Below are 123,992 nucleotides of genomic sequence, written 5' to 3'. Positions count from 1 at the left end.
ATGTCTGTTGAAGTCTTTGTTAGGGGATATTAGGTAGTGTTCAGTCCAGCTATTTCAGGGTGGCTCCCCACTGTACACATGACATTTGAAAACACAGGCGCGTTCAGTCTCGCTCTGGGGTTTGTTGGTGCAGTAAGGATTATTAGATCTAAGGAGGGAAAGAAAGGAGAAAAGCGAACACCATCACTCTATCTCTGCTGAAAAAAACAAGGTGTGTCCCTTGGGTGTGGGGTGTGTTTGGCCCTTCAAGCCGAGAACCTGGTTCTGATTATGCATACGGTAGAGAAGAAATGGGGTAGAACTGTTTGGTACATTGCAAAATAGAAATGTTACTGTCGTTGTTGTTTTCACCCAAAAATGCACTGCGAAGTGTCTACACACCTCCATACCCATAGCAGAGATTGGTTATAAACATTTCAGTATTGGTTATAAACATTGAATTACCTTATATTAATAGCCTGGCCCTAGGAGGACACTCATGAACACCTCTGAAGGATAAAGGTAACTGGCCAAAATAAACACTTGTGTAAATTAGGGATATAAAGTATATTGAAAGCAGGTGCTTCCACACAGTGTGGTTCCTTAGGATGTTAATTGCTTAATTAACTATCATGGGTAATGTATAAAAGAGCATAGGGGGTTTAAAAGTGTGTTTGTGTCCGTGTGTCAGTCACCAGATCTCAACCCAATGTAACACTAAATAAGAATTAGTTCTTAACTGACTTGCACAGTTAAATAAATGTTAAATGTACTTTTTTATTTTGTATTTTTTTTATTTGGGAGATTCTAGAGCACGCCTGAGTCAGCGTTTTCCAGCACCATCAACAAAACACCAAATGATGGAATTTCTAATAGAAGAATGGTGTTGCATCACTCCAATGGAGTTCCAGACACTTTTAGACTCTATGCCAAGGTGCATTGAAGCTGTTCTGGCAGCTTGTGGTGCCCAACACCCTATTAAGACACTTTATGTTGGCGTTTCCTTTATTTTGGCAGTTACCTGTATATGCACATGCCAAACACTCTTCATTCTAAACATTGTCTGTTCAATAAGAGACATGAATCATGGATTCTGCTGCTCCATACATATCAAAGAGATGTCTCATGATACAGAGATAGGACCAGTGGTGTAGCGGAGGGTAAACACAAGTAAACACCGTTTAATCACCTTTTTTTTTGCATGACAGTTTACCCACCTTTTGGGGGATTCCATGAAAAACATGTACCACTATTTTAGCAGGGAGTCTATGTAACGTTACTTGTTTTCACTGCGACCAGCTATCAAAGTTTACCCACCGATTTTCTGTTTAACACTGCATCAATGGATAGGACCACATGTTATGTATGTGGGTGCATTGATGTTTATCTCTCTTGTAATTACAGTAGCCTAATTTCATTGATGAGAAGCAAATATGAATGGCTGAATCTTTACTATAGTAATTACTGGACGTAGACACTTGGAGTAGTGGCTATGACCACACACACACGCACACACACGCACGCACACACAGACAGACACAGACAGACACAGACACAGACACAGACACAGACACACACACCAGAGAGAGTGCACTCGATCCATTAGGGATCGACATAGACCAGATTTAAACACCAGAGGGCAGAATATGTAATTCTGAAAAATCTACTCTCAGACACATTGTTTAAAAAGAGACACATGACTCAGTTGTTTTATCGTCTGGCCAAAATAAGGATGTCTGGCAACTATCTATTTAAGATGGAGTGTTTGATAACATTGAACATGTGAGTGTCATATTGTTGAAGGTTTTGTAAAGCACTTCAGATCAGCTTCACTTGTTCCAGCAATCAGCTATTCGCTTGTGTGTGACGACGTTGCTGTCTTGTGTTAACGCTATGATTAGCCCAATGGTATTCAACTCGGGGTTACGGACGGACTGCAATGGGGTCACCAAAAAGGAACAGAAGATTAAGATTACAGATTATTATATGGGACAATATACACATGTTTTTGAGAAAGATCATTTGAAAAATCACATTTTATTGTGTAAACGTTCTTTTCATTTTAATAAGAGATGAAAATGTAATGAATTGAGGGTTATTTGTTGATGTAAAAATGTCAGATTTGAAGGTTTTGTCATTATATTTGGGGTGGGGTCAAGATAAATTATTGTGGAAAAAAATTGGTCCCTAGAAATTCTGGCGGAAAAAATGGGGTCCCCGCTGAAGAAGTTTGAATACCACTGATATAGCCTAATGCTCACTTATTGTCTGCTGAAATACATGTAGGTGTTCCAATTCTCCCATACCGGGGCAGAGCTTAACCTCTGCCTCAGACTGGGTGTGTACTCCCCTCTCTCCTCCATTACTCTATCCTCATTTCCCTTTAAAGCCTGCTGCTCAGACACACCTGTTGCTATGTGTGTCTAAATCTAATTTATTCAACCTAATAAAACCAATTCCCATATTAAAGTATTTCGTTTTTTTTTATGTTGCAGACAGAAAATATAATTGTACTAGCGAATTTATTGTATAATAATCACTTGTCCATTTGAGCATTTAGTTTGGAAAAAAAGTGAGACAATATTATTATACTCATTCGACCTTCCCGACCTCAAGAATCTTGCTTGTGAAGAGCGTGACAAATTATTTGCACAAGTTATCCGTCATATTCCCAGCAGAAAAAGTTACCCCCAAATATAATGAACAAAAGGGCGTTACAGTAGCCTACTGTCGGTCTTCGTTTAAGACACTTTGGCGCTAGGAGTGGTCTGTCCAAAAACGACACTCCTCCGTGTTCTCACACTAGTAACTACAATATCTGCGCGACAGGAGACGTCGGAGAGGGTGGGCGTAGGGACGAACTCCTCCGATGTTTAGGACTACACTTCTTTCAAGACTATTTACCTTTTTTTTAAAAACAACATTGTAAATCAGAAACTGTACTTGAAATTATGTACGGCTCTCAAAATAGACTTCCGACAATGAGTCGGAGGACTAATTCTCGACCAGACCTGACAAGCGGCACTCAGTTCGTCGTTGGTGGAAACGGCTATCAACAGGAATATGGAGACGGATACAACTATTCACAAACTTTCTCCAAAACGTCCATGGGGGGAGGTGGTGGAGGTGGTGGGGGCTACGGAGGGGGGGCAAGGTATGTGCACCTTGCATTCAGAATTAGGCTAAAGGTTGATTAAGGAGAGGATACAAATTGGACCAATAGTTAATGACTAGTTTATTGTGAATCGGATGAATAAATGCATTCTATATAGACAGTGAAAAAAAAAATGTAACTTTTTTTGTCAAATACATAAATCCAACATTGGATCAGCATTTTTCATCATAGTGAATTCGGGGATTATCCCCGACCAGAAGTCGAACCGGGTTCCAGCAACTGTCTAGCCAACACCTTAATCGTTAGGCCAAGAGGTCCGAATCACGCGTTTAGGTGGCTAGGTGTTGGTTTGACAGTAGCTGGACAAGGGTTCGCATACCGGTTGTGGCGCCCCTTTGAGCAGAAATGGGCAGTATTTCTGTTGTAAGTATTTGAAATATATATTTCAATTACTTCTGAGTATTTCGTCATTTGAAATACATTGGCCTGAACTACACTCTAGTGTATTTTGTAACAAGATACTTTCGAGAGCTGTAATTTGTACTTTCGCTCTGCATTGGTATCAGAGTTCTGAAGGTACTATGGTGTGATAAGAGCGTCTTCTAAATGAACTAAATAAAAAGTATATGATTGCAAAGCATGCTTAGTATTATTCTAATAAGCTTCGCCCTGAAACAAGGCCAATAATAATACCCAGTGTGCTTTGCAGCTCATTTAGGAATGTTCATTTTCACATATATATTTACATAATGATCATTTAGCAGACACTTATCCAGCGTGACTTACAGTCAGAGTATTCAACTAAGATAGATAAACAACAACATATCACAGTCACTGTCAACGTTTATGTAATATGTTACTGAGAACGTTGTTAGGCTGGCTATTTGAAAATGTATTTTTGTATTCTAAAATACAAAATACATGTATTTTAATTAAATACATTACAAAATACAAGTATTTTGTAGTTTATTTTGATACATTGATCTTTATGGTATTTTGGAATATTAAATACTGAAGAAATACACTGTTTAGACTTAATTAAGATACATCATATTACATTGAAACTAGGCCTATCTTTGATATTAGGAATTACATTATTACATTATGATTAGCATTATACAAAGTACTGTTTTACATTATGTATTAAATGACAAAACTACACTCACAATAGTGGTCATTGCCCTGATTCTATACAGGGCTTCAATAGCCTAGGCTACATTATCCAGAATACAATCATAGATTACTCAACTCAACACATATTCTGGGTCAAAGTCGATAGATTGAGATCTGAGATCGATATTTGACTGTGTTCAAGAGTGAAAAGTGTTGGAAACTTGCAACACACGACATACACACACATACCCCTGAACTTGATCCTCCCCCAGAACGTGATGTCACCTCACGATGTCGCGTACCTTGTTGTTATTGTTAATATTAGTATAATGCCATTATAATGGATGTTTTGTGTTGCAATATTGCAAACGCTGATGGTGTGTTCTTTGTTTTGTCATGTTTAGTGTGCAGAGCATCCAACACAAAGCTTTCTTCCTGCAAAACCAGTGTCAGGAGTACCTGCAGAGAGTACAGCAGATTCTCCAGGCAGTAAGTACCTTACACGGGTCAATTATGGATAGAAACACACATACATGTGTGGATGCACACGCCCACACACAAGCATGTTTGGTTGTGGAATAGCAGCATTAAAATGGGTTTAGCTTTAGCATAATAATTCATCTTCCACTTACAAAATATAAAGTCATATTTTTTTAATTATCCAGGATGTTTCTATGTAAACAGGAGGATTTTGCAATGCTGTTTTTTTCCGTGTTGATGCAACATTGGTAGCAGCTGTCTTCAGCTGTACTGATAATATTGCACTCCTCTAGAATTACTGTCCTGAAAAGTGCTGTTTGCCTTCTCGTCCATGAATGGTCCATTATTATCTCCCCTCCCTGAAGTGTTTTCAGCCATTATGGGTCATAATGGTGTGGTCTTTTTGACCTTGTTGACCTTCCTGGTTGTCTCCACAGCTGATTCAAATGATCAAAGCTTCATGAATTGCTAATTATTTGGATCAGCTGTGTAGTGCTGGGGGGGGGGGGGGGGGGGTAGGGCAGAGTTTGGGGCAGAGTTTGGGAAATGCTGGTGTAGTGTGTACCACAGCAGGTTGGTGGCACCTTAATTAGGGAGGACGGGCCCGTGGTAATAGCTGGAGCTGATTGAGTGGGATGGTTTCCATGTGTTCGATGTTGCTTCGTTCCAGCCGTCCTCCCCTCAGAAGCCTCCACTGGTGTGTACTGTGTTGCCATGTTCAGGTGTTAGGCGGTTGTCTTGTTGGCTGTTTTGGTGTGCTTACCATGTTGACATAGTAGCTTACTGGGCAGTCTTGTGGACAGTGTGGGTGTATTGACAGTACTGTGTTGACTGTAGGTGTGTGTGTGTATTGTTGTACTGACCATATGATTGTCCTCCCCCAGGGTGGTCCAGCGGGGGAGGTGGACAAGCTAATGAGTATGTCTTCTGAGGTCATAGACCAGCTGAAGGGATGTGCCATGGAGCTGCAGCACATGAAACAACCCAAAGACAACATCATCAAGAGGTAAAACAGAGAAAGAGATTGAGAGACAGAGGAAGGGAGAGCTAGTGAGAGTGTGCTCATGTGTTTGTGTGTGTGAAAGAGAGAGAGAGAGATTGTGTGTGTTTGATACATTCATTTGCATATGTGTTTGCATTTACATTTGTGCTCAAAAACAGATGGGACGAATCCACTCTCATCTTTCATGTCTGACATTTGCTGTCTCACCCTCCCTACAGCATACAGCATCTCCAGAACATGCAGAGTGAGATCACCTCCTCCATCAGTGGCTCGACCCAGAGGAAGAGCAGGGGAAGCATTGGCTGGGAAGAGAGGGGGAGGACCTACACTGATGCCATGTCTTGGATCGGCCAACAGAAGGTATTAAAGCTAGAAAACCTGCAATTAAACCTGCATAATTTATCTACCGATTCCCCCTCAAGGTGATTGCAAAGGTTGAAATAGATGACTGCATCACTCTGGAACTCACCCCCTAGACATGCCATCCTTCTCTCGAAGCTCCAAACCGGTTTAGAGCAGTAGGATAGATAGTTTGAGTGTGTGCGTGTGTGTGTGCAGGGAGGTTGGAGCATGACACCAATCTTATCACAGATTCTGGCCTGCTGAAACTCAAACCACTATGATGCAAAAACATAAGCTGCTCAGAAAGAGAGAGAGAGAGAGAGGGTGGGGACAGACAGAGAGCGAATGAAGGGGGGAGGGAAAAGAGGGAGAGGGAGAGTGATGTAAGAGAAACGACAAACAAGGGGGAGAGAACACATACCAGAGAGAGAGAGAGAGAGAGAGAGATTGAGCAGTAGAGAGTGAAAAAGGGGCAAAAGAAGGAGAGGAATGTGAAATCTAACACTCACTACTGACAGTGTTGTGGAACATGACTGTTAGACTGATGACTTACATGCCTATGTGAACACACCCTGCACGCCTTGCTTCCAACTAAATCAGCTCAGTCACACACACACACCACTCCCTACCTCTCCCTATTTGGGGCGGCAGGTAGGCTAGTGGTTAGAGCGTTGGGCCAGTAACTGAAAGGTTGCTGGATCGAATCCCCGAGCTGACGCCTGAACAAGGCAGTTAACCCACTGCTCCTACGCCGTCATTGTAAATAAGAATTTGTTCTTAACCGACTTGACTAGGTAAATGACATCCCTATGTCTCACTCCTTACCTATCATTATCTCAGATGTTTTTCTTTCCCAGACAGATGTCTGTCCTTCTGACTTTGTCACTGTGTTGTGTTGTGTACACTCTCTCCTTCTGTCAAGTTGACAGAAGTATTGGCAACAGTAAAACTGCAACAATGAAAACGTTTCTCTGTCGTGACCCTATTTGAGCCGTCACATACTCTCTCTCCCCACCCACATACCCTCTCTCCCCACCCACATAACCTATCTCCCCACCCACATACCCTCTCTCCCCACCCACATACCCTCTCTCCCCACCCACATACCCTCTCTCCCCACCCACATACCCTCTCCCCACCCACATACCCTCTCTCCCCACCCACATACCCTCTCTCCCCACCCACATATCCCTCTCTCCCCACCCACATACCCTCTCTCCCCACCCACATATCCCTCTCCCCACCCACATATCCCTCTCCCCACCCACATATCCCTCTCTCCCCACCCACATACCCTCTCCCCTCACCCACATAACCTCTCTCCCCACCCACATACCCTCTTTCCCCACCCACATACCCTCTCTCCCCACCCACATAACCTCTCTCCCCACCCACATACCCTCTCTCCCCACCCACATAACCCTCTCTCCCCACCCACATATCCCTCTCTCCCCACCCACATACCCTCTCTCCCCACCCACATACCCTCTCTCCCCACCCACATATCCCTCTCTCCCCACCCACATACCCTCTCTCCCCACCCACATATCCCTCTCTCCCCACCCACATACCCTCTCTCCCCACCCACATACCCTCTCTCCCCACCCACATATCCCTCTCTCCCCACCCACATACCCTCTCTCCCCACCCACATATCCCTCTCTCCCACCCACATATCCCTCTCTCCCCACCCACATATACCTCTCTCCCCACCCACATATCCCTCTCTCCCCACCCACATACCCTCTCTCCCCACCCACATACCCTCTCTCCCCACCCACATACCCTCTCTCCCCACCCACATATCCCTCTCTCCCCACCCACATACCCTCTCTCCCCACCCACATACCCTTTCTCCCCACCCACATACCCTCTCTCCCCACCCACATACCATCTCTCCCCACCCTCATACCCTCTCTCCCCCCACCCACATACCCTCTCTCCCCACCCACATATCCCTCTCTTCCCACCCACATATCCCTCTCTCCCCACCCACATGCCCTCTCTCCCCACCCACATATCCCTCTCTCCCCACCCACATGCCCTCTCTCCCCACCCACATATCCCTCTCCCCACCCACATGCCCTCTCTCCCCACCCACATATCCCTCTCTCCCCACCCACATGCCCTCTCTCCCCACCCACATACCCTCTCTCCCCACCCACATACCCTCTCTTCCCACCCACATATCCCTCTCTCCCCACCCACATACCCTCTCTCCCCACCCACATACACTCTCTCCCCACCCACATATCCCTCTCTTCCCACCCACATATCCCTCTCTCCCCACCCACATATCCCTCTCTCCCCACCCACATATCCCTCTCCTACCTCTATATTCACTGCGACAGTGTAGCTCACCGAATAGACATTTGTGCATACCAACTTACAAACATGAATGCATTTTAAAAAAGGGTGGGGAAAGAAAACAAAAGGAAGGAGAGAGAGAAGAAAAAGGGAGTGCAGTTCTGTAGAAACTGTCTGGGGGTGGCGGGGTGGCCAACCATCCCAGCTAGTTTCTACTGAGCACAGCACTCACCCTTTTTATTATCAAAGATGAGTGGAGTGAAGTGAACTCTCTACAGGGGGAATAGGTGGAATAGTTTCCTGCTGATGCCAGACACACTGACAGTGGGAACAGTTAATTATGATTTACTACCATCTAGAGGATGGAGTTAGGAAACACAGATGTGGTTTCAGTAGCACGTTGTCACTGTCCTACAGCTTATATGGAAATATTCAATAGAATTGCTAACTAAATGACACCAAACGGTACATTTGTTATTCAGTAATAATAATGTAATTAATCTTTTGGTGGCATGCTGTTTCGCAGTGTCGCTGTGGTAAAGTAAGCTGTATCTCTCCTGTGTGTCTGTCTGTATGCAGCGTCTGATCGAGACGTCCCCGTGGGGTGAGGACGCAGCCGCCATCGAGCAACAGATCCTGAACCAGAACAAGTTCCACAGCTCTATACAGAGGAGTCAAGAGGTGGAACGTGCCAGAGATGAGCTGGTACGTACTGTAGAGTTGACTGTAACTTGGGCCCAGAGTTTCGTCTGGTCAGGTCACATGGTTCACATATAACCTACTGATCATCTGTGTCTTTACTCAGGCCCAAAATGATGACAAGGGTGGCCTCCATTCCCTGCAGCAAGAATGGGACAGTCTTCAGGTATGAGTCCATATTAAACAACAATCAATTGAACAAAATACAATGATTTGATCATTCATTTCTTCAGAGTTATGATTAGTGTATTAACATTAAACTCTTCTCCTCTGTCAGAAAATGTCATTTGTTCGTACGGGCCAGCTGAGAGAGCTGCAGAACATGATCGAGGAGATCTCCAGGGCCATCATGTGGGTCAACGAGAGAGAGGAGGAGGAGCTGGTGTTCAACTGGGGAGACAAGAACATTGACGTCTACATCCCCAAGAAACAAGAGAGCTACTCCGTAAGGCTTTACACTGACATAATATCAGTTCTGAACACTCATTGGTCTCATGTTACACTTCCTAGTTTCGTTTTCACTTTGCTATCTATTTACAAATTAACATGGGAACAATGGACATCAAAGTCCTTGCACTGGTAACCATGAGTAGACACGCCTAGATTCCTATGCTGTAGTAGCCTTTTTGAAGGTCCTCGCGCTGTCTCTTTCCAGAAACTGATGAGTGCCCTGGAGGTAAAGGAGAAGGAGCTAAACAAACTGAAGCAAAAAGTCGATGGCCTCCTGAAGAACAATCACCCAGCCTCGGACAAGATCGAGGTGAGAGTCGCTTTACCCTTAGCTAGGGTTGAACATTTCCCCAACGTTCCCAAAATCCACAGGTTTTCTAGAAATTCAGGTTGGAAGATTTCTGGAATCAGACGGGTAAACACAGGAAAACCTGGGAATTTGGGGAAAGTTACCGGCATTATGCAACCCTACTCCTTAGCCTCCCATAAGTAGTGAATAGGAAACATCAGTTTGTTCTACACTATTTATGGAGGTGCTGCTAGCTAAAAGGCGGTGTTGGTTCCCTAGGCCTACATGGACACTCTGCAGACCCAGTGGAGTTGGCTCCTCCAGATCACCAAGTGTATTCATGTCCATCTGAAGGAGAACGCTGCCTACAGTCAGGTGAACACACAAGTGCACAGACACACGCACACGCACACACACACACAATGCTGCTTAAAAGCTACCATAGGTCATTTTTACTAAACTTCCTGCTCCACTTCAGTTCTTCAAGGAGGCCAATGAGACCTACAGCAAGCTGCAGAAGGAACATGAGAACATCCGTAAGAAGTTCACCTGTGATAAAGGAACATCTCTGGAGAACCTCACTGAGCTCCTCAAGAACCTTGAGGTAGCTAAAATTGACTGACACCTGGGAATGTTTCTACAGGATCTCTCCCACAACTATCATAATATCAACAAATAGTTGACATGAGTATGATGGACATGGAGTGAGCATCTTTGCTGTATATTAGACAACCCTCCTTACTACTCATACAGATGCAGGATCTTAAGTTGATCCCCCTGTTGCAGGTGAATTTACTTGCAATCCAGGAAATGTGAAACGTTCAGTGTATTTGAGGTTTAAAAAGGCTTCTGAAGTTCCAAACTAAAAATGTGTCAAACCCTACAAAAATGTCCATTAATTATAATCCACATAATAATTCACATTTCCTGTTGCTGCAGGATTATTTTCCTGCTGTTGCAAACGGGCTCAAATTAAGATCCGATATCTGTGTGTTGTTGAGGGTAACTCCTTCCCTCATATGTTAGCAAGGCAAACCGCTCTGGCTTGTTAACATTTTTTTTGCATGTGCGCAACAGAATGCAAATGACATACAGTTATATTGCAATTGTTAGGGTGGTTCATGTGTCACAAGACATGATTGATATGTAACTGAATTATTGTTGGTGAGAAAGTTGCGGATATAAAACTAGTTGGAATTTTTTCAATGGGAGAACTAGTATCTTTAGGGATAACTATAGGACTACTGGACCTGTCTCCGTGACCTTTCTATGACATGTGTATTTGTCCCCAGAGAGAGAAGGAGACGATCATGGAGAACAAGAGGCAGGTCAAAAACCTGGTCAACAAGTCCAAGAGCATCGTGAGGCTGAGACCACGTAACCCTGAGGAGAAGAGTAGTAGTCCTAGTCCTGTTATAGTACAGGCCCTGTGTGACTTCAAGCAAGACCAGGTCAGACAGACACACACACACACACAACACAACACAACACAACACAACACGCACACAGATAAGAAAAAACACAGATTCTAAAGTGTTAACCCATGATCTTATGTAGCACATGCACATTTTTGTGTATATGTTTGTATACTACAATGATTGTATACTACCACTACCAACACACACGTACAATATTTGCAGAGAAGAACTGGAACAATAGCGAGTTTACACTGTTTTGCATGTGTTCTTTGTGTCCATCAGAAAGGGATCTTCAAGGGGGACGAGGGCATCCTGACGGACAACACCCAGCGCAGTAAGTGGCACGTGACGGGTCCTGGAGGTCTGGACATGCTGATCCCATCTGTGTGCCTCCTCATCCCCCCTCCCAACCCCCTCAGCATCGGACTGGCCAACAAGTAAGACTCCCTAAACATCCACGCTGTCTGGCTCTCTGACATTACTGCCATTTCAATAACATTACAATACATATTAAAAGCTCATTAAAGCTGGTGTCAGACTAGATCAACTGACTTCCTACTATTATGACACAAACAGATCATTGATTAGTAACTGATCCTATGTTGTGTATTGCAGGAATGAGCAGTACTACGAGGCCATCATGGGCATCTGGAATCAGCTCTACATCAACATCAAGAGCCTCATCTCCTGGCAGTACTGTGTTAAAGACATCAACCACATTAACTCTCTCACCATCACCATGGTAAGGCCTTACACAAGACTACCACTTACACAGCGGCCCTCATCTGCTAGATGAACTACACGGCATCTGTCACACAATACAACAGTACTGTACTCACAATATGAACAGGGAACAAAGGTTTTAGGAAGCAAATATCCTACATTACCATTTGGAGATAAGATCTATTAACTTGTGTTTTAGAAATGTCAAGTGTTGGTCTTATTCATACATTATTGTTTAACTCTAACATCTCAATATTTTTCATCCAGAACAAGAAGTAAGTACAGTTGGAGTCGGAAGTTTACTTACACCGTAGCCAAATACATTTAAACTCAGTTTTTCACAATTACTGACATTTAATCCTAGTAAAAATTCCCTGTCTTATGTCAGTTAGGATCACCATTTTATTTTAAGAATGTGAAATGTCAGAATAGTAGTAGAAAGAGTGATTTATTTCAGCTTTTATTTCTTTCATCACATTCCCAGTGGGTCTGAAGTTTACGTCCACTCAGTTAGTATTTGGTAGCATTGCCTTTAAATTGTTTAACTTGGGTCAAACGTTTCGGGTAGCCTTCCACAAGCTTCCCACAATAAGTTGGGTGAATTTTGGCCCATTCCTCCTGACAGAGCTGGTGGAACTGAGTCAGGTTTGTAGGCCTCCATGCTCACACACACTTTTTCAGTTCTGCCCACAAATTTTCTATAGGATTGAGGTCAGGGCTTTGTGATGGCCACTCCAATACCTTGACTTTGTTGTCCTTAAGTCATTTTGCCACAACTTTGGAAGTATGCTTGGGGTCATTGTCCATTTGGAAGACCCATTTGCAACCAAGCTTGAGATATTGCTTCAATATATCCACATAATTTACCTTCCTCATGAAGCCATCCAGTCCCTCCTGCAGCAAAGCACCCCCACAACATGATGCTGCCACCCCCGTGCTTCACGGTTGGGATGGTGTTCTTCGGCTTGTAAGCCTCCCCCTTTTTCCTCCAAACATAACAATGGTCACTATGGCCAAACAGTTCTTTTTTTGTTTCATCAGACCAGAGGACTTTTCTCTGAAATGTGCGATTTTGTGCCCATGTGCAATTGCAAACCGTAGTCTGGCTTTTTTATGGCGGTTTTGGAGCAGTTGCTTCTTCCTTGCGGAGCAGCCTTTAAGGTTATGTCGATATAGGACTCATTTTACTGTGGATATAGATACTTTTGTACCTGTTTCCTCCAGCATCTTTACAAGGTCTTTTGCTGTTGTTCTGGGATTGATTTGCACTTTTCGCACCAAAGTACGTTCATCTCTAGGAGACAGAACGCGTATCCTTCCTGAGCGGTATGGCGGCTGTGTGGTCCCATGGTGTTTATACTTGCGTACTATTGTTTGTACAGATTAACATGGTACCTTCAGGCGTTTGGAAATTGCTGCCAAGCATGAACCAGACTTGTGGAGGTCTACCATTTTTGTCTGAGTTCTTGGCTGATTTCTTTAGATTTTCCCATGATGTCAAGCAAAGAGGCACTGAGTTTGAAGGTAGGCCTTGAAATACAGTGGGGAGAAAAAGTATTTGATACACTGCCGATTTTGCAGGTTTTCCTACTAAACTATAGTTTGTTAACAAGAAATTTGTGGAGTGGTTGAAAAACGAGTTTTAATGACTCCAACCTAAGTGTATGTAAACTTCCGACTTCAATGGTATGTTTAGTAAGCGTTCTCTCTACCCTTGGTGGTCTTTCAGAGTAGGCTTCTTAGCCCACAGTAGTTGTAAATCTCACTCTTCCTTCCTCTCTGTCACTCTCTCTCCTAGCTGTCCCAGATGCGTCCTGAGGAGTACCGTAACATCATAAAGAGTCTGGAGACTCACTACCAGGAGTTCCTCCGCAGCAGCCAAGGCTCCGAGATGTTTGGAGAGGATGAGAAGAAGAAGATGGAGGGCCAGTATTCTGGAGCCCAGACCCACTACGACACACTGGTCATAGGGCTGCCTACATACAGTGAGTCCTAGGGCACCTAGTCTACCCAGTGGAGCTTCTTAGATGGCTGAACTCCTTCCCTGTCTACACTGCAAACCACATCAGTTCAATAGAAATCGTAGTCAGGGAGGTTAAGAGAATGAATTTAGTCATTGAAATAGGACACTGTGACACCAATTGCTACAGATGTTTGCCAATAAATCACTAATATTATGTTGGATATAGGTTGCTACATTAATATGTTATGCTACTGGATTTGATGCCAGTGCACTAAATTCAAATTGGTTCCATTTCATTTCACAGATCAATCCAAAGTGGACGTGGTCAAGCAGGAGGTGGTCAAGCTGGTGGTCCAACATGAGCCGCCCATCAAGGCGGAGACGACCAATACCTTGCAGGGCTCTACCCTCAGCCTGACCCTGCTTAGTGACCTCCACGCCCTCAGACGCAGGCTGGAGCTGGCCGAGTCCGGCCTTAGCCACCACCTCCATGTGCCCCTGGGGGAGAACAGTGTGCAGGAGTGCTCACAGCGTCTCCTAAAGCTGGAGGTATGCAACCACATCAACGACAAAGACGTTCGATAGACAAAATGGGCCTGTGAAAACTTTTACAAACTTTGCAATTCTTCCTCCTGTCTTCAATGTATCTGAGATAACATGACTGGATAGGCGATAGCAATGAAGGGAAGCCTGTGTGGTTATTCCTATCCAATTGTGTATTTCTCTTTGAATAATCTTGATAGTCCTCAACGCAACCTATTGTACATGATGGACTAACCCTTGATCCTGGTTCTCAGGGCATACGCCATGATCTGGACGGGGTGCGTGATGAGTACCTGAGGCTAAGGGAGAGGGTCCTCAGGCAGCTGGAAGGGACAGCAGCAGACTCAGAGCAGGCCAAGTTCCTCAGGAAAGAGCTGGACCTCCTCAACCAGAAACTGGGAGATCTGCAGGGACTATCCTCTGCCTACCTGCAGAGGTACGGCTCTCACGGGAGCTCCCACCTTCTAGTCTTCTTCCTATGTTAAGAAATGGTTGCGGAAACATACTGGTTAGCAAATGTTTGCTGGGGGTATGTGTCACCTCTGTGAAATGGTTATAGTTTGTTGTGGTGTTGTTTCATGTTTCACTGTTGAAACGTTGTTTGCTGACATGGTGTTGTAACGTGGTGCGTGTGTCTGCTTTCTCTGTGTAGACTGTCATATCTGCGGAACTTGCTACAGAGCCTCCTCCAGGCTGAGGATGTCATCAAGGTCCACGAGGCCCGTCTGACTGAGAAGGAGACCACCTCCCTGGATCTCAACGAGGTGGAGAACTACAGATCCTCCCTCAAGGTCAGATAAACCATCAGTTAGAACTGCTGTCAATTCATATCTTTCAATCCATGTTTAGTGTGTACATTATGGAGTGCTGGGACTGTTTGACTCTGAACGGCCTAATATAAACAAATATACGATGCTTCTGGGTTGTTGTGTGGTCTGCTGCACAATGGCTATGTCAACTAGAAGAGTGTCAGTGTTTTTCCTGAGGCTTGTCTGTCTGTTGTCTGCCCCTGCAGCAAATGAAGTCTGAACTGGAACATAAGAGAGACTTGCTGAAGGCCATGGAGAGTGACCTGGTCAATGCAGTGCACGTGAACAGTCAGATCTCAGCCTCCTTCCACAAGTGTGATGTGGACCTGTCCAAGTACGCTGACCTGGTGGGTCAGATGTCTGACCGCTGGCGACGCATCCAGACCCAGATTGACAGCAGGTGAGGGTCACTTAGATCTCTAAACATACACTTCTCACATACACTCTTACAGACTCTTCTAAACACCCACAGCAAATTCTCCAGTGTTAAATCAACACGGACAGTGTTCAATTTAACACTGGCCCAGTGTCTATACGGGTCCACACTTTAGAGTGTTAAATGAACACAGTGCTTAGTGCTGATGTGCTGATCAGCTTAGTGCTGATGTTAGGTAATTAACACTTTCAGTGTTATGCAATAACACCTTATATAGTATTTTTTAACACTAGGAAGTGTATATAGTTTGTACCAATGGTGTTATGCAATCACACCTCATACTATTTTTAACCATCACAGCAAGAGATCTGTGTTGGGTTAAGGAAATACTATAATATAATACTTACTAGTCTTTACAGCAACATGCTCATGAGCATTTATAGACTTCAAAACTGGCAGCAGACATTCTCAAACTTAAATGAACATAACCATAGACCACAAACGGTACAATACTTCAATCAATCAATTCAATGTGTTTATAAAGCCCTTTTTACATGAGCAGAAAACTAAACTAAAAGCCTAAATAGCAAGCAATGCAGCTGTAGAAGCATGGTGGCTAGGAACAACTCCCTAGAAAGGCACTTCCACTCACCGGTGGCCAAAAATAACGAATTGGAAGCCATGTTGCCACTAAGCCATGCCTCGAATATAAATTCCCAGTGTGCCTTAACTTCTTGAGTGATTTGTAGAGCTACCACCCATGACTATATTTGTTAGTGACAGAGACATGGTTGTTAAATGAGAACATTCTTTGTTCTGTGGACTTTACCAATTGAGTTTCTACTGTATGTTATCATAAAAATGTAACTGTTTATGAAAATACATTACATACAGTATATCATAAGGCCTTACTTTGAAGGCCATGTTTTACCCTAACACAGTGGTGTTAGCAATCTACTGGTTTTACAGGCCAGATTTAGTGATGTAATGTTTGATACCGGAGCTCCGAGGCATGCGCCGAAATCGCTAAGCAGTTTGCTTTGAAGCAGTGCGATGCTTGTATCACTTTATCAGAAGCACGTGATCAATGACGCCCAAGGCCTTGTTTTGTCAAACAACCACCTGATTGGTTTGATATTGGTTTCGGCAGAAGGCAAAATTGGTACTGTGCGCACGCACAACGCGCTACGGCATCATCTATACTAATTTGTCCGTTCTAAATTATTTTGACCAGCAAGTGCCACTAGTGTACAACGCGTTGATCATAGCTTCGCATAATGAACCTATTTTCGACACAATTGGCCAGAAATGCTAAATACATCAGGAAGCTTTGTTTCCCCATCGCAAACCACATCAGGCCTCCCAGTCACATTATGCTGGCTTGCAAAATGCAACATTTTGATTTACCCGTGACCTGCATTCAGAATGACTGTCAGTCTTTGGGAACTTTGATAAAGGAGACAACCTTAACCATTTCAACTGGTGCAATAAATCTAACCAAGTAAAATGTATGTTTTTTTATCTCTGTGTACCATAAGATGAATCAATCGATGTATATGCAAAAACACATATTAAAAACAATCCCAAAACCATGGAGCTGCAGTAGAGCATGCTGGAAAATAAAGATAAAGATGGCCGTGGTTTTGACGGGAGTGTTTCACTCTCCACTGAGTAAAAATGTCTCAATCACACTCAACACTAGTTATTAACACTAACACTGGGGTACTTTTACACCACTGAGTGTTCATTTCACTTCTGAATCAACACTCGACATGTTACACTGAGAAATCAAGCAAGGTAAGACTGGCCAGTTTGCTGTGCATGAAATCACTCTCAAATCCAGTTCTGATGTTTCATAATAATTGCTTCTATGCACTAGTAGGGGATCCATTACACTCAGCCTCCTTGCATTCCATAGTCTTATTTTTGCTGGTAGTCAGCAACTCAATTGACCATGGGACTGACTCTCCTTTTTCGTTCTCCCTCCCTCTCTCCCTCCCTCCTTTTCTCCATCCCTCTAATAAGAGTGTGGGACCTGGAGAAGCAGGAGAAACAGCTAAGACATTTCCAGCAGAGCAGTGGAGTGGTAGACCAGTGGATAGACAATGCTAAACAGCGCCAGGACACCCTGCAGGCAGCCAAGTTCAGCGACATCCAGAACCTCATGGAGCACCTCAACAGACAGAAGGTCTTTTTTTTTCTCCTCCCAAAATGCTGGCGTACAATTCTGTACAGTACAGCGACTAACTGGTTGTTTTGGGTATGATTGATAGATTTGAACACGCTCATGACACAATATGTTTGCTGGACAGGTGCTGCACAGTGAGATCAAAGGGAAGAAGGAGAAGGTGGAGGTTATACAGAAGGATGCGGACACCTGCGCTGCCTCCATCAAGGTGAAGGTCAACCTTTCACAACCTCTCTCAACACCCTGAATTTGGTTGTCACTAAAAGTATCGTGCCAGTTTGCATATCACACCGCCAACTAAAACCGTATAGCATGCAGAATTAAATAAAAACGAAATGCTTGTGTTCATACGTGGTTCTACATCATTCCAGGACTATGAGCTGCAGCTGGCCTCCTACAGTGCTGGACTGGAGACCCTGCTGAACATCCCCATTAAGAGAACCGTGCTCCAGTCCCCTGCCACTGTGGTCAGAGAAGAGGTAATGAACCAGCCTGTCCAACAGGGGGCAGTATACAGTGTTATAAAGATTTCAGGGCCTGTATATATAAAGCGTCTCAGAGTAGGATCAGTTTTGCTGTTTAGAGCAGTGTGTGTGTGTGTGTGTGTGTGTGTGTGTGTGTGTGTGTGTGTGTGTGTGTGTGTGGAGGGGGGGGGTTGTTATGTTTTACGCAGGGCCTGGTCTTTTTTTATTTTCTTTTTCAAATGAGCCCTGTAATTACAAAGATGCACATCAAATACACATGTGAAATGCAAAGCAGGAATACAATCCACTATCATCATAGAAAACAAACACATTACTCATCACCCTGATAATCACCCTGGTAATGTGGATAAAGGAGTTCATGAAACCTAAGGTGGCATAATGCCAGTCATAATACCCTACAGGTATTACAGTGATGTTAATCCCAGTGTAGTAATCCTTGTTTTTTGGATTGATTTGCTATTTGGCTCTATTAAAAAAGGTGCTATCTGGAACCTTAAAGGGTTCTTTGGTTGTCCCCATAGGAGAACCCTTTGTAGAACCCTTTTTGGTTCCGGCTAGAACCCTTTTGGTTCCAGGTATGCCTTCAATGTAAAACCCTTTCCACAGAGGGTTCTACATGGAACCCAAAAGGGTTCTACCTGGAACTAAAAAGGTGCTCCTATGGGGACAGCCATGGAACCCTTTTGGAACCCTTTTTTCTAAGTGTACATAGCAGTTCCTTTATTATAATGTTTTAGAGAGAGAGAGTCTACGACTGCTTGTTTATCTATTTAATCTAACTGTACCCCACTAGGCAACTGACCTCCAGTCTCGATACATTGAGCTCCTGACCCGCTCCAGTGATTATTACAAGTTCCTGGGGGAGATGTTGAAAAACATGGAGGAACTGAAGGTAAGGGCGTAATGGCAGAATCATAAAAATAGTGTGTTTGCCATATGTAGCATATGAGTTTCCTCCAAATTATTAATTTCTGGAATTGATATGACTTTCCTTGGTTATGATAGAGTTAGGTTAATCTGATCCTAGTTTTTAAGGGCAACTACTTTTCATTGCGACTATTATCTCATTGTGACTCTTCTATTTTACCCCCTCAGATAAGGAACACCAAGATCGAGCTTCTGGAGGAGGAGCTGAGGCGTCTGAAGGATAACATCCAGGACCGCAGCGAGAAGAACCGCTCCTTAGAGGATGCCCTGTCCAGCTATAAGCTAGAGCTCTCACAGTCTAAAGAACAGCTCATCTCCATGGAGGAGGTGAAGAGGACCACAGCCATGCAGGCCAGTGTGGCCAGGGAGAGCCTGGACACCACCAGCAACCAGCTGACTGAGCTCAGTGACAAGCTGGCCCGCCTCACCTACCAGCTGGATGAGGAGAAGAGGAAGAGGAGGCTGGCCGAGGAGCGCTATACGAGCCAGCAGGAAGAGTACGAGGCAGCCGTGCGCCGGCGCCAGAAGGAGCTGGACGAGGTCAACTGGTCCAAGATTGACCTGGAGAAAGCGGTGAAGGACAAGGAGCGTGAGCTGGAGAGGCTCAGGATGCAGCTGGAAGAGGAAGCCACAAGGAGGCGCGGGGCGGAGCAGGATGTCTCTAAGGTAAGAACGCAGTGCAACCAGGAGATTAGTAACCTTAAGCAAAACTATGAGTCGGAGATACGTGTCACCAAGAGCACCATCCTCAAGGCTTCTCAGCAGAAACAAGAGGACATGGCCGAGCTCAAACTGCAGTGTGAAAGACTAGAAGCTGATAAGAGTGATCTTGAAGAGGAGCTGAGGAGTTTGAGACTATCTGTGACTCAGACTGAGGATATGAGGAGGAAGGCAGAGGAGGAGGCCCACCAGCAGAGGTCTAAGGGGACGGAGGAGTCGAGGAGGAGGAGAGAGCTGGAGATACAGCTCCAGACCCTGGTCACCCAGAGAGGAGAAGAGGAGTTAAGGCAGAAAGAAGCATTGGCCGAGGCCACCAAGAGCAGCCATGAAAAGAGCAGGCAGATCAGCCTGCTCACATACAACCTAGATGAGGAGGGAAAGAGTAGGAGTGCCCTGGAGATAGAGGTCATCAAGCTGAGGCAGTCCTACACTGAGCTGCAGACCAGTAAGACCACCTCTCGGGAGGTCATCAACAAGCTCAAAAGCTCAGAACAGGAGATACACCTGGTCCGAGTGGAGCTCGAAAAGCAGACCAATGAGAGGACCAAGGCTGAGATGACGTCCGCCAGTCTTCAGAGCCGCATCCGGGACGTGCAGGTCATGGTGAACAGTCTAGAAGCGGAGGTGGAAAAGCAGAAGAGAACCACCCAGGATGAGTTCACCCGCAGGAAGAGGATAGAGTCTGAGCTGAAGAAGATGACGCAGAGCTGCAGAGAACACACCACCACCATCAACACCCTCCAGGCCAGGCAGGAAGAGGTGTCCACCTCAGAAAGGAAGTATGATCAGGAGCTCCGGCCTCTCCAGGAGGCTCTGGACAAGAGCCTGCGTGTGCACACAGCTACCACAGATCGCCTGGGTCAGGTATCCGCAGAGCTAAAGGCACTCCAACAGCAGCTCCTACAGGAGCATGCGAAGGTCCGTGAGGTCAATCTCCGCAACGAGAGCCTCTACAAAACCATTGAGGAGAAGAGCCGGCTGCTCAATGATGCCACCACAGAAATCGAGAAACTCCAGTGCCTGACCCAGAAGCTGACCAAGGAGAGGCTGAGGCTGGAGGAGGAAATGAGAGGAGTAAAGCAGGAGAAAGAGCAACTGAAACTTGACAGAGATACATCCCAGATCTCTTCCCTGCATGTCCAGCTCCAGAGCAGCAGCAAGATGACACTGGAACTTCAAACGCTCATCAAGGACTTGACCAAGGAGAGGGAAAAACTCAAATCGGATTTAGACAAAGTCCAAAAGCAATCATTTGAGGTATTTTGATTGATCTGAGGGGCCAATTCCAACTATTTCTAACAACTCTGCATGAATGACTGGCACTAGGAGGATCAAGTTCAAATTATTTACATGATAAATTACTGTTTTCTATTATTCTGTTTGTTTGTTTTTTTCTCAAACTTTTGCATGAGAAAATGGTTTTCCTTTTGTTCACTCAAATAACTATTTTATTGTTGTTAACAATTAATAACTATTACTCAACTATGAAATATTCATTCATTATTAATAATTCCTAAACTAACTGGCTAAATTCTATAAGTATTTCATCAATAACTTAATTGTTTTCTCAGAGGACCAATGTTCACCACCTGACTGCTTCCATGGTTTTCACTGCACTCACGATATCTACAGTGAATTAAGGCTATACATTCGCTGGTTGTTGGAAATTTGCTAACAATCTGCTAACAATAGTGTTCATCTTTCTTCCCTCAATATTTTTACCAGAAGGGAAGAGGGTAACTTTTTTTAATGTGTAATGATTTATACAGTCTTTATCCATACAGTTTTTTTTTAAATGGGAGTGTTGACCAATATGTCTTATTTTCTCTTTCCCTTCCAGACCTCCATGATGGTGCAGAAGTCTCAGAACCACTACACTGAGATCCTGTCTGAGAGGGACACCCTTCTGATCAAGTTGAAGCAGCTGGAACAGGACAAGACTCGCCAGGGTCGCTACGAAGAGGAACTGAACCGCGTCAAGGTCTCCCTTGAGACTGAGCTCCGCAACAAACAGCGTCTCCAGGAAGAAAGAGACAAGATCCACAAGGACTTTACATACTGGAAGAGCCAGTATGAACTGAAGGAGGGGCAGATGAGGCAATGTGACTCAGACAAGGACAAGATGGAGAGGGAGAGGCTCTCCCTGAAGAGCGATTTGGAGCGTATGATGGTGGAGCTGAGGACTGTGGAGGAGAGGTATAAGGGCAGGCTGCAAAGCTCACAGGGGGAAGTGTTGGATCTGGCCCTGAAGAGAGATTCCCTGGAGAGGGAGCTAAGGAGGCTGCAGCAGAGGCCTGACTCCATGAGCATCCAGACCCAGACGGACGAGAAAGTGGTCACTGTGGATCCGTCCAAGCTGGTGTTCGATGGGGTTCGCCGAAAGGTCACCGCCCACCAGCTGTGTGATTGTGGCATCATCAGCAAGGCCACACTGGAGCAGTTGCTGAAGGGAAAGAGGACCGTGGAGGATGTGGCAGTGGACATCCAGCTCAGCCTCAAGGGAACAGGCGTCATTGCAGGGATGGTCAGAGGCCCCCAGGGCAGGATGTCCATCACTGAAGCCAAGACCAAGAACCTGCTCAGCCAAGAGAGCGCCATCATGCTACTGGAGGCCCAAGCTGCCACCGGCCACATCATGGACCCCAAATTCAACGAGAAGATGTCAGTTGATGCTGCCTGCTCCAGAGGGGTGGTGGACACAGACGATAGAGACACCCTGATGACAGCTGAAGCAGCCGGCACAGGCTTCAAAGACCCATACACCGGAAAGCTGCTGTCCATCGGACAGGCTCTAAAGCAAAACCGTCTGGACAAGAAGACAGCCCTCCGTTTGCTGCAGGCTCAGGAGTCCGTTGGCGGCATCCTGGACCCCGTTCTGAGCGTGTTCCTGCCTAAAGACCTTGCGCTTGATCGCAACCTGATCGACGAAGACCTCTACAGGGCTCTGAACAAGAAACCTGCCTGCTATCTGGACCCAATCACTGAGGAGAAGATCAGCTACAGTGATCTGAGGCTGAAGTGTAGGATGGAGCCCGCCTCTGGCCTGCTGCTCCTTCCAGTCCCAGAGAAGCCCATGACCGTGCAGGGTCTCAGGGGAGAGGTGTCTGTCACAGAGCTGATCAACTCCAACCTGCTGTCTGAGACCGATGTGCAGAAGCTGAACCAGGGAAAGCTCAGCAGCAAGGAAATTGAGGACAAGCTCAAGAACTACCTGCATGGTTCTACCTGTATTGCGGGGATCTATGATGAGGCAAACAACAGGATCATGACCATCTACCAGGCCATGAAGGAAGGTCTGCTCAGACGAGGAACCACCCTGGAACTTCTGGAAGCCCAGGCTGCCTCCGGCTTTGTGATCGACCCTATCAACAATGTCTGCATGAATGTGGAGGAGGCCTGGAAGAGAGGCCTTGTGGGCAAAGAGTTCAAAGACAAGCTGATGTCTGCAGAGAAAGCAGTCACTGGATACAAAGACCCCCACACTGGCAACACCATCTCCCTCTTCCAAGCCATCGAGAAGGATCTGATTGAGAAGGGCCATGGGATCAGGCTTCTAGAGGCTCAGATCGCCAGTGGTGGCATCATCGACCCCAAGGAGAGCCACCGTATCGATGTAGACATTGCCTACAAGAGGGGCTACTTTGATGAGGAAATGAATGAGATCCTGACCTACGAAGGAGACGACACCAAGGGCTTCTTTGACCCCAACACCCAGGAGAACCTGACCTATCTGCAGCTGAAGGAGAGGTGTATCACCGACCCCAAGACTGGTCTGGTTCTTCTGCCTTTGAGGGACAAGACCAATCCTCAGCAGATGGTTCAGCAGAGCAGCCAGAAGAACATCCTCCGTAAGAGGAGGGTAGTGATCGTAGACCCTGACACTGGAAAAGAGATGACCGTGAGGGAAGCCTACCATAAGGAGCTCATCGACTATGACACCTTTCTGGATCTCTCAGAGCAGGAGTGTGAGTGGGAGGAGATCACCATCAGAGCTTCTGATGGTTCAGCCCGTATGGTTGTGGTGGACAGGAAGACAGGCACACAGTATGACATCCAGGACTCCCTGGACCGCGGCATCATCGACCAGACCTCCCTAGATCAGTATCGTTTAGGAACCCTGACTCTGACCAAGTTTGCCGACCTCATCACCAGCAAGAGCAGCCTGAGCGAGCTGTCAATCACCGCCAGCAACATGGAAGATGTGGCCACTTGCACCAGTCCCACCCAGGCCTGCCCTTCTTCCCCCACCGTACGAAAGCGCTTCAACAGCATATCCATCACCTTCTCCCCAACAGATGAGTTTGATGAAGGGAGCCCCATAGCGGCCATCTTTGACATGGAGACAATGGAGAAGATCACCATCCCAGAGGCTCTACGGAGAGGCATAGTTGATGCCATTACAGCTCAGAAGCTTTTGGAGGCCCAGGCCTGTACTGGAGGCATCATCAACCCCACCAATGGCCAGCGGCTTAACCTGCAGGATGCCGTCCACCAAGGCCTCATCGATGATGACATGGCCACCAAGCTGAAGCCAGCCCAGAAAGCCTTCATGGGCTTCGAGGATGTGAAGACTAAGAGGAAGATGTCTGTGGTCGAGGCCATGAAGGAGAAATGGCTGCCTTACGAGGCTGGCACAAGGTTCATGGAGTTCCAGTATCTGACAGGAGGGCTTTTAGAACCCGGCAAGGGACAGAAGACCAGCATTGAGACGGCCATCCGGAGGGGCTGGCTGGATGGGAAAGGAGCACAGAAGCTTCAGGACACAAGGAGCCATACCAAGAACCTGACCTGCCCCAAGACCAAGCTGAAGATCTCCTACAAGGAGGCCATGGACAGCTGCATGGTGGAGGAAGGCAATGGCATGAAGATGCTCCAGGCTTCCTCCATGTCCAGCAAGGGCATTAGCAGCCCTTACAACGTGTCCAACCCAGGCTCCCGTTCGGGCTCCAGGGCTGGCTCACTGGCTACCTCTCGTACCGGGTCCAGGAGTGGCTCCCGCAGGGGCAGTGTGGATTACTCCTCCAGCTACAGCACCTTCACCACTTCTGCCTCCAACACCTTAAGCGTCAACTCAAAGTTCTAATATTAAAACACACATATGGGGAAGGAGGGTGTGGAGTAGAGTTGTTTTGGGGTCTGAAAATTAAAGCCTGGTCTTACCCAAGCCTGATGAGCTGAAGCCCGATGAGCTGAAGCCCGAGCTCAGGCCCGGTCCAACATCATAGAAATGTTATGAACCCAAACCCCCCAAAAAAGCTAGATTTCTAGAAGACATCATATTGATTTAAACTGAGAACGATGCGGCGGAAGCGGGAGGCAGCGGAGTGAGGAGATGTGGAAACAGCCCTTGTCTTAGAAAAGCGAGGAGAGAGGAAAACTCACCTTGGGCCTAGTTATGATCAACTGAATTACGAAAATATTGGAATTAAGTAGGCTATAGGCTAATGCAATTGAAGGCATGTATCACATTTTTGCTTATGGAAACTCCCAAAGTCATATCCAACCGTTAGCCTATAATACTGGGAAAATGTTAGCTAAATTGAGGTGAGTGCTCATGAGCCTGTTATACAGCTTAACACGTGGATTTTACTCTTCACTCCCGTAGTAACCTAAACCCTGTGACTTGTCTGATAATCAATCAATGTTATTTTGGTTTCACCGAGTCTGTATAATTGGTTGATCTCTGGCTGGGCAAATAAGTGGAGGTGGTAGCTCATTTATTAGTTTGCTCATCTTGTCACCGATCAGCAACATTTTGCATGCAATAATGTAGCCTAAATCAAGTTCATATTTTGCACTTGACTTGTATAGGCAACTCCAAAAGCCGGCAGAGGTTATGGAAATATGAACACGAGACTCACATGCTTTTGAAAATATTGATTGCTAGTATTTTCTATTGGAATCATGATGAATGAACTAAGTGTTATTATTATTTTTATTATCATCATCATTATCAGGCCTGGTAGGCTGTAGTAAACGTATATAATCTATTCACCATCGAGATGAGAGCACGTCCTGTTTTAGCTGTTTTAGCGAAATTTACATCAATATTTAATCTCAGTCATTCATTCATGTCATTACACAGCATACAAGTCATTCATGGCCTTAAATACAATCAGGCATGTTATTTTGAAAATGAAATAACAAAGGGAGCCTTGAATAATTAAACAATAAGTCTAGAAATTAAACCATTTTTAATCTAACACCTGTTTGGCACACAAATACGCACGCAGTGCTCGGTCCCTACCCTCCCTGTTCTCCTTCATCATTAAGCCTAGTAGAGGGAGGGGGAGAGAGATTTTTAGAGAGAGAGCAGTAGTAGAAGCCAAGGTACGCTAGTAGTCACGAAGACAATCAAGGTCCAAAAATGTATTTTACACAGTGCAGCAAAGCTGAACCCCATCCGGCCTGAATAAATTCTCAGAACTCCATGTCCAGCGGTCGGGTTTGGGCTGAAAATGACAACTCTAGTGTGGAGTAGATAGGGGTAGATGTGATGTGGCACATTTGTTATGGTTGAGGAGAGGGAAAGTGGGTTAGATGGGGTACAATTTGTGATGTGGTATATCTTTCATTGATTGGGTCGGGTTTGGGCTGAAAATGGCAACTCTAGTGTGGAGTAGATAGGGGTAGATGTGATGTGGCACATTTGTTATGGTTGAGGAGAGGGAAAGTGGATTAGATAGGGTAGAATTTGTGATGTGGTATATCTTTCATTGATTGATTGTGTTTAGTTTGTTTTGTGCTGTTAGCTAAATCTGTTTTGGGGGTATAAAGGTTGAACATATTCAACCATTTGATGGATAACAGTTTGTTAGAATGAAATCTAAAATCCATGTAGATGTTTAGATTTTTTTTTTAAACTTGAAAATAAATGTAGCATTGAAATATATAACGTTTTACCAAATGTTTTGTTGTTATGTAAAGGGAATATCTTACTGCTTCAATGTCCTTGACTCACAGCATCTAATCTACAATGTCTACAATATTAATTTATCTGACTTTTAATTTTGCTTTAATATCACTCGATCACTGGCAAACATTTGCTGATCTGATTTTGGTTTTCAAGCAATCCTTTGAAGTAACAATGAATGTACTTGACAATGACTTGCGCCTTACAACACAAAGTCACAATGGTACTGAATTACAAAACAAGTAATAAACCATTATGAAAAGATTTTATGTAATGATATATTTTGTATTCCAAACAATTGAAAAATAAAAGTTAATTTCCCAACACTGTCTTTTGTAAGTGTCATGTAGAGATGGTTTAAAGTCCATCATTAGTCTATGGAGCTTTAAGAAGCATGAAAATAGGGAGAACATGCCCTCAACTATGATGATAAAGCAATAGTGGGTTCACTCTCTGACGGTTTGTCGAAGCTTGCGCTCTCACACACTCAATGGGGTCGTTGAAGACCATGTCCCATATCGTTCACACTGTTCTAAAGCATTTTTACTGTGTACCTTTACCACACACAATCATAACTGACATAACGGTACAACTGCAAATTAGCAATATAATGAAAATTAACACAATCATTTCATGAGATGATATAGTAACAGAAAGTTGACTTAGAGGACAGCAACACAGGAATATCAGTGTGTGTGTGCGCTAATGCCTGGCTTTAGTTTGGACAGAGTCAATCATTAAGCAGGTCACTCCTTCAGTAACCAAGGTCCACCACTCACAAAGTGCTGTTATGTAAGCCAGATTCCGCTGTCCTTAGGTCAGGTGCCAAACAATTGACTCATCATGTACCTTTGTACTACTACACAATACGAGGTACAGTCACTGTCCTCCAATGGTGTTGAAATGTGTGCTTCTGAAACCCTATGGTGACTGAAAGTGACTAACTTACTTTATAGAAATTACCTGTCCTTACAACTTATTGTCACGACTCATATTACATGTACGTATCCCTCCCAAGTTTCAGCTCATGCACTTTCTTTGCTTTCTGCCATACCATGTCACATAGCCTAGGGCAGTGTTTTCCAATTCCAGTCTACCCCCAACAGGACAGATTGCCCATTATATTGACCAGATACTCAAGTGGCCGCTCTAATAATTACAATAAATGTTTTAAAAATGAAGGCAAGATCAGGTGGGACCATTTTAGCCAATAAAATGGCAGATATATACGTGTGAATAACAGGCACAACTCCGATATAAAGTGTTTTTTTTTCTCAAAGTTGCCGGGATTATTCCCTGTACACTCGTAACATCCTAAGCATCACAGAACTTCTATTCGATCAAATAAGCCACGTGTAGCTAATAAGCCATTACATTTTTTTGTTAACTCATTGACTTCCATGCAAAAACTCCTTGCTTGGTGAGTGAAACAAAAAAAGCCACCTGCTGGAGGAGACCAATTTTGGGCCCAGTTATCCCTCTCGCTTTGCCTCTTCCTCATTTTTCTTGTAGCCCCAGACAAGCACACCTGATTCAACTTGTCAACTAATCGTCAGGCCCTCAATGAGTTGAATCAGGTGGCTTTGTCCGGGGCTACAACACAAATGTGTGCTGTTGGGGGTACTTGAGGGATGGAGTTGGGAAACACTGGCTGAGGGGGTTGAGAAAGCTGTTGTTGCCGACAGTTACTGTACTGAATGTACTGCAGTTTGCTCTTATTTGTATTTAGTGTAGTCATGTGATTGGTATTTCTGTAAACCACTTCCGCTCTTCATGTAGGACTTGATTTGCTTCATGATGGATAATATGCCAACTATGAATAGAAAAATAAGCAGTTCAGTTGGGTAAACATTACAATGACAATACTGCGTGTAGATTTGACGGATTTATAGTTAATTAGATACATTAGTCGCAATGATGGGGTTGGAGCAAAAAAAACTAAAAAACTATAAGCTCTCCAGGAACAGGGTTGGAGAGTACAATGTTCAGTACAAAAACATTCTGAAAAGTTTCAGATAGAAATATCACAAATAGAGCTGACATGATTCCTTATTCTACATGTCAGAGATGCATGTTTGCTCTACATAGCATGAGTCTGTTGATTGCATCTGGATCTCCAGCCCTTTGAGGGCGTGATTGGTGTCAAACTTTTTCTCCAGCCCTAATCCTAACACACCTGATGAAATGATTTCCATTCCAAACTGAAGATCGTGTTGATTATTGGAGTCACATCTCACTAGGCAAGAACTGGTTGAGTCAACGTTGTTTCCACGTGATTTCAACCCAAAAAGTTTTATTGTTGTTTTTCTATGATTAAAAGCGGGTCGTAGTGGGCCTACAACACAGTCTACAAATTGGCATTAAATCTGGAGAGAAACGTAATGAGGATGTATTTAAATCTTCTTTAAGGAGCTAGACATGTGCCTAATGGGGATGCATTTAAATCTTCTTTAAGGAGCTAGACATGTGCCTAATGGGGATGTATTTAAATCTTCTTTAAGGAGCTAGACATGTGCCTACTGAGAATGTTGTGGTAATATTCCACCCCGGGTATGTCTGTACTCTCTGCCGGGACCAGAGACCAAGGCTATGGAGACCTACATTGGGGACTCTCTAGCTACAGGATTTATCCATCCCTCTTCCTCTCCCGCTGGCGCAAGTTTCTTCTTCGTGGAGAAAAAGGACAAGACCCTGCATCCGTGCATTGACTAACGGGGACTACTTTACTGTGAAGAACCGATATCCAATAACACTCACTTCCTCTGCCTTCAAGCTGCTCAAGGGGGCCACTGTTTTCTTCAAGCTGGATCTACAACACGCCTACCATCTGGTGCAGTTACGAGAGGGGGACAAGTGAAATACCGCCTTCAACACGGCCAGCGGCCACTACGAATATCTGGTCATGCCCTTTGGCCTCACCAACGCCCCTGCTATGTTCCAGGCTCTGGTGAATGATGTTCTCTGTGACATGCTGAACCGGTTTGTCTTCGTCTACATTGATGACATCCTCATCTTCTCCCGCTCCCCCACAAGAACACATGCACCACGTCCAACAGGTTCTTCAGCGCCTTCTGGAGAACCAGTTGTTTGTTAAGGTGGAAAAGTGTGAGTTCCATCGCTCCATCATTCCCTTTCTGGACTACATCATCTCTGATGGGAGTGTCCAGATGGATCCCGAGAAGGTGAGAGTGGTGGTGGATTGGCCTCAGCCTACATCCAGGGAACAGCTGCAATGCTTCCTGGGGTTTGCCAACTTTTATCGCTGCTTTATCCGGGGTTACAGCACCCTGGCCTTCCCCCTGTCTGTAGAAATAGCAAGTCAACTCAGGAGCCTGGTTACAGCTAACGTTAACGTAAGACAACAAGCTTGGATTCTTACGAGCTGAATGTCTCTCTCGTTGATAACGTTGGCTAAGTAGGTCAAAGCAATATATAACTAGGTACGTCAAAAAAATAGCTAAATAACTGGCTAGCTAGCTAATGTTTCAACCCTTAATGCTAGCTAACGTTCAGTTAGTTAACGTTTGCTGACATTCTAGCAGGAAGAAGTGAGGCTAACTAGCAAGCCTACAGTTGTTAATGATGTCCATGTTACGTCAACCTAGCGTAGCAGGCGTAGAATAAATGCCTGAAACTACCTGAACCACATTCTGGTCATGACGAGAGAAAAAAACTGTCAGGGGATGTTCCCTTCTACACTATTCAACCACTTCAGTAAATGTGAAGGAGGAGTTAAGATGGAGGGCCGCCTTGTTAATATTCCGGATGTAAACTTCAGACAGCAAGCTAGCAAATGTGCCTTAGCTAACTGCTATATGTTTCACTGTAAACAGCAGGGCACACGTCCAAAATCAGAGGTCGTTCACAGGGTCTCTTCCTTTTCCCTTGAAAACCAGCTTTTTGCCGATGGCAACTAACTAGCTAGCTAACTAGCTAGCTAGCTTACTAATGGTACAGTGTTCCCTACATATATCTAGTTAAGGTAGCTACAACATTACACAACAGATAAAAGGTAAATACACCCAGGGTCCTCATTGCTCTTTGCTGATTGCACTTATTGTGGGCTGTTATCTGTGGAAAGTCTGTCTCACGCTGACATACTGTATGTAAAGAACATACATAGCACTGTACACTGTACACTGTTGTCAGTTTATATTCTATCACAGTAAAATGGGTGTCACAATTGCACTGTTGTCCCTGTTATCACAGCTTCTAGGAATCCCCCATGATAATTAATTTTAAACTACATTTTAAGTGAAAAATTTAGTATATGTCTGAAGCTGAAAAATACAAAAAATTCCAAAGCTAATTTGACCTAGGTTTTTTAGCATACGCAGCTTCACAACTTTTTAGTGCATAGGTCAAATTATCTTTTGAATTTCCTGCCTTTTTCTGCTTCAGACAAAGCTAAATATTTCACGTAAAATAAAATGCAAAATGTATTATCATAAAACAAATACAAATAAATATTGCTGGTGAGAGAATACCTCTAATGTGCTACATACAATACTTCCATTCACAAACCAATTGTGATGGTGGTCCTATCTTTATTAATTTATTTCCTTGAGGGCTCCAGACACTTAAGTTAGCAAAATAAGTTTGAAGGCTTTTAGGTTTGCCAGCACTGGTTTCATGTTATTAAGACTGCTATAGATACAAAGCATATGCAAGCTGGCCAATATCATGTTAAATCCATAATAATCATTTAACTTTCCTTTAAAAAAATTGCAGGATTAAAGCTTGAAAAAGACAGAAAGGCCAGCACACTTGTCACGCCCTGACCATAGAGAGCCTTTTTATCCTCTATTTTGGTTAGGTCGGGGTGTGACTAGGGTGGGTACTCTAGGTTGTTTATTTCTAGGTTGGCCTGGTATGGTTCCCAATCAGAGGCAGCTGTTTATCGATGTCTCTTATTGAGGATCATATTTAGGCAGCCATTTCTCCACTGTGTTTTGTGGGATCTTGTTTATGTGTACTTGCCAGTCAGCACTTATAGTGGAAAAATAATTCAAATTTAGCATTAACACTGGAGTGATAGATGTGCAGATGATGATGTGCGAGTAGAGATACTGGGGTGCATAAGAGCAAAAGAAAAACAGTATGGGGATAAGGTGGTTTGGTGGACTATTTACAGATGGGCTGTGTACAGGAGCAGTGATCGGTAGGCTGCTCTGACAGCTGATGCTTATAGTTAGTGAGGGAGATATAAGTCTCCAGCTTCAGTGAATTTTGCAATTCGTTCCAGTCATTGGCAGCAGAGAACTGGAAGGAAAGGCGGCCAAAGCAGGTGTTGGCTTTGGGGATGACCAGTGAAATATACCTGCTGGAGCGCAGCTATGGTGACCAGTGAGCTGAGATAAGGCGGGGCTTTACCTAGCAAAGACTTATAGATGACCTGGAGCCAGTGGGTTTGGGACGGATACAGTGGGGCAAAAAAGTATTTAGTCAGCCACCAATTGTGCAAGTTCTTAAAAAGATAAGAGAGGCCTGTAATTTTCATCATAGGTACACTTCAACTATGACAGACAAAATGAGAAGAAAAAAATCCAGAAAATCACATTGTAGGATTTTTAATGAATTTATTTGCAAATTATGGTGGAAAATAAGTATTTGGTCACCTACAAACAAGCAAGATTTCTGGCTCTCACAGACCTGTAACTTCTTCTTTAAGAGGCTCCTCTGTCCTCCACTCGTTACCTGTATTAATGGCACCTGTTTGAACTTGTTATCAGTATAAAAGACACCTGTCCACAACCTCAAACAGTCACACTCCAAACCCCACTATGGCCAAGACCAAAGAGCTGTCAAAGGACACCAGAAACAAAATTGTAGACCTGCACCAGGCAGGGAAGACTGAATCTGCAATAGGTAAGCAGCTTGGTTTCAAGAAATCAACTGTGGGAGCAATTATTAGGAAATGGAAGACATACAAGACCACTGATAATCTCCCTCGATCTGGGGCTCCACGCAAGATCTCACCCCGTGGGGTCAAAATGATCACAAGAACGGTGAGCAAAATCCCAGAACCACATGGGGGGACCTAGTGAATGACCTGCAGAGAGCTGGGACCAAAGTAACAAAGCCTACCATCAGTAACACAATACGCCGCCAGGGACTCAAATCCTGCAATGCCAGACGTGTCCCCCTGCTTAAGCCAGTACATGTCCAGGCCCGTCTGAAGTTTGCTAGAGAGCATTTGGATGATCCAGAAGAAGATTGGGAGAATGTCATATGGTCAGATGAAACCAAAATATAACTTTTTGGTAAAAACTCAACTCGTCGTGTTTGGAGGACAAAGAATGCTGAGTTGCAGCCAAAGAACACCATACCTACTGTGAAGCATATTACTTTGAAAACTGTTACAATAGCTGGCCCCCAGGTTTAAACCTCTCTCTCTCTAGTTAATACATTTGTAAAAATGTTTAGTATAATGTGCTTCCCTGTTCCTTGCCCCCTCCACCCATTCCCCTCTATAACTGTGTGTGTTTGTGTCCACTTGCCAGGTCTGACAAAAACTGAAGCAGACATTGAGCCAGCATGAGAATGTGTGTGTGTGTGTGTGTGTGTCACGCCTTTGACCATAGAGAGCTGTTTATTCTCTATGTTGGTTGGGGCGTGACAGTGACTAGCGTGGGTTATCTAGGTGATTTATGATCTATGTTGGCCTGGTATGGTTCCCAATCAGAGGCAACTGTTTTTCGTTGTCTCTGATTGGGGATCGTATTTAGGTAGCCATTTCCCCATTGTGCTTTGTGGGTATTGTTGCCTGTGAGTACTTCATTGAGCTTCACGTTTCGTTTACGCTTTATTTGGTTTTCTTTGTTTCTTTTCCTAATAAAGAGGATGGAAACATACCACGCTGCACCTTGGTCCACTCCTTGTAACGAACGTGACAGAAGATCCCACCCCAAACGGACCAAGCAGCGTGGCCAGGAGGAGCAGACATCCTGGACATGAAGGATATCTTGAACGGTAAGAGATCCTGGACGTGGGAGGAGATCCTGGCAGCGAGAGAGGAACAACGACGACACCGGGGTTCGCTGCCACGACGGAAGCCCGAGAGGCAGCCTCAAAACAATTTTTTGGGGGGGGCACACGGGTTGGTTGGCGGAGCCAGGGTTTGAACCAGAGCCAACTCCCCGTACTCACCGTGGGTAGCGTATGACCGGTCAGGCACCATGTTTTGCGGTGTTGTGCACTCTGTCTCCAGTGCGCATTCACAGCCCGGTGCGTTCTGTGCCAGCTCCTAGCACTTGTCATGCTAATGTGGGCATCTGTCCAGGACGGGTTGTGCCGGCTCAGCGCGCCTGGTCTCCAGTGCACCTCCTCAGTCCAGGATATCCTGCGCCGGCTCTACGCGCTGTATCCCCAGTGCGCCTTCACAGCCCAGTTTGTCCTGTGCTAGCTTCCCGCACTTGCCGTGTGAAGGTGGTAATTTGTCCAGGATGCATTGTGCCAGCTCTACTCTCCAGGCCTCCAGTGCGCCTCCGCAGTCCAGTACGTCCTGTGCCTCCTCTCCACACTCGCTCTGAGGTGCGTGTCACCAGCCCGGTGCCACCTGTACTAGCCCCACGCATCAGGCCTCCAGTGCGCCTCCCCAGTCCAAGGCTTCCGGCGACAGTCCCCAGTCCAGAGCTTCCAGTGACAGTTCCCAGTCCAGAGCTTCCGCGACAGTTCCCAGTCCAGAGCTTCCGGCGACAGTTCCCATGTCAGAGCTTCCGGCGACAGTTCCCATGTCAGAGCTTCCGGCGACAGTTCCCAGTCCAGAGCTTCCGGCGACAGTTCCCATGTCAGAGCTTCCGGCGACAGTTCCCAGTCCAGAGCTTCCGGCGACAGTTCCCAGTCCAGAGCTTCCGGCGACAGTTCCCAGTCCAGATCTTCCGGCGACGTTTCCCAGTCCGGAGCTTCCGGCGACGTTTCACAGTCCGGAACCTCCGGCGACGGTCCACAGTCCGGGACCTCCAACGACGGTCCACAGTCCGGAACCTCCAACGACGGTCCACAGTCCGGAACCTCCAACGACGGTCCATAGTCCGGAACCTCCCAAGACGGTCCCCAGTCCGGAACCTCCTGAGACAGTCAACAGTCCAGAACCTCCTGAGACAGTCCACGGTCCGGAACCTCCTGTCTCCAGCAACGGTCTGCTGTCCAGAGCCTTCAGCGACGGTCTGCGGTCCAGAGCTTCCTGCAACGGTCGGCAGTTCAGAGCCTCCAGCGACGGTCGGCAGTTCAAAGCCTCCAGCGACTGTCGGCGGTCCAGAGCCTCCAGCGACGGTCTGCGGTCCAGAGCCTCCAGTGACGGTCTGCGGTCCAGAGCCTCCAGTGACAGTCTGCGGTCCAGAGCCTCCAGCGGGGGTTCCCAGTCCAGAACCTCCGGCGATGGTCGGCAGTCCAGAGCCTCCAGTGACAGTCTGCGGTCCAGAGCCTCCAGCGGGGGTTCCCAGTCCAGAGCCTCCTGCGAGTGTTCCCAGTCTGGAGCCTCCGGCGACGGTCCACGGTCCAGAGCTTCCGGCGACGATCCACAGTCCGGAGCTTCCGGCGACGATCCACGTTCCGGAGCCCCTGGCGACGGTCCACGGTCTGGTGACGACCCACGGTTCAGTTCCTCCGGCGATAATCCCCGCACCAGAGCCGCAATGGAAGATGACGTATCTGCGAGCGGAGTGGGTACTTCGCCCCGCAACCGGAGCCGCCCCCGATGGTAGATGCCCACCCGGACCCTCCCCTATTGAGTCAGGTTTTGCGGTCGGAGTCCGCACCTTTGGGGGGTGGGGGGATACTGTCACGCCCTGACCATAGAGAGCTGTTTATTCTCTATGTTGGTTGGGGCGTGACAGTGACTAGGGTGGGTTATCTTGGTGACTTATGATCTATGTTGGCCTGGTATGGTTCCCAATCAGAAGCAGCTGTTTTTCATTGTCTCTGATTGGGGACTAGGCAGTCATTTCCCCATTGTGCTTTGTGGGATCTTGTTTGGGTATAGTTGCCTGCGAGCACTTCATTGAGCTTCACGTTTCGTTTACGCTTTATTCGTTTTTTTCTTTGAGTTTCTTTTCTTAATAAAGAGGATGGAAAAATACCACGCTGCATCTTGGTCCACTCCTTATAACGATCGTAACAGTCTCTGTGTGTGTGTGTGTGTATATCAGTGGCGTAAAGTACTACTTATGTAGTTTTTGGGGTATCTGTACTTTACTTTACTACTTTATATTTTTGCCAACTTTTACTTTAACTGTACTACATTCCGAAAGAAAATAATGTAATTTTTACTCCATACATTTTCCCTTGACACCCAAAAGTACCCATTACATTTTGACAGGAAAATGGTCCAATTCATACACTTATCAAAAGAATATCACTGGTCATCCCTACTGCTTCTGATATGGCAGACTCACTAAAATACAAATGCTTTGTTTGTAAATGATGTCTGGCCCTGAATATGCGTAAAAAAACTAAACAAAAAAAACGATTTTGCTGTCTGGTTTGCTTAATAGAAGTAATTTGAAATTGTTTATACTTTTACTTTTGATACTTAAGTACATTTGAGCAATTCCATTTACTTTTGATACTTAAGTACACTAGAGGTTAAAAGTTTTAGAACACTTATTTTCTACATTGTAGAATAATAGTGAAGACATCAACACCATGAAATAACACATATAGAATCATGTAGTAACCAAAAAAGTGTTAAACAAATCAAAATAGATTTGATATTCTTTAAAAAGCCACCCCTTGCCTTGATGACCGCTTTGCACACTCTTGGCATTCTCTCATCCAGCTTCACCTGTAATGCTTTTCAACAGTCTTGAAGGAGTTCCCACATATCCTGAGATCTTGTTGGCTGCTTTTCCTTCACTCTGCAGTCCGACTCATCCCAAACCATCTAAATTTAGTTGAGATCGGGGGATTGTGGAGGCCAGGTCATCTGATGCCGCACTCCATAACTCTCCTTCATTGTCCTGTTGAAAAACAAATGATAGTCCCACTAAGCCAAAACCAGATGGGATGGTGTATTGCTGCAGAATGCTGTGGTAGCCATGCTGGTTAAGTGTGAATTGAATTCTAAATAAATCACAGACAGTGTCACCAGCAAAGAACCCCCACACCATCACACCTTCTCCTCCATGCTTTACAGTTGGAAATATACATTTGGAGATCATCCATTCACCCACACCGCATCTCACAAAGAGAGGGCGGTTGGAACCAAAAATCTCAAATTTGTCAAAAATGTCAATTGCTCTTGTTTCTTTGCCCAAGCAAGTATCTTCTTTGCAGCAATTTGACCACGAAGGCCTGATTCACACAGTCTCCTCTGAACAGTTGATGTTGAGATGTGTCTGTTACTTGAACTCTGTGAAGCATTTATTTGGGTTGCAATTTCTGAGGCTGGTAACTTTAATGAACATCCTCTGCAGCAGAGGTAACTCTGGGTCTTCCTTTCCTGTGGCAGTCCTCATGAGAGCCAGTTTCATCATAGAGCTTGATGCACTTGAAGAAACATTCAAAGTTCTTGTAATTTCCCCCATTGACTGACCTTCATATCTTAAAGTAATGATGAACTGTCATTTCTCTTTGCTTATTTGAGCTGTTCTTGGACTTGGACTTGGTGAAATAGACTTTTACCAAATAGGGCTATCTTCTGTAGGTAGTATGTTTTTTGTTGTTGTTGATAAAAACAAATACTTTAACCCAAGTAGTATTTTACTGGGTGACTTTCACTTTTATTTTAGTCATTTTCTATTAAGGTATCTTTACTTTTACTCAAGTATGACTATTGAGTACTTTTTCCACCACTGGTGTATGTGTGTGTGTGTGTGTGTGTGTGTGTGTGTGTGTGTGTGTGTGTGTGTGTGTGTGTGTGTGTATGTGTGTGTGTGTGTGTGTGTGTGTGTGTGTGTGTGTGTGTGTGTGTGTGTGTGTGTGTGGAAAGGGAGGGGTAGGGAGGGAAAGTGGAGGAGGGAGGGATCAGGGAGGGAGGCAGCAACACAGTGGGAGGACTATCCCGTGCCAGAACTTGTGGCGGCTGCAGCAGCTAACAGCCTCGTCTGACTGGAGGAAGTGTGTTGAGGGTTGATGGGAGCAGAGCAGAGCAGCAGTTCAGGCACAGAGCAGAGCTTCCATTTTAATATTTTTTTACAATGTAGAAACTAGTAAAAATAAAGAAAAACCCTTGAATGAGTAGGTAGTATGTTTTTTGTTGTTGTTGATAAAACAAATACTTTTAGACTTTTACCCAAGTAGTATTTTACTGGGTGACTTTCACTTTTACTTCAGTCATTTTCCATTAAGGTACCTTTACTTTTACTCAAGTATGACTATTGAGTAGTACTTTTTCCACCACTGGTGTATATATGTGTGTGTGTGTGTGTGTGTGTGTGTGTGTGCGTGTGTGTGTGTGTGCGTGTGTGTGTGTGTGCGTGTGTGGAAAGGGAGGGGAAGGGAGGGAAAGTGGAGGAGGGGGGATCAGGGAGGGAGGCAGCAACACAGTGGGAGGACTATCCCGTGCCAGAACTTGTGGCGGCTGCAGCAGCTAGCAGCCTCGTCTGACTGGAGGAAGTGTGTTGAGGGTTGATGGGAGCAGAGCTTCCATTTTAACACGGCCTGCAGCAGCCAACAGCCAGTAGTAGGAGCCAGCAGCAACAGCCAGTAGTAGGAGCCAGCAGCAACAGCCTGGAAGGGAGCAGCAACAGCCAGTAGTAGGAGCCAGCAGCAACAGCCAGTAGTAGGAGCCAGCAGCAACAGCCAGTAGTAGGAGCCAGCAGCAACAGCCAGTAGTAGGAGCCAGCAGCAACAGCCAGTAGTAGGAGCCAGCAGCAACAGCCAGTAGTAGGAGCCAGCAGCAACAGCCAGTAGTAGGAGCCAGCAGCAACAGCCTGGAAGGAAAAGCCAGTAGTAGGAGCCAGCAGCAACAGCCAGTAGTAGGAGCCAGCAGCAACAGCCAGTAGTAGGAGCCAGCAGCAACAGCTAGTAGTAGGAGCCAGCAGCAACAGCCAGTAGTAGGAGCCAGCAGCAACAGCCTGGGAGGGAGCAGCAGTGGGGGCAGCAGAGCCTGAACAAAGTGAGCTCACAGAAGAAGTGCCTCTAATCACCGCATTCCAGCAGAGGAGAGCCAGTCAACTTCCTCTAAGCCTGTGTGACGGGCAGAGAGCTATTTTACTCGTCTTCACCTGGACTGGACTTTACCCACCTCTCCCTAGCAGTGTCTGACTGACGAAGGATTTTAAAGAAAGGAGGAAAATAAAAGTGACTTTCTTTGCTTCTAAAACGGTAAGGTTTGGTGTTTTGAAGTTGTTTGTAGTGCTATACTTGCAGGGGAGCTGGTTTCAGTGTTGCGCTAGTTCATCAAAGTAAGTTCTGGAGTAGTTTCATGGAGTCTGGTGAAGTTTTAACCTGTGGTTCAGGCACATTTCGCTTCGGGGAATTGATTCAAAATACCAGGCGGGATTCAGGATAGAGAGAGAAGTGGGTTATTACCGGTGTCATTCAAACTACAAGCAGTGTGGTTGTGATTTGTTTGAATTCGACAGTGAGTGTAGTTCATTAAAAACCATGATCTCCTCATCAAGCTTTGGCTGCAGCTTTTCACTCAGTGAGAGAATTGCACAACTGTACATGTCCTATTTGTTGAGCCGTCTTTTGCATTGGTTTGGGTCTCCATGCTTTTTGGGGCTTTGCTGTGCTGGAGACCTTTATAATGTGAAACATATGGGGCCATTCCAGAGGTAGCATAGGCCTCACATAGCTCTATGAGTCTTGCATTTAAAAACACCTTTTTTCAACCTCTTTTGTTGAATGGCTGGTCTGCTGGGAAAAGAAAAATATGGGGAGAGACAGAGACAGAGAGAGAGAGTGAAAGAGAGAAAAAAAACAAGTTCAACTCTTCAAGCCACAGCTGCTGTGTGGTATTCGAGGCCTCAAGCCCATTGTTGATGACATGTACAAGAGTCCCTCTTACCTCACATAGGCTACACCCTGCCTCCTTACCGGTGTCTAGATCCCTCCCCTTTATCTCCTTAAAAGTCTGGATCCAGACACACACACCTGCATTTACACCTTCGTATCTATAAAACAATCAGAAGAAAAGCTCTAATGCATCATGAACACACATTAGAACACATGTAACAGTATAACTTTAGACCGTCCCCTCGCCCATACCCGGGCACGAACCAGGGACCCTCTGCACACATCAACAACAGTCACCCACGAAGCATCGTTACCCATCGCTCCACAAAAGCCCTTGCAGTGCATGGGGAACCACTACTTCAAGTGACGTCACCGATTGAAACGCCATTTAGCGCGCACCACCGCTAACTAGCTAGTCGTTTCCCATCCGTTACACTAGAACCACCGCTAACTAGCTAGCCGTTTCACATCCGTTACACTAGAACCACCGCTAACTAGCTAGCCGTTTCACATCCGTTACACTAGAACCACCGCTAACTAGCTAGCCGTTTCACATCCGTTATACACACACATCAAGATCTTTTTTCAGCTATCAGGTGTGAAATGTGAAACGAGTGTAGAAAGAAGTTAGAAAACACATGAGTTCTCTTATCTTCTCTGTCTCTCTCTTTCCTTTGATAAATAGGCGGCAATTACAAAAACGGATTAGTAGGACCTCGTGGTTTGGACAGGTGGGTTGGCAAATGGCTGGTGTGTGTGTACAGCAAGCTAAGCTTAACAGAGCATTCTGTTCTTCACACGGCACAGACTGACTGTCGGTCTGAGGGCTGCTGGGACAGTATTGTGTGTCACAGAAATGAAAGCTATCTCTTTTGTAGCCACACAGCACACATATGTAAGCCATTAGCTAGAGCGAAGAGAAGGAGAGAGAGAAAGAGAGAAAGTAAGTGAAAGAGAGGGATAGAGAGAGAGAGAAATAGAGGGAGGAGAGATAAAGTGGGAGTGTAATTCATTTTGGAACACATTCCTCTATGACCTTGGGAACGAAGGCGGTAATTAGGTGGTGCTTTAGGAGCCTGGTGGGTGCTGCTGTCACACACAGATTCCACTGAATTATTTATTTAGGTTCTTCTGTGGGGTTTTTTAAATATCTATTTTTTAAATTGCTATGTTAGTTAACCCCTCCCTCTTCGGAGGACAAATATCGTAGTTTTTTTGGTTGTTGCTTTTTTGCTACATATACAGTGGGGAGAGAACAAGTATTTGATACACCGCCGATTTTGCAGGTTTTCCTACTTACAAAGCATGTAGATGTCTGTAATTTTTATCACAGGTACACTTCAACTGTGAGAGCCGGAATCTATAAGAAAAATCCAGAAAATCACATTGTATGATTTGTAAGTAATTAATTAGCATTTTATTGCATGACATATGTATTTGATCACCTACCAACCAGTAAGAATTCCGGCTCTCACAGACCTGTTAGTTTTTCTTTAAGAAGCCCTCCTGTTCTCCACTCATTACCTGTATTAACTGCACCTGTTTGAACTCGTTACCTGCATAAAAGACACCTTTCCACACACTCAATCAAACAGACTCCAACCTCTCCACAATGGCCAAGACCAGGGAGCTGTGTAAGGATATCAGGGATACAATTGTAGACCTGCCCAAGCCTGGGATGGGCTACAGGACAATAGGCAAGCAGCTTGGTGAGAAGGCAACAACTGTTGGCGCAATTATTAGAAAATGGAAGAAGTTCAAGATGACGGTCAATCACCCTCGGTCTGGGGCTCCATGCAAGATCTCACCTCGTGGGGCATCAATGATCCTGAGGAAGGTGAGGGATCAGGCCAGAACTACACGGCAGGACCTGGTCAATGACCTGAAGAGAGCTGGGACCACAGTCTCAAAGAAAACCATTAGCAACACACTACGCCGTCATGGATAAAAATCCTGCAGCGCACGCAAGGTCCCCCTGCTCAAGCCAGCGCATGTCCAGGCCCGTCTGAAGGTTGCCAATGACCATCTGGATGATCCAGAGGAGGATTGAGAGAAGGTCATGTGGTCTGATGAGACAAAAATAGAGCTTTTTGGTCTAAACTCCACTCGCCGTGTTTGGAGGAAGAAGAAGAATGAGTACAACCACAAGAACACCATCCCAACCGTGAAGCATGGAGGTGGAAACATCATTCTTTAGGGATGCTTTTCTGCAAAGGGGACATAACAACTGCACCATATTGAGGGGAGGATGGATGGGGCCATGTATCGCAAGATCTTGGCCAACAACCTCCTTCCCTCAGTAAGAGCATTGAAGATGGGTCGTGGCTGGGTCTTCCAGCATGACAACGACCCGAAACACAGAGCCAGGGCAACTAAGGAGTGGCTCTGTAAGAAGCATCTCAAGGTCCTGGAGTGGCCTAGCCAGTCTCCAGACCTGAACCCAATAGAAAATCTTTTGAGGGAGCTGAAAGTCCGTATTACCCAGCGACAGCCCCGAAACCTGAAGGATCTGGAGAAGGTCTGTATGGAGGAGTGGGCCAAAATCCCTGCTGCGGTGTGTGCAAACCTGGTCAAGAACTACAGGAAACGTGTGATCTCTGTAATTGCGAACAAAGGTTTCTGTACCAAATATTAAGTTCTGCTTTTCTGATGTATCAAATACTTATGTCATTCAATAACATGCTAATTAATTACTTAGAAATCATACAATGTGATTTTCTGGATTTTTGTTTTAGATTCCGTCTCGCACAGTTGAAGTGTACCTATGATAAAAATTACAGACCTCCACATGCTTTGTAAGTAGGAAAACCTGCAAAATCGTCAGTGTATCAAATCCTTGTTCTCCCCACTGTACATACATTTTACCTATACATTTGACATACTCTTTTAACATATCCATTTCAAATACATGGTACTTTTATATATAACAATAATACATTACCAAACAAACTCTTTAATCCCAACCCTAAGCCACTCTCAGCCCATCCCACCTATCACCGTAGACCAACCCTCAGCCACTCTCAGCCCATCTCACCTATCACCATAGACCAACCCTCAGCCACTCTCAGCCCATCCCACTTATCACCATAGACCGCCCTTGTTTGTTTGTTTCCATGTGCCATATATTTTTCAATTGTGCTGGGATTATTTACAACATTTTTGAATCGTTCTAATCGTATATTATCCACAGATTGTGAGCTAAAGAAGAAAACCTTTCCTACGAGTATTATTATATTATTTATTGACTGACTATGGCTTTCCAGATTTGCCCAACACTGCTATTTGTAAGGTTCATTTTAAGTGCATGTTGTGATTTTTTAACCATTCCTGAACCTGTGACCAGAAACAAGCTACATAGGGGCAATACCAGAATAAATTACCTATTGATTCTATCTCTTCACAGCAAAACCTACAGAGCCGAGATTGTTGTATGCCCCAAACATATAGCATTCTGTTGGTGGCAAGAATTGTATATAATAATGTATATTGAATAACTCTAATTGTTGAGTCAAGTGTAGTTTTTTTGTACCAGTTCATAAACCATATGCTATGGAATTGGTACATCAAAAATCTCATCCAATTTACTTTGCAACCTGTATGGCGCAGCTGTCAACCTTTTTGTCCTCAGATGAAACTGGTATATTTTTCTATTTATGCCTGTTCCTTTCAGACAATTTGTCTTTAATCTTTAATATATGGCAGAATAACAAGTTCTCTACCTTCTCCCTTTTTCACTTGCCTCCTCCATTTTTGTGGTAGTGCTGCAATCAGTTGATTGTAAATTTGGATTGAGCAGATATTCCCAATTATTTTTGATATCTGCATATGTGACACAACTCCTTCATTTCTATTCATAATATCATTAATAAATATAATATAATTTTTAAACTAGAATTTTTGTATTAATCAAAATATTTGATTTTAACCATAACATTTGTTGTAATATTTGTTCCATCTTTTCTTTTCTGGTTCTTCTGTGTTGAATGAGGGTCAAAGCCACAGTGCAGCTTTTTTTTTGCAACAGATTCCTCGGTTTTGTTTATTTCGTTTCTTCGGTGTTGAATGGGCATCAAAGCCACAGTGTAAACCTATCGAGCGAGACAGGAAACGGGCAGAACAAACTGTGGCCTATTCTCTTCTCCCCAAAGCTACTTCATCCACCCAGCCTGTCATGTCATGGTGGGAGATGTTATCCCTTCTACTGTTTGAAGCGTGCTGCTGCTTTCTATCCATGCCAAGTTGTCTGAGTGACTGATGGGAATCAGGGAGGGTTATTAGATGGCGTCCAGATTGAATGCTAAATACCTTCAGGGGCCCACAGTCTCTGCAAACTAGCCGTAGGAAGGATAATTGATCTACTGCACCGCCTCCCTTCTCTCGCCACTGCTGGAAGTTCATTGTGCGGCCCATCTCGTGGGCTCTAGTTTGTGGTCTCGCAAGGGGCTGCTTATGGGGGTTCATTGGGGTGGTGTCCGTCGGCGTTCTGAAGGTGGATCGGTGGGGGTTGGGTTGGTGGTTGGCAGAGGCGACTCTGGACGCTTGCCGGGCCCTTCTCGCGGATCTCCCCAGCTACGGTGCTCGTTGGCCTCGTTTACGCGGGGTCTCCGGGGGGTTGCCTCGGCCGGCGCCTAGCAGCTGACTTAGAACTGGTGCGGACCAGGGGAATCCGACTGTTTAATTAAAACAAAGCATCGCGAAGGCCCAAGGTGGGTGATGACGCGATGTGATTTCTGCCCAGTGCTCTGAATGTCAAAGTGAAGAAATTCAATGAAGCGCGGGTAAACGGCGGGAGTAACTATGACTCTCCTAGAGACAAGCCCCGGAAGATAGTGGAGCGTGGGCAAACAAACTCAATACAATACAAGAAAAGGGAACTAAAAACCGAAATTAAATCGGCAGACGACCAGAGGGCCTCAACATAATATAACTACTAATATGTATATATAGCGGGCAATAAATTTATAAACAAAGGGGCCTCTAAACAGGACCCCAGCACCCATTAATGGGGATGAGTACAAAGATAAGTTTAAGGCCCAAGCTTTGGGGCCGTGCCAGCAGTTAAAATGTAAATATAGCACCTGGCTGCTGGGCCAAGCACACTGACTCCCAGAGAGACAGTAGGCTCCGTGTGGCTGGTTTATACATTGGTCCACAGCATGGCCAAGTCCTCCCATGCTGAGCTGTACTGAGCCATATCCCCCCTGCAGCAATGTCACATTAGTTTCCCTATTTCTTTTTTAAATAGAAGTATGGCACATTTGACTCATTCATAACATACTAACCTTAGGCCATGGTGGAAAGGCTGACTTTGTACTTTATTGACTACAGATTTGGGTTCTGTCAATGTTTGGTTAAGAGAGAACTGGGAGGTTTCTTTTTTGGAGTGTTGCTTACATTGACTGCTCTCCTTTTCACCACTGGAACATATTTCTGGTTTAATGTGACCATGGTGAATTCTAACTAACCCCAAAATGGACGGCATTGCCACAAACTACCCTTACAAAAAATATTGCAGTCAGAGTGCAGTATAACTGCAGTTCAACTGCAGTACAATGCAGTCATTCTGCTATTACTGCATCCAAAATACCACAGTCGACTGTAGCTACTGCACTTTAACTGCAGTTTTAAAACTGCAATATTTTTTTGTAAAGGTGTCAATCATGAACCAAGACCAGCCAATAAGAACAGTTCTAAGTTTGATGTTTTGAGCCAAGAATGGGGGGGAGGTTGTTGGCCATCAGGTTGCCAGGGGCGGACTGGGACAAGAATTCAGCCCTGGCCTTTTATCCACACCAGCCCACATCGCAGTGTGACGCCAACTCACACACACCCGATACAACCTACACAGGCAGTAGCACTGACACATAACATAGGCACTACATTACACCATTTCTGAACCATTTCTGTACCAGTGACTGGTGAGTCTTGGTCCTCCTCTTTTTTTTAACCAGCTGATATTTAAAACAAATACAATAATTAAAAACACCACTGGAGATACAACTCACCACTATAACTGTTCCTCTAGAGATACAACTCACCACTAGAACTTTTCCTCTGTCTGGAGATACAACTCACCACTAGAACTTTTCCTCTGTCTGGAGATACAACTCACCACTATAACTGTTCCTCTGTGTGGAGATACAACTCACCACTATAACTTTTCCTCTGTCTGGAGATACAACTCACCACTATAACTATTCCTCTGACTGGAGATACAACTCACCACTATAACTGTTCCTCTAGAGATACAACTCACCACTAGAACTTTTCCTCTGTCTGGAGATACAACGCACCACTATAACTTTTCCTCTGTCTGGAGATACAACTCACCACTATAACTGTTCCTCTGTGTGGAGATACAACTCACCACTATAACTATTCCTCTGTCTGGAGATACAACTCACCACTATAACTGTTCCTCTGTGTGGAGATACAACTCACCACTATAACTATTCCTCTGGAGATACAACTCACCACTATAACTATTCCTCTGGAGATACAACTCACCACTAGAACTGTTCCTCTGTCTGGAGATACAACTCACCACTATAACTGTTCCTCTGTGTGGAGATACAACTCACCACTATAACTGTTCCTCTAGAGATACAACTCACCACTAGAACTTTTCCTCTGTCTGGAGATACAACTCACCACTGTAACTGTTCCTCTGTGTGGAGATACAACTGACCACTATAACTGTTCCTCTGTGTGGAGATACAACTCACCACTATAACTGTTCCTCTGTCTGGAGATACAACTCACCACTATAACTGTTCCTCTGTCTGGAGATACAACTCACCACTAGAACTTTTCCTCTGTGTGGAGATACAACTCACCACTATAACTGTTCCTCTGTGTGGAGATACAACTCACCACTATAACTATTCCTCTGGAGATACAACTCACCACTATAACTATTCCTCTGGAGATACAACTCACCACTAGAACTGTTCCTCTGGAGATACAACTCACCACTATAACGTTTCCTCTGGAGATACAACTCACCACTATACCTATTCCTCTGGAGATACAACTCACCACTATAACTATTCCTCTGGAGATACAACTCACCACTATAACTATTCCTCTGGAGATACAACTCACCACTATAACTATTCCTCTGGAGATACAACTCACCACTATAACTGTTCCTCTGGAGATACAACTCACCACTATAACGTTTCCTCTGTCTGGAGATACAACTCACCACTATAACTGTTCCTCTGTCTGGAGATACAACTCACCACTATAACTGTTCCTCTGGAGATACAACTCACCACTATAACGTTTCCTCTGTCTGGAGATACAACTCACCACTATAACTGTTCCTCTGTCTGGAGATACAACTCACCACTATAACTGTTCCTCTGGAGATACAACTCACCACTATAACTGTTCCTCTGTCTGGAGATACAACTCACCACTATAACTGTTCCTCTGGAGATACAACTCACCACTATAACGTTTCCTCTGTCTGGAGATACAACTCACCACTATAACTGTTCCTCTGTGTGGAGATACAACTCACCACTATAACTATTCCTCTGGAGATACAACTCACCACTATACCTATTCCTCTGGAGATACAACTCACCACTATAACTGTTCCTCTGTCTGGAGATACAACTCACCACTATAACTGTTCCTCTGGAGATACAACTCACCACTATAACGTTTCCTCTGTCTGGAGATACAACTCACCACTATAACTGTTCCTCTGTGTGGAGATACAACTCACCACTATAACTATTCCTCTGGAGATACAACTCACCACTATACCTATTCCTCTGGAGATACAACTCACCACTATAACTGTTCCTCTGTCTGGAGATACAACTCACCACTATAACTGTTCCTCTGGAGATACAACTCACCACTATAACGTTTCCTCTGTCTGGAGATACAACTCACCACTATAACTGTTCCTCTGTCTGGAGATACAACTCACCACTATAACTGTTCCTCTGTCTGGAGATACAACTCACCACTATAACTGTTCCTCTGTCTGGAGATACAACTCACCACTATAACTGTTCCTCTGGAGATACAACTCACCACTATAACGTTTCCTCTGTCTGGAGATACAACTCACCACTATAACTGTTCCTCTGTCTGGAGATACAACTCACCACTATAACTGTTCCTCTGTGTGGAGATACAACTCACCACTATAACTGTTCCTCTGTGTGCATGGGGGAGAAGAGAGTAGCTCACTAATCACAGTGGCAGGCCCCAGTGAGGGCACAAGCACAGGGACAGGGCTGACACCTTCATATAGGAATCATGAGCATAATGCACATTACTATTTGACCAAATCATGGTTTTAACCGTCTAATGGAATGCTTTGAAGTGAGGTGACAGTGTAGAGTGTGCTCTCAAAAATATGTGTGTCAATTTCGACCAACCCACCCAACAAAAAAATGGTCCAGCCCATCTGGCATTTGCCAGAATTGGCAGATAGTCAATCCGCCCCTGCATGTGGCCAATATAACCTAATAAATTAATGTTGGGCGACCCCGGTGCAGTCAAATTATTTAGTAGAATGGGGCCTATTTGATGCCAACTACTTTCCCAGTGATCTTTAAATCATGTACTTTGTTCACTACATTCCTTCCCAGTATCAAACCCTCCCATATCTAGTCTATGGACTATTATGGCAGTTATTGTAATGGTTTCTGGCCAGACAGTGCTGTTGAAATGGTGCTTGCTTGGTAAGTCAGGATATGACATTAACCAATAAATATATTATTAGAACTTCTAAAGATAGTCATCTGTGGAAGTAAGGACTGAGGACTTTATGGCTGCATAGTGAGTTAAATCCCATCTGTGTGGTTTTAGACACTGGCTTTAAAGGATTATACTGCTTCTCTCACCTTAAGCTGTTTCACGTGCTCCTCATTTTCCCTCTAAACACAGGGCTCCCTCTCTTTTTCCCTTCCCTTTACCATTCATATGTCTTGCTTGTTTCACTTCTCTTGAGTTGTATCCACATCTCAGCTCCTCGTCTATTTCCGTCCATATATATCTTGTTTTTTAAATGTATCTCTCTTACAGTCAAAAATACGCACTAACATACATCTCCGTCACGATCACCACAATGTGTTTTTTTTAATGGAAAATGCAACCAAATAATGTACAAACAAAATGTGGACGTCGTAATTAGACTCAGTTGCTGTGGTCCAACCCTCCAATATGATTAGGTAACCTTCGAAAGCACTCGAGGTGTCATAAAAAAAATACACCCCCCCCCCAACAACATAAACAATATTTTCACATGACCGTCCCCTTGTACTGTAACAAATGCACACCCTCCCCACTCATTAAATTAACTCTAAATAATGATTACGACCACAAATAACAATAACTGTATCGACCCAAAAATCTAAGTTAAAGAATTGGACTACTTCAAACTTTATTTTAATTGTATTTTTTTGTTTTATGATTTTTGGGTGCGATGGAGATGTGAATCCAACATATCAATTATTAATTTGTAGACAAAATGGAATTAAAGCCAGACTAAGTCAGTGGTACAGATTAATCTACCCAAGCAATAGATACATCACATTTAAATGTTGATATTTGGTTGTATTGTCAACCAAACATAATTCAATATTACACTACCGTTCAAAAGTTTGGGGTCACTTTTTGAAAGTAAAGCACATTTTTTGTCCATTCAAATAACATCAAATTGATCAGAAATACAGTGTATACATTGTTAATGTTGTAAATGAATATTGTAGCTGGAAATGACAGATTTCTACATATGCGTACAGAGGCCCATTATCAGCAAGCATCACTCCTGTGTTCTGATGACACGTTGTGTTAGCTAATCCAAGTTTATAATTTTAAAAGGCTAATTGATCATTAGAAAACCCTTTTGATATTATGTTAACACAGCTGAAAACTGTTGTTCTGATTAAAGAAGCAATTAAAACTGGCCTTTTTTTAGACTAGTTGAGTATCTGGAGCATCAACATTTGTGGGTTTGATTACAGGCTCAAAATGGCCAGAAACAAATAACTTTCTTCTGAAACTCATCAGGGTATTCTTGTTCTGAGAAATGAAGGCTATTCAATGCGAGAAATTGCCAAGGATCCAAAGATCTTGTACAACGCTGTGTACTACTCCCTTCACAAAACAGAGCAAACTGGCCCTAAACAGAATAGAAAGAGGAATTGGAGGCCCCGGTGCACAACTGAGCAAGAGGACAAGTACATTAGAGTGTCTAGTTTGAGAAACAGACGCCTCACAAGTCCTCAACTGGCAGCTTCATTAAATAGTACCCGCAAATCACCAGTCTCAACTCAACGTCAACAGTGAAGAGGTGATTCCGGGATGCTGGTGTTCTAGGCAGAGTTCCTCTGTCCAGTGTCTGTGTTCTTTTGCCCATCTTAATCTTTTAATTTTATTGGCCAGTCTGAGATATGGCTTTCTCTTTGCAACTCTGCCTAGAAGAGAAAGCATCAGAGCGAGCGAAACAGAGCCCCTCTATCTTAGAATGTGTAGCCCATGTATCTGATGCTGACTGGACATGTCATATTATTTTTGGCCAGACAGCATCAGATACATGGGCTACAAATACTAAGACAGAGTGCCACTGTTTGCCTTGCCCGGATGCTTTCTTTGGTGAAATAGATCAAATTATGAAACATGGATAGACATGAATGAGAAATTATTTTAGAAGTTTGTTTCTTTTGTTATTGTATATATTTTTTTAGGAATACACACCACTTTGTAGGCTGAATGTCATTACACTTATGGTGTTTGTAATAGATGTCCCTTTCCATTCAAATTGCGGGTGCACAGTACACTGTTCGGATGCTGGACTTATTGTGGAGTAGACAAACTTAACCTAAGGTTTGAAGTGATTTCTTTGACAATCAGATGAAAACATAATGACTCTTTGGGTTCCTGACACATTTAAAGGGACATTTTTACAGTTAAATTACATGTACTATAAAGCCCATAAAAAATGTGTGCACACACAAGCAGTGCCACTGCCAAAGCCATCTACTACAGCCATCTTTACTTCTGCACTGCAGCTGAATGGACTGGCTGTCCATAAAGCCAGCCATACAAACAGCCTTCCCTTCCAATGGCCAGGTGTCCCCATGGTCTTAATTTTATTTTATTTAACCTTTATTTAACCAGGCAAGTCAGTTAAGAACAAATTCTTATTTTCAATGACGGCCTGGGAACAGTGGGTTAACTGCCTGTTCAGGGGCAGAACGACAGATTTGTACCTTGTCAGCTCGGGGGTTTGAACTCGCAACCTTCCGGTTACTAGTCCAACACTCTAACCACTACGCTGCCGCCCCAAAAGTCAGCCCTTTCATACCGCTAAACTGCATTTACCTTTAAGTAGGGATTGGAATTATTTTAGTAGCCTAGTGGTTAAGCACATTGGGCCAGTAACCAAAAGGTCACTGGTTCAAAACCGTGGGTTAATCATTTGTTGATGTGCCCTTGGGCAAGGCACTTAACTCGAATTGCTCCAGTAAGTCGCTCTGGAGAAGAGTGTATGCTAAATGACTAAAATGTATTTTAAATTGTTGGTGTTAAGCTAGCCAGCCACATCCAATTGATGTCCCTGATGCAAACACTGTAACAAGACTTTTGGAATTGATTGCTGTTTTATTTGAACAGGGAAATATACTAAACCAAAGCTGAAGAATGTAATGTGCTGAACCATCATAATTCTTTTGAAAAAAATCCACCTTCCCATGATTAAGGTTCAACATGTTATGGCCCCCCTAAACTGGGTCTGTGCCCCACCTTAGCCACCCCATTCAAAATGTTCTGGACACCCCACTGGTGGTGTGCCCAGTGGGAGATTTGTCTTTCCATTCATCAAATGGGGGGCGCACAGTGCCCTGTTTGGATGCTGGAATCGCAGTATATTAGTGGATAAACTTGCGGAGGCAGCCTACAGGAGACTTATGAAGTAGCCTATTCAGATTAAAACATTGTGACTTGTTGTGTTCATGCCACACATAAAACGTAATACACTTTAAAAGTGAAATGACAAATATTAAGGCTATATTGAAGAATTAGGTTCTAGGAGCATGAGGGAAAGCCACTCAGATCAAATAGGAGGCAGAGAGCGTGTTAAGGTTTCCTGAATAACTGGCCCTGCTGGGAGCATATGTGGCCACATTACTTTAGGACAATTTAGGAGATTGATGATCCACTAAAGAATGCATCTAGCCTAGGCAACCATTTGGATCAGTTGTGGGTCTACTGTCAACAGTTTATACGGTCTAGGAAGGCACAGTAGCCGACCTTTCTGGCTGTATTTTTACTTCTGATAATGAGACACGCTTTCTTTAGTAGATTTTTTTTATACCTTTATTTAACTAGGCAAGTCAGTTAAGAACAAATTCTTATTTTCAATGACAGCCTAGGAACAGTGGGTTATCTGCCTTGTTCAGAGGCAGAAGGACAGATTTTTACCTTGTCAGCTCAGGGATTCAATCTTGCAACCTTTCGGTTGGTTACTAGTCCAACACTCTAACCACTACGCTACCTGCCGCCTCCAAATTTACAGTACCAGTCAAAGGTTTGGACACACCTACTCATTCAAGGGTAGATTTGAGATTCTTCAAAGTAGCCAAACTTTGCCTTGATGACAGCTTTGCACACTTTTGGCATTCTTTCAACCAGCTTCACCTGGAATACTTTTACAACAGTCTTGGAGTTTACACATATGCTGAGCACTTGTTGGCTGCTTTTCCTTCACTCTGCGGTCCAACTCATCCCAAACCATCTCAATTGGGTTGAGGTTGGGTGATTGTGGAGGCCAGGTCATCTGATGCAGAACACCATCCCGTTGAAAAACAAATGATAGTCCCATAAAGCGCAAACCAGATGGGATTGTGTATCACTGCAGAATGCTATGGTAGCCATGCTGGTTAAGTGTGCCTTGAATTCTAAATAAATCACCGACAGTGTCACCGGCATAGCCCCCCCCCCCCCCCCCCCCCCCCCATCACACCTCCTCCTCCATGCTTCACTGTGGGAAACACATGTGCGGACATCATCAGTTCACCTACTCTGCGTCTCACAAAGACATTGCGGTTGGAACCAAAAATCTAAAATTTGGACTCATCAGGCAAAAGGATAGATTTCCACCAGTCTAATGTCCATTGCTCATGTTTCTTGACCCAAGCAAGTCTCTTCTTCTTATTGGTGTCCTTTAGTAGTGGTTTCTTTGCAGCAATTAGACCATGAAGGCCTGATTCACACAGTCTCCTCTGAACAGTTGATGTTGATATGTGTCTGTTACTTGAACTCTGTGAAGCATTGATTTGGGCTGCAATCTGAGGTGCAGTTAATTGCCAATTTCTGAGGCTGGTAACTCTAATGAACGTATCCTCTGCAGCAGAGGTAACTCTGGGTCTTTCTTTCCTGTGGCGGTCCTCATGAGAGTCAGTTTCATCATAGAGCTTGATGGTTTAAGCGACTGCACTTGAAGAAACTTTCAAAGTTCTTGAAATTTTCGGCATTGACTGACCTTCATGTCTTAAAGTAATGATGGACTGTCCTTTTTCTTTGCTAATTTGAGCTGTTCTTGCCATAATATGGACTTGGTCTTCTACCAAATAGGGCTATCTTCTGTATACCAACCCTACCTTGTCACAACACAACTGAGTGCCAAGTATAGGACAAAAAGTATTCTCAACAGTTTTTACCCCAAGCCATAAGACTCCTGAACAGGTAATCAAATGATTACCCGGACTATTTGCATTGTGTTCCCACCCCCAAACCCCTCTTTTACGCTACTGCTACTCTCTGTTCGTCATATATGCATAGTCACTTTAACCATATCTACATGTACATACTACCTCAATCAGCCTGACTATCCGGTGTCTGTATGTAGCCTCGCTACTTTTATAGCCTCGCTACTGTTTACAGCCTGTCTTTTTACTGTTGTTTTATTTCTTTAACTACCTATTGTTCACCTAATACCTTTTTTGCACTATTGGTTAGAGCCTGTAAGTAAGCATTTCACTGTAAGGACTACTACACCTGTTGTATTCAGCGCACGTGACAAATTAACTTTGATTTGAACTGATTGGCTCAAACACATTAAGAAGAAAATAAATTCCACAAATGTACTTTTAACAAGGCACACCTGTTAATTGAAATGCATTCCAGGTGACTGCCTCATGAAGCTGGTTGAGAGAATGCCAAGAGTGTGCAAGCTGTCATCAAGGCAAAGGGTGGCTATTTTCAAGAATCTCAAATGTAAAATATATTTTGATTTGTTTAACACTTTTTTGGTTACGACATTATTCTATATGTGTTATTTCATAGTTTTGATGTATTTACTGTTATTCTACAATGTAGAAAATAAAAAAAAAATAAGAAAAACCCTTGAATGAGTAGGTGTGTCCAAACTTTTGACTGGTGCTGTATATTGAACATGTTGATGCAGCTTTGAATGATTTGATGTGTGGTATGATTGCTATTTAGCCTATTGCAGATCTTGGCAATCGATCCACCTACCACTATTTTCACTATGAATGGTGAATAGAGGGCAGGATAGACAGTAAGACTGGTAGACTATATTGACTTGTGGTATAGTTAGCACGCGGAAAAGCGTAGGGTGGGGAAGTACCAAAACACCTTGATTAGGGAGGCACATGCAAGCAGATGAGGAAATGTGACTAGGATTCAAGAAATTAGGCCTATATAGGAAAACCTGCAAATTACTGAATGTAAACCTTGGAGAAAATGCACTCCCCTCCTCTGTGCCCAAGAAAAAAGACATACAACCCTCCCCAAAGCAAAAGAAAAAGTTACACCCCCTCTCCTATTTTGGACCCCCACCCCACCCCCCAAGTCATTTTTGAACAGTCCCTTAGATTACTTTATTATTTGTGATGGTCCAGAATGCTGGGTTTTTTGGCAAATGTTGTCACCACAATGTGATCAAAAATGTAAACAACCATCAATGTTCACATGATTGGACCATGCTTCAATTCTCAGAGGCTGAGCAACATGGATTATCAGTGGGTGGATTTTATCCCCAGCCTGTCAACAGCGCTCAGTGTTTCTTCTGTTGCCTCCCCTGCAGTTTATGATTTGAGATTCCATGCTGGGTCAGCTACAACCAGGTGAGGGGTGTAGCCATTGCAGACTATTGAGATGCAGTCCCAGGTCTCAGTGTTGAGTGCTCTATGCTCATCTCAGTCCTGTTGACAGCGCCCACGCACCACAGCCCAACCCAGCTTTTACCCATACCTCCAGGGGCTGTGTCAGCCAGGGAATCCAGAGTAACACCTAAATCCCTAGCATCCTAACCGAGCAGCCCTGTTTCAGCTTGTTCTCTATGGAGTCTGCTGGCAACCTACTTTTTCAATCAACACATAGCTTAGCTCTACTACCCTTTTTCTTCTGCAGTTGCTCAACTGTCTACTCCCAGTCATTGTGCCATGGGTGGGCTGTGGGCTGAACTTTGCGATCCTTGGCACGGCTGCCTTGGTCGGTTGTTGTGTTGTGTTGTTGTGGCCGAGCACCATGCCCCGAACCAGGAACAAAAGCACTCTGTGTAAATTAAAGAGCAATTATCTGTAGTGCGTGCTGGGGCAAGTCTCTGCTGTTTGCCTGACTTGAGTGATGAGAGGCAGAATGGGACTATTGGAGAGAGGGGCCTACTTGAAAAGCACTACCGCAGCATAGTGTATGTCTGGATGATTTATATTGATATGTAATTGAGTATAAAATTAAGGAGTTTCAGGATGAAATGTAACCCAGGAGTGGGCTACCATAACTTCTTTCACATGTCTGTGCTCACATTGAAATGTACATTTGTCATCAAATAGACTGACATATGTTTTGATGTATCGAATAGACCTATGTTTTGGAAATTAAAATGTCTCAATTGAATGAAAGTAGGATAGTCTGTTAATAAAGTAATTCAACTTTACCATGATTTAGGCCTACCCTCCCTCCGTAGAACTTCATGGGATAAGGGAAGACTTTGCGCACATTGATTCTTTCAAATACCTCTGCGAGGGTAGACTATTAAACACGAACAGATCTTTAACATCAGCGTTTGAATAACTTTATTGAAACAACCTTCTATAACACCTTAGAGTCATTCAGAGGTTAAGTAGTGGTGGTTTCCAGAACCCCTCTCCTCTCTCTGTCACCATGCTCAGACACTTTCTAAAACACAGTCCAGTCCAGCCTCCCTCTCACACAGTCCCCTTCACCACTGAAAACACAACTCTCAAGTGTTGACCGGTCGACCTGTTCATTAAATTCTCATTAGCCAACAGTTTTTCCTGCAGCTCCTGAGGGAAATAGACTAACCCCACTATTAACACCAACTGTGTGTGACCACCCCTTACACACACACACACATACACACGCACGCACATGCGCGCACACACACACACACACACACACGCACCCTCCGCTGCCCCCAGTCCGTTTCCCCTAGTGATGACCCTCTCACACATGCACACACACACACACAGCCCCCTTTTATTCCACTCTGAGGGGTGGTTTAAGTCCCCTGGGTGCAGTAGGCCGCGGCTCCCTGGTTTACAACCCTGGCCCTTCTTTCCAGAGTCATTCAAAGTGTTTGACTTTAGCCTGCAGTCACTTCAGACTTAATTAACAGGCACATTCCCCAATGGGACAGACCAAGGCCTTTTCACTGTTAATCACAACAAATAAGCAGGTGACTCGACTGGAACACCACATTTTGATTCATTAGCCTTTCTATAGGCCTACATGTGTGTGTGGTGTTGGGCTGTGAACAGAAAATTCCAAGCTGACTATTTGTCGCCATCGTGTTGGTCTAGATTGGAAGGAGAACAGGCATGACATAGATTTACATGTACATGTTGAGAGTTTTGTTGTTTTGTTCTTTTATTTTTACAGAGCCATGCCCTGTTGGGGAACTACCTTGAAATCAATACTGTTTGAGAACTCATCAAACTTTATTAAGATTCCTTAGTTTGATTCTTGTCGTTGTCAGTGAAATTGGGAAACTGATAGAATGGCATAGAAATAGAATATGATTCTGATGTAAAAAATGATTCCAATAAATATTCACACTGAGATTTGTATTGTTGTATTTTTGATGGATTATCTTTGTAGGGATGCCAGCTAACAGCTTGCCTGTTGTTTAAATAATCACTTCCCAGCTGACAGGCAAGACAGAGCGCTGGGCCAGAAGTCTAGAACACAGATTACAATGGATCGGCTAGACAAGAGATGTGTGGGGGAAGCATCTCTCTATCTCTATCTCTATCTCTATCTCTATCTCTCTCTCTCTCTCTCTCTCTCTCTCTCTCTCTCTCTCTCTCTCTCTCTCTCTCTCTCTCTCTCTCTCTCTCTCTCTCTCTCTCTCTCTCTCTCTCTCTCTCTCTCTCTCTCTCTCTCTCTCTCTCTCTCTCTCTCTCTCTCTCTCTCTCTCTCAGGTCACAGGAACACGCCATGTTTCAGGGCTACACAGCACACGACTGGTTTCATCCGGAATTCTTACAGTCTTCAGAATTCTTTTTTGCTTCATTGTTGCGGTCTGTCTTGTTTTTACTGTGTCAACTTGAGCATGATCAGTTGGTGACTATTTCATTGTTTTCCTATTCAACAACAGTTACTTTTTTTACATGGAGTTAGGAATACACTTAAAATAAACATAATAGTGGAAATATTGTTTCATCAACATATCCATGAGGCATAATGGAAGTCAGTGTGGCACCTGTGCAGACAGACAGTTGAATGTAAACAGGCGTCCTTCTTTGTTATACAACCTACAGTAGGCCTGTGTTCCTATTCTAAAGGTATCAGCGGGGTGGCCGGTCACAATTGCTGACACCAAGGACTTTGCTCATCAATCACTGACTACAGTAAAAATAAAAAACATGCATACTTCCAATGGGCAGAGGAAATTCCATCACAGGGCCTGAGGCATCTCTCTTTCTCTCTCCTCAAAAGGAAGAAGACCCAGATGTGAAGATGGAGGAGGGATACGAACTTGACCTGACTTACGTGACGGAGCGCATTATCGCTGTGTCCTTCCCCCGGGCATGCTCAGAGGAGATCTACTTTCACAACCTGAAGGATGTCACACGGATGCTCAAGTCCAAGCACGCTGATAACTACCTGGTCAGTTAGCACTAGTCGCATCCATGTCGCATCCATGTGTCTCACACCATCCTTCATCTCACTGATACCTAGTCATTTCAAACTTAAAAGCCTAGTCCTCTATTACTGGGTTGTTTGTTTTCTTGATTTGGAAAAGTTTCAATTGTGACTGTTATTAATCAAGTGAATCTGTATCATTGACACATTTGTTTTTTTTATAGAAGTGATGATAACAGGAAAATAGCCTACTTTAACCTCAGCACAACCACCTTTTAGTGTGGTATAGTGAAGCACAGAAGCCTTTTTTAGTTCATATTGGAAAGAGTGAAAACAGTTGAAATGGTTACATTTGAATAAGATAGTAATATAAAGGCATAGAATTAAATAGCGAAATAAATGAATGTATTCATGCATACATACCTGTATACTTTTTCTTTCTAGATTATCAACCTGTCGGAGAAGAGACATGATCTCTCTAAAATGAACCCTAAGGTAAAGCAACCATACTGTATTTTTCCAAATGTAGCGCATAAACAAATCCTTGGGCAGGACATGAAGACATACAGGTATCAACAAGCCGCAGATCGACTAAGCTGTATTTTCCATTAATCAATGAATATCAATGGTAACAAGGATCTCAACCGTATCCGGGTCGTTCCACCAATTCGGCACCTTTCGAGATGTATAACTTGGTTTGATTTCACCTCATTTTAAAGATTCTGTCACTTGGGCGTCAACTTGGGACGCCAAAGGCACTCGTTTCGTGGATGACCCATCCGTTTGAACAAATGTATCACTAGATAGCCTTCCGGAATTAAAGGGTTATCTCTAGGATTTCTGGAGACTCTGCCCATGCTAATTAGATTAACATATATATATTGTATAGAGGTTGAAAAGATGAGCATTATCTGTTACAAAGTGCGTATGTCTATGTGTGACTTACCTTGTGTGTGTTTGCAGACTCTGGACACGGGCTGGCCTGACCTGCATGCTCCTCCTCTGGATAAGATCTGTACCATCTGTAAGGCCATGGAAAACTGGCTCAATGCTGACCCTCTACACGTGGTGGTCATACACTGCAGGGTGAGCAGCATCCTCATCACCCTGTCATCGTCACCATTTCATTATCTCTCATTCTTCTTCTGGCCTCATTTGTTTCACTTTACGTTGACTTATCTATTCAAAGCTGATTTTTGGAACACATCCATCAAGACAGTGCAGGAGGGAGCACTGTGGCGAAGATGTCCGCATGGGGATAGCTGGCTAGCAGCAAAGATGGTTGCCTCTTCCTTTCTGCTAGCAGCTAGCAGGGAAGTATCCCAATGACTGTATCTATGAATGGACAAAACAATCGATCAATTGACACTATTCATTCCTATGTGAAGACTCAACAGCACATTGAAGCCAAATGAAGTCGTTTAAGATGGCGTCTCATGGAGACATAACATGCGCAGTTTGAGCTACTCCAGAAAGTGATTTTGCATGCTAGCCCAGTGCTGCCCCCTCTCATTTAATAACTGAAGTTGAAGGCCAACCGGGATACTGCAGGCTGCCATTAGTAACTTAATTGTCCTTATAACTTCTTCTTGTGTGTGCAAAGCAATTATTGGTACCATGACTGTATTTGAGTTATGAACTTTTTACACAATGATAACCACAATGATGACCATTTTTCCATTCACTATAACGGGGGATCCTGTTTTCTGCTAACAATGCCTGCAGTACCACGGTCCGCCTTAAAACTTCCATGACTTCCATGAGGGGGGCAGTCATTGCCTCGTCCCCATGCCATTGCGCTCAGCACATTCAGGTGGAAGTATCTCGGAACGAGATTAGACGGGAAGTAGCGAGGTGAAGCTAGAGTGTTTTCCCAAGAAAATAATTTCTGTATGTAAGTCAACGAGAGGGTGTCAAATTTGGTTTAAAAAATAATGCTAATTTGCTACGTGAGGATCATTTGATCTAATACAAGTTTCCTAATGGTTAGGTTGTTACGGATGCACTCATATAAGTAGACGCATGTGGCATTTCAGCAACTTAAAAAAAAAGACTTTATATCGGAGTTGTTCACATGTGTATCTGCCCACTCATTGGCTTAAATGGTCTCACCTGATCTCGCCGCCTCCCACCCGCCTTCCATCTTTGCGGACTTGTGTTTCCAATTTTAGAGCGGACACTCGACTAGCTTGTCAAAATTCAGTTGAAGTCGGAAGTTTACATACACCTTAGCCAAATACATTTAAACTCAGTTTTCACAATTCCTGACATTTAATCCTAGTACAAATTCCCTGTCGTAGATCAGTTAGGATCACCACTTTACTTCCACTTTTATTTATTTCAGCTTTTATGTATTTTATCACATTCCCAGTGGGTCAGAAGTTTGCATACACTCAATTCGTATTTGGTAGCATTTCCTTTAAATTGTTTAACTTGGGTAAAACGTTTCTGGTAGACTTCCACAAGCGTCCCACAATAAGTTGGGTGAATTTTGGCCTATTCCTCCTGACAGAGCTGGTGTAACTGAGTCTGGTTTGAAGGCCTCCTTGCTCGCGCATGTTTTTTCAGTTCTGCTCACACATTTTCTATAGGATTGAGGTCAGGTCATTGTGATGGCCCCTCCAATACCTTGACTTTGTTGTCCTTAAGCCATTTTGCCACAACATTGGAAATATGCTTGGCGTCATTGTCCATTTGGAAGACGCATTTACGATCAAGCTTTAACTTCCTGACTGATCTTGAGATGTTGCTTCAATATATCCACATAATTTTCCCTCCTCATGATGCCATCTATTTTGTGAAGTGCACCAGTCCCTCCTGCAGCAAAGCACCCCACAACATGATGCTTACACCTCCGTGCTTCACGGTTGGAATGGTGTTCTTCGGCTTGCAAGCCTCCCCCATTTTCCTCCAAACATAATGATGGTCATTATGGCCAAACAGTTATATTTTTGTTTCATCAGACCAGAGGACATTTCTCCAAAAAGTACAATCTTTGTCCCTATGTGCAGTCGCAAACCGTAGTCTGGCATTTTTATGGTGGTTTTGGAGCAGTGGCTTCTTCCTTGCTGAGCAGCCTTTCAGGTCATGTCGATATAGGGGACTCATTTTACTGTGGAAATAGATGCTTTTGTACCTGTTTCCTCCAGCATCTTCACAAGGTCCTTTGCTGTTGTTCTGGGATTGATTTGCACTTTTCGCACCAAAGTTCGTTCATCTCTAGGAGACAGAATACGTCTCCATCATGAGCGGTATGACGGCTGTGTGGTCCCATGGTGTTTACATTTGCATACTATTGTTTGTACAGATGAACGTGGTACCTTCAGGCATTTGGGAATTGCTCCCAAGGATGAACCAGACTTGTGGAGGTCTACAATTTGTTTTCTGAGGTCTTAGCTGAATTCTTTTGATTTTCCCAAGATGTCAAAGAACTTGTGTCGTGCACAAAGTTGATTTCCTAACCGACTTGCCAAAACTATAGTTTGTTAACAAGAAATTTGTGGAGTGGTTGAAAATCAAGTTTTAATGACTCCAATCTAAGTGTATGTAAACTTCCGACTTCAACTGTAATAGAACATCTTTGCGGGAAGCGCACGGATCCCGTTAACGGGATCAAAATCAACAACATCCGGTGAAGCTGGAGCACGCCAAATTCAAATGACAAAATTGTAATATTAAACATTCATGAACATACAAGTGTCCTACATCATTTAAAAGCTTAACTTCTTGTTAATCCAGCCGCTTTGTCAGATTCCAAAAAGGCTTCACGGCGAAAGCATACCATGCGATTATCTGAGGACTGCGCCCCCACACCAAAATACTTTTCCAAACCAGCACAGGCATCACAAAAGTAACAAATAGTGATAAAATAAATCCCTTACCTTTGAAGATCTTCCTCTGATTGCAATCCCAAGGGTCCCAGCTACGCAACAAATTGTCATTTTGTTTGGCAAAGTCCTTCTTTATATCCCAAAAATATCAGTTTAGTTGGCGTGCTTGATTCAGCAATCCACTCTTTCAACATGCATACAAACAAATCCAAAAAGTTACCAGTAAAGTACATCCAAACAAGTCAAACAATGTTTCTAATCAATCCTCAGGTACTCTAATATCTAAATAAATGACACAATTTACAATGGAGAATAGTATGTTCAGTGGGGAAGATAAATAAGGAAGAGCGCGCACCTCATTCATGCGCGCAACAAGACTACATTTCTAATGAGAGACACCTTGGAAAAACTAGAACTCAATCATTTTTCAAAAAACCAGCCTGAAACCCTTTCTAAAGACTGTTGACATCTAGTGGAAGCCAAAGGAACTGCAATCTGGGAGGAATTCCTTTGAATATCCCATAGACAATCATTGAAATGGACTGTGACCTTAAAAAAAAAATTACGGATGGGTTTTCCTTGGATTTTCACCTGCTGTATCAGTTCTGTTATTTTAACAGTTTTAGAAACTTCAAAGTGTTTTTATATGCAAATCCTAGCTTCTGGGCCTGAGTAACAGGCAATTTACTTTGGGCGTGTCATTCATCCAAACTTCCGAACACTGCCCCCTAGCCCTAAGAGGTTAGCAACTTAGCCAACAGGTTAGATTTCCCTGCTAATGTTTTACCATTGTTTCACATGTTTATTGAAGTACCTTGTTTAACCGAACATTGTGAAATGCAGTGAAACGTGTCTAGGGTTCGAAGGACTTTCCACCGCGGTAGTGCAAATGTGTTTAATTAGCGGGAGCTACTTCCGTTTTGCGATGGGGTTCATGGGTAATGGTTCCGGGGAGTTCAAAAACTATTGCTATTTGTTTGCTGAATAAACATTAGCTGTTTATTCAGAATGTAATGCTTTTTAAAATGATTACGCAGTGGCAAAAGATGACTTATCTTGTTACATTCTCAAAGTAATGTAGGCTAATGCTCTCTCTATCTTTCTTTCTCCTCTCTCTCTTGTATTTCAGGGTGGGAAAGGCCGAATTGGAGTGGTCATCTCATCATTTGTGCATTTCACCGACATATCTGCCAGGTAGGCTAACTGCTGCAACCAATGGCGGCTCCCATGGCTTTTCCTTCAATTCATTGATGTGACTTTGCTCAAACCCTTATATCCTCATCAACTACAACCACGTCTCAGATAAATATAGACACAAGTATAATCTTTCACAGTGCCTGACCACTACTGGCCTACTCAGCCCTTTCACTGTGTCAGAGCGTGAGTCAAACAATAGTTATGGATATGGGATCAAAGGAAAGCCATAAGTCATGAGTAACGCTTACAGTATTTACACACTCTAAGTCAACATAAACACACGAGACATTAATGATAACAGAGTGTAACAGCATTTGTCATTTAGCACAAAGGTCAATGTAATTTTTCCTGAATGGACGTGGAAATTGATTTAGTAATGAAATGTGAGTTTCAGTAAGGCACTTGAGTTCAAAATCATTGGATGAAGCTACACAAACGGAGATGAACGATATTAACACATGGTCATTTCCAGTCTGAAAGTCTATTCAGAGGAGCTGCAGCTAGGGTAATCCCTAAAGTCATCAACTGATAGCACACATTAAGGCGGAAAGCGGGTTATAAGGTCAAGGGAAGTGTTGTTTGTGTGTGTGTATGTGTGTGCATGCTTGCATATGTACGTGCATGTGTGTGTGCTTTCGTGTCAGAGAGAAACAGAATATACATTCAGGACCCGAATTACTGACACTCTTGATAAGGAGGAGCAAAAGAGACAGTATAAATTAAATAATACAAATACTATATTGATTGCTAAAAAATGGGCAAATTCTATTATGTTATAGTAATACAATTGATCAGAGATCAGAGGGTTTAACAAGTAATAAAAAATCTAAAAAAGGATAGGGGTAAAAATAATTGCCACCCCTGTTTTCAAAACTTGAGCACCCTCCCAATGTGAGGATAATGACAATGAGCTTTTTTCTTAAATGTTTTATGAGAGAACATATTGAGAACATATTGGGAGGGATCTTAGACCATTCCTCCATACAGAATCCTTCCAGATGATGTGTTTATGGACTGCCCTCTTCAATTCAAACCATAGGTTTTCAATGGGGTTCAAGCCAGGAGACTTGGATGGCCATTGAATTTTTTTAATTTTAAATTTGATGTGTGCTTGGGGTTATTGTCTTGCTGGAAGGTCCACCTGTGGTCAAGTTTCAGCCTCCTGGCAGAGGCAACCAGGTTTTTGGCTAAAATGTCCTGGTAATTAGGTAAAGTTCATGACCTTAACAAGGGCCGCAGAACCAGTGGAAGCGAAATAGCCCTATAACTTCAAAGATCCACCACTATATTTAAGAATAAGTATGAGGTACTTTTCTACGCATGCTTCCATTTTTGACGCCACTGGTGTGAGTGGCCAAAGAGCTATATTTGCATGTCATCAGAACATAGCACCGCCTACAGTTTGCTAAATGGCATTGGCACCTGATTGGAAACAGAGGTGTCATGCCCATAGGGGGCACAGAGGCACATGTCACTCAGATTTGTCCCATTTAACACTATAACTGCTAAAGAAGTCATTTTTATTACTCTCCCATATTTTTAAAGTCATGTCACCCTCTGTCCTTGACTTTTCCTAAATAAGTCTATATAAGACACTGTCGTTTTTAGAATATTAATAACACAAACAGAACTGGAGTTATAACCAGTTTTAGTAGGGTATGTCGTTTTTTTATGGTTTTCCCTGTTGCCCCTCCTTCTCCCAACTGTAGGGCCTGCTCTGCTCCTTCTTTGACAGTTGAAAGTGCAATGCCCAGCTGAAAATCACCCCTATAATTCACTCGAAACTGAACCAAAACTATACCAAAACTATTTTCACACATATAACAACAAATTAAATAATTGATGTAAAGACTGATGGGGAGAACGGGGGAGAATGGGTGAGTTGATCATAGAAATCGAACAATGCAAATGTATGTAATCCCCAACTGTGAATGAAGAACAGGGCATGCCATTCTATTGTTTTGATCCATTAGAATTCTAATCTAAAAATGTAATGTACCCTGTATCAGTCCACAGAATCAAAGCATCTTATTAGGCTACTCTGGTCTACTTGGAATAGGCTACACAGTGAGAGCGTGCGTAATTGTACATGCAAAAAAGCTTTTAATGTCTGGGAAAATATCCACATTGGGCAGCAGGTGAGCGAGTTTCGGAGAATGTGGTGATGAGGCTTGCGCAACCTTTCGTTGGCAAGGGGAGAAATGTCACCATGGACAATTTATTCACTTCACTGTCATTGGCGAACAAGTTGCTTGAAAAGAAAACAAGTCTGGCCGGCACCATGAACAAAGTGAGAAGGGAGCTTGCTCTGCAGTAAATAAGGCACCGGCACAGCCATCATGCAACAGGGCTGAAGAATGAAAAAAAGACAGGACACAATAAAGAGAAAACTGGAGACTATTACACAATACAACCAAACAAAGGTACACTCTTAGAAAAAAAGGTTCTATCTAGAATAGGAGATCCCTTTGAAGAACCGTTTTTGCTTCCAGATGAAACCCTTTCGGGTTCCATATAGAACCCTTTCCACAGAGGGTTCTACATGGAACCTTAAAGGGTTCTCCTATGGGGACAGCCGAATAACCCTTTTGGAAGCATTTTTTCAAAGAGTATATGTCAGAGTGTCAAGCAAGTGAAAGTTTCGAAAATTGTGTCTTCTGTTAGGACAAGGGATAACAGGTAAATGAAATCCATTGCGTGAAGACGCACACAAGCAAAAGCTGACAATAATTTACTCTTTTTAAATGCTGTTGCCGTGGAAATTCGTACACAGGGACACTCAAAGTCAATCTTAAATGAATCATTGTTTATTAACAGTGAACTGGAGAGATTCCAACAACATGCATGCACCATGGTGAATGTCTGTCAGGAGATCTAACAGGGCAGTCCCGTTTGTTCCCTTATATATTGACAAGCTATATTTGCATGATTTAGCTTATTCATCATTCACAATTAATGTTTGCTTCATACATGTAACGACCAATACTGGGTCATGTACAGTATGTGACAGACAAATACCTCATAAGGCTTCCTCTCTCTAAGCTGAGACCTTGAAACTGAGATATCCCTTTCTTTAAACAAGGTTCTGGACGTAATGCCAAATTGGAGATTCTGATAGTGAGGACTCGTTCAATCAGTCACTTGCATGAACACATAAATTGGTTTATAGAGACGCACAAACAGAACACATAAATTGGTTTATAGAGACGCACAAACAGAACACAGAAATTGGTTAATAGAAAAGCACAAACATAAACATTTCCATAACACTGTCATTGTTTTTAGAATTTTACAAAAATAAGTAAATAAGTATTTAGACCCTTTACTCAGTACTTTGTTGAAGCACTTTTGGCAGCGATTACAGCCTCGAGTCTTCTTGGGTATGACTCTACAAGCTTGGCACACCTGTATTTGGGGAGTTTCTCCCATTCTTCTCTGCAGATCCTCTCAAGCTCTGTCAGGTTGGATGGGGAGCATCGCTACACAGCTATTTTCAAGTCTCTCCAGGGATGTTCAATCAGGTTCAAGTCCGGGCTCTGGCTGGGCCACTCAAGGACATTCAGAGACTTGTCCCGAAGCCAATCCTGCATTGACTTGGCTGTGTTCTAAGGGTCATTGCCCTGTTGGAAGGTCGAATGTCTTGAGCGTTCTGGAGCAAGTTTTCATCAAGGATCTCTCTGTACTTTGCTCCGTTCATCTTTCCCTCAATTCTGACTAGTCTCCCTGTCCCTGCTGCTAATAAAAATTCTTACAGCATGATACTGCCACCACCATGCCTCACCATAGGGATGGTATTGGCCAGGTGATGAGCGGTGCCTGGTTTCCTTCAGACGTGATGCTTGGCATTCAGGCCAAAGAGTTCAATCTTGGTTTCGTCAGACCAGATAATCTTTTGGCAAACTCCAGGCAGTTGTCTTGTAGCTTTTACTAAGGAGTGGCTACTTTCTTTCCACTCTACCATAAAGACCTGATTGGTGGAGTGCTGCAGAGATGGTTGTCCTTCTGGAAGGTTCTCCCATCTCCACAGAGGAACTCTGGAGCTCTGTCAGAGTGACCATCGGGTTCTTGGTCACCTCCCTGACCAAGGCCCTTCTCCCCCGATTGCTTAGTTTGGCCGGGCGGCAAACTCTAGGAAGAGTCTTGGTGGTTTCAAACTTCTTCCATTTGAGAATGATGGAGGTCACTGTGTTCGTGGGGACCTTCAATGCTGCCTTGACACAACCCTGTCTTGGAGCTCTACAGACAATTCCTTCGACCTTACGGCTTGGTTTTTGCTCTGACATGGACTGTCATCTGTGGAACCTTATATAGACAGGTGTGCGCCTTTCCAAATCATGTCCATTCAATTGAATTTACCACAGGTGGACTCCAATCAAGTTGTAGAATAATCTCATGGATGATCAATGGAAACAGGATGCACCTGAGTTCAATTTCGAGTTTCATAGCAAAGGGTCTGAATGCTAATGTAAATAAGGTATTTCTGTTTTTTTATTTTAATACATTTCCAAAAAAAATCTAAAAACCTGCTTTTGCTTTGTCATTATGGGGTAGTGTGTGTAGATTGATGTAGATTGATATCCATTTTAGAATAAGGCTGCAATGTAAAAAAAAATGTGGAAAAGGTGAAGGGGTCTGAATACTTTCTGAATGCATCATTGCTTTTGTGCTGAGATTTACTATTCATCAAGGCCACTTATAATAATGTTTAGGCTACCGATGTTGTCATCATTTGAACGTGGGGCTTTTATTTTAGGCTGGGGTATTCTTTTATTGTTGCTGTTATAAAAAAAATGGATGTTACCATGTTTCAAAATGTATTGGAAACATTTTTGTGTTTTTTTTTGTGTTTTTTGGTTTTTGCATATAGCGTAGAGTAACATTAACTAATGAAAATGCTAATGTGCCATATAAAAGAATTGTATTCAAATGTTACCAAAGGCATTCTTAAACACAACCAAATTGTTATTTTTGCAATAGTATACATATGAAATGTATTAATTACACTGCTAGAATGTTGCAGTCAGAATGACTTGAAGGCGGTTCCATTCACGGCCCAAAAACATTTGTTTGTGTTTATCTCTGTAATACTACTAGCCTCAATTTATGAAGTTTGCTTTAGCTAGCCCAGATTGGGAACCTATCTCCCACCCTCATAACTAGCTAAACTATTTCAGACTATCAATCAAGTTGGAGTAGTTAGCTTGATGATGCAGAGATGCAGGTTATTTAATATTTTTTTTTACATAGAGTTAAGCACAATGATTATGGCTCTAGATTGTAGGAAAAAGCTGTTTCAGGCGTTTGAAAAAGTATACATTCTCCAACTTATGGATGGGGGCCTGGCCCCCCTATGGACCAACCCCCAGCCATCCTCACGTACTTTGTGCCCCCTCAGATTTTTGGGGTGCATGATGCCCTGATTAGAAACCTGTGGTTTGAATTGAAGAGGGCAGTCCATAGGGGCAGACGAAGGATATCAAGAATCTGGAAAGGTTCTGTATGGAGCAACGGTCCCTCTAAATGTGTTGAATATTTGAAAATGTTTGTTTACAGTGTGTCACTCCACTCAGTCATTCAGGAGTGTTTCTGGTAATAGTCAGATGACTTACGCTCAGTTCAGTTTAATTCACTCTTATTTAAAACTAAAGCTCTTATCTACAGCTTACTTACCATGATTGTCATGCTTACCCTGTCAGTGTTTAAGCCCAAACAGGAGGGTAACTCAGTGTTTAAGCCTAAATCATGTCTGTGTCTGTCTTGCATAGTGCTGATCAGGCCCTGGACCGCTTTGCAATGAGGAAGTACTATGACGACAAGGTCTCAGCATTAATGACGCCCTCTCAGAAAAGGTAAGACCTCTTCTCAGGCATAATATGAATCTACTCTTTTAGTATTGAGAGAATGCCCATTGTGTGATCAGGACGGTGAGGTTAAGGTGTTTTCCCACACCCAACACACACACACACCCACACACATATCCCTCTCCGCCCACCTTAGGGCAAGTTCAGGTCCCTGTCCCACCTGAGCCAATAGAAAACATTTTGCGTGTCTTGGTCTTGTTAATTCATACCCATAGAAAAGGGCCCGTGATAATCATGCCATTGTGAGTAATTGAAACAGAATGGGATCCCGTGGTGACCTGGTGTAATCTTATCCTGCTGCATCACACTGAATCACTGTGACTCAGTCATACCCTGGGCGCCTTTGTAAGAATGTCCCCGTCACAAACACACAACCTCAATGGATCTTCAGAAAAGTAACATTCCCATGTGTGCTACAGTATCTCTGTTGTACTTGTCATGGTTGGACCCAGCCATTGATGTAATTGTTGTAAGTGATCTGTTGTTGTTTACGTTAACCTGCAGTATATGCAGAGGGGTTTAGCTAGTGAGGATCCTCTTGCTAGCTATTGTGTGGATTACTGTATCTCTACTATTCTGCCATGCCAGGTACGTTTGGATCCTGAACAGTCTCCTGAGTGGGTCGATGAAAATCAACGCCTCTCCACTGTTCTTGCATTGCATCATTCTACGTGGGATACCAAACTTTGACACTGCAGGAGGTAACTTACTGCCTGCTTTTGTTCACATATCGGCCCACTAGGATAAAAAAAAAAACATTCCACTCATTGAGAAGCTAGAAGTCTGACAAATAACTACCAATAAAATCCCTATGTGCTTGTCTAGAAAGAAATTGCCATTTTGGAAAGCTTGCATGCTAAATGAACCTGTCCTTTCCCTCGGACTGACACACGTGTATGCACGCACATGCACATACATGAACACGCACCACAGAATAACTAACATTTTTTTGTCTGCCAATAACATGGAGATTTTTTGTTGTTGATTTCACTTTGAATTTACGTTAGTTGACAATTCAACCAAATGTAAATACAAACTAGATGTTGAAATGACTTCTGTGCCCAGTGGGTGGTTTCTTGCAAGGTGGCAAATAAAACAACCAAATAAATCAACCTCTGATTTCTTGTCATTGAGAGAAATTTGTGAAGGGCAGATACGCTAGCTTGGTCACCGGGTCTGATTGGTAAATAAAGCTGTGTGTCATCAGCAAAACAGTGAAACTGAATGTTATATCTGTTTGGGCTTCTTGCAGTCAATTTGCAGTCTATAAATAAATGTTTTATAATGTTCCTGCCCCCCAACCATCCGCTCAAGAATAAATTGGCTGAATCTAGTTGATGATACCTGCCATAGTGAATAGGTGCTGGGGAAGATACTGAACCCCCGATGCTTACTGAGAAACATACGCCACATAGATATGACCTGAACAAGGATGTTGTGATAATTAGTATCAAACTGAGATCCAAAATAACTAGAATGGAGCATTCACCATTCATCTGTATTAGCCCACAAGATGCTTGAGGGAAAGTTATTATGCCATTTTGTTAGCACGTATTGTGAATTGAAACCAACCTGAATCAACGCTTGATAATACACAAATCTTACGATGCAGTTTATTGATATGAATAATATTCAAATAATTTTTGTTCCACACTTTTTTGCCATAATAGAATCATTTTTTCCCCAGTGTGTCGGCCATACCTGAAAGTCTACCAGGGAATGCAAGCTGTCTACTCCTCAGGGGTCTAGTAAGCACTCGTTTAAGTTTCCAATTCTGTTTGACAATAAGTGACACGTTTTCTTTTTTAATAACAATTTGTTGTTCTAATTTGCCCGCTCTCTGTGAGTGTCACTGAGTGAGTTAGACTCTGGCATTCCAGATCTTACAATGCCTGGATAGACAAGTATCAGCTAACCACATCATATGTTACATCAATCTGGTGCCTGACGGCACAGTCGATGACGTGGCACGCAACCTTTGGTTTAAGCATGCAACGTCTGAGCAGGGGAAGGCAACCTATGTCAACAAGGCAGCATGGTGCATCATTCAGAAATACACGTCTTTTCCATAAGACGTGCACACATTTTTATAATAGTTTTCCTTTGGAATGCAGCAGATAAAGCACGTGTGCATTTTTATCAAGACTTAACACAACTTTGGCATATGAATATTCAGAATCAGTCATTACTCCAGATGCTTGACATACGTCAGTTTGGATTGCACCGGGAGGCAGCCCTGTTTCAAAAGAAGTGCAATCACTTTTCACCTGGTGCAAACCAAGCCCCCAGTGTCCGGTCTGGAGTGTGGCGTCACCAGCTCTGCTGATCGGTTACTACGTAGCAACCGCAGGAGGTCGTGGCACCTTAATTGGGGAGGACGGGCTCGTGGTAATGACTGGAGCGGCATCAGTGGAATGGTATCAAATACATCAAACATGGTTTCCATGTGTTTGATGCCATTCTATTCGCTCTGTTCCAGCCATTATTATCAGCAGCCTCCACTGGTAGCAACCTAGCGGTGCCAAAAGCCCTGGTCTGATAGACTACAGTATGTAGCAAATTACGATCACAAGAACGGCCAACCTCAAAAAATGTAGACGGACGTTTTGGGCTCTAAAATGTGCTTATTATGATCAGGTTTAATCCCCACGGCGAATTATTTAAAAGTTCGCTACAAATCAAGATATATTTAATTAAATAGTGATCCCTTCTGACTACTATATTTGTCATCACGCAGGACCACATGTTGAGATAGACCGATCACTCATGCACACGCTTGTTGGCTGTTTATGTCCAAGTCTTCCGGTATTGATGCCGACGTCATCTAGCAGTGTTGGGTTAACTCTCCCAGGCAGGATGAAAATGACTATAATGTTGATCCTTTGTTAGTTACGGCCATTTTCACCATGATCTTTAGCTATTTATGGGTGCCATTCAGCCTCATTCAACAATATGGCGAGCTTCAAATTCAAATACTTCCGCCTTCATGAGCCATTGGGAGTTTTCCATTGAAATACGTGGACAACGTCAGCGCTATCACTATCTACTGGTTTTAATGTCTATGGTGCAAACTCTGTCCACCTGGGCCATCTGCCCACCAGGGAAACCTGGCCATCATAGCATGTTCTCTCTGATTGGTTGTTTGTCTCTATTACCCAGTCACATTGGGCCTGGACACAGAGACAGGATATGTATCAGTCTGGAACCTGCTCAGATGTTAAAGGGAGACATCATGGTAAGAATAACGTCTCATAGCATCACATAACATATCCTACAGAATGTACTGGGTATACCATACAAGAAGAAAGATACAAGTTACCGATTAAACTTACACACATAAAATAGTGAGAAAGTTTTTTTTGTACGGTCACATGAACACACACACAAACAGCTGTTACAACAGCCAGTCTTTCCATGTTCCTGCAGGTGAAGTGTTACCATAAGAGTGATGTCACTTTGGAGCGCGAGGCGATCTTCCGGCTCCAGTTCCACACAGGAGCAGTGCAGGGCTACAACCTGGTGTTCGAGAAAGAAGACATGGAGACTGCCAATAAAGGTCTACACACATTGCCGTCACAGGATTTAAAAAAACTACTGGACTTCCTTTGGGTTTGGCTCATCCATTAGTAAAAACCAATCATGTGTTCCCATAGACTGTAATGTATTATGGCTTTCTGGGAGAATCTCAGTCATAGGCAGAATCATTCATCTTTCTGTGGCATTCCAATGCATCCACACTCACTCCATTCCTTTGTGTTTCCTCTGCAGATCGCAGATTTCTGGCTTACGGGAAAGTGGAGCTGGTGTTCTCTGAGGGCCCGGAGAAAATCCCAGGTATTTTTCTAAACTCCTTAAACTCAGTTAGAAAAGCAGGAGGGTTTGAAAACCTCCAGACACATGGTCCTTTCACCACCCAGCTTCCCCCCTCGATCCCCCCTCTTTTCCCCTCGACCCCCTGCTGAGATGAGGATGTGGAAATCCGTAGAGGGGAAATGTAGTGTGAAGTGTTTGCTGACAGAGAGGTAAAGGAGCACAGCATGCCCTTCCTCCCAGCCCCACAGGAGGGAGCGTGTGTGTTGTGTGTGTTGAGTGTGTCTTTGCGTGCATATATGTGCTCTAAACAACTCATAAAATGTGACATTCCTTCAACTCTTAGTTGCAAGATGAAAACACTCTGACCACAAATCACTTACAGAAAATAAACAAAAATGGCTTCTGTCCACAGAAAGTTTAAACCTAGAAGAATGTCCCACTGATCCCTTGTTGTTGATTGAACCCTACAAGAATGTCCCACTTATTCCTTGATGTTGATTGGACCAAATAAGAGCGTCACACAATGATTCCTTGCTTTTAAATGGTATCCTGTAGGTGCAGAGCGCTGGCAGAACGGGGCAGACATAAGTGTGGACTACAACACAGCCGACCCTCTGACACGATGGGACTCCTACCAGAACATAATTGACGCGGAAGGTAACAGCATTAACTTGGACTTTCTTCTCCTCATTACAATGTGAAACATAAAGCTTCCAGTCACTCTGCATTAATATCATATTGTCCACCATAACTAACAACCAAGTTCATCAAGATAAACCAAGCAATATCTGTGGATCATGCACTTACATTGACCAATAGTGCCAGGAGTTTTATCTGACCGCATTACTTGATGAGTAAAATCTCTGGGCCATATCTAGGCTCTCTCTGTCAGGAACAATTCTCGATCCTAGCTACATGCTACATTTTTAACAACACAGGTCCATGTACACCCATTAAAAGCAAACAAATCTGGGTCAGTCAATGTCTGCTTTCTAAATAAATGCAGATCCTTCCTTAGAGGGCCAAGTGACAACTACAGTATTTTTTTCAATGCAGAGCTTCCAGCGAGACAGATCTCACAGCAACCCTGTAAACCTCATGTTAGTCTCAGTACTGCAGAGCATGATAGATTTTGGGGTGAGTTTGTAAATTCCCTCTGGCCATCTACTCCGATTTCAGAGCACTCTCGTCTGTGTGCCAGAGCGCAGAATAACTGGTGAATTTACGATCGCTTAACACCAGTTGAATATGGCCGATGTCAGTAAACATTGGTAAGAAAGCGTAATTAAAATTTTTCCAGCAGTATAGTTAGTCACCAATGCTCTGGATAAAATGAAAACAGCCTAACCAGCTTTGCAAGGGCGAGTAAAATGTTCAGAGTGAGCTGTTCTCATTTGTGTCTGGAAGTAGGTAGCAAGCTTGCCAACGTTAGCCAGTTAGCGTGGGTGCTTGACTGCGCGTTGTTAGGGGTGTGTTTGTAAATTCAAATTGGAGTGCCAGAGTGCGCTCCGTGTACTCTCTGGGTGTTTGTAAATTCAGAGTGTTGTCAGATTGTCCGTTCGTAGCGCACACTGTTGAGCGTTGCTAAATTCATCAGTTATTCTGCACTCTGGCACATTCAGACGAGAGTGCTCCGAAATCGGAGTAGATAGCCAGAGTGAATTTATGAACGCACCCATTACCATTAGGTAAAACCATTAACGTAGTCAGTCTCCACCGTCTTGGTTTATGTGGCTTTACTTGTACCAGGGCAATTCCTATGGAAACATTCTTTATTTACAATGGTAAACAGAGGAAATGAAAGATAGTATCTTTCCCTTGGTGTACCAAATGCAGAAGATTCAAATCAAACTTTATTTGTCACATTCGCCGAATACAACAGGTGTAGTAGACCTTACCGTGAAATGCTTAACCCTCCTGCTGTGTTCCGGTGGAATTGGACCAATTCACAAAACATAGTTCATTTAATCAGATTGTCATAAGGTTCCATGACTTTGTCCACAAAGGGCATCTGAACACAGAAGATACATGTTGATGATCTTCATAACATTTTGTGTGTTTTATTTAACCTGTGGTGTTCCCAGTCTAAAATGACCGGTCATTAGAAATGAATGGGTGAGTCTACAATTAGTGTATAAAATTGAGTTCAGGCACATGCCCATCCATCAGATGGACACACTTCCTCTCCCAGACCCCCACATGCATGTGTGTTTGAGCACACAGACACACACACACACACACACCTCACTCCCCTTCTTGGCTTCCATGGCAACCCCCACAGGAACCTTTCTGCAATATAATCTTTCATCCAAGGAAACCACACCTGTTGGCATTCTCACAATAAATCGCAACATTGTTTCAATAATCTATAGAACTTTTCTTGCAGCTCTGGTACATAAAGCTTTTTTGAGGCCTTGCTCACAATTAATTCTGTGGCAGCACAATGACCAAACTATATACTGTATGTGAGGCTCTTGATCATATCTTTGATCATAACACTGGTGAGGAGGAGAGAGTTGTTGTTAAACTTTGACACAAAATAGTCTGTGATAAATAGCACAATATGTTTCATCTGAGTATTTGTTATAGTCAAAATAATCCATACGTTATGCTTTTTTTACTCAAAACAAGTTTTATGAGCTCAGGTCAATGAGGCCTTCAGGCCATAAAAAGCAAATAGAAGTTCAAAACTTGTAATGTTCACAATAACTTAAGTTGATAAAAAAAAAGATGTAACACAACATTAGGTGATAATATATATATTATTATGGATTTATAATCAGCTATAATGGGGAGGTCATATTGGATCGGGACACAGCAACGAACACAACAGGAGGGTTAATTACAAGCCTTTAACCTACAGTGCAGTTCAATAAAGAGTTAAGAAAATATTGACCAAATAAAATAAAATAAAAAATTATAAAATAGTAACACAATAAATAACAATAACGAGGCTATATACCAAGTCAATGTGCAGGGTTACAGGTTAGTCGAGGTCATTTGTACATGTAGGTAGGGGTGAAGTGGGCGGGGGGGTGGTGTCAATGTAAATAGTCCGGGTGGCCATTTTATTAATTGTTCAGCAGTCTTATAGCTTGGGGGTAGAAGCTGTTAAGGAGCCTTTTTGTCCTAGACTTGGCGCTCCAGTACCGCTTGCCGTGTGGTAACAGAGAGAACAGTCTATGACTTGTGTGACTGGAGTCTAACATTTTTTGGGGGCTTTCCTCTGACAATATATAGGTCCTGGATGGCAGGAAGCTTGGCTCCAGTGATGTATTAGGCCGTACGCACTACCCTCTATAGCGCCTTCTGGTCAGATGCCGAGCAGTTGCCATACCAGGTGGTGATTCAACCATGCTCTAGATGGTGCAGCTGTAGAACCTTTTGAGGATCTGAGTACCCATGCCGAATCTTTTCAGCCTCCTGAAGGGGAAAATGTGTTGTTGTGCCCTCTTCATGACTGTCTTGGTTTGTTTGGACCATGATAGTTCGTTGGTGATGTGGACACCAAGGAACTTGACACTCTCGACCCACTCCTAAACAGCCTGTCGATGTTAATGGGGGCCTGTTCGGCCACCTTTTCCTGTAGTCCACGATCAGCTCCTTTGTCTTGCTCACATTGAGGGAGAGGTTGCTGTCCTGGCACCACACTGCCAGGTCTCTGACCTCCTCCCTAGAGGCTGTCTCATTGTTGTCGGTGATCAGGCCTACCACTGTTGTGTCATCAGCAAACTTAATAATGGTGTTGGAGTCGTGTTTGGCCACGCAGTCGTGGGTGAACAAGGAGTACAGGAGGGGACTAAGCACGCACCCCTGAGGGGCCCCTGTGTTGAGAATCAGCGTGGCATACGTTACCACCTGGGGGCAGCCTGTCAGGAAGTCCAGGATCTAGTTGCAGAGGGAGGTGTCCCAGGGTCTTTAGCTTAGTGATGAGCTTTGTGGGCCCTATGGTGTTGAATGCTGAGCTGTAGTCAATGAACAGCATTCTCACATAAGTGTTCCTTTTGTCCAGGTGGGAAAGGGCAGTGTGGAGTGCGATTGAGATTGCATCATTTGTGGATCTTTTGGGGCGGTATGCGAATTGGAGTGGGTTAAGGGTATACAGGATGATGCTGTTGATGTGAGCCATGACCAGCCTTTCAAAGCACTTCGTGGCTACCAACGTGAGTGCTAAGGGGCGGTAGTCATTTAGGCAGGTTATCTTCGCTTCCTTGAAACATGTAGGTATTACAAACTCGGTCAGGGAGAGGTTGAAAATGTCAGTGAAGACACTTGCCAGTTGGTCCGCGGATGCTTTGAGTACACGTCCTGGAATATCTAACTATGCATTCTCAGAAGGCAGCCCGACCTCTGCCCCCTTTTTCTCCATATTTTTCTTCACGCAAATGATGTGGATTTTGGCCTGTTCCTGAGAAAGCAGTATATCCTTCACAGTGCCTGTTTGCAGGTAGTTTCTGGATGCTCTTTGCAGTGTTAGTACCATAGGGAATATGGAAGCACTGGAAAAGTAGTTCCCTAGAGATTATTATAATTGTTTTATCAAATGAATGGGCGTGCTTCGACCAACCCAGTTACACAGACGCGGGTGTGATCTCTCACTCACTCACTCACTCACTCACTCACTCACAGGGCATCCCTTGCTGCTCTGCCAAATCTTTCCTCTCAGCCGGTGAATTCACAACAACTCACCAGAATAGAGAAATATGGTGACATTAAAACATGAATCCACCCAGGCCTGTTATACAATAAGCATTTTATATACAATACCAATATAATCCATTTGATAATAAAGACAACTAGTTATAGTTGCTTTATTTGAGAAACTACTACACAATCTTAAAGTGAGGTCAGCTTTTATGTTTGAAGTGCTAGATCAAGAGTCTCTGGGCATGTAATGAAAGAGCAAACATTGGATGTGAAAAGATTAATTAAAGGCAAACAACAGCCTAAAAAACTATTTTTCACTTTCTCCTTTTCATTGAGTCAGTGAGGCATTCCTGTGGAATATTTACAGCCTTGTTTTCTCATGTAAACTCTAGACTAGAGACGAAAGACTGGGAGCTCTACTGGAATTCAGCTGCTACTTACCAGTCTGTTTGATTTGGCAGCTCCCAGTGTCCCTCTGACTGCCTGTCAATCAGCTTAAAGACAGCTTACCACTTCAGTGTTAGGTATGTGGAAGGACAACATCATTTACTTCAATGGCTTTTTAAATTCCCCTTCCCCCCCATTCAAAATGTGGGTTTATCCACTAGTGTGAAGTATTGTGTTTGATTATGGGTTGTTCTTTATTGAGGGATATAATGCTTTACCTCACACAACATCGCGGAAACTGCTCTACTTTTTCCGGGATCGATTTTCTCCCCATCAATAGAAACAAATCCAGCCAATGTGTGTTTTTTAAATATTTTTTTAAACAAGTGTACATGCATCAGAGGAGGTCCAAGCAATCAATGTATGTCAACATCGACATAACCCCATTTGAGCCAATTACAAGAGAAAGTCTAGGCCACAACAGACTTGTCCTGTACCGAGGGCTCCCCCCTCTCTCCCCTCTGTTACTGCATCTAGCTCCCAGTAAGAGAGTGAGTCAAACCAGAGCCATGGAACAGGGCCCTGGTTTGACTGCTGGATTAACGAGGAATGTGTTAGCTGAGGGCCGTCTGGCTGGACCCCAAACGGGAGCCCAAACAGAAGCTAGGCCAAGTCACGCAGGCCAGGGGTGAAGGAAATGGGGATGGTGATGATGATGGTTAAATAAGCTTTATGACTCACAGGCCTGGCATACAGTATGAGAGGAGGAGGAGGGATGGTAGATGGTAATGACACGGATGTGAATGGAGCAGGAGTGACAGCAGGGTCATTTCGGAGGTGTAGCAACAACAATTCTTCTGGGGGTAAAGAATAGTTGGTAGTCGGAGCAACAGTTTTGCTGCCACATTCCCATTTGCCTTGTGTTTACAGAGTGTCAAGTGTTTTTTTAACAACATAATAACCTAAGAAAATTGACAATTTAGAACAAAAAGTTGTTCGATAAATTCCGACATAAAATGTAGATTTAGGATAGATGAAATGGTTCAAAGATGAAGACATCCTGATGGGGCCATACTTGGTTAACCATCTATGGACCTCAGTCTTGCCAATGTGTGTCTTCTGATATAAAAAAAACTGTCAAAACAATTGTTGAACCCCATAATTGAGGTTAGGGCACATCTGTTTCCATGCTGGGGTTGTACGGACGCCAGGCATGTCATTTCATGATACACGAGAGCGAAAGAAAAACAACCTGGCTATCCCAGGGGTTTCATAAACCGGCAGAGAGCGCCCAACTAGAAGGTAGGCTTGCTCTAATTAAAAAGTCTGTCTTTACGGTGTGAAAGAAAGAGGGATGGAAGAGAGGGAAAGGAATGTTGTTTTCATTCTCAGACCCTCTCTGCCTCTCGTTCTCTCTGTGTACCTCTCTTCCTCCCTCCTGGCAGAGTAGTACCCTGATGCAGCCAGGGCATGAGGTCGGATTACAGCTCACCCCAGGGCCCGGCCCCACCCCCCTGCCCCCACCCCCTTGCCCCTCCCGACTTGTTTACATTCTTCTGTCCATATTTGGAGAACTCAAGGTCCCCCATTGTGTGGAGTGCAAACACCCTCACCTTCCTTCTCACTGCTAGGAGAGAGGGAGAGTAGAGCCAGTGTGTGTGGTGGAAGACCTCTGTGGGTTTCTGATCCTGGTCACTATCTCTCAGCTAAACTTCCTACTCTTCATTTCCCATCCTCCTCTCCATATCATCTCTCTGTTTCTCTGTATTGGTATGCGGGAGATGGTGGTTGTCTGGTGCACTTATTTACCTGCAGTCGGTGAAGGAGAAGGTTAGAGCTGTGGCTGCATTGCTTTCTTGAATGAGAAGGTTAGAGCTGTGGCTGCATTACTTTCTTGAATGAGAAGGTTAGAGCTGTGGCTGCATGACTTTCTTGAATGAGAAAGGGGATTGTGAAAGAAGAGTAGGAGGGGGGGAGGGGGAGAGAGAAGTGGGAGGGTGACATACTGAGGGAGAGAGTGGAGGGATGACATATGTCTTCAGAAGTGTTACCACCTTGCCAGTTGGATTGTTGTAGAGGGATCTGTTGGACTACTCCTCAGAGTTTGGACCTGGACTGTAGCCTGGTGAGGAGGCCTGAGACATGCTGTAGAGAGTCAGATGTGAGTTCCAGAGAACTGTGTGTGTGTGTGTGTGTGTGTGTGTGTGTGTGTGTGTGTGAGGGGGAGGGTATAATTTATCATGCGTGTCTAGTATTCGGATCCTACTACAGCCCTGTTTGCTTCAGGAAAGGGAAGTAATTCACGCCGCTAGATTGAGACAAAGGCATGTCCTTTGTCGAACTACAGGCGAGTGACACTGATTATGGAATGGTGCTTTTAACCTCGACTTCACCACAGCTTTTGGTTGCACTTGAAATATGTACGTTGAACTCGATTCGGTAAGCACTGACCAGGCTCCTTGTCCTGTTAGCTAACTCAAAGTCTTTTGTTTTTCCCAGGGTCATTTATCAGAGTCCTGAGAGAGGGCGCAGGTGGATTTTACTGTGCTGCTTTCCATTTGACCTCTGACTGTAGTTCACTTTTTCTGCTGAGGGTCGAACATACAGTATGTTGCAGGGTCAGAGGGCGGCGGGGAACGGTAAGTAAATCACGCCACGGTGAGGAATGCAGAGGTCAAACATAGTGGCTGACTGGCCACGGACTCAACAGTACCTTGACTGCCGGATATCAGCTCACAGGCAGACAGTTGGATGGGTGCTTGGCTTTCATTACCAGTTGCTTATATAACCTGAACACGAGGAACACCTTTGTCTAACGTGCAGCACAAGGTACGAACGAGAGTTATAGTGCTTGATAAGAGTTAAAGTGCAAGTTTTATGCTTTTATTTCATTAGAATGGTTAGACTCCATGATTAGTTTTGCCGTTTGTGTCGTTTTGGTTTGAGATTGACGGGAAACTATTCAGTGGTGCACAGTTGTCTGGGAGAACGCTCTTGTTGTGTGCAGTGAGAAGTGCTGATCATTCCCATGCTTTGCTATTCTTACAACCTGTAGTCTACTCATTGTCCACCAGCTCTGTAAATGGGTCATGAGAGAAGAATGTCTCACTTATTTTCATAACTCTCAGTTGATGTGTGTGTTCATTTGTGTCTTTGTACGTTTGTGGAACCCTGTTTGTTTTTATCAGACAGCTGTACTTGTTGTTCAGTGAACTTATTTGTCTATGTGAAAAAATGATTGTCTTTTGTGGTCATGTGAGCGTCTTTGTGGTCATCTACCTGTACATATGTGTGTCCATGTGTTTGTGAGTGGTGATGTCTGTGTGTGTCTCCGTACCAGCTGACTGCTTGAAGCCGCTGCATCTCTTGTTGTTCCAGTGCCCCGCTCTCAGGGACTGGCCCAGGACAAAGCCTCCCCATCCAAAAGGAGCCCTAACGGGGAAGGATCCACCACCGTGACCCTGGCCCGTGGAGCCCACCAAGCCACTTCTACCACCAGCAGTCCCGACCACAGCGACCACGCCCTGTCAGCCAGCAGCGACTCAGGCCTGTCCAGTACCTCTCTGTGGACTGACAAACCCCCAGCCCCCATCACCACAACCACCAGCTCCAGGCCCCAGCAAGGCCCCAGCCGTCAGGAGAAGGCCCAGCTGAAGCGCCTGCTGAGCGGGTTCGGCCTGGAGGAGATGTCTGAGTGCGGAGGAGGGGGGCCAGGAGTGATGACCATACAGAAACGGGCCCCAGCCCAGGTGCATGGCAACGGGGACCTGCGGCCCCCCAGGGAGAGGGAGACGGACATCCTGGATGATGAGGTCCTCCTGTCGGGTCACGACCTGCGCAGCGTGGACAGCCTCGGGACCCTGTCGTCCTCCTGCCACAAGAGCAGCCAGAACTCCTTGCTTTCAGATGGCTTCGGTAGCCCTGGGGGAGAGGAGCACCAGCTCCACCACCACCAACCCCAGCACCACCACCCAGCCCCGGCCACAATGGAGGAGTACGAGAGAGCCTACGCAGAGGCCCGGAGGAGCTGCTTTGGCCAGAGGAGTGCCTCGGTCTCCACCCCCGCCACCGCCATGCCGATGCCCAAGCAGCAGGTCTACCGGCAGGGCAGCTACTCCACACACACCTGGGTGCGCCAACAGCAGATGGTAGCAGCCCATCAGTATGCCTACCTGCAGGCCGAGGAGGGTGAGGAGAGGGAGAGGTACCCAGGGGACAACAAACCACAAGGGGGAAGCCCACCCAAACCTCCAACCCCTACAGTGTCACAACAAGGACCCGTGCTGAGTATGAACACTGCTGCCTTGAGAACGGTGGTGGCACCACAGACACACAATGAGCAGCCTCCTGCAGTCGTCAACAATAACAACAACAGCCGAGACGAAGAGTTCAACTCTTTGACTGTGGACATTGATAACTCCATCGACCAGCTCAACCAGTTGATCATGGACCTGGACCCCACGTTCGTGCCTGTCCCCACACGCTCCAGCTCGGTCAAGAGGAACGGCGGGGAGCATGTGAATGGCTCAGCCACCACAAACGCCACCTCCACCACCTCCACCGGGTGCCCCAACGGAGTCAGTCCCAGAGTCACAGAGAACAGTACAGCCGCATTGCAAAGCACACAGCCGTCAGGTAAGACAGCAAGTTCTGGGTGTGGTGATTGGTGGCGGTGGTGATATGAGTGGTGGTGGTTGTAATAATGGTGATGTTTTACAATAGTACTGGTGGTAGTAATGTTAGTGGTGGTGGTGGAAATGTGATCCAACATCTGCACACAGCAGAGCATCATGAAAGAAATGGTGGTGGTAAGAAATCAATGACACGATTGAAGCGTTGGTGATGTTTCTTTTCAAATCCTCACTTCCCTTACAACACAATGTTAACTTTTCCCAAACACATCGTTGCTCTCTCCTACCTTGAGAGCTGTTAGTCAATGTAAATAGCAGGCTTCCTGCCAGCTTTTCAGATGATTTCTGCGCGTTTCTGAGGAATAGGCCGTTGTCGAGGCTTGTCTGTGTACAACTGTCTCACTCGGAGAGCAAGATCGAGAGAGATGACTGTCATCGGCTCTGTAGATCTAGGCTCACAGCTCTCAGCTCAGGTGCTCACTGAAGCCACTTTTATCAGTAGAGACGCCAGCTTGACGTGTCTTGCTTTCAGAAGACGGAATATTACAGCTGTTAGAGTCAATGTCAGCAGGTCCCCTTGCATGTTGTCCACCTAAAAGAATAGAAAACCCCAAAAAGTGGAGGAATATTCTAACTTACTTGTATGTTTTGAATATTACAATAGTTTCCCTCTAATAACCCTTATGTACAGATCAGCTGCCAAATGTTGTATTTCCTCTGGATATTGGCCTGACTGATATTATGCCATTGGACACAGACTGAAACAATGTGCCAAAGAATCCTAGGAATGTTAAGTACTTATCAGTGACTGAAAAGTTGCCTAGGTCTTCCACCAGCTTTGGACCTTAGCCATTCACAGTGTTTTGGTCTGTAATCTGAAATCAGCTAATTTCACTATCTCACTTTTGTTTGTTTCCCACTATCAGCAATACGTATTTTACAGCTAGCTATTCAAATGCGCATATGCAATCTTACACTCTTACTAAAACCACAAATGTTCTGTCATTTTTCATTTCACCAAACGTAGCTGTATCTTAAGTTGTTAAACTTGTGAATGTTGTTGACTCAAGGACGGCAGTGCATTCATTGACTCTGGAACTGTGGTCCACCATTTTGTTTCTAACTGGAGTGTGGTCTGGCCGTCAGTAGAGTGTGAATCACTTTAAGATATTTACCTGGAGCAGCCAGTGGGAACAGAAAGAGGTGAGCACAGTGCCGGGAGGAGGACCAAGGAATTTCCAAGCAAGGAACAAGTGTGCCTTGAGGCATTGCATTTTTCATCTGATTCCAGATACTTGTACCTGTCTGTGCATATTGGCTACATACTCTAGAAAGCCTAGACACACAGCACAGTATAGTACAGGAACACTCTGTGTTTAGTTTATTTACAAAAATGCAATCTATGAAAAATGGCCATATACAGTGTCTTCAGAAAGTATTCAAAGCCTTTGACTTTTCCATATTTTGTTGTGTTACAGACAGAACTTAAAATCGATTAAATGCAGATTTTGTGTCACTGTCCTACACACAATAGCCCAACATGTCAAAGGGGAATCATGTTTTTAGACCATTACAAATCAAAAGCTGAAATGTCTTGAGTCATTTCAGAGCCCCTTTGTTATGGCAATACACCCAGTCAGTACACCCAGTCAATGCACCCAGTCACTACACCCAGTCAATACACCCAGTCAATACACCCAGTCAATACACCCAGTCACTACACCCAGTCAATACACCCAGTCACTACAAATATACAGGTGTCCTTCCCAACTCAGTTGCTGGAGAGGAAGGAAACCCCTCAAGGATTTCACCCTAAAGCCAATGGTGACTTTAAAACAGTTAGAGTTTAATTCCTGTGATAGGAGAAAACTGAGGATGGATCAACAACATTGTAGTTACTACACAATACTTACCTACATGAATAAAGCATGTACAGAACAAAAATATTCCAAATGATGCATCCTTTCTGCAATAAGGCACTAAAGTAAAACTGCAAAAAATGTTGCAAATAAATACTCTTTATGTCCTGAACACAAAGGACATAAAGAGGGGCAAATCCTACACAACACATTACTGAGTTCCACTCTCCATATTTTCAAGCATGATGGGGGCTAAATAATGTTATGGATGTCATCTGAGTTTATTTTACCTTTATTTAACTAGGCAAGTCAGTTAAGAGCAAATTCTTATTTTCAATGACAGCCTAGGAACAGTGGGTTAACTGCCTGTTCAGGGGCAGAACGACAGATTAGTGCCAGGTTTGAACTTCCAACCTTCTGGTTACTAGTCCAACGCTCTAACCACTAGGCTACCCTGCCACCCCAGGATAAAAATAAATAAAATAAACAGAATAGATATAAGCACAGGCAAAATCCTACAGGAAAACCTGGTTCATTCTGCTTTCCAACAGACACTGGGAGACAAATTCACTTTTCAGCAGGATAATAACCTAAAGCACAAGGCCAAATATACATGGAGTTGCATACCAAGATGATATTGAATGTTCCTGAGTGGCCTAATTGCAGTGTTGACTTAAAGCTGCTTGAAAATCAATGGCAAGACTTGAAAATGGCTGTCTAACAATGATCAACAACCAACGTGACAAAGCTTGAGGGTTTGTTTTTATAACAACGTGCAAATATTGTAAAATCCAGGTGTGTAAAGCTTTTAGCGACTCACAGTTAGTGCATTCATCTTAAGATATCTTGGTGGGACAACCACATATTACAGTCATAGTAAGTTCATTTTTTCCTCAATAAAATAGCAAAGTCTAAGCTAGTAAGGGGGAAGGGGTCAAGTGTGAGTTTAAGTTTGAAGAGGTAGGGTTTCAGATTTTTTGGGAAGATGGACAGGGTCTCTGCTGTCCTTGTTCCACCATTGGGGTGACAGGTCAGAGAAGAACTCTCCCACCACTTAAGGGTGGGAGGGCCAAGAGACCAGAGGTGGCAGAACAGAATGCTCGGTTTGGGGTGTAGGGGTTGAGCATCAAATCAAATGTATTTATAAGGCCCTTTTTACATCAGCAGATGTCACAAAGAGCTTATACAGAAACCTAGCCCAAAACCCCAAATAGCAAGCAATGCAGATGTGGCTAGGAAAAACTCCCTAGAAAGGCAGGACCTCAGCAGTAAATGTCAGTTGGCTTTTCATTGCCGAGCATTCAGAGGTCGAGACAGCAGGTGAGAGAGAGAGAGAGAGATGGGATAATTAGAGGAAGCATACTTAAGTTCACACAGGACATCAGATAAGACAGTAGAATTTCACCAGATAGGCCAGACTGACCCTAGCACCCCAACTATTGAAGCTTAGCTACTAGAGGCTGAGACAGGGGTGATAGGGGGACACCGTAGCCCTGTCCGACGATACACCCGGAAAGAGCCAACCAGGCAGGATTAAACCCCACCCACTTTGCCAAAGCACAGCCTCCACACCACTAGAGGGATATCAACAGACCACCAACTTACTACCCTGAGACAAGGCTGAGTATAGCCCACGAAGATCTCTTTCACCTCATGAGCTCGAGGGAGGCGCAAAACCGGACAGGAAGATCACGTCAGTGACTCAACCCACTCAAGTCGAGTATAGCGAAAAAAACCTGGAACTACGTGATGGCATGGATGAGCACTAGTAAGCCAGTGACTCAGCCCCCGTAATTGGGTCAGAGGCAGAAAACCCCAGTGGAGAGAGTGGAGCCGACCAGGCAGAGACAGCAAGGGTGTCTCTAGTGCCTTGCCATTCACCTTCGAACCCCTGGGTCAGACTACACTCAATCATAGGATCTACTGAAGAGATGAGTCTTCAGTAAAGACTTAAAGGTTGAGACCTAGTCTGCGTGTCTCACATAGATAAGCAGACCATTCCATGAAAATGTAGCTCTAGGTGAAGCCCTGCCTCCAGCTGTTTGCTTAGAAATTCTAGGGACAATAAGAAGGCCGCGTCTTGTGACCGTAGAGTACGTGTAGGTATGTACGGCAGAACCAGATCGGAGAGTCCATGAAATCCTTTGAAGGTTAGCAGTAAAGCCTTGAAATCAGCCCTAGACTTAACAGTAAGCCATTGTAGAGGGGCTAGCACATAATATGATTTATTTGTTGTTCTAGTCAATATTCTAGCAGCCGTATTCAGCACTAACTGAAGTTTATTTAGTGCTTTATCCGGGTAGCCAGAGAGTAGAGCATTGCAGTAGTCTAATCTAGAAGTGACAAAAGCATGGATTAGCTTTTATGCATAATTTTGGGACAAAAAAAATACGAAGATGGAAAAAAGCTGGCCTTGAAAATTTCTTGAAATGTTCGTCAAAAATGAGATCAGGATTCATAGTAACGCTGAGGTCCTTCACAGTTTTATTTGAGACGACTGTACAACCACCTAGAGTAATTGTCAGCTCAAACAGCAGATCTCTTTGTTTCTTGGGACATATAATTAGCATCTCTGTTCTGCCCTAGTTTAAAAGTAAAATATTTGCTGCCATCCACTTCCTTATGTCTGAAATACAGGCTTCCAGGGTAGGCAATTTTGGGCCTTCACCATGTTTCATCGAATTGTACAGCTGTGTGTTGTCCGCATAGCAGTGAAAGTTGTGTTCCAAATTACATCACCAAGGGGTAGTTTATAGTGAAAACAATTTTGGTTCTAAAACGAAACCTTGAGGAACACACTGAAACTTGTCATTGATAAACCATCCACAGAGACAAACTTATATCTTTCAGACAGATAAGACCTAAACCAGCCAAGAACTTGTCCGTGTAGACCAAATAGGGTTTCTAATCTCTCCAAAAATTGTGGTGATCGATAGTGTCAAAAGCAACACTAAGGTCTAGGAGCACGATGAAAGATGCAGAGCCTTGGACTGATGCCATTAAAAGGTCATTTAACACCTTCGCGAGCGCAGTCTCATTAGTATGATAGGGTCTAAAACCAGACTGTATAAATTATTTGTCTTCAGGAAGTCAGTTGAAGTGCAACAGCTTTTTCCCCAAAAACTGAGAGGAATGGGAGATTCGATAAAGACTGATTAGTTGTAAAAAAAAAATACCGGTCAAGGTCTGTCTTTTTCAGGAAAGGCTTTATTACTGCCAATTTTAGTGAGTTTGGTATAGACCCGGAGAATAGGAGCCGTTTATTATGTTCAACATAGGAGGGCCAAGCACAGGAAGTAGCTCTTTCAGTAGTTTAGTTGGAATAGGGTAAGGTTTAGAGGCCATGACTGTTTTTGTGAATGTGTCGAGAGATACAGGATTAAAAAACTTGAGTGTCTCTATTGATCCTTGGTCCTGGCAGTTCTGTGCAGATTTAGGACAACGGAGTTTTGGAGAAATACGAAGACTTATATAGGTCTCCGTAATTTCCTTTCTAATGATCAGGATCTTTTTGTCGAAGCAGTTAATGAATTCATCACTGCTGAAGTGAAGGCCATCCTCACTTGGGGAATGCTGCTTATTAGTTATATTTGCGACAGTATCAAAATAGATTTTGGATTGATTTTAATCTCTTCAATTATGTTGGAAAAGTAGGTTTCCTCGAGCAGACGTGAGGGCTCTTCGATGTTGAACGGTACTGTCTTTCCAAGATAGTCGGAAGATACCAATTCCGATATCATACTGTATCTACACACTCGCTTAGAGATACATAATATGTACAGTGGGGAGAACAAGTATTTGATACACTGCCAATTTTGCAGGTTTTCCTTCTTACAAAGCATGTAGAGGTCTGTAATTTTTTGTCATAGGTACACTTCAACTGTGAGAGACGGAATCTAAAACAAAAATCCAGAGAATCACATTGTATGATTTTTAAGTAATTAATTTGCATTTTATTGCATGACATAAGTATTTGATACATCAGAAAAGCAGAACTTAATATTTGGTACAGAAACCTTTGTTTGCAATTACAGAGATCATACATTTCCTGTAGTTCTTGACCAGGTTTGCACAAACTGCAGCAGGGATTTTGGCCCACTCATCCATACAGACCTTCTCCAGATCCTTCAGGTTTCGGGGCTGTCGCTGGGCAATACTTACTTTCAGCTCCCTCCAAATATTTTCTATTGGGTTCAGGTCTGGAGACTGGCTAGGCCACTCCAGGACCTTGAGATGCTTCTTACGGAGCCACTCCTTAGTTGCCCTGGCTGTGTGTTTCGGGTCGTTGTCATGCTGGAAGACCCAGCCACGACCCATCTTCAAGATCTTGCGATACATGGCCCCATCCATCCTCCCCTCAATATGGTGCAGTTATTATGTCCCCTTTGCAGAAAAGCATCCCTAAAGAATGATGTTTCCACCTCCATGCTTCACAGTTGGGATGGTGTTCTTGGGGTTGTACTCATCATTCTTCTTCCTCCAAACACGGCGAGTTTAGACCAAAAGGCTCTATTTTTGTCTCATCAGACCACATGACCTTCTCCCATTCCTCCTCTGGATCATCCAGATGGTCATTGGCAAAGTTCAGACGGGCCTGGACATGCGCTGGCTTGAGCAGGGGGATCTTGCATGCGCTGCAGGATTTTAATCCATGACGGCGTAGTGTGTTACTCATGGTTTTCTTTGAGACTGTGGTCCCAGCTCTCTTCAGGTCATTGGCCAGGTCCTGTCGTGTATTTCTTGGCTGATCCCTCACCTTCCTCATGATAATTGATGCCTCACGAGGTGAGATGTTGCATGGAGCCCCAGGCTCATGACCGTCATCTTGAACTTCTTCCATTTTCTAATTTATTGTGCCAACAGTTGGTGCCTTCTCACCAAGCTGCTTGCCTATTGTCCTGTAGCCCATCCCAGCCTTGTGTAGGTCTACAATTCTATCCCTGATGTCCTTACACACAGCTCTCTGGTCTTGGCCATTGTGGAGAGGTTGGAGTCTGGTTGATTGAGTGTGTGGACAGGTGTCTTTTATACAGGTAACGAGTTCAAACAGGTGCAGTTAATATAGGTAATGAGTGGAGAACAGGAGAACAGGTCTGTGAGAGCCGGAATTCTTACTGGTTGGTAGGTGATCAAATACTTATGTCATGCAATAAAATGCTAATTAATTACTTAAAAACCATACAATGTGATTTTCTGGATTTTTGTTCTACAGTATCTTATGGATTCTCTGTGTGGTCAATGTGTATGATCTAAAGATAACAAAACATTGTAGTGTACTAGAGAGGGAAGAGGGGGAACTGTGAGCTCTGCAATATTGTGTATTTTTTTGTTCAAGAGAGGAGAGAGACAGAGAGGGAGAATGACAAAGCGATATTTTGGATCCACCATCCTCTCATGCCTCTAAACGCTTGGCTGTTTGCTATTTGCTCCACTTGTGGTCTGGAAACAGGTCAGGATGTTCAGTCTGACATCACAACTTTACTTTAAACTTTAAAGATGACATAGCCTTGAAAGAAAATACTCACTCTCTCTCTCTCCCTCCGTCTTTCTTTCAAACAAACACACAGGCCTTCAGATACGCACGTACACACACACACACACACACACACACACACACACACACACACACAATAGTTCACACAATGATTCACACATCCGATATTATTCCTGGTATCTTCCAAACAACTCTCTTCACCTGGCAGAGGTGATTTGACTGTCTATTTAAAAAGACACCGATGGTCTCCTCCCTTGTGCATTGCTATTTTGTACAGCTGCTCACAGATGTGTGAACTGTTCCTCTAATTGGGCAATGCACACAGTCTATAAATGGATACCATGTTATACTGCAATACAACCATTATACAGCAATTATTTTATTCATAGGCCTGTAGCTGATACATGTTATACACAGACTTTAATTGTGTTCTGTGCATGGGCCTCCAAGGGCCATACGTGTTGTAATTTGTATACATAAATCTCAGTAAGCTGCTTAAGTTTAAGCAAATTCAATTTTCTAAGATATATTCAAGATACCTATGTTTCTGACTGAAACCTACAGTAAATAAAGTATAACCTAGAGAAAGATATTTAATGTGTGTGGACTGTAGTGCAACCTCTCTATGGGGGACCAAATCTGCCGTAATTAGAAATATATGAATAAATGCACACACAAATGGATAAACACACACGTAAAAAGCTAAATAAATCGATGGACGAATGTACATTTAAAAAGATAAATCATTATTAAAATAATAAATCCCACTTGCTTTCTTTAATTTGATTAATTTATATTATTTCTTCATTTATTTATTTGTGTATTTCTTCCTTCAATAAGATAATGAAGGGGTGTCAAGCAAACGTATGTGGTCGGTAAATCTAACACGCCATTGGTTTATCAATGCCACGGCACAATGCTCAATTGAAACAAAGGCCATGTTTCACATTAGCACCCCCCAAACAATAATGTGTAGCGCATATAGCTACACTACATTACCAAATGTATGTGGACACTTGCTTGTCCAACATCTCATTCCAAAATCATGGGCATTAATATAGAGTTGGTGGGTCCCCCTTTTTTTTTTACCTTTATTTAACTAGGTGAGTCAGTTAAGAACAAATTCTTATTTTCAATGACGGCCTAGGAACAAGTGGGTTAGCTGGCTGTTCAGGGGCAGAACGACAGATTTGTACCTTGTCAGCTCGGGGATTCGAACTTGCAACCTTTCGGTTACTAGTCCAACGCTCTGAGTCAAAGATGGCACCAAAAGCCTTTTGGAGCGGGTCTGTGGAATTTTCCATGAGAATTTTTTACGTTACCAAAAATGTGAATATTTGCCACGATGACGAGATCTGATAGGAATTCAGGGAACTCAGTGAGGAACACTGTATATGGCCCAGGAGACCTGTAAACAGTCGCTAGAAAAGCTAATTGAGTAGGCTGCATAGATTTTATGACTAGAAGTTCAAAATACTTTAAAAAATATATATATACATACAGTTGTCAGAAGTTTACATACACCTTAGGCAAATACATTTAAACTCAGTATTTCACAATTCCTGACATTTAATCCTAGTAAAAATTCCCTGTCTTAGGTCAGTTAGGATCACCACTTTATTTTAAGAATGTGAAATGTCAGAATAATAGCAGAAAGAATTATGTATTTCAGTTTTTAATACTTTCATCACATTCCCAGTGGGTCAGAAGTTTACATACACTCCGTTAGTATTTGGTAGCATTGACTTATAATTGCTTAACTTGCATCAAACGTTTCGGGTAGCCTTCCACAAGCTTCCCACAATAAATTGGGTGATTTTTGGCCCATTCCTCCTGACAGAGCTGGTGTAACTGAGTCAGGTTTGTAGGCCTCCGTGCTCGCACATGCTTTTTCAGTTCTGCCCACAAATGTTCTATAGGATTGAGGTCAAGGCTTTGTGATGGCCATACCAATGCCTTGACTTTGTTTCCTTAACCCATTTTCCACAACTTTGTAAGTAATGCTTGGGGTCATTGTTAATTTGGAAGACCCATTTGGAAGACCCATTTGCGACCAAGTTTTAACTGATGTCTTGAGATGTTGCTTCAATATATCCACATATTTTCCTCCTCATGATGCCATCTGTTTTGAAAGTGCACCAGTCCCTCCTACAGCAAAGCACCCCCACAACATGATGCTGCCACCCCCATACTTCACGGTTGGGATGGTGTCTTCGGCTTTTAAGCCTCCCCCTTGTTCCTCCAAACAAACAGTTCTATTTTTCTTTCATCAGACCAAAGGACATTTCTCCAAAAAGTACGATCTTTGTCCCCATGTGCAGTTGCAAAAAATGGTCTGGCGTTTTTATGGCAGGTTTGGAGCAGTGGTTTCTTCCTTGCTGAGCGGCCTTTCAGGTCATGTCAATATAAGACTCGTTTAACTGTGAATGTATATACTTTTGTACCTGTTTCCTCCAGCATCTTCACAAGGTCCTTTGCTGTTATTCTGGGATTGATTTGCACTTTTCGCACCAAAGTAGGCTCATCTCTAGGAGACAGAACGCGTCTCCTTCCTGAACGGTATGACGGCTGCGTGGTCCCATGGTGTTTATAGTTGCGTACTATTGATGTACAGATGAACGTGGTACCTTCAGGCATTTGGAAATTGCTGAAAAGGATGAACCAGACTTGTGGAGGTCTACAATTTTTTTTCTGATGTCTTGGCAGATTTCTTTTGATTTTCCCATGATGTCAAGCAGAGGCACTGAGTTTGAAGGTAGGCCTTGAAATACATCTACAGTTACACCTCCAATTGACTCAAATGATATCAATTAGCCTATCAGAAGTTTCTAAAGCCATGACATCATTTTCTGGAATTTTCCAAGCTGTTTAAAGGCTCAGTCAACTTAGTGTATGTAAACTTCTGACCCACTGGAATGGTGATACAGTGAATTATAAGTTAAATAATCTGTCTGGAAACAATTGTTGGAACAATTACTTGTGTCATGCACAAAGTAGATGTCTTAACCGACTTGCCAAAACTATGGTTTCTTAACAAGAAATGTGTGGAGTGGTTGAAAAACAAGTTTTAATGCCTCCAACCTAAGTGTACATAAACTTCCGACTTCAACTGATTCTGTTCCACCAGCTCTGTCAAGAGGAATGGGCCAAAATTCCCCCAACTTATTGAGGGAAGCTTGTGGAAGGCTGCTCGAAACGTTTGACCCAAAGTAAACAATTTAAAGGCAATGCTATCAAACACTAATTTAGTGTGTGTAAACTTCTGACCCACTGGAAATGTGATGAAGGAAATAAAAGCTGAAATATTTCTCTTCTATTATTCTGACATTTCACATTCTTAAAATAAAGTGGTGATCCTAATTGACCTAAGACAGAAAATTTCTACTAGGATTAAATATCAGGAATTGTGAAAAACTGATTTTAAATGTAATTGGCTAAGGTGTATGTAAACTTCCGACTTCAACTGTACATATATATATTGAAATTTGCTGTCGTAAATGTTACCAGCACCTTTGCGGGATGTGCGGGTAAAGGCCTTATTTAAAACAGTAAATTCACAAGGCTTGAGCCATGTTTCAGGCAGGCCAATCACATCAAGGTCATGACCGGTACTTAGTTCATTGACTACGACTGCCTTGGAAGTGAGGGAACTAACATTAAGTAGTCCTATTTTGAGGTGTGAGATATTATCACAATCTCTTTCAATAACGACAGGAATGGAGGATGTCTTTATTCCAGTGAGATTGCTCAGGCGAACACTGCAATGTTTAATTTAGCCCGGCCTAGATCGAGGCACAAACATGGTCTCAAATCAAATCAAATTGTATTGGTCACATACACATTGTTAAAAATGGGGAAAGCTGAGCTGACTACACTGACTGTGGTATTGGTAGACTCCACTAAGCTGTCAGGCTGGCTATCCCATTGTGGAGCTAGAGGAGTTAGAGCCCTGCCTATCTTGGTAGGTAAGATGAGAGTCCATCACTCCTCAGCAGGCCATGCTTGGTCCTGTTTGTGGGGGAGTCCCACAAACAGCATTAAACAGCAACAACATTATGAGAAGGCATAATGTTGCAGTTGGAAGGAGCGACGTTGGAGATGAGAAGCAGGTACAGGGAATGAGGGGGGGGTAATCAACAAGGTGAAGGAGTCCAGGTGAGTCCAATGAGCACTGCCCACGCGTAATGATGGTGACAGGTGCTTATAAAGAAGGGTAGCTTAGCGCCCTCGAGCGCCTGGGAGGGGGAGCGGGAGCAGGTGTGACAATACCCTCCCACCCCCTTCTAGGAGCGCCACCCGGCGTCCCACCTGGGCGAGCCTGGGGAGCCGTTTGAGGCATGGGAGTCTGACGATCCGGCTGAGGTGTGAAAGCCTGACGATCCGGCTGAGGTGTGAAAGCCTGACGATCCGGCTGAGGTGTGAAAGCCTGACGATCCGGCTGAGGTGTGAAAGCCTGACGATCCCGCTGCGGCGGAGAAGTCCGATGGGCCGGCTGAAGCATGACATGATATGGGAACCTGCCGAGCCAACCGAGGCAAGGAAACCTCTTGAGCCAGCTTGGGCGTGACAGCCCGACGAGTCAGCTTAGGCACCCCCGGTTTCATCGGCGGCGGCCCCCGGGTCTGTCTCCAACAAAACAAAACCCTAAAAAACTCCCTGATGCTTCTTGTAATGGTGTCCACATTCTCTATGGAGCGACGCAGGAGAAGCAGGTACAGGGAGTGAAGGTTTAATAGCTGACGGACATGAAACGGAACAGGAACAGCGTCTGGACGGGAACACATAACAACAATGAATGCGGACACAGAGAACACCACAGAGAACACAGAGAACACCATAGTTACTTCCGGCGCCGACAGAGATGGCCGCCTCGCTTCGCGTTCCTAGGAAACTATGCAGTTTTTTGTTTTTTTACGTGTTATTTCTTACATTAGTACCCCAGGTCATCTTAGGTTTCATTACATACAGTCGAGAATAACTACTGAATATAAGATCAGCGTCAACTCACCATCAGTACGACCAAGAATATGTTTTTCGCGACGCAGATCCTGTGTTCTGCCTTACAAACAGGACAACGGAGTGGATCAAATGCAGCGACCCAAAAAAACGACTTCCGAAAAAGAGGGAAACGAGGCGGTCTTCTGGTCAGACTCCGGAGAAGGGCACACCGTGCACCATTCCCTAGCATTCTTCTTGCCAATGTCCAGTCTCTTGACAACAAGGTTGATGAAATCCAAGCAAGGGTAGCATTCCAGAGGGACATCAGAGACTGTAACGTTCTTTGCTTCACGGAAACGTGGCTTACTGGAGAGACGCTATCCGAGGCGGTGCAGCCAACAGGTTTCTCCACGCATCGCGCAGACAGAAACAAACATCTTTCTGGTAAGAAGAGGGGCGGGGGCGTATGCCTTATGACTAACGTGACATGGTGTGATGAAAGAAACATACAGGAACTCAAATCCTTCTGTTCACCTGATTTAGAATTCCTCACAATCAAATGTAGACCGCATTATCTACCAAGAGAATTCTCTTCAATTATAATCACAGCCGTATATATATCCCCCCCCAAGCAGACACATCGTTGGCTCTGAATGAACTTTATTTGACTCTTTGCAAACTGGAAACCATTTATCCGGAGGCTGCATTCATTGTAGCTGGGGATTTTAACAAGGCTAATCTGAAAACAAGACTCCCCAAATTTTATCAGCATATCGATTGCGCAACCAGGGGTGGAAAGACCTTGGATCATTGTTACTCTAACTTCCGCGACGCATATAAGGCCCTGCCCCGCCCCCCTTTCGGAAAAGCTGACCACGACTCCATTTTGTTGATCCCTGCCTACAGACAGAAACTAAAACAAGAGGCTCCCACGCTGAGGTCTGTCCAACGCTGGTCCGACCAAGCTGACTCCACACTCCAAGACTGCTTCCATCACGTGGACTGGGACATGTTTCGTATTGCGTCAGACAACAACATTGACGAATACGCTGATTCGGTGTGCGAGTTCATTAGAACATGCGTTGAAGATGTCGTTCCCATAGCAACGATTAAAACATTCCCTAACCAGAAACCGTGGATTGATGGCAGCATTCGCGTGAAACTGAAAGCGCGAACCACTGCTTTTAATCAGGGCAAGGTGTCTGGTAACATGACCGAATACAAACAGTGCAGCTATTCCCTCCGCAAGGCTATCAAACAAGCTAAGCGTCAGTACAGAGACAAAGTAGAATCTCAATTCAACGGCTCAGACACAAGAGGCATGTGGCAGGGTCTACAGTCAATCACGGACTACAGGAAGAAATCCAGCCCAGTCACGGACCAGGATGTCCTGCTCCCAGGCAGACAAAATAACTTTTTTGCCCGCTTTGAGGACAATACAGTGCCACTGACACGGCCTGCAACGAAAACTTGCGGTCTCTCCTTCACTGCAGCCGAGGTGAGTAAGACATTTAAACGTGTTAACCCTCACAAGGCTGCAGGCCCAGACGGCATCCCCAGCCGCGCCCTCAGAGCATGCGCAGACCAGCTGGCCGGTGTGTTTACGGACATATTCAATCAATCCCTATACCAGTCTGCTGTTCCCACATGCTTCAAGAGGGCCACCATTGTTCCTGTTCCCAAGAAAGCTAAGGTAACTGAGCTAAACGACTACCGCCCCGTAGCACTCACTTCCGTCATCATGAAGTGCTTTGAGAGACTAGTCAAGGACCATATCACCTCCACCCTACCTGACACCCTAGACCCACTCCAATTTGCTTACCGCCCAAATAGGTCCACAGACGATCTCAACCACACTGCACACTGCCCTAACCCATCTGGACAAGAGGAATACCTATGTGAGAATGCTGTTCATTGACTACAGCTCGGCATTCAACACCATAGTACCCTCCAAGCTCGTCATCAAGCTCGAGACACTGGGTCTCGACCCCGCCCTGTGCAACTGGGTACTGGACTTCCTGACGGGCCGCCCCCAGGTGGTGAGGGTAGGCAACAACATCTCCTCCCTGCTGATCCTCAACACTGGGGCCCCACAAGGGTGCGTTCTGAGCCCTCTCCTGTACTCCCTGTTCACCCACGACTGCGTGGCCACGCACGCCTCCAACTCAATCATCAAGTTTGCGGACGACACAACAGTGGTAGGCTTGATTACCAACAACGACGAGACGGCCTACAGGGAGGAGGTGAGGGCCCTCTGAGTGTGGTGTCAGGAAAATAACCTCACACTCAACGTCAACAAAACTAAGGAGATGATTGTGGACTTCAGGAAACAGCAGAGGGAACACCCCCCTATCCACATCGATGAAAAAGTAGTGGAGAGGGTGGCAAGTTTTAAGTTCCTCGGCATACACATCACAGACAAACTGAATTGGTCCACTCACACAAACAGCATTGTGAAGAAGGCGCAGCAGCGCCTCTTCAACCTCAGGAGGCTGAAGAAATTTGGCTTGTCACCAAAAGCACTCACAAACTTCTACATATGCACAATCGAGAGCATCCTGGCGGGCTGTATCACCGCCTGGTACGGCAACTGCTCCGCCCTCAACCGTAAGGCTCTCCAGAGGGTAGTGAGGTCTGCACAACACATCACCGGGGGCAAACTACCTGCCCTCCAGGACACCTACACCACCCGATGTCACAGGAAGGCCATAAAGATCATCAAGGACATCAACCACCCGAGCCACTGCCTGTTCACCCCGCTATCATCCAGAAGGCGAGGTCAGTACAGGTGCATCAAAGCTGGGACCGAGAGACTGAAAAACAGCTTCTATCTCAAGGCCATCAGACTGTTAAACAGCCACCACTAACATTGAGTGGCTGCTGCCAACACACTGACACTGACTCAACTCCAGCCACTTTAATAATGGGAATTGATGGGAAATGATGTAAATATATCACTAGCCACTTTAAACAATGCTACCTTATATAATGTTACTTACCCTACATTATTCATCTCATATGCATACGTATATACTGTACTCTATATCATCGACTGTATCCTTATGTAATACATGTATCACTAGCCACTTTAACTATGCCACTTTGTTTACATACTCATCTCATATGTATATACTGTACTCGATACCATCTACTGTATCTGCCTATGCTGCTTTGTACCATCACTCATTCATATATCCTTATGTACATATTCTTTATCCCCTCACACTGTGTACAAGACAGTAGTTTTGGAATTGTTAGTTAGATTACTTGTTGGTTATTACTGCATTGTCGGAACTAGAAGCACAAGCATTTCGCTACACTCGCATTAACATCTGCTAACCATGTGTATGTGACAAATAAAATTTGATTTGAGGAACAGACAGATACAGGGGGTAATCAACAACGTGAAGGAGTCCAATGAGCGCTGCTGGCGTAATGATGATAACAGGTGCATGTAAAGAAGGGTAGCCTGGCGCACTCGAGCACCAGGGACGGGGAGCGGGAGCAGGCGGGACAACAGTAGCTTGTTTTCGTCCAGAGGAGGTCCTGCAGATCTATGTCCAGATAAAGCCTCCATGGTGAAAAAGTTGAATCCAAAAAAGTTTTGTGAGGACAAAACTAAGACCTCGGTAAACTTGTTAAAAACAGAGTTTGATTAAATAGTTATTAAGCGTAAAAAGCTAAAAGGTTTGGCAGGGAGCCAAGTAGCAACAGTACAGCAGTGCAGAGACAGTCAGCATAGCCTGAAGGTAAAGACTGGCAGTTCCTCTTGCTGCTCCGTAGGCAAGTACCATGGTCTTGAAGTGGAATGCGAGCTTTGACTGGAAGATTACAGAGGAGTGGGATAACATGGGAAAAATAGGGAAGGTTGAACTTTCTGGATAAGTTCCATTGGTTTGACAATATGGCAGACAGAGGGACAGACAGAAAGACAGACAGAACAGCTATAGCCATAGATCCCATGTGTAGAGCAGCTGTATAGAAGACATGCACAAACACTGCCACACTCATAAACAGTAAACACTTCACATTAAACATCCTGAACATTACAAGCATACTCGCTCAACAACACGCCTTTGACACTGTTGTGTACATGTCAAGCCCAATTTATAAGTGAATTTCCGGGTTGTGTAGTGTCTCCTTTCCTTTGTGGAAATAGGCAAAGTACTGTCGTGCTTATGTTTGCTGAGTGACTAACATAATCTTAACCCAAATCATGATATCATCTTAGGAATACAGTATATGATATCTCTACAAAGTGAGTTCTCCCAAAAACAGAAAAAGATAGCAACATCCCAAAAATGACTGTGTTTACAAGCTAAAGGACAATGACGAGATCCCCCCCCTGAGATCAGCAGTTCGAGAGGTTATAGTGAGTCGTTGCAGTGTTTGTCTATCACATGGTAATGAGATGGCCATTCATTCAGATCCTCTTCAATGAGCTCAACTCCCCATGATGCCTCCAACCCACAACAGAGACAAACTTTTAGTCGAAGCTCGCATCCACTTCAAGACCATGGTACTTGCCTATGGATCTGCAAGGAGAACTGCCCCTCCTACCTTCAGGCTATGCTCAAACCCCCAATCAGAGCTCTCTGTTATGTCACCTATGGTCTTTTGGCCCTCCCACCCATACATGGGTCATCTTCCGCTCAGCGTAATCAAAGCTCTTCTCTGTCCTGGCACCCCAATGGATGAACAAGCTTCCCCCTAACGTCAAGACAGTGGAGTCCCTGTCCATCTCCCGAAAAGGTCTGAAACTCTACTTCTCCAAAGACTAGGTGAAATAAATCCCACGCCCCCAGAAAAAAAACAGCCTGCTCTTGTCTTTTCCTACTAGCACTGACTTTGCTGAGAACTTCTTTACTGAGGGAAAGTGTATTTACTACGACTGTGATATTTATATACATCTTAAGATGAATGCACACATTTTAAGTCGCAACAGGAAACGTAAATTATTATGTGCATTGTAATCAATGGACATTTTTTGTAGGGGTTGAAAACCTTTTTCGTTCGGGAAATCAAGTCGGACATTTCAAATGACAAACTTTAGAAGCCTTTTTCAAACTCAAATCCACTACAAGTTTGCATTTACTAATTTGCAGGAAAAGCAACAAAAAAGTGATCAAATTAAGATCCTACCTCTGTAAATGGCTCAAATGTAAATGTTAATGTACAAACAAGTGTGCCTAGCCAGACTAAAACATACAGGTTTCGGAAAAAAACAGACACACACTCAAAAGAAAAGATGCTGACAGAGAAAAACACAACAAATGAAGTCCAAAATATCACACACGCACACACACACAGACACCGGGAGGCCTTAAATTAGCACCCCGTGCCAAGTGGAGGGTCACCCCACGCCAGTCATTCACAATCCTGACCCCCACCTCACATTCCTCTCAGCCCCCGCTGCATTCCTCACCTGTCCACTCACAACGACACTGACACTAGTACTGAAGTTATTGGAGTGGTATAATGACTCCTAGTAGAGATTGTAGTGAAGAAGTTAGAGCCAGAAGTCTTTGGTATGCTATTGCTTCACACATTGCATTTCACTAACATGGCTTAACGGGTTGACATTCTTCAGATGCGTGTATTTCCTATAGATTTGTGGTGGTAGGGCTTTCTGGTATGTTCAACGTTAATGGCCAGTTCTCACCCTCCTCTCCGTCTCCGTGTTTGTGTGTCTGTTCAGCTGCCCCATTGTCCGTTGGTGACGTCAGAGTGGACTCCATGCAGAGTCGGCAGGACAGTGATGTCACAGATCACCCAGGATTCGGTGGCTCGCGCTGGGGCGTGCAGGAGGAGTACAAGAGCACACGAACCTACTCACCCTGCGTACCTCACTCCCAGGTACCGGAACATATTGAAACCATGTCTCACTGACTCCCAATGTCTGTCAATACCGTGTCGTTATCTTGCTTGTCATGGTGTGCCCTATTTTGTGTGTTCGTGCCGGGTTTAGCTGTGTACTGTTTTTGCTGGGTACAATGAGGTGATGTTTACACACATGTTTTTCCTGTGTGTGTGTGTGTGTGTGTGTGTGTGTGTGTGTATTTCCGTCTGTGTGTTTTGTATTACAGCATGGCATGCTGTTCAGGAGTGACAGTGTGGACTACAGAGCTCAGGGTCCAAAGATGGACAGTGGAGTGGAGGCTGGTAGTGACATGACTCCTACTCCTGCCTTCCCCATCTCTCCCCCTACACCTTATGGTAAGAGCATCCGTTACTGTCTTGTGTCTTTTTCCAGGGGTTTGTGTGTGTTCAAATGATGGCTCTCGTGATCGTTGCTGAATTACTGGATTTTAAACCTCATCTCGTCTTCTATGCTTCCATAGTGAAAAACATGACGGAATTCACTCACCTGAGGCAAACTCCATCTCCCAGCATGCAATCATATGGAGCTTACAGGACGGAGCATGGTAGGTCATTGTGGCAATGTGTACTGTACCTCTGGAGAATGTAGGCTCTAAGATGTGTGTATCACAGCACACTGACATTCTCATTCATTCAGATGAAGTGAGATAAATGATGAAATATATTCTTTAACACAATGGATTACAGCTGTTACTCAAAAAATACTTATATTTTTAGAGTATAGAATTATTCGTAGAAATACTACTAGTCTCTAAATAAAGTGAATAGATATATTGAAATGTCAGGCCATTGTGAGGTGAATAGATAATGTGGCACTTGACCTTTGACAAAGCCATTTGATTGAAGGAGCCAGACCATGGGGCAGTGAAACAATTGACAGTAAGTGTTCTATGCAGGGAAGTGTACACATTGGAAGTGATGGAGTCTATTCCACTCATTCTCCCTCTCACCCCCCTCTCCCTCTTTACTTAATCTCTCACTTAATTAACAACAGAGAGTGGGTGATGGAGAAAGATACTGAGTGAGAGAAGGAGCTCTAGGAGACAGAGAGGGACCCAGTGCTGGTCACATTCCATAACTAATGTCTGAGAACATTGTGTTGGTTGGAGGCAGTGCACTAAACAAAGCCAGGGAGTGCCTCCCTTCCCTGGGGGTTCCATACCAGACTCTCTCCTCCCATGGTTGGTTTGGAGAACGTCTGTGTGGTTTCAGTCCTGAAAAGTTAGTCTTTTACAGCACATTGTGTCAAAACCTTCAGTGCCTGAAACAGTTACATTTTTTGTTTGTCCGTAAAAGTTTTGTTGTGGTCTTAGATGTTTCTCACCCAGTTATACAGATGGAGGCTCTTAATGTGAGCCAATCTGCTTCAGCAGGAAAATAATTCTGCAGCAACAGGAATTGTGAATTACTATGTTGATTATAATGAATAGACATGTTTGTAGGGGTTGATACATTTCAAGTCTGAAATTTCAAAGTGGAAATTACAAACTTCAGAAGCCTTTTTAAACCTAAAGTATAATACATGTTTAAAATGTCCTGCATTGCAGCAAAGTTGTCCTGCATAAGGGTGCTCAAATTAAGATCCTTCATCTGTATCAGTGGAGGCTCCTCGGAGGACAAAGGGGAGGACCATCCTCCTCAGTGAATTAAGCACATGAATCCGCTTTACAACGGGTGTGGAGCCCAAGAGTCATACATAGGCGGCGTTTGAGTTTCAACTTTGGGGGAGATGATTTTCACCATAACAATGCAACTTTAAAATAAAGTATTACCTGCATAATCACATTTGTGGTCCCTTTTGAGAACAGTGTTTTCCAGCTAGTTGATTGCGTTTTGGAACATTGGCGCTTTTAGCCTACTGCCGTGTGCACATTGCTGTGTTTATTATGTGAAGATATAGCCTAATAGTTTATCAACATTTTAAGCTAAACGTTCTGATGTGTTGCATCAGCCTCATTGCTTTAAAAAAGGTTTTTGATGCGAGTAGTAGCATGAATTTGGGATCTATCGCATCCCACAACTGTCCCGGAGAATGTTTGGAATATTTATTTCTTGCACAGAAGGACAAGTTGACCAATAGAAAAGGTCAATGTACTATGTGGGATAGTTGATTGACATAGGCTAGTGCTTTTGCTGTTAGTTTGGCCGACTCGTTTTGTTGGCTGACAAAAAGGAGGCTAATTGTGGACAGTTCTTCTAACATCAATATGCGCCTCGGAATTCGATAAGAGGGACACACGCATTTGTGTCCCCGATGTATCTGTCTTCACTTGTAGCCTACTTCTTAGCTGTGAGAAGGCCCAGACATCAAGTGATGTGCATTGGCTAATAAGAATTGAGATATCTGAGAGAGCCATGTGAGTCAGAGGAGCATTTCTCTTCCATAGGCCACCTCCAACATTGTTTTTATATCAGAATATCAAATTGGCCTCACAACCGCAGACCACGTGTAACCATACCAGACCAGGACCTCCACATCCTGCTTCTTCACCTGCGGGATCGTCTGAGACCAGTCACCCGACAGCTGATGAAATTGTGTGTTTGCACTACCAAAGAATTTATAATACATTTATAAACCCAAAAGCTTAGCTTGACTTGGCATAGTTCCAGTGTTGGATATCCATAGCCAGCAAGCTAACATAGCATCCCTCTCTGTTTGAGTAGGCTAAACCAGCTAGCTGCATTTGCTAGCTAAGTGAAAGTTTAAAAAAAAATACAAGCAACTATCTCTCTCTCTCTCTTGCTTCTCCTTGATTTTGGAAGAAATTAAAATTGTTCAAAACGGATCAACTATTGTCTTTCTCTTTGAGTAAACTACTCACCACCTTTTATGCATGGCAGTGATAGCTGTAGCATATGCTTTCAGTACTAGATTCATTCTATGAGCCTTTGATTGGGTGGACAATACGTCAGTTCACGCTGCAAGAGCTCTGATAGGTTGGAGGACGTCCTTCAGAAGTTGACATAAATAAGGGCTGTGGCAGTCACAGCCGTTGACTGTGAAGCAAACAACTGCCGGTCTCATGGTAATTTACTGTTAATTAACATAAACACATTTAGCATGAATAAAATAGAAAATACATTTTCTCAAAACGATTTCCAAGAAAGTGTGCACATGCGGCTATTCTGTGTTGAGCGATTTTCAGGCTGGGGTCCTTTTTCCGCAATTTCTGCCTGACTGACGTGCCCTAAGTCAAACTGCCTGTTACTCAGGCCCAGAAGCCAGGATATGCATATAATTGGTACCATTGGAGAGAAAACACATTGACGTTTGTGGAAAGGTTTTTAAAAAGTTATGAGACTACAACACAATTGATATGGTAGGAGAAAATCCAAAGAAAAACCAACCAGAATTTGTCTTTTTGAGAGACCATCCTCTTAGAATGGAAAGCAGGCTGCACACACTTCATCAGTCTCTCAATCACAATTTGACATCAATGGCTGATGTTTTGTGTACTGAAGTCCACAAGAGAAGGGAAAAGGTGAGAGGAGGAGACCGCATAGATAGTTGTGAGAAGGAATGATATATACAGTACAATGAGAAAAGTGATCATGCTGTTTTCATGTAGCTGCAATGAAAGTGAACTGTTTGCTGATGTAGAGATTTATCATGTACTGGCATATATCTTAAAGGCACCATCTGCAGTTGCTGGATCCATTATTGGACTTTTAAATTTCTTGTATATACTGATTCATTATCGGAGAATATAACTTACAATTGCCTCAGGAGCATTAATTCGCTTTTGCCCCTTTTATTAAACAATAGTTTAGAGTGTAGAGACATAATCAGACATGCCATAAGTACCTTCTGTGGTTCCCTTCCTCTGATAACAGTCACGAAGAGGGTTTTTGTTCCAAATTCAGTTGAGTAGTTGACAGAGTTGTGACGCCCTGTCGTGACTGTGGGTCATTGGTGAGGAATGACAGTGATGATGTCTGGGGTTATACTCACACACACACACACAGTGACTGTTGTCATAGTGCCATAGTGATCTGTGTCAGAGGGGTTGTGAGAGTGACAGCATCCCCAGACTGATCTGTTCCCCCACTGTGCCCACTTCACCCAAGAACGCACTGCATATCGAATCACCGCATTCAGCCGTGCCATGGTTACAGCGGGTCGAAAAATCGGGTGGCCCACCATTTTTTTTACATTTCCTTGGTGAAAGTGCTAGTGTCAATAGAAGGGGCGAGGGACAAAAAGATACCAGTCCCCCTCTCTCTAGTCTCTTTGTCTGCCTTGCCCTCCACATTCCCATAGAGATAACTGGTAACCCATTGAAACATCCGTCAGTCACTAAACTGTGTGGAATACGTGGACTGGAAACATGTGGTTTCAGGTTTTGGGGGCAGGCAACTGTCAGGGCCTCCATGTCAGTGATAAAAGATTTATTCAATTATGTTGGGGGGCTCTGCTAGGCAGAGTAATCGGCTCTGTACTGAACAGAGCGATGGATGGCTGCTGTACTGTTGAGCCAGCAGCAGACTGACTGGAGAATCATTTAACTCCACTGCTGACTGCTCTCTTTACTATTGGATGTACTCTAAATATGTCTCACCTGGGGGGACAGCACATTTATGTGACTGAAATTCTTAAAGTTATGGTTAACAGATGAGACACTTCTGCTCCGTTTGTGTTCATGTAATATCCAGATGTTTTGGAGAAACTGGATGAAATTCGATATATTTTGGAGTGTCTGTCAACAGACTTAGGTTTAGTGCATTCTATCCCTACTCCTTGAATGTAATAACCTATATGTGTAATTTGTAATATATATGCCCTCTCACACCCCCACAGAGCCCAGAGGTTACTTAGAGATGATTGGTCATGTTCCCCAGTCCGCAGAAGAGGGCCTTCCAGACTCTTCCCCCAGCTGCCATAGGCCCTTCAGCTCCTCTCGCTCGGCGTTCATTAGTGGGATGCCACAACGGACAGACAGGTACAGCCAATCAAATACAACCCTTTCGCACAATTATTAGAAGCCCAGCTCATGTTTATTCAAAATGTACAGTACCAGTCAAAAGTTTGGACACACCTACTCATTCAAGGGTTTTAATTTATTTGTACTATTTTTCACATTGTATAATAATAGTTAAGACATCAAAACTATGAAATAACACATATAGAATCATGTAGTAAACAAAAAAGTATTAATAAAATCAAAATATATTTTATGTTTTAGATTCTTCAAAGTAGCCACTCTTTGCCTTGATGACAGCTTTGCAGGCTCTTGGCATTCTCTCAACCATCTTCATGAGGAATGCTTTTCCAACAGTCTTGAAGAAGTTCCCACATATGCTGAGCATTTGTTGGATGCTTTCCTTCACGCTGCGGTCCACCTCATTTCAAACCATCTCAATTGGGTTGAGGTCGGGTGATTGTGATTGTGATAGTCATCCGTTCGCCAACTCTGGGTCTCACAAAGACACGGTGGTTGGAACAAAAAATCTAAAATTTGGACTCATTAGACCAAAGACAGATTTCCACTGGTCTAATGTCCATTGCTCGTGTTTCTTGGCCCAAGCAAGTATCTTCTTCTTATTGATGTCCTTTAGTAGTGGTTTCTTTGCAGCAATTGGACCATGAAATCCTGATTCACACAGTCTCCTCTGAACAGTTGATGTTGAGATGTGTCTGTTACTTGGACTCTGTGAAGCATTTATTTGGGCCGCAATTTCTGAGGCTGGTAACTAATGAACTTATCCTCTGTAGGAGAGGTAACTCTGGGTCTTCCTTTCCTTTGGCAGTCCTCATTCCTTTCCTTTGGCAGTCCTCATTCCTTTCCTGTGGCAGTCCTCTTTAAGTGCAGTTTGCAACTGCACTTAAAGAAACTTTCAAAGTTCTTGAAATGTTCCTGATTGACTGACTTCATGTCTTAAAGTAATGATGGACTGTCATTTCTCTTTGCTTATTTGAGCTGTTCTTGCCATAATATGGACTTCGTATTTCACCAAATCGGGCTATCTTCTGTATACCACCCCTACCTTTTCACAGCACATCTGATTGGCTCAAACACATTAAGAATGAACAAATTAACTTCCACAAATTAACCTATTAACAATGCACACCTGCTAATTTAAATGCATTCCACATGTCTACCCCATGCAGCTGGTTGAGAGAATGCCAAGAGTGTGAAAAACTTTCATCAAAGAGTGGCTACTTTGAAGAATCTCAAATTGTTTAACACTTTTTTGGTTACAACATAATTCCATATGTGTTATTTCATAGTCTTATTATTATACTATTGTTCTACAATGGAGAACATACAGTCGTGGCCAAAAGTTTTGAGAATGACACAAATATTAATTTCCACAAAGTTTGCTTCTTCAGTGTCTTTAGATATTTTTGTCAGATGTTACAATGGAATACTGAAGAATAATTACAAGTATCAAAGGCTTTTATTGACAATTACATGAAGTTGATTCAAAGAGTCAATATTTGCAGTGTTGACCCTTCTTTTTCAAGACCTCTGCAATCTGCCCTGGCATGTTGTCAATTAACTTCTGGGCCACATCCTGACTGATGGCAGCCCTTTCTTGCGTAATCAATGCTTGGAGTTTGTCAGAATTTGTGGGGTTTTGTTTGTCCAACCGCCTCTTGAGGATTGACCACAAATTCTCAATGGGATTAAGGTCTGGGGAGTTTCCTGGCCATGGACCCAAAATATTGATGTTTTGTTCCCCGAGCCACTTAGTTATCACGTTTGCCTTATGGCAAGATGTTCCATCATGCTGAAAAAGGCATTGTTCTTCACCAAACTGTTCCTGGATGGTTGGGAGTAGTTGCTCTCGAAGGATGTGTTGGTACCATTCTTTATTCATGGCTGTGTTCTTAGGCATAATTGTGAGTGAGCCCACTCTCTTGGATGAGAAGCAACCCCACACATGAATGGTCTCAGGATGCTTTACTGTTGCCATGACACAGGACTGATGGTAGCGCTCACCTTGTCTTCTCCAGACAAGCTTTTTTTCTGGATTCCCCAAACAATCGGAAAGGGGATTCATCAGAGAAAATGACTTTACCCCAGTCCTCAGCAGTCCAATCCCTGTACCTTTTGCAGAATATCAGTCTGTCCCTGATGTTTTTCCTGGAGAGAAGTGGCTTCTTTGCTGCCCTTCTTGACACCAGCACATCCTCCAAAAGTCTTTGCCTCACTGTGCGTGCAGATGCACTCACACCTGCCTGCTGCCATTCCAGAGCAAGCTCTGTACTGGTGCTGCCCCGATCCCGCAGCTGAATCAACTTTAGGAGATGGTCCTGGCGCTTGCTGGACTTTCTTGGGCGCCCTGAAGCCTTCTTCACAACAATTGAACCGCTCTCCTTGAAGTTCTTGATGATCTGATAAATGGTTGATTTAGGTGAAATCTTACTGGCAGCAATATCCTTGCCTGTGAAGCCCTTTTTGTGCAAAGCAATGATGACGGCACGTGTTCCCTTACAGGTAACCATGGTTGACAAGCACCACCCTCCTTTTGAAGCTTCCAGTCTGTTGTTCGAACTCAATCAGCATGACAGAGTGACCACCAGCCTTGTGTTAACGAGAAAATCACTGACATGATGTTAGCTGGTCCTTTTGTGGCAGGGCTGAAATGCAGTGGAAAGTTTTTGGGGGGATTCAGTTAATTTAGCATGGCAAAGAGGGACTTTGCAATTCATTGCAATTCATCTGATCACTCTTCATAACATTCTGGAGTATATGCAAATTGCATTTATACAAACTGAGTCAGCAGACTTTGTCAAAATTAATATTTGTGTCATTCTCAAAACTTTTGGCCACGACTGTAGTAAAAATATGAGTAGTTGTGTTCAAACTTTTGACTGGTACTGTACATGTACATTTTACATTTAAGCAGATGCTAATTATGGTTATAGGCTACATGTTCTGAAAATATATTATGGTCATACAGTTTCATTAGAGAGGTGTTTTTCATGATCTTCTCATTTTTGTGTTCTTCCTCCTCTCTCAAGCCCCTCCATGGGTCAGCCCTGGCCAGAGGACAGAGCCCTCCATCCCCACTCCATGTCCTTGGACTACAGCCACCACTCCCCTCCCATGCACCCCCAACCCCACACTCACCCTGCGCCCAACGCCCACAGCTCCCCCCGGGGCAGCCAGCAGAGCCACATGGCACACTATGGCCTCACCCACAGCCTTGCGCACAGCTTCGACGAGCAAGACAACTTAGGCCTGGGGGGCTATGGCGCAGTCGACAGCCCACCCTCTGCCTCTCCTCTTCTGGGGAATGGAGGCATGGAGAGGGGCCTGTCCTGTATGGGTTCCATGGATGGGCTGGGCACCATCCGGACCCAGCACCTGCCACAGCTGCAGCAGCTCCAGGCCCAGGGGGCCTTGCCTCCACTGCTGCCTGAGAAGAGGAGGGAGTCGGACGGGGAGCACTCCTTGGGCACAGCCTCCCCAGCCCCTAGCGGATTCTCCAGCCCACATAGCGGAAGCTCCCTCAGTATCCCATTTCCCAACATCCTGCCTGATCTCTCAGCCTCTGCACAGATGCCGGGCACCGCTTCACCTCTGCCAGGTAACCCCCTTGCTTAAACAATTAATAGCCAATCACTTCTTATCTGAGCCAATGGCTTGGGTTGGTACAATACTGTAAAGAAGGTCATCAGTTCTGTTCTACAGTGGCAAGAAAAGTATGTGAACCCTTTGGAATTACCTGGATTTCTGCATAAATTGGTCATAAAATTTGATCTGATCTTCATCTAAGTCAAAACAATAGACAAACACAGTCTGCTTAAACTAATAACACACAAACAATTTTACGTTTTCATATCTTCATTGAACACACCGTATAAACATTCACAGTGCAGGGTGGAAAAAGTTTCTGAACGTTTGGATTTAATAACTGGTTGACCCTCCTTTGCCAGCAATAACCTCAACCAAACATTTTCTGTAGTTGCAGATCAGACCTGCACAATGGTCAGGAGGAATTTTGGACCGTTCCTCTTTACAAAACTGTTTAAGTTCAGCAATATTCTTGGGATGTCTGGTGTGAACCTCTCTCTTGAGGTAATGCCACAGCATCTCAATCAGGTTGAGGTCAGGACTCTGACTGAGCCACTCCAGAAGGCATATTTTCTTCTGTTGAAGCCGTTCTGTTGTTGATTTATTTCTGTGTTTTGGGTCGTTGTCCTGAAGATCAACTTCTGTTGAGTTTCAGTTGGCGGACAGATAGCCTTAAATTCTCCAGCAAAATGCCTTGATAAACTTTGGAATTCATTTTTCTGTTGATGATAGCAAGCTGTCCAGGCCCTGAGGCAGCAAAGCAGTCCAAAACCATGATGCTCCCTCCACCATACTTTACAGTTGGGATGAGGTTTTGATGTTGGTGTGCTTTGGCTTTTTCTCTCCACACATAGTGTTGTGTGTTCCTTCCAAACCAATGAACTTTAATTTAATCTGTCCACAGAATATTTTGCCAGTAGCACTGTAAAACATTCAGGTGCTCTTTTGCGAACTTCAGACGTGCAGCAATGTTTTTTTGTTGTTGACAGAAATAGGTTCTTCCGTGGTGTCCTCCCATGAACACCATTCTTGTTTAGTGTTTTCCGTATCGTAGTCTCGTCAACAGAGATGTTAGCATTAGAGGTCGACCGATTAATCAGAATGGCCGATTAATTGGGGCCGATCACTAGTTAACTACACATGGTTGATGATATTGCTAGTTTATATAGCTTGTCGATGCGGTGCCTGTTAATTCATCATTGAATCATAGCCTACTTCACCAAACGGGTGATTTAACAAGCGCATTCACGAAAAAAGCACTGTCGTTGCACCAATGTGTACCTAACCATAAACATCAATGCCTTTCTTAAAATCAATACACAAGTATATATTTTTAAACCTGCATATTTAGTTAATATTGCCTGCTAACATTAATTTATTTTAACTAGGGAAATTGTGTCACTTCTCTTGTGTTCTGTACAAGCAGAGTCAGGGTATATGTATGTGTGAAGACCAATTCTTCCTAACAAAGACCGTAATTAATTTGCCAGAATTGTACATAATTATGACATAACATTGAAGGTTGTGCAATGTAACAGCAATATTTAGACTTAGGGATGCCGCCCGTTAGATAAAATACGGAACGGTTCCGTATTTCACTGAAAGAATAAATGTTTTGTTTTCGAAATTATCGTTTCTGGATTTGAACATATTATTGACCTAAGGCTCATATTTCTGTGTTATTATATTATAATTAAGTCTATGATTTGATAGAGCACTCTGACTGAGCATTGCGCTGTTTATAACTTCAAGCCTATCAACTCCCAAGAGTAGGCTGGCAATACTAAAGTACCTATTAGACCATCCAATAGTCAAAAGGTATATGAAATACAAATGGTATAGAGAGAAATAGTCCATAATAACTACAACCTAAAACTTCTTACCTGGGAATATTGAAGATAAGGAACCACCAGCTTTCATATGTTCTGAGCAAGGAACTCAAACGTTAGCATTTTTACATGGCACATATTGCACTTTTACTTTCTTCTCCAACACTTTGTTTTTGCATTATTTAAACCAAATTGAACATGTTTCATTATTTATTTGAGACTAAATTGATTTTATTGATGTATTATATTAAGTTAAAATAAGTTTTCATTCAGTATTGTTGTAATTGTCATTATTACAAATATATATAGAAAAATCAAACAATTAATCGGTATTGGCTTTTTTTGGTCCCCCAATAATCGGTATCGGTTTCGGCGTTGAAAAATCCTAAATCGGTCGACCTCTAGTTAGCATGTTACAGAGATTTCTGTAAGTCTTTAACTGACACTCTAAGATTCTTATTAACCTCATTGAGCATTCTGCAGTCATCTTTGCAGGACAGCCACTCCTAGGGAGAGTAGCAACAGTGCTGAACTTTCTCCATTTATAGACAATTTGTCTTACTGTGAACTTCAAGGCTTTTAAACATACTTTTCTAATCCATTCCAACTTTATGCAAGTCAACAATTCTAATCTTAGGTCATATGAGATCTCTTTTGTTCGAGGCATGGTTCACATCAGGCAATGCTTCTAGTGACTAGCAAACTCAAATTTTGTGAGTTTTTTTATAGGGCAGGGCATCTCTAACCAACATCTCCAATCTCATCTCATTGATCGGACTCCAGGTTAGCTGACTGACTCCAATTATCTTTTGGAGAAGTCATTAGCCTAGGGGTTCACATACTTTTCCCAACCTACACTGTGAATGTTTAAATGATGTATTCAATATGGACAAGAAATATAATACTTTGTGTGTTATTAGTTTAAGCACACTGTTTGTCCATTGTGATCAAATTTTATGACAAATTTATGCAGAAATCCAGGTAATTCCAAAGGGTTCACATACTTCTTCTTGAGACTGTATGTACTGTATCCTTTAGGTGGGCTTTCTTGGTCAATTCGGATTAGCCACATATGGATGTCTTTTGAACTTGGTTACAGTGATTGAATGCCTGAGGTCTTTGTGCATTGACTAACCTCTGGTGTGTTTGTGATACTGTTTTTCCAGATGTCCTGGCCAGCAAGCATGTGACTGTAAACTTTGTGCAAGACACATCGAAATTCTGGTACAAGCCTGATATCTCCAGGGACCAAGGTAAAAACATTAGGAAATATGCGTTTTGTTTCCCAGGAGTATTTTGTCTGCCAAATTTCCATAATGCTCTTCAACATTTTGACAGTTTCCACACTCCTCTGTGACATCGTCACTAAAATGTATTCCTGTGTCCTTCTCTTCTCCTTTCCTCCTTCTTTCCTCCTCCTCTCAGCTATCTCAGTCCTGAAGGACAAGGAGCCCGGATTTTTCATAGTACGGGACAGCCACTCCTTCAAAGGAGCCTATGGGCTGGCCATGAAGGTGGCCACACCCCCTCCCTCAGTCCTGCAGCAGAGCAAGAAAGGTAGGAACTGGCTGAGAGAGATAAGGGGACAGAGCTTTAGGTTCAGACCAGTTCCTGTTTGATGTGGGACATAGGAGTAGGATGATGATTGATGAAGCCCATATAGGCTACACGTATTTATATGGATTGTGAAGCTACAACTTTAAATTTGGCTCTATACTCCAGCATTTTGGATTTGAAATCAAAATGTTTTATATAAGGTGACAGTACAGAATGTCGCCTTTTATTTGAGGGTATTTTCATACATATCTGTTTTACCGTTTAGGAATGAAAGCACTTTATGTATCTAGTCCCCCCATTTTAAGGTGTCTTCAGTATTTGGCCAAATTCACTTATAGTGTATTAAAGAAGTCAAAAGATCAGTATTTATTCCCATATTCCAAGCCTACAATATCAAGCTTTTGATTTGCTTGTGTTTCAGATTATGTTTTGCCCAATAGAAATGGTAAATAATGTATTGTGCCATTTTGGAATCACTTTTATTGTAAAACATTTTTTTGTAAATAAGAATATAATATGTTTCTGAACACTTCCACATTAATGTGGATGCTACCATGGTTACGCATAATCATGTATGAATCGTGAAAAATGTTATCGAAAGTTACAGAGGGTCAAAGATCATGCCCCCAAAACATGCTAACCTCTCACCATTACCAATAACAGGGGAGGTTAGCATTTTTGGGGTGAGTATGATACTTATGCCTGCTAGGAATATGGGACCAAATGCTAATCTTTTGACTAAATGTTATACACTATAAGTGAATTTGTCCAAATACTTAGATACATAAAGTGTGGTAAAACAGATATGTATGAAAATACCCTCGATTAAAAGATGACACACTGTTGCCTCATATAAAACATTTGATTTTAAATCCAAAATGCTGAAGTTTAGAGCTGTCTAAATAAATACGTAAGGGAGTGTATGCTTATCTAGGGTCAATTTTGTGTTCATCCATGGTCATGGTTAGAATTGTTGGAGGATAAGCTGGTCCTATATCTGTACATACGGGCAGGTTCCACACATTTCCAGAACCTTTCCGTGCTCCAGAAGGCCCCAGTAGAACAGGGGTATCGCGGAATTGGCTGACTGAGTTACAGCATCCTGGGAACCAAACAGCTATAAAAGCCCTCTACTGTTACAACTCTCTGAATTCAACTCCATGGAGGGAACATGATAGTCCCCTCTCTGTTCGTTCAACAGCTCCTAGTAGAACCAAACAGGCGTGCTCTTTGTTAAGTAGTTTTAGATGTAGCAGCTAGTGCTTTAAAACAAACAATAGAATAAGCAGGCTTTCTAAACCTGCACAGATTTCAGGCCTTTCTCCATGGGTGCTTTTTGCCCTACATACAGTAATGTAACGTTGTGTGACATTCAGTGCAGCTTGTTGTATTACGCACCATGAAACACAGCCTCTATTCAATTTAGAAATGTACTGGCAAGCAATACATCGCTCATGGCATTCCTTGTTTTACGTTTCAAGTTGTGTTTCTCACATGCACAAGTACAGTGAAATGCTTAACTTGCAAGCCCTTCCCAACAGGGCAGTATTCAATATCAAAATAGTATAAGTAAAAACTAAACACGAGAAATAAGAAAAAACTTGAATGTAAGCTACGTATGTGTATACAGTGCAATTGGAAAGAATTCAGACCCCTTGACTTTTTCCAAATTTGGTTACATTACAGCCTTTTTCTAAAATGTATTGAATTGATTTTTTTCCTTCTCATCAATCTACACACAATACCTCAAAATGACAAAGCAAAAAAACTGAAATTTCACATTTACATAAGTATTCAGACCCTTTACTCAGTACTTTGTTGAAGTGCTGCAGAGATGGTTGTCCTTCTGGAAGGTTCTCCTATCTCCACAGAAGATTTCTGGAGCTCTGTCAGAGTGACCATCAAGTAATTGGTCACCTCCCTGACCAACACCCTTCTCCCCCGATTGTTCAGTTTGGCCAGGCGGCCAACTCTAGGAAGAGTCTTGATGGTTCCAAACTTCTTCCATTTAAGAATGATGGAGGCCACTGTGTTCTTGGGGACCTTCAATGCTGCAGAAATGTTTTGGTACCCTTCCCCAGATCTGCGCCGTGACACAATCTTGGAGCTCCATGGACAATTCCTTCAACCTCATGGCTTGCTTTTTGCTCTGACATGCACTGTCAACTGTGGGACCTTATTTAGACAGGTGTGTGCCTTTCCAAATCATGTCCAATCAATTGAATTTACTGTCTACCTGCTCCAACCGCCCCCATAGTCCACAATCATTATTTATTTGTGGAAAGAAGTTTTAAAAAATGGGATTCCTGTAAGACACTGGTGTCCTTATGCCCAGCCCAGAGCACAGCCCACTAAGTCCTAACCCCTCCCTTTCTCCTCCACACGGTGTCGGGAGCCCCCTCACTCACACCCCTCACTCACCTGTAGGGACATCATGACACAGTCCCTCTCCGAGCATTGTGACTTCTTAAGAGGTTGAAACTCAACCCAGCTCCAGGAGAAGGCTTTTCTATGTGAGGACATTCCTCAGACACACTCTCGTCATGCCCCTCAGGCACGCTGCTGTTAAATCATTATAACGCTAATCTCAGCTGTGATTGGATAAGATGTATATCTCTTAGAATTTGGGATGGGAGTTAACAGGGGTAAGGTAACTGAGACTCCGCTAACACTTAACTTACAGTCAACAGGTAAACCCGTTATAATGTGTTGTAGGAATGTATGAGCATTTATAGCATTCTTGTGTATAATAATGTTATCTCTCTCTATGATTGGAGGTGATCTGTCCAATGAGCTGGTCCGTCACTTCCTGATTGAGTGTACACAGAAAGGAGTTCGGTTGAAGGGCTGTCCCAATGAGCCCTACTTTGGTGAGTGTCTCCTCTGTAGCACACGTTTTGTCATACCCTTTTGAGGACAGTGATAACACAATGGTGACCCCTGCTGGTGACTCTCTGTACTGATAAAAAAAATAAGCATAACGTTCCTGTGTGCCCTCTACTGGATAATGATTGCATTATTGTGCTTCAGCTCTTAAGATTATGTTTATAGTTAATATGAAATCTTCTTTGAAGTAATAGGATGGTTACAGTTGTTTTTTTTACAGGTAGTTTAACTGCGTTGGTGTGTCAGCACTCCATAACTCCCTTGGCTCTGCCCTGCAAACTCATCATACTTGACAGAGGTAAGATGCCAAATCTCAATGTCCTTATACATAACATTGTGTTACAGTAACAAGGTAAACATGGTTTAGATTTATAAAACATAATTGTGTCCTCTGCCAAAGCAATTTAACAAACACTAGTCTCTCTCTCCTCTCTGTGTAACTAAATGTGGCAGGGCTGGAAATTGCAGGGCAGTTTCGAATTATGTGGCGTGATTTATAAGCCTGTGCCTGCAACTCATGTCAACGTAGATGAATTGCCTTTACGTGGTAGCCACAAATCAATGTCATCAGAGGGTCAATGGAGAGAGGAAGGGGAGAGATCGAGGGAGAGTTTAATCAGATGTATTTTAATTCAGTGATATGTCACTGCCTCCAATTCTTCATTTCAAACATCTTACATCATCTTACATCATATACCAACAACAAAAAAAAATGTTTTTCCTATGTTGGTAGATCCTCTTGAAGACGTGGTGGAGAACACTGCTACACAATCTGTCACCAACTCTGCTGCTGAGCTCCTTAAACAAGGAGCAGGTAGGGCTTAAAGTGATACTTCGGGATTTTGGCAATGTGGTCCGTTATCTACTTCAGTCTGATGAATTTGTGGATATCATTTTTAGGCTAAATAAGTATTGGGTAAGCCTCAACAACAACAACAACTTCTGTTCCTAAGGGATTGTGTAGATAACATGTTGTGTTAGCGCCTCTCTCCTGTGGCCTTGCAGTGTGTAATGTGTGGATGAAGTCTGTGTTCATTATGTAGTGTGTGTTTGTATCTGTGTGTAACGTGTGTTTCTCTGCAGCGTGTAATGTGTGGTTCCTGGGCTCAGTGGAGATGGAGTCTCTGACAGGGTACCAGGCTGTGCAGAAGGCCACCAGTGTAACATTGGGCTCAGACCCCCTGCCCACCTCCACCGTGGTCCATTTGAAAGTCTCCTCACAGGGAATCACCCTCACTGACAACCAGAGGAAGTGAGTCATGGAGAATACACAGACAGGCAAACAGGCAGACAGTGAGGCACACCTACATGGTCACATTAGTAATGCATGTATAGCTAATATAAAATTATATATAAATTAATACAGTACCAGTCAAAAGTTTGGACACACCTACTCATTCAAGGGTTTTTCTTTATTTGTACTATTTTCTACATTGTAGAATAAAAAACAATTAAACAACACATATGGAATCATGTAGTAACCAAAAAAGTGTTCAACAAATCAAAATATATTTTATATTTGAGATTCTTCAAAGTAGCCACCTTTTGCCTTGATGACAAATCATTCACTAAACCCTAAACCTCAACTAAATCATGTAATAAATAATGTGGAAATTGAGCAAGTTGAGGTGATTAAACTGCTTGGAGTAACCCTAGATCGTAATTTGTCAAGGGCAAAACATATTGATACAACAGTAGCTACGATGGGGAGAAGTATGCCCATGATAAGGCGCTACTCTACCTTCTAGACAGCACTGTCGACAAGGCAGGTCCTACAGGCCGTAGTTTTGTTGCACCTGGACTACTGTTCAGTCGTGTGGTCAGGTGCCACAAAAAAGAACATAGGAAAATTGCAATTGGTTCAGAACTGGGCAGCACGGCTGGCCCTTGGATGTATACAGAGAGCTAATGTAACCAATGTGAAATGGCTAGCTAGTTAGCGGTGGTGCGCGCTAATAGCATTTCAATCGGTGATATCACTCGCTCTGAGACCTTGAAGTAGTTGTTCCCCTTGCTCTGCTGTGGCTTTTGTGGAGCGATGGGTAACGGTGCTTCGTGGGTGACTGTTGTTGATGTGTGCAGAGGGACCCTGGTTTGAGCCCGGGTAGGGGTGAGGAGAGGGACAGAAGCTAAACTGTTACATTGGTGCCGTGACCCGGATCACTGGTTGCTGCAGAAAAGGAGGGGTGTGTGTGACCGATGTGAAATGGCTAGCTAATGTGGTGGTGCGCGCTAATAGTGTTTCAATTGGTGATGTCACTCGCTCTGAGACCTTGAAGTAGTTGTTCCCCTTGCTCTGCTGTGGCTTTTGTGGTGCGATGGGTAGTGATGCTTTGTGGATGTCAGTTGTTGATGTATGCAGAGGGTCCCTGGTGAGGAGAGGGACGGAAGCTAAACTGCTACACTAATATTAATAGTATGAATGTCAATCTCTCCTGGCTCAAAGTGGAAGAGACTTCATCACTACTTGTATTTACGAGAGGTTGAATGTTGAATGATCCGAGCTGTCTGTTTGAACTACTGGCGCACAACTCGGACACATATGCATACCCCACAACACATGCCACAAGAGGTCTTTTCCCAGTCCCCAAGTCCAGAACAGACTATGGAAGGAGCACAATACTAAATACAGCCATGTCTACAAGTAACTCATGCAACAGTAAAATTAGATTTAAAAACAGATTTTAAAAAAACACCTTATGGAACAGCGGGGACTGTGAAGCAACACAAACATAGGCACAGACATATGCATACACACATACGCATTATACACATGTACACATGGATTTTGTATTATATATTGTGGCATAACTTCTTCAAGGTTAGGAGCGTTTGTCACAAATTAAGTGGTAAACTGTCACCAAATCACCCAAGAATGAGAGTTCTTTCGAACAGGACAGTACCTGTGTGTTTGTTTCTCCGTCCTGGTCCACCCAGGCCGTAGGCGAGGTCAAGGATAGCAGGGTTCGGTACACGAATCGGGTTCTCGGTAGGTCCAGGTCCAAACACCAACAGGTAAGTCCAAAACAATCCAGCTCATACACGGTAAATCCAGCCAATCTCTATTGTCTCTTTCTCTATTGTTCATAGATCCTTCCAGCACTCTCTCTCTCTCTCTCTTCCTGGTTTTTCTTGACCCTTTATCTGTGTGTCGGCTCCACCTTCTGAGGGTTCCCCTTGCTTCTGGGACTTGTAGTTTTGGGGGTCGGCCATTTTGTGATCTGTAGTTCTCACAGGGGTGGCCATTTTAGTGATCGGGCAGAGCCCGTTTATTAGTTCTGCTCTCACATATCTGCCATTTATCACTCGACCCCCTTCTTTGCCACAATATATATATATGTGTAGTAGGCACCTGAGGGCACACAGTCTGTTAATGTATTGTAATGTTTTTAAAATAGTATAAACTGACAATGTTGCTGGACCCCAGTAATGGGGATCCATAATAAAAACAAATACAGCTTTACACGCTCTTAGCATTCTCTCAACCAGTTTCACCTGGAATGCTTTTCCAACAGTCTTGAAGGAGTTCCCACTTGTACTAAGCACTTGTTGGCTGCTTTTCCTTCACTCCGTGGTCCAACTCATCCCAAACCATCTCAATTGAGTTGAGGTTGGGTGATTGTGGAGGCCAGGTCATCTGATGCAGCACTCCATCACTCTCCTTCTTGGTCAAATAGCCCTTACACAGCCTGGAGGGGTGTTGGGTCATTGTCATGTTGAAAAACAAATGATAGTCTCACTAAGCACAAACCAGATAGGATGGACTATTCCTGCAGAATTCTGTGGTAGCCATGGTGGTTAAGAGTGCCTTGAATGCTAAATAAATCACTGACAGTGTCACCAGCAAAACACCCCCACACCATCACACCTCCTCCTCCATGCTTCACGGTGGGAACCATACAGGAGGAGATCATCCGTTCACCTACTCGCCGTCTCACAAAGACACGGTGGTTGGAACCAAAAATCTCAAATTTGGACTCATTATACTTAAAGACAGATTTCCACCGGTCTAATGTCTATTGCTCGCGTTTCTTGGCCCAAGAAAGTCTCTTATTCTTATTGGTGTCCTTTAGTAGTGGTTTCTTTGCAACAATTGGACCATGAAGGCCTAATTCACACAGTCTCCTCTGAACAGTGATGTTGAGATGTGTCTGTTACTTGAACTCTGTGAAGCATATATTTGGGCTGCAATATCTGAGGCTGGTAACTGTAATGAACTTATCCTCACCTTAAGCTGTTCTTGCCATAATATGGACTTGGTCTTTTACCAAATAGGGCTATTTTCTGTATACCACCCCTACCTTGTCACAACACAACTGATTGGATCAAACACATTAAGAAGGAAAGAAATTCTACAAATTAACTTTTAACAATGCACACCTGTAAATTGAAATGCATTCCAGCTGACTACTTCATGAAGCTGGTTGAGAGAATGCCAAGAGTGTGCAAAGCTGTCATCAAGGCAAAGGATGGCTACTTTGAAGAATCTCAAATATAAACATATTTTGATTTAACACTTTTTTGGTCACTACATGATTCTATGTGTGTTATTTCACAGCGGTGATGCCTTCACTATTATTCTACAATGTAGAAAATAAATAAAAATCTTGGAATGAGTAGGTGTGTCCAAACGTTTGACTGGTACTGCATATATACACAGTTGTACTATGTATTTCTCTTTTACCCAGGTTCTTTTCTCCTCTTCCCAGGTTGTTCTTCAGAAGGCATTATGCAGTGACCACTGTCATCTTCTGTGCATTGGACCCTCAAGATCGGAAGTGAGTAAAATATGCCAGAATTAACATCATTTGAAATAAAAGTACTGTGGTAATAATGTCATCAGCTTACACTGTCAGTATGATGCCTTGTGTGTTCCTTCTGTGTTCTTTTCCCCATCCATTCTTAGGTGGAAAAAAGATGGCTGCACTTCAGCAAAGATCTTTGGCTTTGTGGCGAGGAAGACGGGCAGTGGGCAGGACAACGTGTGCCACCTGTTCGCCGAGCACGACCCCGAGCAGCCCGCCAGCGCCATCGTCAATTTCGTCTCCAAGGTGATGATTGGCTTCCAGAAGACCAAGTAGCGCTGCAACGCTGCTAGCTAATTGGCTAGTGGGGCTGTTTTTAAAACTTAAAACCGTACAACCCTCAACCTGAAGGTTATGAGCCAGGACTTGGACAGGAAGGCAGTGGAACAGAGTTCCATCCACAGGACTAGAATGGGTTTTGCGAGATACTATTTCAATGGTTACACTACCTAAGAATGGGATACAATTGATAACAATAATCTTGAGGCGAAAGAAACGCACACCTATTTAGGCGAGGTGCTGGCTAGCGGAGTGGAACACTTAAAAAAAATAAAAGAGAGCCGCACATTCTAGGAGCTCAGATGCAAAAATAATTATGGCTAACGTTTCGACAGACAAGCTGTCTTCATAAGGGCAGCACTCCATCACTTGTCTGTCGTTTCGTTTTGCATCTGAGCTCCTAGAGTGTGCGGCTCTCCTTCTCCTTTATACAATTGGCAACAAGCATGAAAAGACTTACAAGTTACAACTCCACAAACTATCCAAGTCATCTCCTGCTTACAACACAGAGGGAACTGTGGACCATCAGCAGGACAGGAGTCTCATTGAGATCTTTCATTGAGTCGAATGAAAACTCAGAACTCCTTTGCCATCATTTTCTAACAGACTCTTTCCTTATGATGATTATTAGGGGTTTGTCTGGAAGGAAAAAGAGAATATACAACAGCTACGGTATAAGATGTGTATTTCATTTTTATGTATCATTGTAGAACTAAAACAGATGTTTGCATTTATGTCTCGAAAGGGCTTACAGTTTTATGTATCCCAAATCTTTACAAGTTAGTTACATATTCCTATTCTCAACATGCTCTGTATGGTGTGATACTATACTAAAGTTAGTTACATATTCCTATTCTCAACATGCTCTGTATGGTGTGATACTATACTATAGGGAAGCATAGAAGCCTGGCATGTAAGGGTTTTGTTATGTTTAATATTTAACCAAAAATAAATCAACTATATAAAGCATTATTCCAGCTATTAAAAACAGTACTAAAAAATACTGTAAATCATAACTTCTCCTTATGTTATCAAAAACTTTATTTTTGTAAATGCGTCATATACTATTTGAAAAGTAAAGTCTATTGACTTTATGTTAGAACAAAAAAATATAAATATTTTCCCTAAACTAATGTGTCACCATCCCAATCATGTATCTTGAATTTGATCATGCTCAACTCTGGATATGCATGCGAATTAAAACCACTATCAAAGCAATAACACACAAACATGTAAAGATCTGGAAGGGGAGCGTTGGAATGAATTAGACCACAGAAAAATATTATATATGTAAACCCTAATATATTCTATGATTCCTTTATATCATTTGTCAATTACATGTACTTTGAACTCATTTACTACTTCGTTCAGTACTGCTTTGTCTGGAAGATTGTTTTAAAATGGATACATTTCTACGTTTTTCAAATGGCTAGTCTCAAATAAGTGTTTAAATGGACTATTTGGTGGTATATTATTGGCACTAACTATATATTGAAATGTCTCAGTGTTAAAATATATACAGTACACTGAGTGTACCAAACATTTGTATTGATTAATATTCAAATGTAGTTGCACCCTCCCCTTTAGCCCTCAGAACAGCCTTAATTCGTCAGGGCATGGACTCTACAAGGTGTCGAAAGCGTTCCACAGGGCTGCTGGCCCATGTTGACTCCAATGCTTCCCACAGTTGTGTCAAGTTGGCTGGATGTCCTTTGAGTACTGGACCATTCTTGATACACACAGGAAACTGTTGAGCGTGAAAAACCCAGCAGCGTTGCAGTTCTTGACACAAACCGGTGCGCCTGGCACCTACTTCCATAGCCCGTTCAAAGGCACTTAAATATTTTGTCTTGCCCATTCAACCGCTGAATGGCACAGATACACCATCCATGTCTCAATTGTCTCAAGGCATAGAAATCCTTCTTTAACCTGTCTCCTCGCCTCCATCTACACTGATTGAAGTAGATTTAACAAGTGACATCAGCTTTCACCTGGATTCACCTGGTCAGTCTATGTCCATGGAAGGAGCAGGAGTCCTTAATGTTTTTATACTCAGTAGAGGACATTTTGTATTATATATTTCATTTGGAATTATGAAATAAATATTGTGTTGGAACAATAGGCGATCATTGGGGCTCGATTGAACTCGATGGAAATGTGCAAAAGTGTCAACACCGCCTACCCAATGCATCGAGTGAGCTCAATGAAGTGCAGCTTTTTAATCATTTCTCTGTGTAGATGAACTTTTTCACGGTCACATTTCTTCATGTCAAATAATCAGGGCAGGGACCACCTAATTCCAATACACTTGGTTTATATACAATACATTCACTGTTTGTGTACATTTTAGTTGTCTTTATTTTTAATTTTGCTCATGATGTACTAATATGATTTACAGTCTGTACCTCATAATACCTTTACTATCTCACGTTTGAAAAAAATAATTATATTTTTTTATGTTTCATATTGATTTGCAGCAAGTGACATAAAAAGTTCATTTGTATATGAGAAATGGTATTTTCAATGTTGAATGTGAATAAACAAAAGGGAAAAATTATGTCATTGGTCCACTTACAATTATTATTATTATTATATATTTTTCAGAGAGAGAGAATATGATGGAGATTTGTTGAGTTCGACAGTATGCACGATTTATGTCTATTTTTCAGCCAGGAAACCAGAAGAGGGTGCTAGTAACACACACATCCATGTCTGTAAGATCCTTTGTGACCTAGCTCTATGGTTGTTGTTGTGCTTGCTCTAGGTGATGTGTACTGTAATGTCTGGACACATTTTCTACCCCAGCATTGGAAGGTGAAGTACAAGTCGGCTAACCTTCACATGAAACAGGTGACCGATTAGGAGAGTAGATGACAGCAGCACAAAATCAATATTAAAAGAATGATTGATGAGAAGATGATCTGTGATATGGATCGATCCTGGATCGTCTTTTGCACTGTGTCAGTCCTGCGTCATCTTGTGCACTGTGTCAGTCCTGGGTCGTCTGGTGCACTGTGTCAGTCCTGGGTCGTCTGGTGCTCTGTGTCGATCCTGGATGGTCTTGTGCACTGTGTCAGTCCTGGGTCGTCTGGTGCACTGTGTCAGTCCTGGGTCGTCTTGTGCTCTGTGTCGGTCCTGGGTCGTCTGGTGCTCTGTGTCAGTCCTGGGTCGTCTGGTGCTCTGTGTCGGTCCTGGGTCGTCTGGTGCTCTGTGTCGGTCCTGGGTCGTCTGGTGCTCTGTGTCGGTCCTGGGTCGTCTGGTGCTCTGTGTCGGTCCTGGGTCGTCTAGTGCACTGTGTCGGTCCTGGGTCATCTGGTGCACTGTGCCGGTCCTGGATCGTCTGGTGCACTGTGTCGGTCCTGGGTCGTCTGGTGCACTGTGCCGGTCCTGGGTCGTCTGGTGCTCTGTGTCGGTCTTGGATCGTCTGGTGCTCTGTGTCGGTCCTGTATCGTCTGGTGCTCTGTGTCGGTCTTGGATCGTCTGGTGCTCTGTGTCGGTCCTGGATCGTCTGGTGCTCTGTGTAGGTCCTGGATTGGCATGACTATGACAGCAAATTGTGCAAATGTTGATGATGTCACAAAGCAGTCTATTGGTTGATGGACCCTAAAGACAATCCAGGAACATGTCATGTAACACTTGGCGAAATCAAGACATGTTCCTCTGCTCTCTCTGGTTGGTGCAGGTCTGGACAGGTCTATCTTTAGCTGGTCCGGTGATGAGACTGAGG

General features: G+C 43.6%; 2 protein-coding genes across 7 annotated transcripts; both read left to right on the top strand.

Annotated features, from left to right (window-relative positions):
- The first annotated feature begins 2,711 nt into the window (after positions 1–2,711).
- On the top strand, positions 2,712–27,166 carry LOC110508634 (desmoplakin-A). 2 transcript variants are annotated; one of them, XM_090225515.1, is made up of 24 exons: positions 2,712–3,133; positions 4,612–4,696; positions 5,572–5,693; positions 5,909–6,050; positions 8,919–9,044; positions 9,145–9,204; positions 9,316–9,483; positions 9,694–9,798; positions 10,057–10,152; positions 10,256–10,381; positions 11,070–11,228; positions 11,478–11,632; positions 11,811–11,937; positions 13,717–13,903; positions 14,186–14,430; positions 14,679–14,860; positions 15,077–15,215; positions 15,440–15,633; positions 17,635–17,797; positions 17,922–18,005; positions 18,169–18,276; positions 19,076–19,174; positions 19,378–19,875; positions 21,770–27,166. In XM_090225515.1, the coding sequence occupies exons 1-24, from the start codon at positions 2,931–2,933 to the stop codon at positions 25,010–25,012; spliced, it is 6,816 nt and encodes a 2,271-aa protein (XP_090081641.1). In that variant the 5' UTR covers positions 2,712–2,930; the 3' UTR covers positions 25,013–27,166. The 2 variants fall into 2 exon arrangements, with proteins under 2 accessions (XP_090081641.1, XP_021444966.3); XM_021589291.3 differs by having other exon boundaries at positions 19,378–21,186.
- Positions 27,167–37,851: 10,685 nt separating this feature from the next.
- On the top strand, positions 37,852–122,822 carry LOC110508633 (tensin-3). 5 transcript variants are annotated; one of them, XM_021589288.3, is made up of 26 exons: positions 37,852–39,109; positions 57,701–57,871; positions 58,292–58,342; positions 58,811–58,933; positions 62,807–62,871; positions 68,640–68,723; positions 69,324–69,436; positions 70,423–70,483; positions 71,895–71,970; positions 72,162–72,291; positions 72,504–72,569; positions 73,104–73,205; positions 80,961–82,217; positions 100,203–100,360; positions 100,591–100,720; positions 100,846–100,929; positions 105,183–105,324; positions 108,354–108,922; positions 111,905–111,991; positions 112,164–112,295; positions 115,073–115,165; positions 115,402–115,479; positions 115,915–115,995; positions 116,265–116,433; positions 119,891–119,959; positions 120,088–122,822. In XM_021589288.3, the coding sequence occupies exons 2-26, from the start codon at positions 57,722–57,724 to the stop codon at positions 120,260–120,262; spliced, it is 4,245 nt and encodes a 1,414-aa protein (XP_021444963.3). In that variant the 5' UTR covers positions 37,852–39,109; positions 57,701–57,721; the 3' UTR covers positions 120,263–122,822. The 5 variants fall into 5 exon arrangements, with proteins under 5 accessions (XP_021444963.3, XP_090081637.1, XP_090081638.1 ...); XM_090225511.1 differs by lacking the exon at positions 80,961–82,217 and having other exon boundaries at positions 38,323–39,109; XM_090225512.1 differs by lacking the exons at positions 37,852–39,109; positions 57,701–57,871; positions 58,292–58,342; ... (7 more) ...; positions 72,504–72,569; positions 73,104–73,205 and adding an exon at positions 79,206–79,743.
- Positions 122,823–123,992: the final 1,170 nt, after the last annotated feature.

This window comes from Oncorhynchus mykiss, chromosome 28, assembly GCF_057628025.1.
Source record: "Oncorhynchus mykiss isolate SJ-2025 chromosome 28, ASM5762802v1, whole genome shotgun sequence".
Taxonomy (NCBI): domain Eukaryota; kingdom Metazoa; phylum Chordata; class Actinopteri; order Salmoniformes; family Salmonidae; genus Oncorhynchus; species Oncorhynchus mykiss.
Note: the sequence above shows the minus strand (reverse complement) of the source record. Positions and strands in the feature narration are given on the sequence as shown.

What these genes read in the sequence shown, in the direction of transcription:
- LOC110508634 (XM_021589291.3), top strand. Translation starts at nt 2,931, where the DNA reads ATGTACGGCTCTCAAAATAGACTTCCGACAATGAGTCGGAGGACTAAT. An exon ending in ACTACAGATCCTCCCTCAAG is followed by an intron (nt 15,216 to 15,439) that starts GTCAGATAAACC and finishes CTGCCCCTGCAG; the next exon opens with CAAATGAAGTCTGAACTGGA. An exon ending in CCACTGTGGTCAGAGAAGAG is followed by an intron (nt 18,277 to 19,075) that starts GTAATGAACCAG and finishes GTACCCCACTAG; the next exon opens with GCAACTGACCTCCAGTCTCG.
- LOC110508633 (XM_021589288.3), top strand. Translation starts at nt 57,722, where the DNA reads ATGGAGGAGGGATACGAACTTGACCTGACTTACGTGACGGAGCGCATT. An exon ending in CCTGCAGCAGAGCAAGAAAG is followed by an intron (nt 112,296 to 115,072) that starts GTAGGAACTGGC and finishes CTATGATTGGAG; the next exon opens with GTGATCTGTCCAATGAGCTG. An exon ending in CTCACTGACAACCAGAGGAA is followed by an intron (nt 116,434 to 119,890) that starts GTGAGTCATGGA and finishes TCCTCTTCCCAG; the next exon opens with GTTGTTCTTCAGAAGGCATT.